This window comes from Tympanuchus pallidicinctus, unplaced genomic scaffold, assembly GCF_026119805.1.
Source record: "Tympanuchus pallidicinctus isolate F22 unplaced genomic scaffold, pur_lepc_1.0 scaffold1, whole genome shotgun sequence".
Taxonomy (NCBI): Eukaryota; Metazoa; Chordata; class Aves; order Galliformes; family Phasianidae; genus Tympanuchus; species Tympanuchus pallidicinctus.
In genome coordinates this window covers 42,954,880-43,059,789 of record NW_026294618.1, presented here as the reverse complement: position 1 = coordinate 43,059,789, position 104,910 = coordinate 42,954,880, and the positions used below count along the sequence as shown (strand labels likewise).

The window sequence follows — 104,910 nt, the reverse complement described above, 5'->3', positions numbered from 1 at the left end:
GGCTTTGGACTAACACAGTGTGATTGCACTGAAAGAATTTGAAATCTTTGCACTGGCAGCGGCACTCGAATCCGGGAATATAGGATTCGCATTGGAAAAGAGTGGATTTTTATAACGATTTAAATGAACAATTTCAGCTAGAGAGTGGATTAACGGAGCCAACTAAACCCTTCACCCTGACAAAGAACTGGCGGGAGAACTATAGAAACTCATCCAAAATTTTACCAACATGAATGCGGAGTAATAGGTCAGTGAGAAGCATTTCTGTGTTTTAATGACGCTCTTAGAATTCAATTCAATTTGAAACAAAAGTTGTTTTACAAATATGAGGAGAATGCAGAAGGCTGGAGAGGGAGTAAGTGGCCTGCATCCCCCATCTGCTCTGTCCTCCCTCTGCTCTCACAAGTCGAGCTGCCACCGCAAGCCCTGCTTCTTAGCACACAGGAGGGAAAACACAGGCGCTGCTGTAGCCAAAGGGTCAGAACCATCTCCTGCTTTGCAGGGTCGCGGATGCTCCCGCTGTCCTGCCGCTTCGCTCCCTGCATCGAGAGGAGCAGCGCTGTGCTTCACAGCAGAACCTCCAAAGGAAGTGATGTTACGTGAGATGAAACACGGGCAGGATGCAGCCTCCTGCTTCAGACACCTTGGTGAATCTTTAACGTCCTATGGAGAAATTTCCAGATCATCTTTATCACCAGGTATCAGCAGAGTCCTCCCGTGCTGCAGAGTGCATAGAGGGAGGTGTAAGAGGTGACTGCTTCTCAATTAAAATGTTCTGCTTTCCAGCCTGGGCAGTACAGGATCCCCAGTCTGGCTCAGAGCAGAACCACAGCAGAGCAGTTTTGCTCTGAGCTTGCCCCATTGCTCACCCAAGCAGGATGCTTTGCAAATTCACCTTACTAGTTTAAAAAGTAGAGATCAACCGTTTTGCACAAGTTGTGATTTTAAAGGTGAAGAATATTTCCCATACCTCTGTCAATAGACACATCGGGCTTATGCTCTTCCTTCTTCATCAGATGTTCCAAGCTGTGCAAATCCCATTGCCAACTGCAGAACTAATTGGCTGACAGTGAAAGCAGCTCTCAAGCAATAAGAACCCCATACTAGCAGAAGAAAGAGAGCGTTTTAATTGTGGTTTGCTCTGAGATGGAGCACCAACCCTCAGGCTGCTGGAGAAGAGAGAGATGTGAAAAAATGGTTTCCAAGACAGAAATGAGAGCCTGCCAGGGCCAGGCTATTGGCAGCAGTAATAGATGAGGACAAACCCGAATCTGTTCAGAACATGTACAAGAAATAGTGGGAACAATAAGTGAAATACTTATAAAATCTGGATGTATTACTTTTTTCTATATTACAACATAACTTATTTTCAAATAACGGAAGGATTTAACAGGGCTCATTTATATATTAGACTCAAAATTACATATTTTAAAAAATTCTCAGTATCCATCAAGATGAAAATCCCAACAGAATTTACAAAGCTGCTGTAGCTCACAGGTACAGGAGCTAATGCTGTAATGAAATGTATGAAGACAATCTGTCATTACAGCTACAAGGAAAACAGCCTGAATATGTAAGGTTTTAATCACATTGCTCTTTTTTTCTTTAAAATAGTTGCGTTTCACAAAAAATAAAATAATAATAAAACAAAGACTCTGCAAAGAGGCACGTGGTGTTTAGTTGAAGGCATTCATTCTGTAACCCAAATCCCAAACTCCTCACGGAGCAGCTAATTTTCTTTTGTACTGTTTATACACTTTCATCCCACAGCCTCGGTGTATCCAAATAGTTACGAACTAAGCTCAGCAGCACTCCAGTGCTAGTGAATAAGACAATAACATTCTCATTTTATCAACAGGGAACTGAGGGGGGGCAGTTTAGATCCAGACAGCTGCAGGAAGCGACCTCCTGGATCTGCATCCTCTGGCTCTTGATGGAGACACTCTTCCTCCTCCTTGGCAGATGCCTGGTGGCCGTGATGAGCACCGGCTGAAACCTGGTCATTTTATTCGTGGTTACATTGCTGCAAAGCAGGTGACATCTACCCAGCTGCAGTGTCACTATGATCACATTTATTCACAAAAAGCCACTGGTGGTTTTCCTTTGTAGATCAAAATAACACTGTAAGAAGCACACCTCCAATTCCTATGAAGGCCTCGGGTAGGCTGTCTCACTGTGCCCACAATACTGCCGTTGTTCCCTCCATTTGTGCAAAGGCAAACAATGAAAACCAGTAGCTTAGAACGACAGAATTTTGTTATTTGTTTAAAAAAATAACAATGAAAGAGCTACTGCACAAGAATGTGAAAGGCAAATGAAGCTTTAAAGATGGGTTGTCTACACGGATAAAGTAACAACACTCACAGAGATTGTATCTTGAATTGCTGGACATTGGGAAATAGTTTATCTCTGAGGTCTTTTCCAACCTTGGTGACTCCATGGTTCCTTTGTCAGTCAGGTATTTGCAACACATTGGCCAAGAGATTCTCAGCCAGGATGCAGCCTTTACAAACCAACACGAAGCACTTCATGTGGTCCATAATCACATGAATTTTACTTTCTATGACAGCAAAATATCATACTGCACCAATAAGGTTGCAGTAAGTGTTTCAAAGAATCACACTGATGCTCACTCAGTAACTCAGAGTTAAACAAAAACACGTTGCGGATCTGAGGTGACATGAGTTTGCAAGATAAGAAAAGCCCAAGAAGCCCCTGCTGGATCTTGGAATAGCATAAATCCAGCAATTTCAAGGCCATTAAGGGACAATTTATTCACAGGCATTTCATTGTTTGCATTTTGGCAACTAAAACATCTTAATGTTTTAATTAATTCACGCCTGAGGAACACATCTCATACAATGCTCAATTGCCTGGAAGCTATTTGGCCTCAGGTCCCTCCCACCCCAAAATTGTCATTGGAAAGAGAATTTATGCATGCCACATAATTATAAATGACACCTACAAGAAGCATATATGGCTTTACATTCTTTAGGGAAGTGGATACATGCAAATATGCTTCTTCTGCAGGTACTGCAGTGATCTCTGCTCTGGCATCCAGGCTGGTAGATAGATTGGTCCCAGCAACTTCTCTTTGTGGTCCTGACCTCAGTGCAGCAATCCACGCTCTCAGTGCAACCACAAATGCTGCACAGATTATAGCAGCTTTTCCTGTTTTTCCAGCCCCTTTCAGCCCCCAAATGCTTCTGAAATATTCCCCATTTCCTCTGCCTGATTGCTGGCAGCACCTACCAAAGAATCCCAGCAGAAGGCTTCCTAGCTGGCCAAGTCAAGGCTGCACTATGGCTTCACTGAGGAATGTGCTTTGGGAGCAGTGCTGACTCTGGAAGCTTCTGGGAACGTGGCTTCCCTCCCACGGTTCAGCAGAGCTAACCTGTATCCCAGGGGGCTTTCAATGATTCTGAATTGCAGGCCTGCTGCAATTAGGGGCTGTGCTTCCAGAAAATTCTGGAGATTTTCAAGAAAAGGGTAGATGTGGCACTGAGGGACATGGCTTAGGGGCACGGTGGCAATGAGTTGACAGTTGGACTCCATTATCTTAGTGATCTTTTCCAAGCTTAATGAGTCTATGATACCATGAAACTTGGAGAATCTGAGTTTGGGGTCAGTGCGGAATACAGGAAAGCCTCAAATACCATCAGGCAAAGCTGTGCCTGCTGGAGCACAAGCACATCAGCCCCAGGGCTCCTGGGAAGCCCTGGTTTAATGAGGTTAACCCACAGAGACTTAGAGAAAGCACTCTGCTTCCACAGGCTAAGTTCTGTGGGAACACAGCCTGCCAGAGCTCCTCTCTCACGTGTCCCATGTCTTACCTGCATTTCTGCAAGATTCTGCTTTTCTTCTCTATCACAGACAGAGGAGGACATAGGAGCTAAACATATGCACTGTTTTTTAAATAATGCAAAAAAATATATATCTACCACAATAAATTCTAGCCTGGACAAGGCCAAGGGCATTTCATGCAATTAGAAAAAAAGAAAAGTTGAGTCTAAGCTGAAACTTCAGGACAGCTGTAAGGTTGGGACAGGCTGATAAGCAGAGATTGCTATGTACAAATATATGACCACACACTTAAATTATATGCATTAGCTTTACCTACACTTAGGTACGTATAAATGAAGTATACATCTATGTGTCTGTGTATACACACAGATGTGCATGAATCTCAGCAGTCTCTCTTTTGAGAAACAAAACAAAAAAATCCCTGAAAGCATACATCCATTCTTCATCAATTCCTAAGTAAACATAATACGTTCTCATTGGATTTTTCATAAATATACATTAAAATTCTCAGGTGTAGTCACTCTTGTGGGCATAACACAGTCACATCAATTGTAAACTATAAGCATAGGCTCTAATGATTATTTGGAAAGCTGGCACAGCCCAGGCCAAAGTAGTGGTCAGAACAGGAATCCAGACTTGAGCATGTGACTCCCAAAGCATCTGTACTGCTGTAACAACTCTAAGTGCACAGGACCTATCCAGTTCCTCCTATTAAAAAGTCCCTTTTAAAAGCCTGCTTTAATTGTGAGGGGGGTTAGGGCTCAAACAAGCATCATAAAAGCAGAGATGAATATTTTTGTAATGATATTTTACCAAAACAATATATTTTGGTAAAACACACTTGTATTGCAAAATGGTGCAACTGCCTCAGTAGCACTGTCCTGCCATTGCCAGCTCAGGGCAGATGTGTCACTAGTGATGGAAGGTGCTGCAGAGATGAAAGTTCAGAAACACATAACTAGAGTGAAAGGAACAAACCCAGCTTGCAAGAAATGGAAAATACAGGGCAAGTATTAAGTTGCACTTTCAAATTATGGTATACACTGCCAAGGTAGTTTCTTTTACCTTATGTGATTACTTGGGTTTAATCCTCTGAGATTTCCAGCACCCTCTAGCTCCTCCTCAGGCTGCTCAGGAATCAAACGGTTAGTTCTGTATTAACCAAACTGAGCAATGGGCTGATTACATGAAACTCTTGGAGTCTGAAAGTCAGCAGATGGTTACACACAGAAAACAGAGAGGAAAAAAAACAGAGGAGAATGCATTACAAAGGAGCAATGCAGCTCTCCGCAGAGAGCTACGGAACATCAGGAGCTCCATCAAGAAAGCCTTCTATCCCTCTTTTGTGCAAACGGTGCAAGAGGGGACAGACGCAGTGCGTGATCCACAAAGTGCCCTCTTTGGGTAACAGCATTCCCGACCCACTGTGAATCCTGCAGAGCCCAGTGACTTTGTCTCCAGACTAATTCTCATCCAGTCACACTTCCTCAACATCAAATTATGTTTCACAGAGAATAAAACGAAGGTAAAATTTCACATGCCCACATACTGAGGGTACGGAAGAATAAGTCTTCATGTCCTAAGCATGAAAACCAAACAACGAAAGAAATACAATCCAGATGATAAAGTGCCATTATTACTTCGGTTGTGCTATAAGGCCTTCTAATTCTGAAGTTTACTTCTTTGCATATTTTCTGGTGCTTTTATTCAACTTTTAATTACAACCGCTCTTTGTTTCTGTCCCCATCTTTCCAGTATTGTTCAGTCTGCATTTCTGTGAGCCGTGAGATAGTACGCTGAAATGCAAAGATTTCCTCTTCTCCCGTGAACATGGAGAGACCTTTGGCAGAATCCTGTATCAGTACACAAAAACAGTACCACAATAAGTGAGAAACAGAGCAGTACTGAAGGGCATCCGACCTCAGTCTTCGTATGCTGAGTGCTTTATAGGCTTGGACAACAAAAACAGCAGCATGGCACCAAGAGAAAATGAAATTAACCTCCTGAAATTGAACAAAACCACCTATTTCAGCTAAGCAATCCTCTGACAGAGCACAGCAAAGTAAGAATTTGGATGCTAACACACTAGCCATCTACTTCCACTTCTCTGTTGGCTGCTTGCATGCTGATTTAAACAAGAAAAAGGAAAAACAGAATGAGCAACACAGAGAACTGTCTGTGAAGATGTGTGAGGCAGCCCTGGGCAGCCTGGCAGGAGACAGAAAAGATCATTCGTAATTTCCAGATTTTAAATGTTGGAGCTAAACTTATTTTCATACACCACTGAACACATTTAGTGACTAACAATCAAAATTACCTTAAAATTTATGCAAAATGGTTCTATACAGTGTGTGATATTTTCTTTGACTACGAATAAGTAACAAAGCATACAATTAGGAGAGCGACAGATACGCTGCAGGAAAAACAGCAGATCACTGGTTCAACCTGTTTACCTGATTCCTCTTCTTAAAACTGCTGCTGTAATTATGAGACCACAACCGATTTTGTTACAAAAGGGAGAGGATGTTAGTATCATGTACCTGGCTCAAGTCCAAATCATCTATCAACACTCTGCTGTCCTCCAGCTCACTGCTGCCGGCTTCTACCACAAACAGGCTTTGGAGAGGAGTCGCTGCAGAGCAGATAATGCGCACCTGAAAGGAACCAGGCAACGAGATTCAGCACCCATGCTGTGGGAAAAGGGATAACATGCATCTTTCATGAGAAGCAAACCTCAAGTAGGATCTCGTGGGTTCTTTTTCCACGTGTTTCTCCTTTCTCTAACACTGCTGATAGATTAACCTTTCTTCCTCATCTGGAATACTGACCTCACGGGATCTTTTCCTTAATAGCACCTCAAGCAGTAACTTTTACACAGAGAACAGAACAACTGTGCTATTAAACACTTGGTGCACCGCCCACATCTTTCTACCCGAAGAATGCCTACACTCGAGATGTCCCAGCAGTCCAAGCCGCTCCTCTCGCACCTAAGACACTCAGATACACACTGTTTGCTGATAATAAAGGCTGGTCTGCATCTGCTGGGAGGAGATGCCAGGTGCAGTGGGAGACAGGCTGACTGCAGCCTTGTGGTCCCAGCACTGCAGCCTGGCCTGCACTCAGCATGCAGGCAGCCAGTGAGCACCAGGAACGTGGCTGTGATGTGACTGCAGGCACGCCCAGCTCAGCGCCTTGCTGGGTCAGGGCCTCTCTCATCTTGCCAGGACAGACTTGAAAAAAACCTCAATTTATATTTCCTGATTGCATAAATATTGACGTTTATGCATATATAATCAAACAGAACGCGTAAAATCCTTTCTTCCATTACTTTAAAAAAAAATCTGAAACATGAACTTCTCTTTTTTGGTTGCTTTAATAGTCCTGATTTTACTTCCATGATTGAAACCACTGTAAATCCTAGTGAAGTGCTGTATTTATTATTACTATTTCATCAGCAGGTCCACAACCAAATGTAAAGCCCAAAGCGATTGTTTCCTTTAAAATTAATAATGTAACAGTGCTATTAACTCCTTAGTGCTCAGTGCAGGAAGGATTCCTGACCAGTGCCCATACAGCCCGAAACCACTTATTCTCAGGTAGGCTTCAACACAATCTTTCATCATTAAAATGTGGTCATGCTTACTACTCACAAAAATACAATGGCTCCTCGTTTGCCTTATTCACAATGGGGCAATCTGTGAAACCAGGAGGATGCTTTGCTGCTTATGTTTTCCAGAGTACCGATATTTAATTGGCTGAAGGTGACAGGCAGGTCTGGGGGCTCTCGCTGTTACTCCTGCTCATGCCTGAAAGGCTCGGTTCTCACCTTATGCTCGTAAAAGGTATCAATCAGAGTAATGAAACGCCGAGCTTGAGTCCTTTTTGCCATGGTAAGAGGTGGGATGTCACGAACAAAGACTGTGTCAAAATGCTTTGATATTTCCAAGTAGTCACTGGCCCCAAGAGGCTGGAACAAAACAAACCACAGGAAATGGAAACCTGTGAGAGAAAGGTCTATAGCACTGTACCCTGCACTATTACGCTTACAGAAGGAAGGGTGAAAAGTCCTCATCACATTCTTATTTTTCAGGAACAAACAGTTCAGTTCGCTCTTACTGACACAGGAAAACATGTGCTCACTCATACTAATGGCTTTACCCAAACACTTTTTGTTAAGAACTTGGCTCTTCTGTACCCTGACCACCTCATCTCTTGACAATTTCAAACAGAAATGAAACACATACTGTTAAACAGTAACACATAGAAGAAAAGAACAAAAATAGTTAAGTAGAAGAAAAGAACAAAAATAGTTAAGCGACAACATCAACCTAAAGCATAAATAATTTGAACAATGAACAGGACCTAAACCATCAACAGAAGATACAGACAAGAAGTGACACCTCATTCAAGTATTCAAACATATTCATTTAAAATGACTTTCATTACATGGAAGGTCATCTTTTTTCTGTGAGGTCTACCCTACTAGCACTGCAGGCAGTATTTTATCTTGAGCTTTTAAGTCACTGTATTCAGGAAAAAAGCATCATACACCTGAAATCCATCTCGTTAGTTTTACTTGTGTGGGTACTTGAGTATATTGATGCAACCATTCCATCGAGGAAGATCAGCAGCATCCTGCACAATGTTGCAACTCCCTTCCTAATGAAATGCACCGTCTCAGCAGGACAATATGGTTATAAAGCACGGCAATATTGCTAATAACATAAAAACAGGAAAACAGAAATATTGTACATAACAAATTACTAAACAAATTTACTGTAGACCAAGCATAGCTGCTTCACTAGAATCTTTCCTCAAGAAATTATGGGCAATTATTAATGATAATCCTGAAGAGGACTTTGGGTTTTGAGAATGGAAACCCCACAGAAACTGTACACACACCAGCAGAGGACAGCAAAGCTCTGATGGCGTTCCAGAAATTCTTCTGGTGACAAATAGGAACAAGGAGAGCTTCTCACCAACCAACCTCACAGGCAAGGATCGAAGACCCAGACTCTAAGCCAGTTCCCCCATGTGCACTTTGGTGAATCACCTGCTTCCCTATTCACAACCACACGACTTCCTTGTGACATCTGTGGGAAAGAATTACTACACGTTCGAGTACTTTTAGCAGTGTTAAAGAGCAGTATGTATTGTATCTTCAGCTCCGAGTTGCACATACTGTTTACTTTCTCTCCAGTTTCAGTCCCCCTGCCATTATTATGGTGTGAAAATGTTCAAGAAAGTCAAAGGAACCAGTGGGCAAACACTGCAGAGCCAGCCCACTTAGCATCTCACCGCTGGAGAAAGGTCAAGACTATTTGGAAAACAATCATAGTGAGTGCTAAAGAAAACAAGGCAGACTGTAAAAGCATGACACATCATGTGAAGAAAGGAAGACATTATACTACTTTTGCTTCTTTCTACTGCCATAAAAACGTTTTTAATAGATGGTTACAATACGCATCCTTATCACAGCCAAACAAGGATTCAACCTACTTCAGCAGCACAAGAAGCAGGCAGTTCAAAACTCCTCTACTTAAAGGAAGGCAGATCATTCTGAGTGTTTTAACAAGAATTTCTGAAACACCTACATCAGTAATGAGTGGTGATATTCTTTCAGAGGGGATGGAAATGTGCCTTTGGAGACTCCCAGATCTTATCAGAAAGATCTGAGCCAAGCAGCCATGACTGTTTTAGCACCCCCCCGCCAAGACTTGAGTCTGGTGAGACACAACAAAATCCCTGAAGAAGCCAGCTGTTGTACACAGCTGAGCTGTATAGTTCTCCACATAGAAAAGTTCTCCAACCCTCTACTTCTGGAGTTGAGAAATACACAGCCCTGCAGATGGAGACAAGGCTTTTAATAACTTGCTCTCACTTTGCACAAGTCCTTCAAGAATTTCTGCCCTATTCTACAGTGAACAGTCACCAAACTCACTAATGCTCTGGGGACAGTTTAAAGCCCTGCCCTGACCAACTAACAGCAGCAAAGGAAACAAAGCCAGACTAATGGGTTCAAGGCCAGCTGACACCACTGCTAGAGATGCAGACTGTGTACTCTACACACAAAGGCTCCACCCAGGAGAGGATTTCCACTGTTAGAGCAGCCAACAGTCTGCCACTCAAACTGCCCTACAGTGCAGCAAGATCCTCAGTACTGGCTGGGTTCTGACTTCCAGCAATTGAGGCTTGGATAAGAGGACAAGATTAGTGAGAAACAATTTCAAACACTTACCACTGTCCCCCCTGTAAGTCTGCAGTACTGAAGTTTATTTTATGAACCTTAGCCAGCGATGGAAAGTCTTCTGTTTTTTGTTCAGTAGAGTACACAAAGGTATCACTTTCTCTGAAGTTGCTAATGAAGTTAAATTTCCTGCTAATATTAACACAGATATGTAATCTTCTAACTAGAAGTTAAGCCTGGTTAATCTGGTCCTCTGAACAGCATCCTACAAATACCTTAATTTGGTATGTGTTTCGGGTACTGTCTGATCTTCCTTCTGCTTTACTGGTTATTGATCAAAACTGAGCTTCAGAACCGTAGCACAATAATAACTGTCAATAACCATTTGTTACCCACTCTTTCACCTAATGAGATTTTTGTTGTCTTGCACAAAATGTTAACAGATACGAATTTTTCTCATGGTACTGTTATTCCTGGATGTAAAACTGCTGTAGATTTTTGTCATTAACTCTGATGCCAGGAATCACTGTTTTCTAGGCATTGCACTAATGCAAAATGCATTAGCACTAGCATGGGCTAGCCTCCTTACAGAGTGCTTACCCCACTTCAGCCTGCTGGAGACTGAGTTCTTGTCTTCATTTGTTTTTGTTTTTCTCTCTACTTGATGCATTTTCAGCCATCATCATCTCAGTTTGAGTAGGATGTTTATTATTTGGAGCTCTCAGTGGACTGTTTTAAGAGTTAGTTGTCATCTGTTTCTATTATATATCCCATTAATTAAAGTAGAAAGCACCCATCTTTGGTGGTTCATCAATGACAAAACAGCTCATCTTTTAGAGGTTTGCCTGAAGAATAAAAAACACTTTACATGTGTTAGGAAAAGATATTTCATCTTAGGAGAAAATTTGCTTGTTGACATTGGAAGATGTTCCAGGGCTGCTTCCAATAAAACCCCAAGGAGTTGTAATTGACAGCAACTATAATTTAATGCAGCAACTCCAACACTTCAAAACTTCATAAAAACAAAATACAGTTTAAGACTATATAACATTTACAACTTACATATGAGACAACAACAAAAAATTACAAAGCTCTTTCTGCTGTTTCCTAAGGAGCCACTACTACGGCCGATGAAACAGAGCATCAATGTTCATTTTAAGATCACAATTCAAGTAAGGAACAGCAAACACTGAAGAACAGACCTGTGACACATCTACATCAAAGTTTAAGCAAAAACAAAGCATTTAGGGTGTAGGTAACTTGGTGAAGAAATTTAAAGAGTCTTAAGGCAGTGTGAACCTTTTAGAAAATGTGGCTGGTCAAAGGCAAAGAGGACTTCACTGAAGCCCTATAATTAACCTGGGAATTTAATGAAGAAGGCAACTTCTTAGTAAGTTTTACCAAGGGGTCTTGTGAGGAAAAAAAAAAAAAAAGGAAGCATATCATTGCGTCATTAAAGATCACATCAGAGGGCATACCAAGGAAAGTTCCAAATAATAGTATTGATTTGGTGTCTCCTAACTAACATCGTGAGTCAGTCTGAAACTTTAAATCCTGTAGCCTGCCTCAATATTGCTTGATAGAAGGCTACATAACTTGTTTGCTGAAATATAAACTGATTGATCTGTTATTCTTTCTTTTAAATATGCTTTAAAGTACGTTTTAGCTACTCTCAGTATGAAACCTCCCCCCAAAAAACCCAAAACAACCTACCCCTCTTCACTGTTAATCACACAAACAGAAGACACATTGAAAAAACTGACAGTTCAGACAAATGTTAGCCTGTGCAACCTTCTCTGAGATCTCTTGAATATATGACATCTGATAAAGTGTTGAATGGCATTACCCAATGCTTCCTCCCGCCCTGTAGGGCCCTTGACCCACCCAGGGTACAGAACAGAGATTCTCACATAATGCATATTTATTAGTACGGGTTTTGTCCTCTTTACTGGTATGTCACAAGGCCTCATTTTTCATGGACTTTTCAAATACTCATGTTGAAGAAAAATCGTGCATTTCTTCTTTGGCTTTTGTTACCACAACAACTTCACTCGTAATGAATTTATCTCCACAACTACGGCTGTGAATCAAGAAAGTGATACTGTCTGTAGAGTACAGAGGACAGAGAAATTCGAGCTACAGGTAAGCTTTTGGTACTAGACCAACGTCTTCCGAAACTCAGTCTTGCAGGTTTCCTGGATGACACCAATTCAAAGCAGAATTCCTGCTGACTTCAGCTACAGCCATGACTATTGCAAGTTACGCTACAGAGACATGAGCAAGTCTAGAAAAACGGTTATGATTGCCAACAGTAAAGAGGTGGGTATTTTGTTTTCGTTTTTTTTTCTTAGAGGAATAGCATTTTGGTACTTTACGTCACCATTCTTTAGGTTACCCATCCATAAAATCAGTTTTATAGGTACTGCCAGCAGAGGGCAGCAGTTGCTACGCTCAAGAGAGAGGAAGACTGAAAGACCAGACTGGGAGCTGAACAGTACCTACTCACTCCCTTAGGACCTTGGAGAATGAAATACAAGGTATGCTGTCGCCTCAGTTATTTATACCAGATCAGGAGTCAAGCCAAGCTGTCACAACAACCACGTTTAAACAAAATTTTAAAAGAAAAGTGAAGAAAGAGAACTGGCAGAGAGTGATTTTTCTATGGCTTAATGAATACTGACCTTACTGTGCGTGCACAGAAATGAAACTTTGCTTTGATGGGGTATGATTAAAAAGGAACAAAAACACAGTTCTGAAAGATTACACCAGAGAAGCACATTTTACAGGAAGCCATTCTAATAAGCAGATAACTACCTTCATGCCACCACTCACAGTACTGCCACATAAGCCCCAGACGTGGCACAGACCTGAAAAATTGCTATTTATTTTGCTTTAAAGCAACTCAAATAGATCAATATTCTGTCACTCCATATTTTATAGTTTCCCACATGCTTATGTAATCCAGTAAAACTTTAAAAAAAGAAAAATTTCAACATTTGAATTGAACTGAATCAGCTAAAACATGTAACTTTCCTCAGTGAGGAAACCAATGTAAAAATTAGCACTAGCAAATCAGCTGCATGCCACATGTCTCTGTGTTTTACTTCTTTACAGATTAATTGGCAACTGTTAGTTATTAATACCTGATGCATTATTTTAGACCTACTGTTGATATGGAAAAAAAAAATTATAGTAAGACGTGAAGCAAGATAATAAACTATAATACTATGTAGGTCACTCTGAAAGTAATGCCTCCTATTTATTTCCATGGAAACTACAACAGACACAGAGAGCACAATAACTATGTTTGACAGAGCAAATTCTCAGCTACAAAACACGACTTTTCAACACTGTCACCACTATCACCTATGCATTTTTGCCAGTGATGTAATAATCAGCACCAGTGGAGGTGATCCACTGTCGCTGTCATCACAGCTGAAACGCAGCAGCCACTGCCTCACTGTGCTCACGTCCACCGTTTGGTCCCCATCAATGTTTGGCAAGTGTCAACGAGTGTCAGTGGGTGCCAGTTTTTTCTACATGGAGGAACTCAGTGACACACCTTTGCTTCATACTTCCATGTCAGATGTTGTTCTGTCAGACTGCTCCTCTGCTGCTGTCGGTCACACAGCAACAACACCTAATGGGGTTCTGGCGGGAAGGTTCAACCTCTACTGCCGTACCGCCACCATCTGCCACTGACACTGTGGGCCAATAATGAATAGGAAGCATTACTTTTGGAGCAGCTATTGTAAACAGAAGTCTGAACAGAGTTGATACATTCTAATATGAAGCCTGCTTTTCATCATAGAACGTTCCCATTCTATATGCATGCTTCAAACCGACTTCATGTGAATATACGACACGTATTTATTTGTAAAAAAATCAGTTATCTACTGTGTTTCTGAGAGTAAAGCTATTACTTGCTCTCAAGTTAAACTTCCCTTTACAAGCGACTGGATGAGAAATTGTGCTTCTGTGTTGTGGATCAAGAACGTCAAATTTGTAAGAAAGTTGTTTTGGTGTCAGGAAGATGCTTTATACACGATAGGGCACCATTCAAACCACAGGAAGTGACTGGCCTTGGCAAAATGCACTCTGCAATCACCACACAGACTCATGGTAGAGTAAGCACTGCACAAAGGGTAGCGACAGCAGTGATCCCAGCACCCTCACATCTCTGGCTAAAGACATTTTAAGACCGGAAGAGATCTTGAGATCACCAACTTCCCTAAATTTTACAGGCAGTCAGCCTAAGAACAATTACTATTTTAGGTCAAACACCTCTTCCTAAAATTATACACAGTTTGGACACAAAACATAGCACAAGTAGGCTCTGCCATTTCCTTCAGTACTTGGGGAAAGTATGCTGCTGCTTTTTTTTTTTCCTTTAATCTGAATCTCTCTGCATTCTCTGGCTTTCATCACGTTTCTTCTAGATTTAGGAGCCCATTAATACCTCTATTTTTTCCAACTAAGACAGCTGTGTGTTACAAAACTATCTTCCAGTCCTCTTTTTGACAAACCGAACAAAACGAACTGTAAATCTGTCATGCGAAGGCACAAATTCTCCAGCTTCAACAATTTGTGCCTTTTTCAACAGCCTCTTCAGAATTTTCTGTATCTTCCCAAAAATTCTGATGTCAAAACCATAGCTAACATTCTGCCATCAATCTCACAGTGCTGCTTCCAAAGCTAAAATAGTCTTTCTACCCTCCTTTCTATGCCACCAACCCAGGAGAAATCAGGCCTCAGTGCTCCAGCATTCCATTTGGTAACAACCCATCTGCAAGAAATATTTTTATACATTAGTTAACTAACTTTTCAACCCATTTAACAGATAGTGCCAATTTCTTAGTAAGAACACCATGTAGAAAAGTCAGCCTTCTCTGCAAAATCAGGGAGACTGAAATTCATTTCATTTCCATTCTTTAATTATCTACACTATGAAACCAGAACCAAATTTTCCAAGACCATTTCTGTACTAAAAGCTGACTGATAGACTGAAGGTATACAGGTCCTACTCGGGTTTTTTGCCTGTTTGTCTGTTACCACTGGCACACAGTAGCACTCTAGCACTCTGGAATGTCACTTGCAGAATATTCACTTTAAATAAAAGCCCTGTCAAAGATCTCAGCCCAGTTTTCCAGCACTAATGATCTGAAATGCATTTGCAGGCTATTTATAACATATTCTCAAATTATTAACAGATTGAAAGTTATTTTACTACTCTTCAGTGAAATACATATTTTACCCTGCTTCATCTAGAACTAAGTTTTTCTTGAAAAACCTTTTTCTTTTCCCACGTCGTTATTAAAGGTTCAGTCACCTCCTCTGAGAAGAAGCCAGTAATGTTCAGGTAATATAAACTGTGCCAAAATTCCTGTCTTACTTGACAAAAACAAAAACTGGTTTTGTTTGAAACTGAAAGTCTCCTTCTCTGGAGATGTCCAAGACCTGCCTGGATGCCGACCTGTGCGACCTGCTGTAGGGAACCTGCTTTGGCAGGGGGGTTGGACTCGATGATCTCTGGAGGTCCCTTCCAACCCCTACAGTTCTGTGATTCTGTGAAAGTCCCAAACCTACAGTCTGCAATGTAATTACCTGAAAAGCACTTTCACTGGTTATCACCTCAGTAGCTACAAGGAAGTGAAAACAATGCTACAATCAAAGGATTGGTGAACATACTGGGAAAAAAAAGAACAAAAATGCTGTCAGCCCTGCTAAGGGTTGTGATCACATCACAGTAACTTCGGGTGTAAGGCTCCTGGGGGAGGACTGTCTTCACACCCTGTGAGGTCATACACAGACGGCATTTCAGGAATTGTACCCACACACAATCACAAAACACACCTAATAGAATTTGGCAGTATTTAAAGAAATATAGCAAGTTTTTAAGAAAGCCTGGGACTAAATAGGCCTTGTACAGCTAGTCACAACTAAGGAATGCAACAAGAGATTAGAGCAGCAGCAAAGCATTCATCTGACAGCAGCAGGATTACTGGTCTTTTGCCCAAGTACAAACTTATAACCCAAATTTTAAAAACAGTATTTGGATGCTTTTTATATATGATTATGTTTTGTCTCCTAATATTCCAACAATGATGCTAGGCCAGGCACAGACTGCAGTAGGATTTTCAAAGACAATGTAATTAAAAGTGAATTTACCGTATAATTAAAATGATTATTGTTCTCTTGGGAAGTTTTGTTGTTTGGTGGGGTTTTTTTTTTCCTTTTAAATTCAAAATCTTTCTGCGGGTGAAAAAAGCTTTTAATTCAGTAAGACTTGGAAAAATAGTAAGTTTGTACGGTGTTTTTTTAAACTGTGAAAAGTCTGAGCGTTAACTGATCTAGATTTGACTGGGTACTCACTCTGTCACACAGCTCTTCAAATGTGAAGTCTGCAATGGTTCCACACGCTTTATTCAGCCTCAGCTCTCTGCCTTGCACTTTTAGAATCCTTGGTCTAGTTACTATGGGAACATGAACAAAGACTCAATCTTCTCTGGATAATTACTATAAAATTCATCTCTTACAGATAGGAAATGCATAGCTTGATGAATAATAGCACATGATTCAACACATAAATTAGACAAAATGCTGATACAATGACTGCCACTTGAGTGTGGCATCAACCCATATACAGCAATGGAACTTATTAATTGGTCAGTGGAGATTGGGCATTGTGTTCTAAATGTATTCTCTTTCAAGAGAAATTAACTTACGTACAATCATTTTGTTTCTGAGCCAGCTCATCAAACAACTTATCCATGACAGCCTCCACATCAGCTTCACTTGTGCTACAGTGAAAAGAATAATAGAATATGAAATTAATAACACTTGAAGCCAACATCAAACAGCTGCCTGAGCCTGCTTAGCTTTTTGCCCATGAAAAAGAGAACAGGATGTTATGCTCTAAATACAAACATTAGATTTAGAATACACTTAAAAGTAGAGAATATTAACTCTCAGGTAGATGATTCTGCCTTATTTGCATACACTGAAAGACTTCTGTGTTTTGAGCCGTTTCCAGTAATGAGGCAATACAGGCAGAGCAGATCCATTAACACTATGTGTACACAATGAGAAAAAAGGCTTCTGGCTCTATCTAGCATGCAAAATAAGAGCAAATAGACAAGGCAAGGCAGTCAAGCACCTAAAGAAGTATCCTTTGAAATGTCTGAAGGGACTTCTTGAAATTAAATATTAGAGCAGCTTTATGGAGAGAAAAAAAAAAATCAAGTCAACTGATTGTATTGAACGAAATGTACACAGCTTGTAAAATTAAAGTGAGATTCATAATGCCAGCATTAGTAATTGTATCTGCTTCATTTTTTCTACCGACCCATAGAACACTGTTTTGGAAAAGGTCAACCACAGGTAAGGAAAATGTGTAATATCTGTGCACACAGCTGAAGTTTATGTTCTACTTCTGATACCACAAGAATGATGTATCAGTACAATCAGAGAATTTTTTTTCCCCACAATGGTTTACAAGCCCAAACTCTTCGTGTCCATCTTCCTTAAATAAGACAGTATGTCCAGCTGAGTTCAAAAGCAGAGAACAGTAAATTAAGGTGACAGCACACAATGAACCTGTGCTAAAATATATAATGCTTCCTTGAAGCTTGTATAATATTTGGTGCAAAAAGTCTACCTTTATAGATAGCAGATGCACTTAAGTTGTGTTGCTGCACACAGACATCCGTAAAGCGACAAGTGACGATCAGCAAATCACACAAATATTTTCCTCTTCATTAAGCCTTAAGCATCTTAAAAATGTTAAAAGCAAAACTGAAATAATTACTTTAGTAGTTCAAAATTAGTGATACCAAACCTTGTAGACATAGAGGATCTGGGGGAAAAAGACTTCTGCAAGTTCTATTTGAAACCCTCAGAATAAAACCGTTCTCAGTAGATTACATCAGATAAAATATGTTGCAAAAGAATTAGATTTCTAAAAAAAAGTGAGAAATGAAAAGGAACAGACAAAGCCAGAACAAAGCCATACAACAGGGAGGAGAGCACTTACGTATCAGAGAACATGCACCCGTGCATGCATGTACCTGTCACAAAGTGTGATATAAAGACTACAAGAAACACACAAACATGACACAAGGTGGATATTTGTACCTAACTACCAAGAAAGTTTGTTTTGAAAATAGACACCTGAGACTGAGATCAAGGAAGTTGCTTTGATCAGTCATCATGTAATTATGTTACACTGATTGCTTTCAGATGAGTAAAAGCAACTTAAAGCAACTCCTAGATGCAACCCTTATTCGAAATGAAGAAAAGACTGCACAGATTATGAAGCACAGATTATGTGAGGAGTTAAAAAAAGTTATGATGATGGCATTATAACCATTAGTAGTGGAATGTACATACGTTGAACAAAAAGATTTTCTTTGGGGGAAAAGACTAAATGAATTTCAAAAATCTGAAGCAAAATACTATACAGTACCTAATAATTAAGAAAAAATACACACACAAAAAAAAACACCACTAAGTGAGTTCTGTAAGGCTGAAAGTTCTAATGAACAAGTCTGAATAGAAGATTAAATGCAATTCCCTCAGAGAAAGAGCGGACAATGAGGCTAAGCATCTTATTTCCAATGGCAGCTTCTGGACTTCTGTTTTTCCACTGCTTCCAAATGAATTACTAAGTTCTAAAGGTAGTCAACATCCTTCCAATGTCAGAACATGGAAAAGACTTTTCAGCAATGTCTACCATTCTCTCGGTCTCAAGTTTCTCAGCAGAACACCATGAAATGCACGGAAGAGCAGCGCTCCTGGGCCTTACTCACACATTCCTTCTCCTCTGAGAAGCAATGTCACTTAGCCTGTTACCTATGGGAAACCACATGTGCAGTCTTCATTTACTTGGAGTATGGACAGCGAAGAAAAGAACACGGTAAGGGCTTTCCACAGCTATCGAACAGAAGGTCACAGAGTGCACCAGGCACTGAGCACAGCTTGAAGCAAGGACAGCTGTGTAGGGACCAGAGTAAGAGCCACAGGGACCAACTCTGAGATAACAGAGGCGACTTCCAGCAGTACCTCCAAGAAGACAACATGAAACTTAAAAAACTCAAAAAAAATAAAATAAAATAAAATAAAATGGAGCTACACAGGAATACAGAGCAAGAGATTTTTTTCTTGACCTTGTTTGCAGATGCAGAACCTCCATTTAAGCTGCACTTTCCATACCTAGGATGTTGTAATTTCCTTCCAGAATTAGCTGGAGCTGAGTATGTTCCTTTTATACATGTGAACGAGTAACAGTGGGGCCAGGCCCTAACAATCTTGCAATGAAAGAAGCAATGAAGGAAAGCATTCAAACGTTCAATAGGTTTGGAAGAAAACGGAGGAAGAAATCTGCCATTTCATCCACATTTTCCCGAAACAATTTACCTGCTGCAATTCTGCCTGTCAGTACTTCTTTCAGACAGAAAAGTAAAACTTCTAATTTTATAGTGAAGCAGCAAGGGGGGCATGTTTGATTCATGACAGAGGTGGAAATACTGCACCCTTCTTAAGGCAAACATGATTTTAAATCCATATTATATGCCAGGTTGAAAGATATCATGGTTAAAAATCTTATTTTAGGCTACTGTCTGCCTTACTCATTTTGTTACCAATTGAATAATATTGTAATTTAAGAGCAAATAAGAGACAGAAAAATGCCTGCAATGTAAATGTTTCCAAGTAGTTTTTAAAAAAGGACATTTCTAGTAGGCAGATAATGCTGCAACTGTGAATGTGATCTTTAAAGACATTTATTTGCAAACACAGAATGAAGTGCTGAAGAAATTTTGTCACAATAAACAGAAAATGTCAAAATATGAGTTTACTGTTTTTTTCCAATGCACAGCACTGGAAACACCCAACACGAGATGAATCCTTGTCATTGGAAACACCCAACATTAAATGAATCCTTGTCATTAGATTTCTACAAATACTTAATTACTTAAATACAATAAGGATGTTCTTCTATTATAAGAGAATTGTGCAATCTCTTACAAGAGGATATTCATTACTTTCTAACCATCTGTCACTTCAGTTCTCCAAACACCACACCTCCCCAGAAAATCTAATTAGTTTTTATTCAGTCACACATTATAAACGATGCTAGTGTGGGTACTGAAAATGTAGTTTAATGAAGTTAATATCGAGGCATAATGGAAGGCGGTTTGCTGAACAAAATGGACCAGAAAGCAAAGAAAGGAAAAGTCACAGCCTGCTAATTCTACTACACATTTTTCATCTCCCATTCACTAGGAAATTATTGGCTAATAAGGAAAAAGAGGGCAAATACCTCACTGTAGATCAACTTACAGGTAGTACAGTTTTCCAGCAGCAGGAAGCACTCGTTTCCTGTAGTCTATTCCAGAATCAAGCTGGACTGTGCTGCAGTATTTCTACAGGGAGGGAAAAAAGAAAGAAGCTTTCCTCAAGATAATGCTGTAGTTATTACTGCTTGTATTAAATAGAAGGCACACTGCTGTGGCAAACTATCGGCATGAATATCACCTACAACCCAGATTTAAGACATAAAATTGAAGTCTCCTTTATCACTATTGAAGGAAAGCAATAAGCTGAAAATTATACACACATTCCAAACAAAAAACAAGTGACTGTTCTCAAAAATGTATCAGTTAGAAAATTTACGCAGATTGGAAGAGCAATAAACAAAGTGGGCATTGCTTAATAATTCTGACAGGGCTTTGTTTGGTGGTGGTGGGGATTAGCAGTAATTATTTTGACATTCAAGAATATAAATTTAAAAATAGGAAATGAGGAGCAATAAATGTTTAATAGATCACAACCAACTTCTAACAACAGAGATGACTAAAACTGCTACTCACCCAGCTAAAAATAGTTGCTTTTTTCCCTCTACTAAGATTAACAGTGCTGTAAGTCAAACATCATATATGTAAGCCGTACAGAGTCCTGCCACAAAATGCACTGAAGCATAAAGGGGAGTGAATGAAGCTACAAAAACCAAACCTTTTCTGTCAGTGTACCATCCATTCAGACAAAGAACTTTAAAAGAAAAAAAATTAAGCTTCTGAGTACAATACAGATGTCCCTGAGCATTCATACCTGCTGTATCAAACAGTTCTTTATTATTATTGTTAGTTATGCATGACCTTAAGGTTGAGAGCAATGTTCTCTCTAACCCCAGTGGGATTAAGATTTCACAGCCTCTACCAAAGGGAATATCTCTGTTTATCTATTAGTACTGCTGCCAACATACACCACTGCTAGCTGTTACCCAACCCCAAGCAGAAGAAACTGTAAAAGAAAAGGAGAGAAAGTTTTAACATTTTAGATAATATAACTCTATCAGCAATTTAACTAAACCAATCTATGTTGTAGGTAACTCAGCCCAATTAGAGTTCTTTGGGTTGGTGGAACCCACTAACTGATTCTGTGCTATCAGTGCACTGTGAACTACCAGTTTCTCATTAATATTCTCACTTAGCGTTTCATATTCTCTATCAAACTTTTTCAGATATCAAACCTGGAAATGTCAAATCTCACAGCAAGAACAAAACATCCTTAAATACCTGAATTACTATCCTCAGTGATTTAAGGGACAATGGCCCTTTTGAAAAAAAACATACTGCACAGGACTTTGCAAACACAAATATCTGCCAGAGTGACTGCGACGACTCACGGCATTCATTTTTGCCCCTGACAATTACTGAAGGCCCTGTAATTATTTTAAACCAGCTTCCAGCTTCTCTGCAGAGATATACAGAGAAAGAAAGATGATGAAGAAATGATTCTGAGAACACAGAATCCCGGGGAAACGCATGTATTTTTAATTGCGGTGAGAAAGCCATGCTAATCAAATCATTATGCCGGGCTAAGGCTACTGCAAACACAATAGCATTGGTGCTACAATATTATTACAATCTATTCCCTTTCTCTTGGTGAAAGCTTACAAAGGAAAAGAGTAATGGAGCAAAAGAAAAAAGTTGCAGAGGCATGTGATAACACGCGGAAGGAAAGGAGGGTGTGTGCGTTTTCTTCAGCATCAGGCAGGCAGGCAGGGCTGGAAGGGAGGATGCTGAAGTCTCAGTGCAAAGCTGTGCACTTGGCTGTTCCTTGATAAGCAGCCACGCTGGGCATCTTTCTGCCTACAGCTGTATTTTTTCAAAGTAGTAGATTAGCTCAAGTACTATCTTCTTCACATTAGCAGGAATAAAATCCTGCTATCAGGATGGAGGATGTGCAGATGTTGGAATTTATTTAGATTTTAGATATTCTGATATTTAGCAATACTGTTTAATACTTTTTTTTTTTTTCTTTTTTTTTTTTCCCTTTCTCTCCCCTGGAACAGATGGCAAATTTAGCATGAATTCAGCCTCATCTCTTTGGCCTTCAAGACAGGGTGCCAAACCACGCCACTCTTGCAGGGTGCTGTGATGCAAGACAGAGAACAGCAAACATGGAACTAGACATACTTAGGAGCGTGGCATGTTTTTTTCATTACTGAAAGAAAAAAAAATGCACCTGAAACACTGCAGCTGGTGTAAATTCATCGTGCTGATACTTACAGCCGTGCTAGCAGCTAGGCTGCTGATGACTGCTGTGAAAAGCAGGCCCTGTGCATGCTCAAATACAGACCAACAGTGGGGAAAACGACACAGGTCAGTGAGGCGTGCAAAGATACATAGGATGAAACACTTCAGTCTGTTTGCATTCTGCTTCCAAACTTCGTGCTTCTTAAACACGATCACAGTCTGTTCTGACTCATGATATTATACTACAGTGAACGAGTTTTGGAGATAAGAACTGGGGATGTAAATATTATTGACATAGATATGAAATGGGTGCATTGCTTCCAACTTCCCTCTCTTTTCTCATTCTTCAAAATAATTAGTGGTATTGATATTCAGGATAAATCACTATCGTTAACAACACCAGTGAAGAAGAACTTGTTTATAAAAAGCCAATTTATGGTCTGGGGCCCTTTTACAGCTATGAACAGTTGCCTGAAGGAAAGATACTACTTTTTCCTATTATCCTTATAGTGTATAATCATAGACATGCATCACACCACATTAGAATCCAAAATCTTGTAACATTACATAGCTTACTTGGAAAATACCTGTTAGATATCATGGACTATAGTGCCTTTCATCCAGAAAAGTAAGAGCAGCATCCAGTTCAGAGATCTATCAAATACGGTTCTTACAGTCCTACTGATTTTTTGCTTCCTTAGGAAGCCAAGGTCGACTTAACAAAACACACACAAGATGGAAACACACAATTCTGATACACAGCAGTTTTTTGTAACACAAGATACAAACATAGGTGACAGCTAACCGGCAATTCTGAAAAATGGAAAACATTCAGGGTTTTACTGTCTTTCCTTTTGGATCATCTTAAATTTTTTTGTACCACTGTACACCAACCCATGTTCTAAACAAGAACAGCCACAAAACTTTGCTAACCCTTCTGTGTGAATAAATACTGCAACTGTTTGCCAATAATTAATTTTACTGAGATGTTTTAAAGCACACTCCCAACTAGTGTTAGACATTGTATAAATATGTATAAAAAATAGATGGCCCCTACCATCAAAAGAAAATGCTATAATCTATATATCTGTTATAATCTGTAGAGCAATGTGTTTCCAGAAAGTGTTCCTTTCCAACACAACTGCTGTTGTTATATTGTAAGCTTGGAAGGCAGGAACAGCTTTCTCCTTATGTGAATGTACAGCACAGATCTGTAGGTACTACTGGAAAATAACAACAGTAACAACAAAAGCAAAACAGAAGCACGAGTAACACAAGCAATCATTAGATGATGTGGTGGAAGAAGTGGCTGCCAACAAAACATCACACAACCAATCCCTGTTGCGGGCACTGCTATTTCCACAAACTCAGCTCAGACTCCACACTGAGGAGAGAAAGGGTCCGACAGCAGCATCAAGTGAACTCAGGGCTGCTGTGGGAGGACTGCTTGCACCAACAGGCAGTAACAACAGCATTTCTCATCCACGCTGAGAATGTGCTGGTGGAGATTGTTCTAAAGGGGAGGGGGGGTTCAGCACTTGGTCACCTTCATTCAAAGCCAGAGTCAAAAAGGTCACAAGGAAGCTACGCACAGAGCAGAGATCTGAAGGATTTTCCTTTTGGGGTTTCCTTTGTAGGCAACGGTAGCCACCCAGGCTTTTTGTGTCTATACATGTAAACATTCACTTATCTGCTTCACAGGAGCACATGGGGCAAAACGTCCATATTTGTAAATGCCTTAAATGGTAAAAAAGGACAGCATGCAATCTAAACAAGAGAAGAAAATACAAGAAACTAAAACATGCATTTCCAGGCTAAGAATGTAAAATATTAGAATTACGAGAATAAAAAAAATGTATCCATGGTTGCATAATATGGAATTAAATGCCGAATGCCATGGAAGTCATGCACATTGAGTGCCACAGTGCATTTTCTCACTTCTTCAGAGCTGTCAGCAACATTATATTCCTCTTATTACAGAACAAGAAGAAAAAAAAACCCAATAGTATCATTCACAAATTCCACAAACTCTTAATTAAAAAAAAAAAAAGGCACATCTCTACTTCTTACCCTTACTTTTTTCTATAGCATGAAAAAACCACCCCAAAACCTAACAGAATTACATACAGAAGTTCTACTTTCTCCCTCTGTCTTCAGACTAACTTCTCCACCACCGAACTGATTAAATCCTGCAGATGTGATTGCACCCTCACAGTCACTAATCACCACCATGGAATTCTAATCAACAGTCAAAGAACTAACCAGTGGCTTCAGACTCTTAGTACTTAATTGTCAAAGCTGCACTTGTAACTATTAGTTTACATAGTTTCATATATATGGGCATATATATGTTTTATATATATATATATATATTATTTTTTTTTTTAAGATGGAGATCTACAATTACAAATTTCACTTGCTTGGGCTACATTTCTACTTCCCTTTTGATGAAAATGTGTAAAATTGAAGCTACAGCTCATCTGGTCTTTTCCTGTAGAACCACTTTCAGTTTCCGAGAGATTTTCTATTCTACTGAGATATTTCTAGTCTGATTTACCCTATTCAAATTAAATGCACAAAATTAATCAGTCATACAATTTATTTTGAAGTCATTTATGTATTTATGTATACAAAGAACAAATACAATTACAATACTGAAAAAGCAATTAGTAAGTCAAAAATACAGCTTGATCATGCGCTCATTTCCAGTGAAGTAGTAGAAAAACTTCCTATTTCAGAAGGAAAAGAAACAAAGCCTTAAGGCTGAGTTCAAGTCAGAACACTTAAAATGACAGTCTTCAGACAGAATAGTTAAAATAAAATTCTGAGTAGAAAGTTATTAACCATAGACTTACAATGTTTTTCTTCTTGTAAGCACCTCTGATATTCCTCTGGTGCTGCATTCCTGAACGGTAGCTATTAAAATGCTTGAACTACTTAAAATACATGATGTGGTGGTTTCTTAAGGAGAGGAACAAAAGGTCTAGAACATTTCAAGATGGTCCAAGCGAATTGGAGAACCTGCAATTTCTCACCATGTTTGCTTCCCATGTATCACAGTAAGATATATGAAGTGCCAATGGCCCTGGAGTCCGGGACAGACACTGCACTAAGTAAAATACTTTCCTGTTAACTCAAGTACCGTGATCAGCTCATGACCCTCGATGATGCTGATGAGCAACTATCTCTTAATTTTATCCAAGACTGCTGTAGGCCAACTCAATCGTCATTCTCTGTTCCAAACTCTAATGGCATTTAAAATAAATAAATAGATAAATGAAAAATCCTCAAAAGCGTACATTATCTCCTGCTGGCCTACAAGAACAGACAAACCCTATCTGAGAACCCCAGAGAAGGTATAAAGTGACAGAGACAGAAGTGATTCATCTTGGGATGATGATTACCCTAATTTCCACACCTGATGAGCATCCTCAGCCTGTCACACTCAGGTCACAGCTAAATGAGAAGTGTAACTTCTAACCACTCTGATATTTCTTCCATCTATCAAATCAGAAAGCAATGAGACTGTTCACTGGCAATGTTTCTCCTCATACACATCCATCCATCCAAGGAGAGAAACATTCTCCCAGAATAACAGTGCATAAATACACCTCAAAAGCCTTGGCCTGCAACAGAGAAAGAGTTCCTAGGGTAAACGAAGCTCACCAGAATGACTCACTTAGCCTCAAGTTATCCACTAGAAATGTATTTATTTGATCTTATTTTTTTTTGCCTAAGTGATTTGAAGAAAGGGTTTCTTCATCCAAAGGATATCATTACAGTGGATGTTTTCCCAAGTGTTTCACAACTCTGGTAGAACAAGAATCCTCTCAAGTCAGTTGCAGTGTGCCATTAAAAACATGTTTTCTGACCTGCAAGGCATACTGCAGGCTTTACCTTTAGCCTAGTCTCCAATTTATCAGCAAGCAGCAATCACCAGCATGCTTCAGAACATGAAACTGGTCTGACTGGGACTTGTGCTGAGAGAACCACGAGAAACACATGCTGTGCTTCCTCAGCTCCATTAGGAAACCACCCTGACAGTTGCAGGCAAGCATGGCACGGATGCAGGACCTTCCAAGAGCTGCTCACTTTATTCATGCTTAAAATTGGCCCTGTTAAAAACAGAGTTTGTAACATGCCTAACTTTCTCCTACACAGATTCATGAGACTACAGATGTCCTGGTGGGGAGAGGGAAGGAGAAAGAATCATCAGGTATTTTGTGATGGATAAAAACTTGGTCCAAGCACTCTTGGGTATGCATACAGTTTTTGGTCTTCCTGTTCACATGTTGCTGAAACAGTAGACTTTAAAGAAAATGTCAATGAATCCTCATAAGCACTATATGTGACCTCTGGGGTAATTAGCAATCATTCAAAAGCAACAACACTAAAATGTTCTATTCTTTATTACTGTCAGCTCTTGTCTTGATCAGCATTTTAATAAAGATGGTTCATTGCTAAGACAGTTTCATGAATCAGTCATAATTACATTCTGACATGCAGTGAATAGTAAAGCAAAACTAAATATCACTTCATCAACCTTTCTAACCTTTATGCAAGTATTAACTGTAAATAATTTTTACACAATCTTACAACAGAAAATCTGCATATTTCTTAGCTTTGTACATACTCTACCCTAACTGAATTTGCTGTGACCTATACCTGGAAAAAAAAAATTAATCCTACAATCAGACATAATTACTTAGCATGATATTCAGGTGTTGCCTTTCACAGATCAAATCAACTTCAAGTACAAAAGCCTGCCTGATCTATAAAAAATAGTGCAATGCTGTAAGGAGTTAACTGATTTTTTAGTCCTTTCTCTCCCATGTTCTTCATTACTTGCAATAAGGAAATACAGGGAATTGCTGCAATAGCCTTGGACAGCAGTGTTTGTTCCAATTTTTAATGTTGGCAAAAAAAAAAAGAGGAACAATTTCAAAATCTGACTAAGTATGCTCACAGTGTCAATAAAACTAATAGTTTGGATGATTTTAGAACATCTTATTTGCGAACTGTTTTTGAATGGACTTAAAGCACAAAGATCTGGGAAGCCAAATACTACTAACAGAATTTTTTAAATGGATCTCTGTCTTACACTGTGACAAGAACGCGTTAAACTGAAGAGTTCAGCATCGGTAATATTCAGAATTAAAATGAATTCAGTGGAAGTTGTGCAAGTTTACATTACAGTCCTCAAAACTTTTAACAACTAAGAAAGCCTGCTATTCTTGCTACCGCAAGGAACATAAGATCCATTGTAGGACTTTTCAATAACTTATTTTAAGATCTATCTATAAATCAGCTACCCCCTAAGAAGAGGAAAAATAGACAATTAACTTGTAAAATAATGGTGCATGCATAAAGACAGAGACTCTTAAAATGCACTGTTACGTGAACAGTATTTCAGATAATCAGACAAAAGTGCAAGAATTCAGGCGGTACAGATGTGGCAGTTCTGAGTAGGAGACAAGTAGTCTCTCCTTTTTGCAGGCAAGGAACAGAATAATAGCAAACAGCAAACTTCCAGCGCAGTATTACACTGAGCAGCTTTCCTCATTTCACATTGCTTAGGAAAAAAGAAAAGTGCCCTTGCAGACTAAATGTAAATTTAAAAAAAAAAAACAAAACCAACAAAGATTGTATAAGATGCAGTTTTGCTAAGGAGCCACAATGACTGTAACTTTCAATCTCCTAATAAACGAGCCGTGCTGCTCCGTGAAAAGCAAATTGCCAAGAGTTCACTCCGAATTTCTAGCACAATGTTTCATGAGCTAAGGGTCAAATTCACCCCCACCACATGTATTTCACTTGAATGACGCCCCAAAGTTATTTGTCTCCATTTCTTTTTTTGCTGTTGTTTTTTCTTTTTAACGTTTGATTCGTATTTCTTCTCCCAGCATTAGCCTTTGCTCCTGCCAGAGCTGTTGGCAGGCAGGGGGGAAAAAAAAAAAAGTATTGATTTGTGAAACTGGATTTCTCAGAATAAGAAAAAAAAATGCGATTAAGATCTAAACAAAGGCTAAAGATGGCTTACGCTTAGCTCTGATGAGGTCCACTACCTCATTACCAACAACTGAAAACTTCTGATGCATTTTGTTTCAAGAGAATCCAAAAGTCCTTGCTGTAAAGCAGACTGGGGGGTGCAGAGTCCATTCACTCTTTCTGTATCACGACCATTATGCGAGAAGTATAAAACACTGCCTTTATGCTGCCAAACCACAATGACTCTTCTTACATCAAAGCATTTTCACCACTAGGGTTTTTTTTCTCCGAAATTTATTCAAGCCGAGGGCAGGGAGACAACAATTCATACACGCTAATTACACCTAATTATCTATTCCTTTTTTTTTTTTTTTTCCACCAGCTTCGGCCAGTGTTATTTGCTATCTGGGTTTCTCACAACCTCCCCTTGCCCTGTCCATCCAGCTCAACAGTAAAGTCTTTGAAGAAAACAGTCGTGGCTTCTTAGAATTTTAACAATATAAGGTTCGACTCGAATTAAATAATTCTATTATTAGTTTTGACACATTTATGTGTTAAATATGAAGGCCTCTCGGTTAATTTGGCAAATTCCTCACATCTCTTCGTGGCTACAATCGCTGGTAACACCCTCTTGTAGGAGCTTCTCCTCATGCTTTCTTTTCATGATCTAAATGAAATGTTTATTGGATTAAAGTTCTTCTCTGCAGACCTCCACGGTGGCCTGTGACAAAGAGCTTAAAAGCTTTATTAATTGGCTCGGGCTTTTGAGGGGGAGGCAGGACCTCATTTCACATTACATCACAAGCAAATAAAACTGCCACGTGTAATTAGACTAATTTACCCTGATACAGCAGGAATCAGTGATTCCATATCTACGATATGCTTCGGTTTACTCCTTTTATTTGGAGAGCAAACAAACCAAGCAAGAATTTGGGAAATAGCAAATAAAGGAAATAAGGGAGGAGGAGGGCCCCGCATGGAGCTACAATAGGAAATGTTTTATCCTCAGATAAAGTTTTGGTCTGCCTCTAAATAAGCTGTCTAGGAGCGAGACCAGGCGTGTGTGTATAAAACAGCCATGGAAAGTAAACAAACAGCTGCTTGGTAATGGGAGAACGAGCTAAGGCAATAGGTACTTTATAATAAGCAGTAGTGCTTTAAGCTACAGAATTCGAGTAACCCCTGAGTTTAAATTTAAAACAGACTTTAAAGGCTGTATGCAGAAAGGGCTGATAAGCTCTAATTCGACACCTTGCTTTCTAAATACAACATTTTTTCAGTTCGGTCTCACAAATTTGTCACACAAATTACCCATAAATGACACTGAAATGGCACAGAAATACTTGCAATCATGCTATATTTTCTATTTTTACATGTTTAATTAGGTACACTTCACAAAAGATGAATGCCTCTATTACTCGCAAAGAGAGAGAACAAGAACAAATGCTCCTTCTACTTAGGAGTTTGCTTGGTTACATACTAAGAAGGGAAACAAAAGGCCTAACATCTTCAGTAATGAAAAAGTCAATTGATAGGCGAAGCCATCACAATATCAAAGGATTAATCCCAGCAATCCTGACTCAGGTGACAGTTCACAGGGGTCAGAGTGGCTGACACTGACCTCAAAAGCAGGTTTTAACTATTCAACATACTGAAAGCTGCTGGGCTATCACACCATTAGAATGGAACAAACTGACAAATCAATTTCATCAATGAGATGACTTTTTTTTTTTTTTTTTTAAATGAGCAGATCCTCCACTCAGCAAATCCCTGTATTTCCAGCACAGGTGGTTGGACAAAAGCTGAATGCACTATCAAAGAAATTTTATATCTACCAAATGCCTTTGTACAAAGCTAACTCGCACCAATTTCCTGAGGGGCAGCTCAAAATGTTTTAAATATTTTCACCTATTTCGCGTAAGTTATTGAAAAGTGAAAACAGTTTTCCATCTCTCCTTTCATTGCTTTGGAAAAGAGAGTATATTTTAACTAAAACTCAGCAGAGCAGATAAAAATGTCAATAAATAATCACCAACCCAATCTGAGACAAATAATAAACGCAACACAGCATACACTGATGCACCTTTCTATGTGAAAGGTGTTTACCAGGCTTGCTGTTAACAGTCATTTTAACCAAACAGTTGGAAAGAAATAATGAAATGAAGTTCACCATAGGGAGCTTACAGTAATTTCCTGTACTACTAAAACCAGACTTCTGGTTGCTTCTTTACTTTTAGTTCAAGCAGTACAGGTAACCAAAGTCAGCTTGACTTTACTGTTACTATTATTTTAAATCTGTACCTTTTATAGGTATACTCAGGCTATCAAAGCCCGTAAAACCTCCTGACTTTGAGCTGGGACTTTGTGCAGCTTCAGTTCTATTCTGGAAAGAAAATCTGACAATATGCTGAAGGTACGTATTCAATATTTTGACTTGGCTTGGCATTTTAAAACTTTGTACTACAGCTTCATGAAATCTTTGCAAATACAACTAGTTTAAAATTTTAGTTGATATACATCTAACTAGTTGAGGAAAAGTGTTTGCCTGAAGAAGCTACTGAATTAGAATTAGGATTCCAGAGCAGTGAATGATTGATGTAAAAATCTTCATTAAATGTCTATAGAAATTAAACTTGCCAAATTACTGTCAAACCAATAAATTAAATTTTACTTTCTCTTTCCTGAAAAGCCTCACTTCTGATCTTACATCAAGTTGTTAAGGATGCATGGCTTTATTTGTAAACTAACGTTAAAAGGTTGAGAAAGTTTTCACATTTTCATTTTGCTTTAAACTAATAATGTTGGAAGCATTTCTGCTGCAAGCACTTGATCAAAGTAACCAGTACACAAGGTTTTCTTGTCAAGAACTGCCTTTATAAAAAATCACTAAGGAGTTCCATGCACTTCAAAATTCTCAGTAAGAGACGCCGCAAGATTAAAAGCTCAATCAGAAGGGACTGAGTCTAATTGCAATTATAGAATTAAAAGATTTTTCCTTCCTAACACTTATCTCTGAAAAAGCTGTATTTTTAATAAAATTGCATAGACTGGAGAAGCACTCCTATCTGCTGCAGAGTCTAAGCCTTTCTTGAAAGAATATTCCATCCCAAAGAATTTCAGCCACAACAAACCAATCAACTGAGAGTATTTCCCTATTTAAGAAAACCACAACTAAGTTACAGCATGAAATAATCAGTGAAAATTCAGATCCCAAGCTATAGAAGATTTTAAAAGATCAGAACACTGGGATAAATGCAGATTGCAGAGGGGACCATGTGCTGAACTACAGATGCAGGCTGTAGGACCTGCACCTTTCAGGTGGGCCTAAAAAAAAGGTCACCAATTGCAACTCCCACAGTAGGCATGCAGCAATTCCGTGCCCCCAGTAGCCTACCTTCCAGAAAAGCAACGTGAATTCTACAAAAGCAACGTGAAGAAACTTTGCAAGGCACATTTTCCATAAACCACTGTTTCTCCTTTGTGCTTATCACACAGAAATCGGCTTACAATTGTCTTTGCGAGGAACAGGAACCCAAACGCAGATACCAGAACTATGTAATTTGAATAAAATGAAATGAAATGAAATGAAATGAAATGAAATGAAAGAAAGAAAAAAAAAAGATGAAAATAAACAAATCCTTGATTTAAGATGGAAACTATTTCACTATCATATGAAGACAGGGAAAAAGAGTTTTGCTACAGCTATCAGGGTATCTAGGAGCGGGTATCTAGGGTATCAGGGTATCTATCACTCCACTTTTGTAGAATAGAAAGACCCTGAAATCTGTACCATTTCAAGTGAAATATCTCTTCACAGAAACACTGCTGATATCTTCCATTCATCCTATCTTCCTAAGATGATTTGAAGGACTTTAATACTCATATGTTGAATTACTTCCAGTGCAAAGGCCTTATCTTAAGTTTTCTGGTCACAAAAGACAGGAAAGAAAGAGAAAAACATTGCCAAATCCCAAGCAAAGGCAGGGCAGGAGGCTCTGAATCCAAAGAAAAGTAAGACAAGAAGTTAGTCCAAGTTATCAAAGCCCCTTCAGGAAACAGGTTAGATTACCATAAAAATAACACAGACACGTATAGCTTGGAATGAGCTGAAGGTACACAAGGTAGTAAATCAAAGATTTGTCAGTATCCAATGCAATGTTTTCCCATTATATCTTAATTCAGAATCCTAATATCCTCTTTCCACTTCCTAAAGACACACATGGAATTCTGAACACTGAGGAAGCTTCTTCATGCAGTAACACCACTGTAGTGAGAAAAGCTACAGGGGTACATGATGTAGATTGTATGCACATGGAGAAGGCTTAAACCTGCGCTTCTCAGGCCACCACAACCAGAAGATGGGTTTCTTTGTATCCGTGCCTGTGTAATGTAACAGTCATCTGTTAAAATCTTGCTTCAAAATACATTCAATTCATGAGGTTTCTAATGCCTGCTTCTGATGTGCTGAATTAAAAATGTAGACTTGGATATTTTATTAATTATTATTGTTTTTAATGATTTGTCATCACCCTTCCACTTTCCAACTAAGGTCAGAGAAACATTTGTTGATAAGCTTCATCGGATCTGCTCTTCAAGCATTATGTTTCGAGAAAGAATCATACTATTTTGATAACATTTACTGAACACTTACATTAAAGGCAGTAAAGGCAGGTATGTTTAGAGTTGTATTACTCTAGACAGGGGAGAAACAAAGAGAGGGAGAGGGAAGGGGGAGAGGGAAGGGGGGGAAACAAGCAATCCAGAATTTTAGAAACGTCCTTCTGAGTAGAATATTCAAACTTCATTTCTCCCTTCACTCATTATGGTAATGACTGCACATCTCTCATTTACGCTGTGCTACTTATTTCTTTTCACATTACTCCATCCTCAATTGCAGCTCTAAACCAATGCACCAATCATTAGGGTTTCTGTCAGCACCGTATCCATGAGGTCCTTTTGTAACATTTATTTTCCCTGTCCTAATGAGATATTCTGTAAGTGTAAACTACATTCTACTTAACTACTTTCTACTTTTTTTCTTCTGCCAGCCAAAGGGGAAGTAAAAGCAAACTACAGATAAACATGCACGACAGATATTCATTAAGTCTGACCATAAGTGAAATAAAAGAGCTTTACATTCATCAAGGTAGAAAACTAAGAGCTAACCAGGAAAAAGACATAGAAAAGACAAGTTAGCAGCAAGGAAAAAGCAAGATTTGTCATAGATGCTGAGAATGATGCTGCATTTAGAAAAGCAAACGTATGTAAAATTATTATTCTTCTTGAAAATGTTCTACGATTACAACCTATCACGCATCTATTAGCTACAAAATAAGCCCTTTTCAAGAATCTAAAGTGGTTATAGTTTGTTCACTCATTTTTACATCTCTTACTTTTTTAAAGCCATCCTGTTAAGAACCACTTTCAGTGGTAGCCTCCCTGACTTTATACATAGCCATTCTGAGATATTTAGGGTTGCCTATGTCAACAGCACGTTAACTTTGGAACATGGTAATAGTTCAAATATCTACATCAGACAGGATTTTCAAAGGTGGTTAGCCAATTAAGTAATCTCATAATTCCAGCATGCCCATGAAAGTCCAAGGCACTTAACTACCTCACTGCTGACCACCTTAGCATAAATATCCAACCAATCTATCTATTCTGAAATTCTAAATTCCTTATTAATCCAACCTGACCTCAATTTCTACCTTCCCTATCAATATCTTCTTAGATATTGATACAGTTCACCTTATTTATGTGTTTATGCTGGCAACGCTACTGTGAAGAAAGTAAGTGCTGTTATTTGCACCTTGCATGTCATGTCAGTCCAGACAGACCCAAATACAGGGGCTGTATGCTAACCCCACCAACCACAGGCTAGCCCTCAATAACGTAACAATACAGTCAGAGTTTGGGAATTAGAAAGATTTGCAACTCATCCAGAACTTAAAATGTGAATTCAGCATATATTATTTTAAAAGCAAAGTGAATGATTCTATTATTCACATTTAAGAAGTATGCTCCATTTTTTCACCTAAATGAAGCAATTCACACATTTCCCTCTCCAGGGAGCGTGCTTTGGAACTTCTATTTGTTGGGCATCACACAAAGCCTTGCAAATACAGACTCAGAAGTCCAATTCCACACGAGGGGGAAAAAAAATGTACAGATCCCCAAACAAGGTAATTCAAGGGTACATGCACAATACTAATTTCTTTAAACCAAAGGAATATAGAGGGTTTTTTGGTATAACAAATGTAAAATGCCCATGAGTATAATAGCATATCACCGTTACAGAATTACTATGTCACACGACAGTAAGAAGGTCCCATCCAAACACATTCTGCTGCTTTGGCCAAAAAGGCAAACTTTTTCTCGTACTAAATGTCCTGTTCTAGAACTACATTCCTCTTTGCTTACTTTCAATTATTTTTGATCCATATACATCCTATCTGGAAACTACAGGGGCTGCTCCAAAAGTAATGCCTCCTATTTCATTATGTTGGCCCATGATGTCAGAGGCAGATGTTGAGGATATGGCCGTAGAGGTTGAATGTTCCCACCAATTACACATTGTTGCTGTGTGAGAGATGGCAGCAGAGAGGCAGCCTGGCAGAATCGAGTCTGATGTGGAAGTACAGACTGAGTTCCTCTGTGCAGAAAAGATGGCACCCATTGACATCCACTGATGCTTGCTGAACATTGATGGAGACCAAACAGTAGATGTGAGCACAATGAGGTGGCCAGTGATGCATTTCAGCAGTGGCAACAATGATGTGAAATACAAGCCACACTCCAGATAGCTGTGCACAGCTGTTACACCACAAAATGAAGGGCATCTTGATCAGCTCATCCATGCAAATCAGCAGATTACAACCATGGAACTGTGTACAGAACTGAATTCTGGCTTCAATGCATTGCAAATGACAGTTGCAGCATTGGAATATTGCAAAGTATGTGCCAGGTGGGTCCCACAAATGCTCACGCAGGAACCAAAAGAACATTGTATGCAAATCTGTCGGGATCTACTTGCACCAACACGAAGCTGATGGTGGCAGTTTCCTGAAGTGTATTATGAGCAGTGACAAGACATGGGGTCATCACTAAAAGCCAGAGTGAAAACAGCAGTCCATGGAGTGGTGACATATGAATTCCCTATCAAAGTTCAAGATGCAGCTCTCAGAGGGTAAAGCGAAGTGTAATGTCTGTTGAGACAGGAAAAGGATTATTCTTTGGGATTTCCTGAAACCTGAGCAAACCATCAGCTCTGACCATTGCGTCACAGCGCTAACTAAGCTGAAGGCTTGAACTACCGGAGTCAGACCAGAGAAGATGAACTTTCTCTTGCAACATGATAACACGAGGCCCTGTACCACTCTGAAGACCACAGAGAACATTGTCAATCTTGGCTGGACTGTCCTACCGCACGCCCAGAATATAATCCAGACTTGGTGCCTTCTGACTTCCATCTATTGGAGATGATGACAGATGGACTGCGTGGGCAACATTTTCCTAGCAACAATGCCATCGTAACAGCTGTGAAACAGTGGGTCATCCCCGCTGGTGCTGACTTCTACAAGTGTAGCATGCAGGCTCTTGGTCACTGCTGGCAAAAATGCATAGCTAACGATGGCGACTATGTTGAAAAATAGCTTTTTGTAGATGAGAATTTGCTCCTTCAAACAGTGCTATTGTGCTCTTTGTATCTGCTGTAGTTTCCATGGAAATAACTAGGAGGCATTTCTTTCAGAGCAGCCTAAGTAGTATCAAAGCAATCCTGTCCAAATCAAATTGATTAATACAGCAAGCAAAATTGAAAAGCATTTATAAAGTGATTCTCCTTACCTTCAGCACAGCAATGAATGGTACAAAATTAGCTCTCTGAAGACCATTTTTATAGAGATCTGAAAGAAAGGAAATCAGTACCAGTTTTGCTACTTAGTCTTAATAACAATGTGAGCTTGTCTTTTAGACTTGCAAATAAAACTGTGTTGCTAAAGCAATAAGGAACAAAAGTGGAAAAAGGAAAGCTGAAATTGATTTCTGTTCTCTTACTGTATAAAAAATTCATTACATTCTCAAGTAAGAGAGCAACATCCTTAGAAAGTCTGGAAAAGGTATAGAGTAAAAGATGAGACATCTAATGAGATAACTGATTTTAGCAGAAGACAACTATTAAAAAAAGGATACAAAAATGATTTGTAATGCTCAAAATGAATGTTATAAGGCTGTCACTATACAGTTGCTAAATATAAATTATTGGGTAGAAGGGAAAGACTCAGATTAAACTCAAATAAGCAACCTGTATTTTAAAAGTTAGTATAATTCTTTTTCAGTGTAGTTTGGTAAACTTTAACCTTTAGCAATTGTACCAGGTCCACTCTTTTTCCAAAGGGACAAGAACAGTCATCTCTAAGGCAAAAACAAATAAACAGAAAACAGCCTTATGTGAAGTTGCTCAAAATGCAACTGAATACAAAAAATATTAAGATGTTTTTTGTGCAATGGAATGAAGAGCTGTGCTTAAAGAAACTATCCAACTGTCTAATATAATCATAAAAGAATTATTATGTCTGTTTTATGAGGATTTGGAAAAAAACAGTAATTTTGGTGGTGAAAATAAACCAGGATTCTTCACATACTATTCCTTATATTTCCCCTCATACTCCAATGGGACAGAATTGTAACATGGTTAAGCACATCACTAAAGGTCAGCTGCTGAGTGCATCTGCTTGCTAGTAAAAAAGCCACTTTTTCCTTTTGTATTTACAATAGGAGAATTTCTTAATTCAATCTTAAACCTTGATGCAACATAGGGATTAATCCAGCACTCTTCTCTGTGGAAGGATTTCAGACACACAGTGTAAGCATTTACAAATATGGAGCAGTATGGGGAAAAAACACAAAAACAAGAACAACAAACAGCAAGCAATGATCAGTGTCTGGACAGCAATATTGCTCATTTCTGGAGAAGCCTTTACTGATGTGACAACCCTACCCATGGCAGGAACTGGGTGATCTTTAAGGTGCTTCCCAATCCAAGCTATTCTATGATTCTATGATGTTCTCCGCTGGGTAGATAGTAGAAATGAATGCTATTCAGGTTGACTAAATATGTACCAAAAACAGACACATGACAGTAATGGTCACAGATTGACAAATTAAGATGTAAGGTGGAATACCCAAATTATAAGAATTTCTCCTGAACTTCACAGAGTAGTGATAGTAGTGAATCAACAAACACGAGGGTGGATCCTAAGTGAGCGAGGCCCCAGCACTGAGTTAACCTGTAGTTCTCTTAGCTATATTAGTTCTGATTTTATACTGTTTGCTTAAAAAAAAAAAAAAAAAAAAAAAAGGAAAATAACCCAACAGGAAATTATTTTGCCATTCAGTAACAGTATTTTGATTGTTTTCTTGTCTTCTTAAAGATTAAAAAAATTCTCTTTTACCTAATTTATTTGGGTAGAAAAATTAAGGGGCAATCAGTTAATGCTGTAATCTTTTAGTGTGCTTTGCAAACGTTTGCTATTAATCTGAATTGTGAATTGTTATAAAAGTTGCATAGAAATCATGCATTATGCTATCTACTAAACATTATATATACACTACATTATGATGTAAAAAAAAAAAAAAAAAGACAATTATTGCTTGATTAAAACCCATGCCGATTTGAGGGCTTATAGAAGTATCTATCTAGTCAAACTCTGAAAATACTGTTAGAAATGGAAACAACTCTCCATCTAAGTACTTTCCAACGAATGACCTCAAACTAGGCTATGAAAATGGTATCTTAAAAAAGGGGCATGCTCCTCCCCTCAGCTAGTGTAGAAGGTCTGCAGTCTGCTAGCTACAAACTAGTAGACAAACTGTCTCACTGCACCTCTCTTCTAGGTATGATCTTTTCTGCCCTGGAAACTCCCAAACAGAAGCAATATTTCACCCATCCCCATTCCTAAATACTCTCCTCCCACTGGTTTGGATAGAGTATAGAAAATCAAAAACCACAGAAGGACAAGGGAAAGAAGAGGTACGAAGTTCAGCACAAGAAAAGAAAGGAGTGAGATGAAGTGAAAAACCTTTCTTTTTTAAGAGCGCACACACACAAAAAAAACCCAGAAAACAGGAGACAAATTGGGGCATCTCAGATTTTTGAAGGCTAGTGAGTTCATTAACATATATTCAATAACATATCATTCTTACAAGATTTTTCTGTAAGATACTGAGATTAACTGTACCTGGTTAATAGTAGTAGCATGTTTGTTTTTACCTTCTGGCGGCCTGTTAGATGTTGCCACAACGACAACCCCATTTTGGAACAAGTTTTCAAAAAGCTGCTTCAGAATCATGGCATCAGCAATGTCAGTGACCTGCGGAAGACAACACATTTGTTTTGTCTTGCTTTCAGCTTCTGCCGCAATAGATTTGCGAGTGGCTTTATAGCTAGGAAAAATGCTTGTTAGTGAAAGCCATGGAGAAAGATTCTAATTATTGCTTGGTGGGAAAAAATAAAAGGGATAATTAATAAGCAGTGAATGTACCACAGCCTTTCAAAACTTGCCTGCTTTTTATTACAGAACTCCACCATATCTCTACCGATTGCTAAATGATTCCATGTTAACTTCTATTATAAAACTACAGGTGGGAAACACAGAAAACAGATCTAAACATTTAAGAGACCTAATCAATTGGAAACAACACGGAAAAAAAGAAAAACCAGAAAACAAAGACAATACACACCGGCTGTTTTACATTTCTATTACCTTTGAGGCAAAGGTTTGCAGAGGTGAATTTAAATGGTCATGAGACTTCAGAAATAAAGACAAGGAGCCAACTATACATAATCAGCTGCTGTTGAAAATAGAATGATATGACATAGATACTATTGTGTGATTGTTGCAAAAAACAATTCAACAGATGGCCCATCACAAAAATAAGCAATTTCATTGTTCTTTTTAAGTGCCTTCTATTACTGTCCATGAATAATCAAAAGGCACGGCAGTCACTTCCAGCACAGTCAGCCTCTTCTAACCTTCAGGCAGAAAACACTAACAGAAAATAAAAAGGGGTGGGACAGGCAATACTGAAATAAAAAAGCTTAAACAATAAGCAATAAAGTAAAATTTCTTTCAATATCTAAGTTTAGCTGAACTAACTTGCTTTACAGTATCAAGAAATAAAAGGAATGCCAAACAGCAACCATTCTACACAAATGAAAGAAAGGAATAAATTTGTCCAAACAGATTGAAAAAACATAACATTGTTACAACAGCAATTTATATGTTGCAGGTGTTCAGCAGCTGAAATTAGCAGTCCTATTAAGTAAATCACCTCTGCTATCATTAAGCTCTTGTTCCTTCTGCCTTCTCCTTCGTTGATACATAGACACTTGTTGCATTTTGACTTACCACAGACCCCAGTTCTGGGGAAATAAAAAGGTGGTGGTCAGCTGGCAGTTATACGAGCTCATTACACATCGATGCACTGCTATGCTTTTGCCAGTTTAGATATGAACACGGCAATGGTAATGCAAGCTACAGAAAGACTGATCAGTATTGTACTTTTCCAAATCCCCACTCCCAAATTCTAACACACCTATCTGAGAAGCAAAACAAATTAATTCTACGTTAGAGACGGAAAAAGAATGAGGCTGTGATTCTCACAACTAGACTGGAAGCAGTACAGTTCCTAAGGAAATGTATGTAAATACCAATTTCCTTCTCCCAAAGATTTCTTTTATTTATTTCTGTGGAATCCATTAATATGGATTTTTTTTCTCTTTTTCAAAACCAAACCGTTTCACATGATCAGTAACACTTCTCAGATTTGTATCTCTCTCATCACTAAGCTTTAGGAACATGTAGTGAGTCACAGCTGTACTATATATCTGATGTAGCTGTTGATGCTTCCACCTACAATTTATTTCTTCTAAATATTAGATTTTAGGAATTTTCCCTTTTGTCTTCAAAATATACAAAATCAATATAGGCATTTTAGTGGTAAACGAATTTCTTGGCTCTTAGGTTTGCTTTGTGATGCAAGTTTTAAAAATCCATGTTATACATTATTTTTTTTAACCAAATTTGTGTTCAGAAAACACTCTAAGGCACACTACCTTTAGAAAACAAAATGGAAAAAATGTTAGTGTTTGCATGACAGAAAACAGTGAATAAAATTCTCTTATTAACGAGAACTGTTGTTTCATGCTAAATTCTGGTGTCCTCACTATACTAGAAAAGAAAACCAAACTCCTTAAGCTCTGTCAAAAAGCCAGAGCCATTTTGAGAACTGGAATGCAAATGTAAGTTTTTTTGAACTAATAGAGCTTTGGTAAGGGAAGAATTCTACCAGCCAAAGCAACTAGCTGACAGGAATTAACCACTGTTATTTTTTAACGTTTTTTTCCATATCCTGCAATCCTTACTTGGTGGAACAGAAGCAAAGGCTACAAATTAGCAGTAAGGAATGCCCGGCAATGGAGAGAACGGAGACATTTCATTAACACTGAAGAAAAATAAATTTTATGACCCCATGTTGCTTTTCACTGTGGCTCACTTACATGAATTAAAAAAATATAAAAAGCACTAAGCACTAAAATCACTAAGAGTTAATTTACATGTGTAAGTGCTCAAGACTCAGTCATCCGCTGATTGGTATAGTTCCATGTAATGAATGATAAACATAAGCATGCATTACCAGTAATTAGTATTAGCACAAAAATAAGAGCCTAATTTTTATTAGAGGCTTTTAATAGCATGCAGGTTATGTTAGTAAAAAACTCCCTAAATTGTAGCTTGGTTTAAGTCCAAGTGGTACTGATGGTGTATAAATACTAACACTGTGACCATTCAGCAGAAGTACAGATTCTTTTTCACCAATACTAACTGTCACAGGTTACAGTCACAAGGTAAAATCAGTGCTTCTGATTGCCAGTGTATAGTTACCTGATCACTAAACAATGACTAGTCTCATTATATTGGGCAATGTCTGCATTTTGAAACATGAAAATCATAATTACAAATGGATTCATTCTCTGAGGCTTTTTTTCTGTTGTTTTTCAAGTGAGGATGTGTTTTTAGAATGGCTAAAAGAAAAAGGTCTAGCATTTCTATCACACTGGCACGATAAAGATCAGTAAAAAGCAGTACAATTTTAACAACCTGAGAGCCTGTATCTCAGGTGGATGCTGATGCTTCACCAGCTTCAGAATGGTCAGAAGCTTAATGCCATGTCTAATGGCCTGGCTCTACCACAAAGAGTTTGCAAAAAATAACATTTAAAAACAGGAAAAAATAACAATACATCTGAAGACAGAAATCAACCTCAAGGCGTACTGAAATACTTTTGAAGTGAATTAGTCAAGCAACTGTTTGAGGTTTCTTTAGGCAACAACGATGTTCTTCAGAGTACTTCCGGTTTGCTTTAGCCTCCCATCAAGGGGGAATTCACAACCTCAGTTTTATAAAATCAACCCAGCTTATTCTCCTTCCCCCCCACCACAGAAAAGACACTTGAAATGCTTCAAACAAATCTCAGAAGTGTTTCTGAGATTTCTTCAACACACAAGCGTTTCGCCAACGAATGACCCAACCTGACCTCCCACATGTCAAAACAGACAGCAGCTTTGCCTGCAAGCCAGATCAGCATATGATCTGTCTGTCCAGATTTTTTTTGTTTGGTTGGTTTGAGCTGTATTTTTTTATTTGTTTGCTTGGGTTTTGTTTTTTTCTTTTTTAAATATGACTGAATCAGTTGTAGTGGCAATAATGGACAGATTTCACTGGAGGAATCAGCAGAGAAAGTCCTGAGTCCTGACTACCAATGTTAATTTTGCCACTCCGTGAACTGCTCTTCCAGCCACTGCACCACTTAAACAGTTTTTAAACAGAAGGTTTCTCATAGCAAATTCAGGGCCTTCTATACACTCTGCGACTCCTCTTCAGTAGGCAGAGCCTGAGTAGCATCTCATGCTACAGAAGATCACCCAAGAAATCCATGGATTCTGACCATTAGTGCATCAGGAACAAATAGTTTCATTAAAAGTATCGCATAATAATGCAGAGTCCAAGAAATATACTCTGAAATATATTTATTATTTTCCCCACTTATAAAACACGAAGTGATTTTGACAGCTGGAGTCGTTGCTGTACCTCGACTAAGTCAGCAGGGGGAGCAGAGAAACAACTTGAAAACAAAATCACCAGAGTCTCTGGGAATACAGCGAGATGATAGACAATATGTAAATGCAGAATAACAGTATATGAAAGTAGTGGGCATTTATACAGGAAAGCAGGTGCTTACACTTAATATTGGTGCTACTGTTAGCAAAAATGCCTCTGTGAAACCTTTCAAATGATATATCACAAGAATATATCACTTCTCCCTACCCCACTCCAAATCTTCTCACTTCTGCATAGTGTAAACACAATTGTCTCTGTATTTTATTTCATTCTATGAGTTTTGGAAGCCCAGTGTTCTAGCTCAGCTAGATAAAACACATCTCAAATGATCAAACAGCAGCATTTGAAATAAGGAAAAAAACACTTTATTAAAAAGCTGAGGATGAAAACATGCACCATCAAAACTCAAACCACGCGCTATTCAGTCTGTGAGTGAGTTCACAAGTTGTTCACATGTGCAAGCACACAACTTGAAAACATGAGTGAGTCTTTGACAAGAGGAAAGAAGGGCACGTTCAGTATACATCTCTCCTCAGCTGTCTCCTCCTTGAACTGCTAGCACCAGATATCACATGGCTACAGGCAGACATGCCCAAATGTGTCTATGCCAGTGAACTGCTCAGAATTTTTCTTTTTTTTTTAAGAGAAATCCATGAGAGCTGCAGTTAGAATTTACATTTCCTTCTAAACTTGGTTGTTATAAATTTTACTACAAACAAACAAAGTCAAAAGCAAAGAACAAAACAGAATCTGCAGCTCTTTAGCTGAGAGGCAGGCAATGAACTTTGGTAGAATGATTTGAATAAGTTCCTGATGTTAACATATTTTAGAGAACATACTCCAACAAAACACATTTAACCATGAGAAGTGTTCTTTTAACACGCTGAGACCCTGCAAAAATATAACTCAAATACAACTTTTTATTAAACATTTTCAACTGAGATTGCAGTGACTCCACACATTCTGAAACCACAGGTTTAAGGATTATTCCTTGATGCAAAATGCAGAAGTAACAAAACAGAAACACGTACTGAATGGCTGCAAAAATCCCCATCGTGGAAGCTGATCATAAATCTTTCTTAGTGCACAAGCTAAATGTAGTACCTAGGAGATTAAAATTGTTCTATCCTTCCAGTTACATATTAAGAGTGTAATGCAGAAAATTTACAATTAAATGATTATTCTTTTGATAGGTGGTGATTTGAACAACATGGACCTGTTCTCATCTTCCCCTGTAGTTTCTAGATGAGATTTCTGAATTGAGCTGCTAAATATACCTCTTCTCTCCAAAAAAATTATAAAGCAACTCTATGCTTAAATTTGTGACATGTCCTTAGAACAGAATTCACAAGTCAGATAAAACAATTGAAACAATCAAGTGATTTTGTACAAAGATGAATTTTATCATTTCATTTTTTACTTTTCATATTTAATTCAATAAAATTTTCCCTAAAGTAGATTATGCCAACATAACCTGACACTGATGTGCCAGAGGCTCCAGTAACTCTAGGAAGGAATTCAGATTGAAATTGAAATATTATTTCCTTAATGTCACCTTAATGACAGTGAAACCATTTCGTTCCACTCTGTGAGACATGGCAAAGACCCGGCACCCGAAGCTTCTATCGTGTCACTGCTGGCCTAGGTGCTGCACAGACTCATTTTAAGATGACAGCTCCTGCCCTGAAGCACTCACAAGCCTCTCACCACAATCAGAGTTACTCGCTAGCATGAACAGTAGTTACAGTGGGAAAGTGAAACGACTGTAAGGGGGCACATATGTAGCCGACTCCTAAAAAAAGCCCAACAAAAACATCACCTTCAAAATTATGAAATGCCTTCTACCTCTGAACTTCCCCAGTTCAATTCTGGCCAGTAATTCAAATAATATGTTACTAAAAACAAATACCATAGTTGTAGATTAAAAATAACTGTGTGAAGTTTCCCTTGAAACCAAGGATTAATCTGATTTCTTACCTGAAATTCATCAAAACATAAGAGACATGCTTCTTCACTTATTTCCTCTGCTACTGGTGCAATTGGGTCGTATGATTTGGCCATAAATCCTGGCTTTCTTTTAGGCAAGCTCTGCTTAAGGCGATGTATTCCTGAGTAGATAAAACATAAGTGAATAAAGTGTTTCTTATGTCTACTAAAATATTCTAAAAGACAGAAAACAAAATTATTTAGCTATCAAATAAAAAGGTGATTCAAGTCAGGAAAAAAAGAAACAAACACACTTCAAATTTCATCTAACTCTGAGAAGGCAAAACTGCTAAGTTTGCAACCACATCAGGTAACCAGTAAAACCACAGAGACTCTGTGATTTATATTTTCTTGCTTAGAAATATGTAAAATAAAAAACTATGAACCCTTGAGCACTAATATCAAACACTTATATTTTATTTTAAAAACTGATCCAAATTACAGTTTTATCTTGCTCCACTTCGTGAGCTTAGCTGCAGTTTCACTTCATAATTTGGCATTTTATGACTTAATCTGCTGAATATGAAAAACCCTTACAGTTTCCAAATCCACGACGCAGCTCTGTGCATTGCCTGGTCTGGAGATATACTTAGAATGTACTTATATATACTTATATACTTACATATACAAAGTATAATATACTTAGTTACAAGAACTCAGACAAAGCAATACAATTATATTTTACAATGTAAACAAGGTAACACTGAAATATCAAATAAGATTATTAAGTACATACTTTAATATGTCACGGACTGCATTCCATCTGCCTACACAAAGACATTTGGCAAACCAAGGTTCTACAGTAAGAAGCTGGCTTTGTTAAAAATACAAGAAACAAGAAATGGAAAAAGAAAATCTCAACAGTGACCCAGTGACGACAGAAGAGCAGTCAAAAGAGCAGAGCTTCTTTACACCAGTGAAAGCTTTCCAAGAAAAATGCTGCTGTCACAGTATTTGTAAATTGTACCATTACACGTAACCAATTTCACAGTACTTTAAAGTCATACATTTCAGAAACAGAAGCAGATTTTAAAATACCTATATTCCATGCAGCAAAAAGCACCTTGTTCATTCTGTCAGAAAAAAGTTCTGAAAATTAGGATCACCTTCCTTCTATTTTCCCCAAACTGATTATCATCAATTTTGCAAAGTTCACCAACCCAGAACAGTTCTCATTCTTGTCGGCACTTATACCTCATTTAGTTATTGCTTATTCAAATTACACAGATCAAAATTATTTATATACACAACTGTTAAAAAAACAGTTTACACAATGCTCTTTTTCAGCAATTACACAATCAATTCATTGCCATAGATTTGCCTTTAACGGGGCCTTAGGAAACAATCTTCTATTTGCTAACGTTTCATATGGTACATTATCATTATAGTCAGTGTCATTATCCAAATGCATTAGTTTTTCTTCTCCCTCTGTCATGACAGAGTTCCATCACCATTTATTTTTGTGATCATTTTCTGTTAATAAATACAGTCCTCTCCTCTACAATCTTTGTAAACCTATTCCCACAAATAAATTAGGTTATGCTTTTTTAAAATTTTTAATTAAAGCACCAAATGAGAGAGGATGCATTACCCCATATTTTATACTTTTCCATTATTTCCTATCATTTTTGCACCATTTGTCTTGCGTTCATACGATCCAGTTTCAGAAAGACTACATTCATCACTATGAGTTGACTCTTTCCTTCAGAAAGAATATCCCAAAACTGAGAGAAAGAGAAGGCAAATTCTGGATTATCTATGATTTAACTTATCTATTCATTCCCCAGACATGTTCTCTTCACTCAGCTGAACTTTCTTTTGGTCTGTAAGGAGCACAACCTATTCCTTAGCGACAAATCAACAAATACTAAGCACTATTAAAACCCAAAACATTACATAGCAATGGTTGTTTTGTTTTTCATAAAAGCTAAAATCTTCCCAGACTGATGTGAAAAGAAATATGGAGCCAAGCAGTAATGAATGAACGTGAAAACTTGACAAATACTGCACAAGTCTTGGAAGAATTAGTCCATCTCTCTGAAGCACAAACTTTGCCTCTGAATCATGATCCAGTGGAAAAAAAACACAATATCACATTTACATTTATCTGTACTTTTTTTCTGATATCACCATGTTGCTTTGTACTTTATCATTCTATTTCAGCAGGTGCTCTCTTTAGATTGCAGCCAAGTAATTAACCAGAGACTATTCAGATAAGGATTCGATCCTTATTATATCATCCTTAAATACACATGCAGTCTTCCATACAATCAGGTATGCAGAACATCAGAGTATTTGAAAAGATACTTGAGAAATAGTATACAGTTAGCATCCAATCTGGTGTGACAAACAATGACCAAACCTTCTAACTCACTCTTTTTTTTTGTTGTTGTTATTTCATTTGTTTAAAAACTTCAAGAAAATTACACTGTATGATGAATAATATACATAAGAGAATGAGTCAGACTTTTTCACAGTTAATAGTTTTTCATACAATTCTTGTAAATATCAGTATCTCCACTTACTCTGGTGCACATCCAGCATGAAGCCATGAAAATGGACTCTCTTTTTCCTTTCTACTTCTAAGTGAGAATAGAACATGTCCATCACCATCGTCTTCCCTGTGCCTTCAAATAAAAAAATAGCAAACAAAAAAACCCCCATCCAACAGGTAGTTAATTTAAGAACAGTTACATACTGATCACAATAATGATTGTTCATTAGCTTTTAATAATGAAACTACTGAATAACCACTGAATAAGTACAAGGCCAAACTGGGAAGAAAGGTTCTGCTTTACGTTCAAACGCTCGGAACAACTGGACTGTTATTTTTCCATTTAAAATTTTGATCTATACAGGGTTTGCAAAAAGGTTGCAAAAATGCCTCCATTTGCATCCTTATTATCTCAGTTTGAAAAGTGAGTACTGTTTTATTCTGTATTTATTCTGTATTATTCTGTATTCTGCAACTATGATATATAAATTCCCTCCCTGGCTCCCCATTCTTAAATAATAGAGAGTGGGTAACACTGGAAAAAAACACACATGGTAAAGCAGTCCAATTCAATAGCTTCCAAACTTCTAAATCTAATTGCATTAACTGCCATTAGATTAACTGCACCCCTGGAGGGATTCAAGGCCAGGTTGCTGCAGCCCAATCTGGTGGGGGGCAACCTTGCCCAGTGCAGGGAGTTGGAGTTCAGAGGACTTTATGATCCCTTCCCACCCAAGCCATTTTATAATTCCATTCCATAAACTAACATCATAATACAGAAGAAAAATAAACCCAGAACATTCACTAAAGTAATCATGCTACATACATTTCAGGCTCTTAAGATACTTTACAATGTGAATAAACATGTATTAAGACAAAATTTCACTGAAACTGATGCAGCTGAGACTTACCAACATCTCCATAGACATAAAGACCTTTCGGAGGTTTGTTTTTTGCAAAGAGCTGCAAATCAAGAGGAGAACAATAAAAACAAACATGGAGCATAATAAAAGCAAGCACATAGCTGTGATCAATTAATCAAGTGGCTACGTGTAACCACCTGAACAGGAATAGCCAGCAAAGTATAACCTTGAATAAATTATTAACTCTGAATTAGTATGCTATCTAATGATGTATTTGAGGGAATTAAAAAAAAAAAAAAAGAGGAGGGAGGCAAATACCCATCCTTTTTTTCTTTTTTAATCACCATGAAAGTATCTCCATCCTAAGTCATGGTACACGTGTCTTTTTTTCTCGTTTTTTTAAACCAGAACACATACAAAATTATTAAGTGTGTCCCAGTACATCATGATTAAAACAAACTCTTATAAAGTCATTTGAACAAACAGACCTAGAAAAAATGATGCAAAATTAAGCAATACTATTGTACTTGCAGGTATAGGTTCCATATACCAGCTCTGCTTTAGGTTTAAACCATTAGAATTCAGAAAAGCCATAAGATCAAGTCGATGAATATTCCAGGTCCCCTTCCTTCCTCTCCACTTTCAATCTTAAATGCAGTTACCTGTTTTAAACATACTTAAAAATCAACAGAAGCACAGTAAAAATGTGTCATATATGTATAAGTTTATATTCAAAGTATGCATTTTACTAATTATTTTCACAAGTGAATTTATCTCAAACTGACACTGGTTAAGAATATTTAATCTCTTAATGCAACTCAAGACATATGATATGACACCTGATGGTTTTCTGTTTTACTCAAATATGTATTTTTATGAATAGTTTCAATTTGAAACTGTCCTCCCCCATCCCAATATTGCACAGCCACTTCCACCTAAAACTCTAAAAGGAAAGAGTTTCTAAAGTTTTGTACATCTTAAAGAATTCTCATCAAATCAATACCCACAAAAATCATCACACGACAGCATAAAGTTACGTTACATTGTTCCACTTTCTGAGCAATACAAACTAAGGAAAAACTGAGGAAAATTAAAATCACAACCCTCTGGTCTCATTTGGAGCTGAGTAATTGCTGAAGAACTTCAATCTAAAGCGCTTTACAAAACACAACACCATCTTAAAGAAACAAGTAGCAAAACACTAATTAAATGTGGAAGAAAATGTATGAACAAAGTAGAAAGATCATGTTTCAGATCTACAGTATTTGTTCAGAAAGTGTGCAACCATAGCTCATACATAAGATCCACTTACAGATTTAATGTAGAGCTGCATTAAGAGGGAAACAAAAATGTGTATCATCAGTCTGTGGCTGAAGAGGGTTTCAGATGTTCTGAATCAGTTCCATTAATACACATGGCTGCAACTACTTGCTAGTGCCTCTAAAGCTCTGCAAGACAATTTAATTGACATGGATATTTCTTTGTACACTACTTAAGAGCTTGCACTCACTGAAACTAATTCTCAAAGTTATATAGTGAAAAAAGGGGAAATAGAAAAAAAAACTCTGTAGCAGAGACATTTGTAAGAATGTCTTAATTTTGAGATAAATAACACGTTTTTAACAATTAAAAAGATGGTATTAATGTGGCTTGCAGATGTACAAAGAATGACAAAACTGGGAAAATACATCAGTGCTTTACTTGTCTCCGTAACGATTACACAAGTAGAACAGGTCATAAGGCCTATCTTCACATCCTTTTGCAAACTGCAATATGCTCATTGATTACATTTAACATTCTTAAAATGTGTACTTTTAAGAATGTTTTATGCTTTCTCCAATATTTACCACTTCTAGAAAACATCACAGGCAACTTTTTTGTTTGTTTTGTTTCACTAAAGGAAATAAATAAAATGGCTTGGGCTCAAGAAAGTCTAATTCAACTCCTGATTGATTTAGAAAAATAGAACTAGTTCTCTGAGAAGATGGCAGATGCTAAGTCATGACTCAGCCCCCTCAACCCTTAAAAAAATGATGTATAAAAGAAAGGAGAGGTACTGTGGCACATCTGAATAAATTCGCTGAAGTTGATAAACTCTAAAAATGAATCCTCTTCAAGCAAATTAAAGACATCTGTAGGAAGTATTTTGTTTTCAAGCAAAATGTCTTTTGTTCAATTCTGAGAGAAGTGACACTATTGCCACCTAGGGTATTCTCTTTCTTAATCCTTTCAGATATTGTAGAATACTAAAGATGTGTATCTATTTATACATGTATAGGTTACATGGATCTCTATATGTATATTTACTTATATACATATATGAACAAATATATATATACATATCATATATATATATAGTATATAAAAATATTTATCTTCTAGACTTCTGATTTACCTTTTCTTATTAAAAAATACAATAGATATATGAAAACTTGTTACGTAGATTTCCAGTATTGAAACCAAAACTCCCACAGGTTTCAAGTTATCCCATATGAACTCATATGATTTACTTTTTATTGCCCACTGCTCCAGTTAATGATTCATATGCACCTCCTGAAGCACAAAAAAGTAACTAGTATTTCTGATAAAATCTGATAAAATCCAGAAAAAAGCCCAGTGTTGGCTCACTGGAGACCACAGTAAGAAGGTAAGAAAGCGAGCAAAGTATGGGAATGAAGAAAGCAGTAGACTGATCTTGGCTCCATTGAAGCACACACTGCTAAAGAACAAATAGGAGGGAGGTTTCAGATCTCCTAAATTAGGAGTAGATTTGTGTATTTCAGGGAGAGAAGGAAGAAGAGTAGGTGATGTAGAAAACAGAGTAAGTTCCTGTGCTTCTCCTCACCCCTCAGACTTCCCTACTGTCCTGAGTGAGGTATTGTCAAGGTTTTAGTATAATCATGTTTAATTAATTTACATCAAATTTTCTTTTGCAGGAGTGAAAAGATGTAAGAACATTAATACTTACATTTAAAATATACAAAACTAAAAGACTTTAAGGAATGCAGAGAATTTGACTTTGAAGGGGAGAATTCAGACATCTTTAAATGTATGATTTGAATGCTCTGCCACACGTTCTTTTAAATAAGTGTATCCTCAGAAACATGCCAATACTCCAAAGTCCTCCAGGTTTCTTAATTACTGTAACATTCTTTCCAATAACCAAAGAAATCATAACTTCATTGCTTCACTGAGCTTCATTACCATTAGAATGTGCTTACAATAGGAACTTTTCTTTTTGAAAATTATACATACTCTAGAATATCTACAGTTACAGAAGAAAGAAGGACAGTATTCCCAGATTTACGGAATTCCCTCCTTTGCTTTCAAAATGTGTTATAAGTTTCCGTTTCAAAATGGAATGCCTTGCTTTGATTCCATCACGTCACATTTATCTTCATTCAAACTTCACTTTAATCAACCAGCATCCTATCTCAGGAATTATATTCATTAAAATATCTCCTTCTCCCTACAGATTCTATTCTTTCTTCAGTGTATTTAACAAACTGCAACGTCTTCCCATCTTCTCCCATACAGCCTGCCTCATGCACCAAAAAAAAACCCAACTCATTTCCTGGGAATATTCATGCATCAATTTAGGAAACTTTTAGGTGAAAATCCATGTATTATGGTGGTTAATTAAAATACACAAAATTCAAGGGAGAAGCATCCAGACAGCACTTTCTTTAAAAACAAAAAACAAAGACAAAACACTAACTGCCTCTTTCTCCTACTCCTTCAGACCTCTTTTTTGGTTGCTGTTGTAGCTGAAGACATTTTCAAGGTCTTGGATGGCATTTACTATTGTTCATACCTCTTTTCAAAACATGACCTCACTTATAATTGAGCTTATTTCAAGTCATTAGCACAGCAACTCAACAACTCTTAAGATGCCCCAATTGGTATTATTTTGAAAAGCTAGAGATCTGAAACATCTGTGGAAACTCTTATGGCCTTGAACTTCAATTCAGAGGATCTCAAAATATCTCAGCATACAAGGCCATGCTTTCACCAAGTTGAAGATCAAAGTCATTGTTCACATTTGAGAAATAATTCTGAAAAACAGAAGCATACTTGATTTGCAGCAACAGATTAATTGCTTTTTCCCCCCTTAGATTTATTCTAAGCTGATGTCCAAAAACATATAATAAGACATATATAGCTTAATTATCATAAAGGAAATGGCTGTTGGCTTTTTTCCTCCCAAAACTGCTTATTTTATAAAGGCTTTGCCTACCAGGTGATGCAAGTCCCTCAGGTAAATAACGATATGCTTTTATTGTCTGTCAGTATTTGTTCCCTAATCCTACTTTCACTGTGCTTTCAGTGAATAAAAGGAGACAAAAAATTACAGTCAAAGCAGACATTATTTTAATCATTTATAAATGCAATAAGTTTGTAGTTCTGGAATTACTCATTTCTGAAGAGACTTCTGTATTTCTGTAATAGACAATAAGCATCAGACCAAAGAAGAGAAATAACTATTTTCCTACCATCTCTTTCTCTTTTTCCTCTTTTTTTCTTTTTTCTTTTTTTCCCCTTTTCTTCACATTCACCTCTTACCACATTCTCTGCCAAAAACTAGGAAAAATTATTGAGATGCTGTGCATCACTTTTTTTGTCTTTCGTTTGTTTTTTTTATAGTTTTAAAAGGCTGCCACTTGAATCTTTTCAACACGGATTCCATACTAAAAGTAGGTTGGTTACTGTCAAGAAACCTAAAAAAGCACGAACTCAAGCTACTATGTGTAACTGATTAAAGAGCTTTTTCATTTGCAAGAATTTTTCAACTTAAAATACATCAAGTGTTTTGTTTAAATCCATTAAATTAAAAATATTAAGTTTTTAAAAATGCCAGCCCTTGTATTAAAAAACTGAGCATGTATAGCATAAAATGGCTTAGGTTGGAAGGGACCTTAAAGATTGCCAAGTTCCAACCCCCTTGCTATAGGGAGGTTTGCCACCCATCAGATTAGACTGCCCAGGACCCCATCCAACCCAGCTTTCAATGTCATCACAGATGGGGCATCCACTGCTTCTGGGAACCTGCACCAGTGGCTCACCACCATCTGAGTAAAGAATTTCCTCCCAACATCTAATCTAAAACTCATCTCTTTTATAAAAGTTTAAAACCCTTTATCTCTATTTACCCATGTTAAAGTCAGTCTCCCTCCTGTTTACAAGATCCCCTCAAGTAATGGAAGGCTGCAATTGGGTCTCCCTAGAGTCTTCTCCTCTCCAAACTAAACAAGTCCATCAATCCGTGCAGGGGGAATCCTTTGATAATTGTCATGACCGTTCCCTGGATCCACTCCAACAGTTTCACATCTTTCTTATGTCAGGAGCCACAGGTCTGAATGCAGTACTCCAAACAGGGCCTCACAAGAGCAGAGAGGGACAATCACCTCCCTCACCCTGCTGGCCACCCTTCTTGTGATGCAGCTCAGGAGTTGGCCTTCCAGACTGCAAGTGCACACTGCTGGCTCATGTCCAACTTTTCATCCACCAGGACTCCCAAGTCTGCTCCCAAGACTGCTCTCAATGAATTCTTCTCCCAGTCTATACACATATCTGAGATTGCCCCAACCCAAGTGTAACACCTTGCATTCAGCCTTGTTGAATCTCATTTGGTTCATGCAGGCCAATTTCTCATGACTGTCCAGGTCACTCTGGATGGTATCCTTTCCTTCTGCCACACCAGTTGCAACACTCAACCCACTAAGATCATTGCTAAAGAAGCTGAAGAATACCAGTCCCAAGACTGACCCCTGGGGGAAGTCACTCATCACCAGTGTCCATCTGAACACAGAGCTGTAGGCAAGAACTCTCTGGTTGTGATCATCCAAGCAATTCTTTATTCATCGAGTAGTCCAGCCTTCAAATCTGTATTTCTCCAATTTAGGGATGAGGATGTGGTGTGGGACCATGTCAAAGGCCTTGTACAAGTCCAGGTAAACAACACCAGTTGCCCTTCCTTTGTCCACTAATGCCAGCACTCCGTCAGAGAAGGCCACCAGATTTGTCACACATTATCTGCCCTTGATGAAGCTACACCAGCTGTCTCAAATCACCTACTCATCTCACATATGTCTTAACAGTTTCCAAGATGATCTGCTCCATGATCTTCTCAGACACAGAAGTGAGGCTCACCCGCCTGTAGTTCCACTGGTCTTCCTTTCTTCCTTTCCTAAAAATGAGAGTGATGTTTCCCTGTTTCCAGTCACTGGAGACTTTGCCTGACAGCCATGACTTCTCAAGTATAATGGAGAGCGGCTTAGACAACCACATCAGCCAGTGCCTTCAGGACTGTGGGATGCACACCACCTGGCCCCACATACTTGTACACATACATTCTCATGAGCTGATCTCTGAACTTGCTCTGCTCTAACAAAGGGATTTTGTTCCCCCAACCCTCTCCTTGAAGTTCAGGGACATGTGAAGCATGAGAAGCCTGATAGCCAGTGAAGATGGAAACAAAGAACTCATCGAGTACCTCAGCCTTCCCCATGTCTGTTGAAGCCAGTTTTCCCCTCTTGTTTATCAGAGGGGGTACACTATCTTTTACCTGTTTCTTCTGACCTATGTACTCGTAGAATCCTTGTTATTTTTCACATCTCACCAAGTTACTTCCACCTGTGCCTCGGCTTTCCTTTTGGCTAAGATCAAGTGTACTGTATTGTAGCACGTAAAGCTACAATGTGAAAGGTCTTCACAAGAGGAGAGTCCAAAGGCTTATTTAAACTCTTCAACAGATGCAGACATGAAAAGCACATGGTATCACTGTCTACAACCCATATAGAGCCTGTTGTCTATGATTTTACAAACTATTCTGTTGTAACTGACTCTGGGGAAAACTTTTATTAAGGATGTTGATTACAACTTCACTGAAGCAAAACCTGTCCTGAAATAGAACTTAAACCACATTGTTTGGCTTAAGACTTTATTTTAAAAGGAACTACACCAATTGACAACTAACATCCTCAAAAGTACCAGAAGAGAAACAAGGACATTACTACTTCTCCATCACAAATTGTGATTTAATATATTTATGCAGACTAGAAGCCTTTACAGAATTACACAAAACTCACTGTTCTCTGCATTTCCCAGGGTTCTGATCTATGACACCACATAGCTTAATCTGGTTCCCAAACTTCTAAAGTCTTCCACACAGGTATCAAGCACTAGAAGAAAAACCTCTACACTATCACTTGTCACATTAACAAGTAATTCTACAGCTTCATCTCAGTGAAGATGACATTAGCTGCCAGTATCACAGAGCTTTAAACTTGAACTTTAGAAATTTTTAATTAAAAAGTGGAACTGAAACAATTAAAAGATTCCTTTAGAATTAGAGGAAGCCCACGTTCACACCCTAAAACAATGGTATTTGAATTTTTCCTTTTTGGAGAAAGTCAGTTAGGTGGCTTTATCATGATTAGCTCTGCTACAGGGATAAAGTAGCATCACAATCTCGTAATTAGAATAAGATTAGTATCACTTTGTTGTCTGCAGTAGATGTTTTCTTCACTATTCATGGTTCCCAATCAAAAAAATGGTAAACAACAAGCCCACATAGCAGTTATCTACAAAGTCATTGTAAGACACAACCACTATGATTCGGGGCACTCCAGTGAACAAGTCAGCTCTCTAAGTTATTCTCAAAGGGAGAGGTTTTAGAAAAGAATATCCAGATGTCCAAAGCAGTTAACCAGGAAAGATAGAATGCTAGCCTACTGATTCTCAGGTTAGACACCAAGATCAAAACCTTCGTCACATTTTTTCTACAGAATGAAAATGAATGAAAGTTTGGCTTTATGCCCAAAGGATTACATAGGAGCAAGCCAAATAACTGGTTTTCTCTTAAGCAATTTCGTCTTTTACAGTTCATGCTGTACAGTGTTGATAAAGAGCAACTTTATACATTAAGTACCCTTCAAATGTCAATCTATAGCCTGTTAGATTACGCTTATGGAAATAGTTTGTCTGTGCCAGGCCAGCAAAATAGGTTTAGGAATCCAGCCTGATCTCTTTACACTCACAGGAAAACAGATTATCTTATAGACGAGCCATAAGATTGCTCTGAATAACAAAGATAATAACTTTTGAATTTTTTTTCCAGAAAGGTCATCAAATCCAACATCCTGATTACTCCAGGGCTAACCAAAAGCTAACACATGTTATTGAAAGCATTATCCCAATGTCTCATGAACACAGAGAGGCACATGGCATCCGTAACAGAAGCCTGTCCCAGTGTTTGACCACTCTGACAGTAAATACATGTTTCCTAATGCCCTGAGACTTCCCTGGCACAGCTTTGTACCATCCCCATCCTGTCATTTGTACCAGGGAGCACAGCCCAGCACCTCTCTCTTCTCCTCCTCGGAGGGGAATACTCATTGCAGAAAGCAATGAGGTTGCCTCTCAGTCTTCTCCAGATGAGCCAACTCAACTGTTCTCAGCCTCTGCTCATAGGACACGTCTTCCAGCCATGCTGTGCTTCTCAAGACACTAACATCTTTTTTACACTGAGGGGCCCTGAACTGCACACAGTATTCAAGGTGAGACTACACCAATGCTAAATATAGTGAGAGAATCACTTCTTTTCACCAGCTGGCTAAGTAAAAAGGTTAGTATTGAGATTAACTAATCCACTAGTTGGAGGAGACAAAACTATTCTCCAAACAATTGGTGGACTCCAATTACCATAACTAAGTTAAACTTAGTTAATTTTAACTAACGTAATTTTAACTAAGTTAAAATTATAGAATGATTTAAGTTGGAAGGAAGCTCAGGAGACTGTATGGTCAAACTCCCTGCTCAAAGTTTTATTAACTTTTTTCAAAACAGAACTTCCAAAGACTCATTCCTTTCAAAGAATCATTTGAGTTGGAAAGTAACTTTAAAGGTCATCTAGTTCAACTCATCTTCGATGAACAGAAACATCTACAGCCAGATCAGGTTGCTCAGAGCCTGGCCCAGCCTGACCTTGAATGTCTCCGGGGACAAGGCAACCATCTCTATGATCAATCTTGCCTCAGCACTTGACTCAGAACACTCCCTGTTCTTCATCATTCTCATGTTTTTCTTTCCAAAGTTTCTGACTTCTGCTCCTTGGAAATTTCTCTCATTCAGTTTTCTTTCCACTGTACATCAACAACAAAAGAGCTCCTTCCTAGGTGTCTAGTCTGCTACCTTTTGTCAGAAGGCAGGAAGACATTTGTAGAATTCCCAGTCAAGCATGATTAGCAGATACATGACACACAGCTACAAGTACAAGTTTAAAACATTCAAGGCAAATGGAAGGCAGGCTGGTACATGAGTATTGAGACCCAGGGCTCTGTACCTCGCTATTTGAAACACATACTTTCATTTGCATAGTACTTGCTCTCTCTGCAATATTCTGTTTGCTGCTTTTTTTCATTCCTCAAAGCTAACACAATTTGCAAGAGCCTTGGAGGGGCAATTTGTGGTTTGGTACCTAAAAGGTAGAGGACAGCATGTCATTTACAGGTATTTGTGCCCTGAAGGTTTTGGCTCCTCTAATCTCATGCTAGCTCATGTAGGGTTATCACACAAACACAATACAGTACTGTGCCATGTAATTGAATAATTTGGGGTTGCAATGGCAAATTTACTAACTACATGCAGTCCAACAGCTAGTCATATCGTTCTATGCCCATGAGATGAAGTGCATTGTATAATAGATGCTGAGAGAGGTTGACAGACTTATTGAAGGGTCTATAGTTGATGACATAACTTCAGCTGTTACAGTCAATGTATTGCTATTGAAAAAATAAAAAGCAAAAGTAGTACAGTAGAGAGAAAGAAAAGGAAAAACTCTCAGTGACTGACTGGGAAAAAAAAAAAACAAACAGTAAAGCTGTTGATATGGGAGATGTCTCCCCAGTGCAAGAGGCCTGAAAAATGAAGATTATGATGATGGCAATGAGTATTTTTCTACGCTTTTTCCCTGTATGATACTTTTTTCCAAATGAGACTCACTCAAATTCCAAATTCTGTCCCCCATCCCCAGTTATGACTTCATGCTGAAATACACTGATCTGGTGCACAAGTTGCACATTCACTGGTCATTCCGCTTCTAAGCACATATATTACTGACTAATATTTATCTAGGATTTAAGAACTTGCATACCTTGCTGTGCACTATGTTTGGTTTTCAGGTACATAAACTAAAGTCTACAAAACAAGAGACATGGAAGGCAGAGGAAGATTAAACATTCTCACACCAGTTCTAGCCACTTCCCATGAGAACAACACTATCAGAATTTGCAGGTGCAAGGCCACAAGAGCAAGAGCATGAAAATAACAGCATGAGAACAAGATATGAAAAGTATGGCCACAGTAGCTCTGGAAAATACTGTGCCAAAAACTTCAGGGAAAAGTTCCTGAACTGAAACAGCAGGTCCTTAGAAGTCATTGCTATGTACTATACAACAGGTGTGAGCCTGATTTTTTATTAATGCTTTGAAAAGAAACCTCCAAAAATGCAATCGGGTTGCAGACCCAAATACAAAGAAAGATTTAGCTGTAAAGGCCCAGTGCAAAAATAAGACTAGGTTAATGATATACATTGATATATTTTTAAGCACATTCTTATGAGAAAATATAAATTCCAAAAATATATTTATCATCATCAACCTCACCTTTGAGAGAAAATTTTTTGAGCTGATCCTGTAGCCTTTAAGACTGTCGTGCAATTTTTGCAGGTGCTGCACAACTTTTCTTTGCTGTTCATCATTCTTCAGCTCTTCTTGCTTAATCAGAAAGTCATAATGTTCTAAAGGTCCATTGCAAACCAGTAAGGCTCTAGAATTAGCATCCGTAAGCGTACCAAGAACCACCTTTTCATCCTCTGCCTGAGTTGCATATGCTGTAAAATAGAAAACAGACTATTAATAGAGATGTTTCGAAAAGTCTTAAAATCGAAAATGTCTTAAAATCATAAACATAGAACATCATTAACAGTTCATGCAAAGACTGATATACATTACTTACCTAGACTGCTGCACAAGTGTGTTATGCCTTTGTTTTTCATTAATCCACGACTAACTACAAAATACATTCAGTAGTATGTTTTAACAGTTTTATTAATAAAAAGCACATACACACAGTGCTCAGTGGGGAAGCTGAACGAGCCGTTGGAAGTGTTGACATACCTGTTGCAGAGGTGGGGTAAAATAATTTAAAACCCCTGACAGACAGCATTTTTTTCCTGAACAGATGAATCGTTTAGAAAGAGGCATGCTGAAAGAAAGAATTTAAAAGATGGCAAACAGGAGACCAAAACAGGAGTTTTGTGTGTAAGCAAGTTTAAAGAGTGAAAGACCACAGTCAGCAGCACAGGAACTCTGAAACCCTGAAATACCCCAGTTCACTTTGCTGGCTTAATCTTCTACTTAGAGACAGGATCATGGCAAGGAATTCTGTTTAGATTAAGAAGAAAAAAGTCAGAATTGACAGGCACAAAATGAGATACAATACTATAATTAGGAATTAAAGAATATAAAGTCTTACAAAGAAGGCTTGTTAAATCATTAAGATCAGAAATCTAACAAAAGAATACACTGAGAAAATGTTTAATACCTTCTTTGTTTATGTTATCATTTGAAAGTAAGAACTATCACGAGTAACACAAGATGTATCAATGACAAAAGTTAATGAGAATGTTTAAGAATTCGAACATTGCTCGAGCTAATGAAAGCCATCCTCAAATGCTTAAGGTAAGCTCCTCAAACAACCCAACAGCCTCCAGCAGCTTGATTTGAGAACTACTGGATAGTAAGCAAGGTTCAGATAAAAAAAAAACTAGGAAAAAACCTAGAAAGGTTCTAACATTTAAGAAGACAAATCCCAAAATTCATAGATCAGTCAACACAGTTTTGAAGCCCACAAAAAATACTGGAATTAGTAGAAGCAGATCCTGAGTATTTATTTATTTATTTTAGAACGTGCTTAAGGTAAATCGTGATGAATGAGAGGCAACATCAACTCCTCAGGAACAGTGTGAGAGCAACAGTCTTCCCCACTGACCATGTAATACATTCGGTAGAAAGAGGAAAAACGTTCTAAATCGCAGCAACCATTCTGTCATCAGGTCACACAGTGTTGTCAGTATAAAGTAGGAAAGCTAGATGCAAGTGACATAACTTTTGAGCAAGTACAAAACAAACTAGAAAAAACTGTAGGTAATAAATAACTACTACAATTAAGCTACACGCATGTTTTCAACAGTTTCACAGAGGGCTCAGAAGCTCAATCTGGTGCAATTCAGAATTTCCATCCATGACCTGTGTAGGGTAAATAGAACTTCATAGAATGGGCTTGCAGGTAAGATCATCAGGAGGGGAGGCTGCACACTCCAGAATGCAAGGCAGAGTACACCAAATAGAATGTATTGCAACAAAGCATTGTTCTTTGGGGAATAGTTAGCTGAACTTTAGAGATGGACATTGACCATCTAAAAAGCAACTCCGCAGAAAACAATCAATCCAAGGCTATACTGGCAGTGAAACATCATCACAAAACTACTGAGGAGAGAGTAAAGAAAGAAGAAAGTACTCTGAGGTGCAGAATCATAGAATCACAGAACGTATGCTCATAGAAGTACAAAAAACATAAGCACTCATGAAACAACCCTGTTCTACTCAATAGCGACATGTTCCATCCTAGAATACACTTTGGTTTTCATATCACATTTCATAAAAGGTATGAACACAACAGAGCCTTGACAAATGTGTGATTTAGTATTTGTTATACCAAGGGTCACAAACCACAGAGAAGTTGTAACAGCGCTCAGAGAGGCACAAGAAAAGCGTGAAATTTTTAAAAATGGATATGGTTATAAAACAAAAGAGCTGAAAAGACCTCAGTTTCTCCAAAGCAAGGCAGCCAATATTTACAACTGTAGACAATAAGTATACCAAATTCTCCTGCCCCAAAGGAACTGAGTTACTGCTGCAAATTAAAAGTAATTAGCTCATCCCCAGAAAAAAAGATCACCTAGAGAGTTGAGTTCAACATCCGTTATTGCAAAAATTTCAATAACATCTTTACAGAAGGCTAAAGAAAATCATATAGCTTTCTCAGAGTCCTATCTAGAGATAAGACTGTAAATCTACTTAAGGCAGTGAAATGGGTTAACTGATGAAAAAAGAATTTTAAGAGCAATCTTGATGAAAATCTATCAATTATGGGATCTGAATTCAAATAGAAGGAGATAATGGGAAGAGAAACAGATAGATGATCTCTCAAAGTTCACCTTCATCTCATTTTTTCCAAATATTTACTCCTACATAAACTCAGCCTCAGTCATGTGGTTTGCACCTCCAAACTACTGTCTTCACAACACATACAGCTCAATGGCTCCGAAAGGTCTGATGTAAGGGTCCAGCCTTAACCTGCAAAGTCTGCATTCCCACTGCTTACCATGAGATTAGGAGAAAAAAAAATAAAAGCTGGTTTAGGGATAAGAAAGGGTTTGTGGCTCATTACCTTTCTGGCCTTGGACAAGGGATAGCAGCAGAGCTGCTCACATGCATGCCTTCTGTGTCAGATTACATGTACTCACAGCTGACCATAAGTGGAAATAAAGTGGGAATAAAACACTACGTCATCAACAGATGACAGGGATGAAGACTGCAAGTGATGACAGAGGGTGTTGTGGGACAAACTGCTCACTGTTCTCCTAAAATAATACTGAATGCCAAGATTTAAATATGGTGAGGGGTACCGGGAAACACACAGTAAATGGTAAGTGATAAATTCTAATGTGTCGCTGTAGAGCAAAGTCATAGACCCTAAAGAGAACATAAAGCATGTATGAGTTTTAAAGAGAAGTCAACAGAAGACAGCTACTCAAGTGATAAACTATACTGAGAGACAAACAAGTGAGTCTTCCATTCTCACCTGCCTTGTGGAGCAGACGGCAAAAATCATGCACACTACAGCTTCTAGAATAATCTATTCCTGTACAGATAAAGAAAATGAATTTTTAGAAATTTTAATACATAGCAGAGGAATACCAGACAGTTTCCTTATACAGTTTTGTATCAAGGACACTTAGAACAGAATTGCCTAATGTAAGTCAGCACATTAATGCTAGTCCTGCAGACTTCTCTATACTGCAAAAACCCTCTTCCTGTTTCACATCTTCATGTTATACTAAGTTACTTGCTTATATTAGTTTTCTTCTGAAACACTCCAGTGTCACAGAGAAAAAGCATTTTGTGTATCCACATAAGTGTACTGAAAAGCCCAATGTCAATTCATTACTCAGTTTTACATAAACCAGTGTAAAACTAGAGACATGAGCCATAATTTCCACTCCCAGAGTGCATGACAGTGTTGGATTTTATCATGTTTTGCCTAACATTCACTACGATTTAAGAATTGCCAGTAGGTTGCAATTTTCTACTGAATTCTTGTTCCTGAAACAGAAGCATTAGGGCTATCTCATTTCACTTCAAGCCACAAAATTAGGTGCTTGCATTTGCCTTTCTGCCTGCCTGTCCAAGCATCACAGACCTAGCTGCAACAAAAACCTACTGAGATACACAAACACAAACAAAAAGAAAAAAAAGAGGTGGGGGGGAGAGAGAGAGAGAGAGAAATCTTGGAGAAATAAGAGGGGGAAAAAAAACTCAAAGACAACAAAAACTTTTTAATGTAAAATAATGTAAATGCCAATCTGAAAGTATGAATTCCCTTCAAGTGAGTTACTTAAGAGTTACCTTCAGTAAACTAGCATTGATTTATCACTGCAAAGATAAGTGCTAGCATCAAAATCTAAAAATAAAAAGCATTCTTAACTTCAAAGACATTCTGCTCTGGAAAAGAGCAACAAATTAGAAACTTAATCAGTACATTGTCAACCTTCCCTTCTGCCGCTTAGAACTCATGTCTGGGATGACATTGGAAAAAGGCAAGCAAGTTTCAATGACAATGCTTCTGAGTGCAAAGCTCACAGCTGAGGCAGGCACTAGAGTTATTTACGTAAGAAGACAATCTGAAATGGAAGCTGGATTGTGGCCTGTCATAACCTGATCTTGACAGAAGCCAGGAGGTTGATAAGTCAGAAGGGTAACTGAGACAAACCATCACTCACCCTAGCAAACCTTTTTCTCCCTCTCTTAATTGTATGTAATCATATAATTTGAACCTACAAAATAACACGGGCTTCCCTGCCCATGTTTCATTTTTTCCATATTTGAAAATTCATAGATTAATAAATTCAAACTTATGGGGAGAAGATCTCGTGTTTAAAATGATTATTCATTACTGAGAAAGTGTTTTATTTCCACAGATTAATTCAAATTTGATCTGCAGAATCCTTTACAGAACAGAGCATCTTTAAAACGTCTGATTAGAACTTTCAGTGGAAAGAAATATTGAAAAAATCTAAAGAAAAAAGGAAAAAAATAAAAAAAGATACATAATATCCGGCTAAAGAAGCAAAGGTCAAAGAAATGGAACCTAGCTCCTTTTATTGCAAAAGGTAAATCAAGCTTCAGATAACAGCATTCACTTAATAGATTGTCAGCCATATACAGTACTTGTGTAAATGTGTATTATTAATTTTCAAAGTTAATCAAAGAGGAAACAAATCCTAAAAGGGATTTAAAATGCATTTAACCTTTGTTCTCTATGTATGCTTCAAATCACTCCACTATGAGAAGGATCACAAATACTCTTCCTGGAGATTAAGAACAACAGACCTTTTAAGTATTAGGAACACCAGTATTCACCTAATCACCTCTGAACTATGCCTGTGAATTGTGATTGACTACACATTCTGAGCAAAGTGCACTGCAAAGGCACAAGAGATGGGGAATCAACCACTTCCCATAATAACTTCCTCAAGTGGTTAATAGTTCTTTGCCTTCAAGACAGAAAATACTCCCAGCAGTTGAGAACTATACCTAGTTCTCAAACTCACCATGGGGACTACAAGTGCACCAAAGTCCACAGTCCAAAGATCACCCAGCTGCCATCAAGAAGCTAGAACAGCATTTGCTAAGCCAGTGCCAATGCAGGAAGCACATGCATTTCATTGCTACTTTGAAGACTTCATTCTGCCTTAAGAGCTTTTCACAAACACTAGAATTTGGAGGGTGACAGCAAGGTCACAGAAAGCAACTTTTACAAACTTTTCAGATCATAAAAGGCAAATTGCAAGTAAGATACAAGGTCTTAGACTGCCCATTCATCTTTGTTTCCTTGTATGAGAAGAAACTTAGATTGATCACTTAGACCTTATTTAGCCTTCCTACAGTCCATTGATTATATGAATATTCTTATATGAATATATATATATTCTGTGTGTAAACTTCTACAGAATATGAGTGTTACAGTAGAACTGATTTTTCCAAAGGTACCTGTGACATTACGAGGAAAATCATATTTCTTGTCCTATTTCCATGCACTGCCCATTTAATTACCTCAGCTAGAGGTGAAAGTAGGAATGACAGGAAAGTTTGTCAGGTAAACTGTTCACAGTTATTAATTCTGAAGCCATTCAAGGGTGTAAAGGTGCAGCAGGCAGATCATACAAAAAAAGAAAACACTGATTACAAGAACAGGATTATAAATTAATTCAGTGATCACTGCCCATCCCTGCAAAGCCAAAAAAAATACAGATAAAGTCACCAAATTTCCTCTGACTTAAAAAAAGAACACAAATGTAAAGATTTGAAGCAATATCACAATTAAATAAAAACACAACAATTGTACTAACTGTAACACTCATTTAGTCAGCACATCTTTTTTCAGTCTATTTGCCTTAGGATGTAAGCATTGTACAGCCACAGTACAACACGTGTATGTGAATGCTTATTTGTCTCCTATGACCCGCAGGATCACTGAGTCCACACTGGCTCTGGGCTCCACACAGGACCACCCAAAATCCAAGCCTTATGTCTGCACTGTTCCAACACCGCTGAACTCTGGCAGCTTGTGGCCGTGTTCACTGCTCTGGAAGAGCTCTTACTAAAGGGAAATGACCTCAGCTTCTAATCTAAGTTTCATGCTAGCAAAATCTGCTTTCCTATGAATTTATGTACTATGCTGACGTTATCAGGCTACGAGTGAAAGTTCAACTGCTGTGACAGATGAGAGGACCCTTCTGAGGAAGAGTTAACGAGACAAGCGAGTAGTCAGGCAGAGCCGCAGTCTAGGCTGGCCGAGAAGCCACAGGGCCTGCTGAGCCCGGCGCAGGTCCCGGGCCGGGCGGAGGTGCAGGCCGCAGAGAACGGGAAGACGCGGCAGATCCCCGCAAGGGCAGCCAGGCGTAGCGGCCACCTTCTCCCTCCGCACAGAGCCGGCACGGAACTCCGCCGGCAGCCTCGAGGCGGAGTCCGGCACTAGCGTGTCCCCTCTCCGGCGGCGCCGCGCCCGCCCGGCTCCCCCCTCCAGGGCACCGCGATCCAGGGCTCGCACTCCCTCGGGCACGGCGCGGGATCGGCGGCACTGACCTCTCGACAGGGCCCGTGCCGGCAGCAGACGGACAGCACGCCGCGCCGGTGCCCGCAGCAGGCAGCGCGCAGTAACCAAGGGCGACACGGGCGCCGCCATCTTCTCGGCGCGGCCTCCACGGCGGAGGGCGCGGGGCGAGCTGGGAAATGGAGTCCCGGGGTAAGGGCGCTGCAACTGGCGCCGGCTGCGGTGCCTCAGGAAAGCCGGGCGCTGGGCAAGGAGTGCCAGCGCTGCAGCCACCGGCTTCAGTTTGCCAGGTAACTTGACAGAAAGGCACAATGCAGTGAACAAACAGACAAGCGTAGACTCTAATAAAAGGGCACTGGCAGTCAGGAGCCAATAACCTACCGTTGACCTGCGGCTGGCTGCCTCTCTGTTCCTGTCACAAATGCACCCACGTGTGAGAATGTGGACTCAGCAGATGTTGCTCACAGTAAAAGCATGAAAGAAATGCATGAATTGATTTTTGGCTTTTCAATATCAGAATTCCTATAACGTACTCTAGAGTTAAATTTCTGTGCAACACGAGCAAGTGAACAAGTCATTATCATAGAACACTATTCAACAGGGCTTCTTACATAAGAAGGGAGCAAAATATCACATCAAGGCACTGTAGAACTGATTGCAAACATGATCTACAGAAGTAGATTCTACTGAACAGTATTACTAATGTTTTTAAAATAAAATTTATGATCTTGGAAATATTGATGATACTTGAAGTTATTTTCTAGCACGTTGGAGCTGCTGTCCGTGGAGGCATCCAAGGAACATGTGGCACTGAGAGACATGGTTACTGGGCGCAGTGGGGATGCGCTGACAGTTGGACTAGATGATCTTACTATTCTTTTCCAACCTTAATGATTAATCAGTAATTCTATGGTCAATTGTTTTAAAATATGCAGTTGCACCAGGCACATCGTCAACACTACATATCTAAATTAAGTGGTGAACTAAAATGCAATCTATCATATCTCAAAAGAGCTGTTCTCAGTGCATTTTCTTTCCTCTTCCTTCTATTGAGAACTTATTGGTTTTGACTCATTCTAGCTATCAACACCTGTGCCCATTTAGGAATGAATTTCAGTACAAATCATAGTGAAGTGAATAGGCGTTTCAAAGATGCATCACAATTGTTGCAATATTTTTAGAATCTCAAACAAGGAAACAAACAACTTCAGTAAAAGTGATTTAAATAACAAATATCCTTATAAACAGCTTATCTCCTTGAGAACAAAGCATAAACAAGGCAACGAGAGCCGTTCTTTTTCTTCCATTATTAACTGAGATCACAATACGATTGGGTGAAATGTCAAGAATAATTGGAGAAAATGACAGCATAATCTTCAGCAAAAACATCTGATTTATTTAAATTGGCACTGTTTTTTTGTCTTAACAGATTCTCTGCTTGACCTTGTTATGCAAGACAGTATAGAAAAACTTCCCATTTGGGTTTGTTCTGTTATTCTCTACCTAAGTGAAAAAACTTTTTACAGTGCTTCTGTACATAGCAAACTCTGAAATGCCATGATATGTGCCACTGTACTGAACACCCTGGGAGCTGAATCTGCATTTGGCAAAGTCACATTTTGTTGTTAACCTAAAATAACAAGAATTGGATAATCTGTAGATCGTCATGGTTAATGCCTTGTAACAGATACAGATCCATTCTATAGGACGTTCGTACACTTCATTTGCTGTATTCATCTCTTTTCATGCCTCCAGAGAAATAAAGTTATAAGGATGATGGAATTAGATTGATGCTTGCTTAACTTAGTACCATTATTAGTTTGCAAGCTAAATGAAATAATAAGTGGTCTTAAATAGGAATACAAACAGGGGCATAATAAAACCCCTCTGAAGACCCCACTATCCTATGGAGATACAAAATTCACTCCTCTGGAAAATCGAGTGTGTTGAACCCACAAGGATGTTTGTGTCTAAAGACCTTTGGATCTTTTTCAAACCTCCTCTGAGTTCCTTCAGGAGGGCAGGAAGGCTCCAGGATGCTTCTATCATGGAAAACATGTCTGGCTCCAATACATACATGTACTTTTGACATAAGAGAAGTCATTCACCCTACTGTAGGAAAATGGATTTTGTGGTTTGTTTTTATTAACACAAGTTTGTATCAAATGCCATTTTCCTAGAGTTATGACAGAACAGTCTGAGGTAAACTTGATTTTAGCTTTGTCTATACAGGAATAATCAAATATGCAATAGATAGTTTATGCTGCTTACCAAATCAAAGATTGTTAAAGTTGTAAAAATTTTCCCAAACTTATGGACTTCGGGCTATTTTTACACATCCGTCCGTTTACAGCTTGCATTTCAGTCAGCTCACTCAGCTTCATGTGTTAGAAGCTCACTGTGCAACTTTCCAGCTACATGGGCACCACTCAGCTTCTCTAGAACAAGGGGTTCACAAAGTAAATACCTGTGAGTTGGTGGATGACATTTTAAACAATAAGAAATCTAAAAGTATATAAGAGGATCATCTGTGTTGAAAAATATCAGGTAAAAAGAGAGAAGAGGCATTGAATACAATAGTTAATATATGTGGATATAACACGTTATATATATATATGCAAGATATTTATATGTGGAAGATAAGAACCAAATGTAGATCTCTAAATATCACATCCTGATGCTACTAACACTGGTATCAGGAAGTCATTTTTCCAGATAAAGCATTGCACAATTAGTTCTATGCTTTATGTCAGTTTTTCTTCTATGGCTTATCCTGGGTCAGCATTCTTCAGAAGTTTTGACAAAATATGTTTGTGTTGACTAAACTGTATTAACTTGGGAGCTTGTCACAAGGCTGGGGAACCCCTGCTGGGTAATGGAGATTTGGTTTCCTACCCAGTTAAAGGAATACAATTTTTTTTCTCTTTTAAAAACAAACAACTACTTGAGAGGTATCTCTATACTAAACTTAAGAATTAATCATACATTAATACTTGCTTCTGCGTACATGCCAGGAAACTCCAGTATTCATAACACTACTTGAAGTTATGCAAGAAAATCTTAACTGAATAAATAATGTGTGGCAACAAATCCATGAATTACTAATCTCTTGGCTGTTTGTCTAAATGCTTGATTTCTTGCATATAATCTTTGGACCTACAAACACAGCTGACCTCTTTCCACTTAGATTTGAAATTTGGCCCAAAGTTCACATCAGAAATAGAATTAAAACATTCTTTCTGAATTTATGATTCACCTTTTCCATCCTGAGATAAACCACTGCAGCAAGTAGTGAACTGCAGACAGTGTAATTCCAGAGCTCCATGGTTCACAAAAAATATGATCCATAATTCAGAATAAACACATCCTCTGAGTGTTGGAAAGAAAGAAGCAGACTCAAAGGAGTCTAATTTTCCCCTGCCTTCATTCCTTTCTCTCTGCAGCATCAGCCAGCCAGTGTGGCATATGTGCTTTCACATATGCAAGGAGGGTCTAGTTTTGAAGCAGGGCATCTCCCCCTTTGTCTTCCAGTACAGAGGATCTGATTCCCAGCTGTGAGAGAAAACAGTCAACTTAAGGCTCACTGTCAGTAGTATTTACTCAGCATAAGAACAAATTCTATTCATCATTCCTCATATGCTTGCCATCTTCCCAAATGCACAATATTGTGCACTTATATGTTATCTTGAATAGATAATAAAACCAGTCAGGCAATATATTACTTAATATATACTTAAGATAATAGCAGTACTCTGTCTTATTTTCATATTTGCAGTCAGATGTGGTTGCACAAGTTGTGTAACAAACAAAAGTGTATGCAAAAGTGTATACGAGTAATCTCAGTAGAATGCATGAAATTTTCTTGCCTTGTTGCAAGACCAGTTCAATAACTCACCTAGTTCAAATAAGGCTTTCTTTCACTGTTACACTGTAAAATTCTGTCAGCTTAATTTCTGTTTACAATTAAAAAGTGAGTAGTTAGCAGCTATTAGCAGTAAAAATAAGGAAGGTGCACTAGTAAGGACAAGAATTATACTGGAGGAGTGATGAGCAGGAAATTCAGAGAAAAGTTACCAAGCAAAACACCTACAGCACTCTCGTTCTGTGGATGTGCTATTTTTGTAACTTGGGTTCATTTGAGCTTCTTAATTACCTTTTTATTCTAGACAACTGTTATCCAAACTCGCTGGATGTGAAATTTGAGTCTCTTGAATCTGATTTGTGGGCAACCTGCCATTTTGACTATTGCCTAGACACAAATTCTTAGACAAAAAAAATATAACTAGTTTTTCTACAAACTCATTCTACCCAGCTAGTAGTTGAGTGCTGTACCACTTTTATAGTGAAGGAAAATGAAATATGCATTTTCTCATTGCAGGGATACTGCTAGCAGATATTAAATCAAAAATCTGGAAGATGATAAAAATCTCTAAGATTATAAGAGTCATTTAGAAGTATTAGCAATGAGGCAATAGAATTACCATTCACTGGAGTCCTCGGTGAAGCAGAAGGCAAACATTCTACTTCTTTTGCCAGTGGTTGAGTTGGGTATTTGAGTCAGGTACAGAAGCAGCGATAACCTTATGTCTTTGTAGAGGCCACACTTCCCCATCTAATTCTTTTCTCCCCTGTTAACTGTTCTTCAAGGTCCTAACCTCCAGTACACTTATTTTCTGGGAATACAAATTTCCCTTCTTACCCCTTATAAATGAAATGTTAACAAACTCTTAGCTTTGTAAGCTATCAAATCTGAGCTAGTTGGCTATAATGCTATAAGTGCATATCATTTGTGAAAACTGAAGGATTTGCCACTGCTAAAAGCCTTAAGGCTACTGCAGACATCATTACCACTTTCTTTATGGCCTTGTCCATCCTCCAGGCTCCATTTTCAAGGTAGGACCTTTGCTGGGGTCCCTCTGGTCCATTCCTGGCACTGGGTATGGCCCACCCAAGCCTCCCAGCTGACATTTTGTGATATGGAATGACAACAACAGAATTTTTTTCCTTCATCTTGGTACAGACATCTTTGTCCACACCTACTGGCAATGCTGTCACAAGGATTCTTTCTTGTTCTCATACTTTAATTATGAAAACTGTCAAGTGTCTCTATAGTCCTCCATTTGCCACCTGAAAAACAATTGTGCATACATTACTGAGGCGTCATCTGCTAATTCAAACCAGCCCGTAACCACAGGCCCACTGCCCTTTTCTTAACGTTGCCCACACATTTACAAACACCTCCAGAACTCCCTCACAGCCTCCACAGCAACGCAGAACTGCTGGCCAGACATAACGCTTCACCTCAGCTATGTTCCTGGCTAATGTATCTTATCCTGGATCCCTCATCCTTACGCACAGTGCTAAGACTCGCTGGTGAGAAGTTCCAGCTCAGAGTAAAGCATTATTTTTGCCGTAATCACTAACCTCCCTTTGGTTTAAAAACCCACAGCCACGGGCGGGCCCGAGGAACCGAGCTCTCTCAGCCGCCGAAACACGCATGCCCCGCGCACGCCGGGACTTGTAGTTCGGAAGGCGGGCGACCGGGTGGGGCGCCGCGAGCGGGGCTGGGCTGCGGACTACAGCTCCCAGGCTGCCTTGCGCGCGGGCGGTGGGCGCATCCGCTGGCGGCGGCGTGGGCCCGCGTTGCCGGGCAGTCAGCTGGCCGCGGGGTGGTAAGAGGGCGGGCGGCGGAGGACGGCCGCGTTAGGGAGTTTGGTCGTGTCCTGCCGGTCGTCGGGAGGGTGCGAAGGCGTCCGCTCCGCTATGGCTGAGACTATCGCGGACACCCGGCGGCTGATCAGCAAGCCGCAGAACCTGAACGACGCCTATGGGCCTCCCAGCAACTTCCTAGAGATCGACGTGGGCAACCCGCAGACCGTGGGAGTGGGCCGCGGCCGCTTCACCACCTACGAGATCCGCGTCAAGGTGAGGGCGCGGCCCGGCCTGGCCCACCCGGGGCCCTGGCGCCTCGCACGGCTGCGTGAGGCCGAAGCGGGACGCCCTGCGGCCCGGGGCTGCTTTCTGGGCTCGGCGGGGCTAGTGGCGGCCGCCAGGGCTCGGTCTGGGAGCCCGGGGGCGGTGGGCTCCTCCTTCGGCTGGACGGGAGGCCCCGCCGCTGGGCTGGGGGCTGATAAAGCGGCAGTTGGTCCCGCAGCACGGCTCTCTGTAGATAACTGGGAACGAGCGCTGCGAGGTGCGCTGCTGCTGGGTTGAAATACTCCTCTAGGACGTACGTTGTGTGGCTGATTTCATGTCACTAGAAGAGGGTGAGCTTTCAGCTGAGGAGGTGTAACGTGGGTGGATCTACCTAGAGAAAGGAGTTCGTGTTCAGGATTGCAGTGCTCTCAGCATGCAGTAAAGAGTGTGTAAACAAACCTAGCAGACAGGCCAGGTTAAACCTAGCTTTCTCCTGAGTATATGAGGAAAAGCTGTGTGAAGCTATTGCTGTGTTTCTCATTCCTGATGTTTGTCTATGTAAGCAGGACATTGGAGGAGTGGGCAGAAAAACACAGTATATGCAGGACTCTCAGTGCCTGTGGCTAGCAGGGACCTGAGGCAGGTTGCACTTGCAGTCTATACTGCTGGGGATAAGTTGGGTTGGGAAAGACAACCTCCATGATTTGACCTTTCTCTGTAATTTGTGATTGAGTCTGCTGTCTTGTAGCTGTCATCGTTGAAGCTGCTCAGTAATAACTGCCTGAAGTAGAGACCTCACTGATCTCTTGCACATTCACTCAGGCTCTGCAGTGTAAGTTCTGCTTTTAGTGAATACCACAAAGTGTACGTGCCTTTCTGGCATAAGAGGCTTAGGCTGACATCTGCCTTGGCTATTAAAAGTCTTCAGATAAATCTAAAACCTTGTATGTATCTTCAGGTAGTAAAGGTCCATGTTTTCAGCTTAGTGTAATTTTGCTTAAGAATGCAAAATCAACTGAGACCTAAAGATACTAGAGAGGATGCTGCTTTAATTATAGCATTGCTAAATTGTCATTCTCTAGTTGCTATTATTAAATTCCAGGATACATCTGTATGGCAGGAGGAATAAGCTTAAATGCAACTGTAGCTTAAGTTTGGCTTCTGTGTAAGGACAAATTGGGACTAGCTGCCTTGTGTTACGTTATGCTGTGATTATCAGGGCCTCAGCTACCCTCTTAGCAGAAAGAAGGATGCAGCTTTTTACCTTGCTGATGGGTAAGATGCTCTAGTGCCATAAGTTTCTTATGTCTTTTCTTTCCACGAGTCTGAGCATCTGGAGTTGCTGGATCCAAGGTGCGTAATGCGAAAGAGCAGTCATAGCCTTGGTATGTCCTTGAGAATTACAGGGAGTTGCTTGGGATTAAAAAATAAAAATCCAACTAAAGTCCTTGAGGTTAAAGAAAAACAGAAGGCCAGGTTTCTGGATTGCAGATGGGTTAAAGTAGCCTATTTAGGGTAGAAACCTTGAATCCCTGTTGTAGGGAAGAGCTAGAAGTGACCTTAACAAAGGTACTCTGTAGTGATACAGTGACCTTCTATTTTTCCTGCTAATCCAGTTACTGTGTAAACACTTCCTCCTTCATCTCTCTTGCATGCATCTGTGTGCATAGGTATACAAAACTGTCTGTTGTAGTACGTGATTATGCCCTTTCCAGTTGTGTATTATTGTACATATTGTGTCCTTGATGTGTATTCTGATGGGTATCATGAACTGTAAAGGTGAGTTTTGTGTTTCTGCATGCCAAAGGCTACAGAGCAGGTACTGCAAGTCATGCAGAATGTTTGCTATCGTCCATTATTTTTTTCTTAGATGGATACAAACTATATTGCTAATATGAAAATTTCAGCACAAAAGTAGTTTGAACTTGAATTACTGCAGTATTGCATTTCTAAAAGGTAGGTCTTGTACTATAATCTGCTTGTTGAGCATTACAGTCAGGAGCCACTAACTGATCTCTGTGGTTTGGTGTCTTGTTGTGGTCACTGAAAGTAGTAGCTGATGTTCCCAACTTTCCCCCAGCAGTGCTAGTAATGTCAGCAGAACAAACCTGAGGAGATGGATTGACATACCTGTGTTGTATCTGGAAGACTTTGTTTTAGGCTGTCACCAACACTAACATGTGGAGTGGTGCAGGAATGAGTGACTAAACACCTAGAAAATTTTGGTTGAAACTATTGGACAGCTTTACCAAGTGCAGATATTATGTGAAGGCAGAAACAATGTCACAGAAGATGCTGAGAGTCATTTTGGTGTTCAAGCAATTAGGCTTGTGCCATTGTTATGGTGCCTTCAAACCTGGTTTGAGGATAATTCTATCTTTATTGCTTCGTCTGGATTTCAAGATTTAACTTTTTTTAGGAAGACTGAGCTTGATAGCGAACTTTTGAACTGATGTCTGATAATTAATGTTTTGCTAAAGGTACTTATGTGAGGCTTTGCAGGTTTTTGTCATCACCTGTATTGGAAAGCTTTCTGCTAGAGTTGCAGCTGAAGCATATCTGCTGTTTGGAAAGCAACAAGTGGATTGATTTCATGCTTTCTCAGTTTGCTGTATTCTTCGCTTCTGGTGACATCAGGCTTGGAAAGCTTAATAGGGAACCCAAATGTGTTTACACTGCTTAGCAATATACTACTGGATGAGCAACTTGGTTGTATTTCAGTATTTAGAAAAGCTTTTTGGAGTTTACCTCTGTGTTGTGGTAAATATGTGGTACGTGGACAGACATTTAAACTTTCGTGTGCGTACTGCAAGTGCAAGCTTTATGTAGTGGTTCCAGTGTGGCAGCTTGCTTAAGTGATCAGTTACCTGTGTGGTTTTTGTTTTCTTAGCATTTAAAGATACAGTCACAGATATTGGAATCTTTCAGTAAAAGTTGTTAGGTGGGATTAGCCAAAATATGGTCTTCTGATGCTGTGCTTGCATTAAGTGACGTTCTTTTCTCAGCAAACTGAATAAGGTGTCGATGGAAAACTTTTCACTGCAGCAACCAGTAATGTTGCACAATGTGGCAATATGGGACTATACTACTGCAGCAGCATCGTGACAATAAAATCAGATATCTTGTTCAGCATTGGAAAATGATGGAAAACGCCATCTTGTCACCTAAGCGTATTACTAAAATAGGAAATTTGAGAGGGTAATGTTCTTGACAGGGTACTTGAGAATTTGCTTTCTGTCAGCAACATTAGGCAGTGACTTCATACTATCCTGAGATATCCTTTGTCTGCAGGCTTGGAGAAAACTAAAAAGGAGAATAAAGTAGTTAGGGCATGAAGCTTCAAGTATGTTTTCTAAGTACTGCTTGGTAAATTAGTCATCTAAAGTTGTCTAGATGACTTAGAGCTTGTGCAATGGTTAAAACTGATACAAAGGAACAAGATTGCCTGTTAAGCCAATACAGCAACGTATTTTATTGCCCTTGCCCCTTGATGAGAAACGTGATTTAACAATTAAGTTCTGAGTGGGAATATACTTGATGTCATGTGCAGTTTCTCAGGAGTCTTTACTCGCTTTTCGATCGAGTCCTTTTTGTGGGGAAGAGCACCCTCTTCTCTCAGAGAGCAAAAGCTATCCTTAGACATATTTTTTTTGTTAGTTTTATCTTTTCAGGCCTACACGTCAGCACACTTCAGTAAAAGCATATGTTACTACTTGTGGACTCTAAGCTAGAACTTTTTCTGAGTTGCAGGAAGCAAATCTAGAACAAATGACATATTACCCTCTTAGAGCATATCTTCAATCTAATCCAGTTCCGGGTATTACTGTACTTATACTACAATTAGGAGCAATAGTATTCCTGGTAAGTGGGTCAGCAGGAGCATCCATGCTCAAGTGGGTTCTGTGCAACAACCTCAGTAGCTAAATCCTTTAAGGAGACAAGACTTAAGCTTTACAAGCCGACTTTGATCTCAGCAATTGGTGACACTTCAGAACCACACTCCCATGATAACAGCAGTGCCACAGGAGGTGAGCATGTAGGTTAGGAGGACAGCAAAGCATACAAATACACAGGAACTTAATATATTTGGAAAAATATGTATTAAACACAATTCCTTGTGGAAAGGTAACATGGTTGTTTTGCTTCCAGATGTGACACACATTACTTGAGTGGAACTAATGCTCCATAAGGCCGCGGTCACCTTTTCTATATATTTTGTACGAAGGCATCTGTGGGCCTGCAGAGATACGATGGGTGCTCCAAAGGTAACACCTTGCATTATATTGTGTTGGCCCACAATGTCAGAGGTGGATGTTGAGGGTATGGCAGTAGAGGTTAAACATTCCTGTCAGTGTTCTGCTACGTTTTGTTGCTGTGTGACTGATGGCAGCAGAGGGGCAATTTGACAATGGCATCTGATGTGGAAGGATGTATGAAGCAAAGGTACATCATTGAGTTCCTCTGTGTGGGGGGAAAAAAAAAAAACTAGTGTCCTTGACATTCATTGACACTTGCTGAACATTGATGGAGACTGAACAGTGAATGTGAGCACAGTGAGGCGGTGAGTGGTGCTTTTCAGCAGTAATGGCAGCAATGTGAAAGACAAACCATATTTCAAAGAGACCATGCACAGCTGTTGCACCATAGAATGAAGAGTCTTGATCAGCACATCTGTGTGAATCAGCAGATTACAATCAGGGAACTGTGTAAAAAGCTGAATACTGGCTTCAGTGTGTTGGAAATGATGGTGGTGATGTTGGAATGTTGCAAAGTTTGTGCCAGGTGGATCCCACAAGTGCTCACACATGAACAGAAAGAGCACTGTATGCAGGTTTACTGAACCAATACGAAGCTGAAGATGACAGTTTCCTGGAGTGCATTGTTGTGAGAAACAAGATATGGGATTACCACTATGAGCTGGAGTCAAAACAGCAGCCCTTGGAGTGGCAGTGTGCAAATTGTCCGAACAAATAAATGGTTGAAGACACCACCCTCAGTGGATAAAGTGATGTACACAGTCTTTTGGGTTAGGAAAGGGGTGATCTTTCTGAAATTGCCTGGCATCAGTTATGTCATGGTGCTATCTAAGGTGAAGGCTTGAACTTCCCTGAGTAAGGTCAGAGAAGAAGACATACCTTCTCTTGCAACACAATAATGCCAGGCTACATACCAGTTTGAAAACTATGGGGCACATTGCCAGTCTTGGCTGGGCTGACCCATCGCACTGACTGTATAGTCCAGATTTGGTGCCTTCTGACTTCCAAGTGTTCAGGCCCATGACAGATGGGCTGTGTAGGTGTGTGGGAACTGCTGAATCACTGCCTGAACCTCTAACTGACCACCTGAGGTGAGCAATGAGTCAGCCCTGGGAGCACAGGTGAAGGCAATTCACCTGTGCTACTGGAAGGAGTGGAGCCTGGCTGCACCTCTCCTAGACTTCATTCCAGTGGGGAAGGATCTCTTTTGGAGATCGCCCCTCTGAGAGTCTTCTCAGTGAGCCCAGGACAACGGTAAGCTTTCCATCCATTCTTCTTTAACATGATAGTCTGTTTAGCCTAACTTTCTTTGTATATTTCTTAATTATAACATCTGTATATTCACTGATTATACAGTAGGGGAATCTTAGCAATGATGCCATTATATCCATCTGTGAAACAGTGGATCACTTCTACTAGTGCAGATTTTTGAGGGTGGCATGCAGGCTTTGTTCATTGCTGGTGAAAATACATAGCTAATGGTGATTGTTGTCAGATAATGTTTTGTAGCTAAGAATATGCTCTATCAAGAAGCGTTATTGTGTTCTTTTTTTTGTTGCAGTTTCCGTAGCTTTACTGTCAGAACATCACACATGCTTGACTGCATAGACCAAATGTGGGGAAGGAAATGAACACAGGCTGTGAAGTGCCTGCGGTGTTAAGAATAGTATTGGTCTCGAAGGATTGGGGAAGTAAATCACTGTACTGCTAAACTTCAGTTTCTTTTGAAATTTTTTGTCATCTTAAACCAATGTGTGTGTTTTTTTGTTGTTTTTTTTTTGTTTGGATACTGTATTTGTACTCCAGATTATTGGTATTAGTCTGAGTTGAGTAGTTATATTATCAAATCAATTCAGAATGATTAATGAGCAGAAGGCCCGTGTTTTACCTGTGGGACTCTTGAGCTAGCAAATGTGGTTTTGATCTGTTTTGTCCTTGAGCCATAGCAAATTTCCAGTCCTTGAGATCAGCAGGGGTTAAAGTTGTAGACCTCTCCTGCCAAGGAAAGAGAGTCCGCTGGTACTCATAATTCACTTTAGTGTCATTCAGCTTTATGGCCTGTGAAGCTTGTGGTGGGGTAATGACTAAACACTGACTCAGTGCAGATATGTTTAGGGATGCTTAGTCAGCATGAATTCTCTATGCTACTGCAAATTTTGTATCACATTGCAAGACTTTAATGCTAGCTAATTACTCTTCTAATTCTAGATACTGATACTAATTGTGAATGTTTTTAGACTTCAAAGAATAAAAATGCAGTGATTCAGGTAACTTTGTTCTATAGCCCAGGCACTACACATTTACAAACATTAACAGTTCTCTAGAGCAACAATGCAGAGCATTAGCTGAAAATCTAAGAAATTTCCAGGATACTAACTAAGAAGACCAAGAACAGGCATGTTTTCAACAAACTTCTGAAGCAAGAAAAGTAGATTTACAGATTTATTCCATTTATTCCATTTGCTCTGAGCAGCTGATTTTTCTGTGGAGTTTTTAATTTAAACTAAACTCAGGAATCTAATCCAAAGGTACTGGACTAGCTTGATGTTGATGTCTGTTACTGTGTAAATAAAATAACCAAGTCTTTGAATAGCCCTTATTAGTATATTAGTTTAACTAGTGACTTAGGCACTTTTTCTTTCTGCTCATACAATGCATGCCTTGATTGTCATATATTGAGTGCACTCTAATACAGTGCTGAACAGACCAAATCAAACAGAACAGTGTCTAATCTTTGTAGGACAGATGGCTGTGATCCAGGTAGGCATGTGATGCCAGAGGGTTTTTTTATGCATCTTTATTTTTAGCTGGCTTGTTTAAAAAAAAAAAAAAAAAAAGTCAACTTCAGAACAGTTAAGTGGTCTTCTGTTTTTCATCCAATGAAATAAATAGCACAGTTTAAATTGTGGCTTTGAACTGTAAAGAAAATATGTTGTATTTTTTTCCCCTTGGTATTGCAATACCAATTATTCTACTGAAGACTATTCCAGTAAGTACAACACCGTGCTAGATTGCTGTTGAAACTTGAGATGAGGATCACAGAATCACAGAATTGTAGGGGTTGGAAGGGACCTCCAGAGATCATCGAGTCCAACCCCCCTGCCAAAGCAGGTTCCCTACAGCAGGTCGCACAGGTCGGCATCCAGGCAGGTCTGGAACATCTCCAGAGAAGGAGACTCCACCACCTCCCTGGGCAGCCTGTTCCAGTGCTCCGTCACCTCACTGTAAAGAAGTTCCTTCACACGTTTGTGTGGAACTTCCTGTGCTGCAGTTCCTGGCCGTTTCCCCTTGTCCTGTCATGATGGAGAAGCCCTCATCTTCTTGGTGAAGTGAGGAAAGGGGCAGCAAAACTGCTGCTGTGGACTTTGAACTGTTCAAGATGCTGGTAGAGAGGGTCCCTTCAGATTCAGTCCTGAAGGGTAAAAGGGCCTGGAAGGCTGGTTGTTCCTCAAGAAGCAAGTCTTAAAGGTGAAGAAGCAGGCTATCTCCCAGTGCCACAAGATGGGCCGGTGGGGAAGAAGGCTGGGGTGGATTAACAGGGAGCTTTTCCTGGTGCTCCAGGAGGAGGAGAATCTACCTCCTGTGGAAGAATGGACAGGCAGCTCAGGGCCAATACAAAGAAGTTGTTAGGGCATACAGAGAGAAAACTAGAAAGGCAAAAGCCCAGCCTGAACTCAACTTGGGTATTGGGGTAAAAGAGTATAAAATTTTTTAAAAAAATATGTTAACAATAAGAAGAGGGTTAAGGAGAATCTCTGTCTTTACAGGTTGTGGTGAACATGATCACTGAGGATAAGAAAAATGCTGAGATTCTCAACTCCTTCTTTATATCTGTCTTCAGAAATCAGACTGGTTATCCAGGGTACTCTACCTCTGACCTGAAAGTCTGGGATGGGAAGTGGAATAAACCCCCCATGATTCAGGCTGCTTTCCATCATCTCTCAGTGTTCCTGATCATCCGAAGAGATTCCAGAGGATTGGAGGCTTGCCAGTGTGGCTCCCACCTACAAGAAGGGTCATAAGGAGGATCTGGGAAACTGCAGGCCTATCAGCCTGACCTTGGTGCTAGGAAAGGTTATGATGGAGCAGATCATCTTGAGTGTGATCACAAGGCATGTGTGGGACAACTTGGGGATCAAGCCCAGCTTGCTTGACCAACCTGATCTCCTACGATCAATTGACCTGCCTGGTGAATTTACTAATTCTTTGTCTGAATGTGTTCTCTTTTAAAATGAGCCCATTTTTAGCCTAGGCTGCTGGGGATACAATCCGAAGCATCATGAAACAGTCTGTTTTTGTGGTCTAATCTTAAGGTTTATTCTGCTTTGAGCCTGTTGACTGTGGCACACCTAGTGTAGTTGTTCAGGATATTGGTAAACTATGCCAGGTCATGACAGAACCTATTTGGAAAAAAAAAAAAAAAAAAAAAAAACCCAAAACTTTGAAGACATGTATGCTAATTATCATAGAGCAGCTCTGGGCTCAGGACAGTTATGAAAAGTTAACTTTTGTCTGTAGTTGAGACTGATAATGTTCATGGTTATTTCACTATTAGGATCCTACTGCTTTAGTCCTCAAGATGAAAAATATTGTAGCTTTGTGTCTCAGTACTGTAGAATGGGAAGATCTGCAGAGCTTGGTTTAGCTAAGTCAGCATTGTTTTAAATCCAGGCTCACAGATATGGTCAGATTTGTTTCAGTGTTTCACGAACTTCTTGGTGTGTAAGATGCCTACAGCAGGCCTGGATGCCAAGTGCACATAAGGGAAAGCTGTAGAATTTGGCTTTGATCAGATGACTGATTTTTAGAAAGCATGTATGAAAATAAGTCTTGATATTCACTTCTGCTGCAGGGAAAGAGGCTTGCGTTTGGTGAAGTACATAGCAAAAAGTTTAAACTTGTAGTGACCTGAAGTCTAGAGCCTGCTTGCTTTTGTACTTGTTCTTTGTTTTGTTTTGGTTTTTTTATAATTGTAGGAGATGGGCAAGTTGCTGCTTATGTCTAGTCTGGAAGGAAGCAAACCACTGACAGGGTGTCTGCAATAGCAGTGGGCTGCTGGAGCTGTTTTTAGTAATAAAGACTGGTGGGGCTCTTGCATTAAGAAACTTGTAATACTTTTTCCCCACCCTGGGACTGCTTACTGTAATCCCCAGGAGCTGCTATTGGCTGCCTGTAAACATAGCTGGCAGTGTAGGTTCCTGACAAAGATTGTGGTTAGTATGGTGAGATGGTGAGAAGCTTGAATTTAGCTTCTGAGAGTCAAGGCTGCAAACGTCTATCACAAGTGAGCTGAGTGCTTTGTTTCATTCTATTTTAATGGAAATGGAGTAGTATCAAGGCTACCACAACCTACTTGAAAAGACAACATCAAAGTAGGTGCTATGGCAACAGTGTTGCTTTATTCTCAGTTTGTTAAGAGTAGGAGACATGAGCAATGCCGTGCTGCTGATTAGTGCAATATTGGCATATGAGAAAATGAATCAAATCTGCCTTAAACTGCCCTAGTTAGCTATGGTTGTGGAGTTCAGCAGTCATGGGGGGGGGCCAGGCTGTGCTGATGTGCTGAGTCAGTCTTGTGGAGTGTCAGTGTGCTCTTTGAAGGAGCCCAAATGCTCCTTTTTAGTTGAATTTATATCTGGTAACAGATTCTTAGGGACAAGTCTGACTATTTGCTAAGCTGTTTACTGGCTGGGTGGGTTGATTCAGTCTGGATAATAGAACACTTAAATGATTTCAGTAGAGTACTTGATAGTATTAGAGCACCTCAGTTGTCTTCCTGCATTTAAATTTGTTTCTATACCAGAATGGCTGCACTGGAGTACTGTTGTGTATGAATTTGAAGCATAGTGTTGGCTTGTACTCATTTACTTGCACTCTGCATCTGCAGATCTCTTCAGCTGCATCTGTACACCATTTTAAAACCTTCTAACTGGACATATCATAGGAATTAACCATAGTAGCAGCTAGAAGACTAGTCTGTGGTCATCCAAGCTGCAGTCTTAGAATTGTCATTTGCTTCTGAAGTGACTCTCCTGAGCTTGGGGTTAGACTCTGTAGTTTGAATGTTATAAACATAGCTGAAATAGTTTCTCTGCAAATGCGGGTTTTGCCCTAAAATGCATTAGTAGGCAGCTGCTGCTTCCTGCTGTCAGTTTGTGAAACACCAGTCGGATGACTTGATTGTGGAAACTTGCTTGGCATCTGAGTGGAGGAATGCAGGAGTGACTTAGGATTTGATTGTTATTTAGATTTTTAACGAAGTAGTTGGACTTGGCAACAGTTCTGACAGTCCTTATTCTAGTGCACTGACTTGGCTGTTAGTTCACACAGCAAAATAAAATTGATAATTTTAGAGTATTCAGAGAAAGCCTAATGGGTGTGTGCGAATATTCTGATGAAGAAATGATACTAGACAGCATCTCTTTTCTTAGTATCTTTCTCTACTTGGTATTTGGGGCCATTTAGAACCTCTGCAGTTCTGGTTTATTGGTCCTGGAGTTATGATTTATCTGCAGTTCTGGTAATTGACTTGCTTCTCTAGTGTATTTGACAGCACCCAATCCTTTCAGATTAATAATTTGCATTGAAACTACTAAAGAGACTGGAAATTTGTTAAAAATGGTTTTGATTAAAAAAGGAGACAATTATGCTGTAGAAGAAACAGTTGTTACAATAACTGTGCTGGATGAGCTGTGATCCAAAGGCTGTGCCAAACCGAGTCATGAGTTTCATGACAGACTGTGCAGATAAACAGGCCAGAAAATTGAGGGAGAAGTTTATAAAAATGAAACTGGCCTGACTTGAAGTTTTGTGTATTATTCTCATCCCCATTCTAGCAGGCAAACAGAGCTAATGCAATGTTCTGAATAGCCACTGGCTCATTGGTGGCTAAACAAAGAACTATAAAGCTGAGCATAACTTTTAATACACTGCATGGCTCTGGTGCTGACGTTTTATTAGGAACTCAAGTTCCTCTTGACATTTTTTTAGAGTTGTCTACAAAATTCTGGCTCAATGGTTGCCCATGCTTCAGCAATTGACTGGCTTGTTTAGTGCAAACCATCTCTTCATGGCGGGTGGAGGCATATGAAAACCCCTTGTTACTGAGGGATGAAGTGGTCTGCTCAAACAGGGTAGCAATCCTGCATTAGAGAGGGAATGTTCTTCAGGTGTGAATATAACCTGACTTAAAAATAGGTGCTTAAGATGTAAGTAGGCTAAGCAGTGTAGAAGAGAATTCTCAAATTGCTTTTTGACTTGAATCCTTTTAACAGCTGCATAACTAAAGAACAGTAGAATTTCTGGAGGAAGGAGAACTGCTGCAGTTTGGACTTAAAGGAACATGATATTTAAAAGTTGATCTTAGAAGCTCTGAGTTCATATCTGGATTGAAGAGCAGTGGATGTAGTTTTCTTTTAGCATATAGTTTGAAGTTGTATCAGTATAATGCTAACCTTTTAGTATACATCTTTGAACGTTTTCAGTGATGATCAAAACTGGGGAAGCTTATTCACCTTGGAGGGAAGGCGACCCTTATGACTGTTCCTTTCTCCAACCTGCTTGCTTGACTAGTGTGTTAAAAGTTGACAAGGGAATGCAGGAGGTAAAATGAGCTTAATTGGCCCTTCTATCCCCGCATTATACCTTACAGCCTGATATGTTGTTCAGAGATTAACTTTTTTAGACCTTACGCCTATAAGCATGAAAAGAGTTCCTGAAGACCTGGGAACTTATGTTTATCTGCTATTATTCTGCTGTAATCCTTCTTGTAAGTAATTTGATAAGAGAATGGAATATTTTCTGCAGATGAGAGCCTAGATGTTAAATATTATGAAGGACTTTCTGTCCAAGACACTAACAAAGAGTTGATGTTATAATGTGCAAGGCTGAACTTAGTTAAAAAGCCAGTAGCTGAAATTGGAGAAAAATAATCCACTGCTTCACTTCTGGGAATCTCCTTCATGCACCTTTGGGGACCTAGATTCATTCACTCTTGAGTAGAGTGTTATTATTTGGATGTGTGTTTATAAAGCCTTGAGTTCTGACATAATAAAACTGCATTCGGATCTATTATTAGCCAGCAGTACAATGAACAATAATTGCCTGGGAATGAGATCCTAAATGCTTTTAAACATTCAGCAATATGAGATTTCATTATAAAATACTGTTTTGTACTTCATCTGTGAGTTGTGGATTAAATAGCATCATGTGAAAGTACCTAACTAACTTCTCAATTACTTTTGAACTGCCCCAGCCAAAAGCTTGTTATTGACAGGCAATAGCACAATGGCCTGCAGTCACAGGCCTGCCTGGTGCCAGAAATATAGCTTGGCAGTTAAACCTATCATGAATAGCCAGAAATGTCACTTGATAGCTACGTGTAACAGCCCACAAATGATATTGTTCAGGGATATCCACTCAAACTGGGACCAGAAGCTGAGTGGGATGTTTAAGCCATCCCACTTTAAGGTACTAGCTGAGAGTAATTTCTGTGCTTCTACCAGTAGAAGAGAACTTTGTATAATCACAGTTAAATCTTAGTATCTGAGTACTCCTCGAAAGCTTCCTTTCTAGATGTATGAGACAAAGCTGGTGAATATGTGGTCTGCCAGCAGTCTTTATTGCTAGTTATGCATGGAATTTATGGAGCTTTGGTCTTGCTTATAGCTGATCATAACTCCTATGTGAACTTTTTTGTAACCCTATCAACAGTTTGCCATCATTATTTGAAGTGTAAATGTCGTTAAGATATTGGAGCTTTTCTTTCTGGGAACATCATTAGAAGAGTGTTCTTCATGTCTGCTCTTTAGGTGTAGTTTAGATAACAGTGGGATAAATGTGCAACCCAGGATTAATATATACAAATTAATACAATGTGGTGTGCAGCATTATAGCCTGACTTGCAGTTGATGTTTCTCAAGGACATTAGAGTTGAGAGCTGACTTGTCTAGGAATTCTGCGTCATGAAACGCTGCTCGGTTTAAGTTTGAGATCAGGTGGTTTTGCTACATTGAATGTTGTGTTGCATCTCCTCTTTGTAGGCTTCCTTAGAGCTATCCAGATTAGACAGATCTGCTGACAGATCTTCAGCTTCATCTGTCCTGAATGAATTTGATGAAGACTGTAGGACTTGCCTGCTTTGTTCTTAAAGATGTTGGAGACCTTGTTGCCTCAGGTGTCAGAAAAGCATAGGAAACTTGGCTAATTCAGTATGCTGGCACCTGAAACATTCCCTTGAGCACATTAAGAAGAGCCTGAGTGGATAAAGAAGGCTTTTTTATTCTGACTACCTCTCTCCAGTGTGCATATATTGACACTGGGAATTTAACTTTTGAGAAAATAAGGCTAGCAGATACCTGTGCAACATTGGAAACATTGCAAGCGATGAGCAAATCTACTCCTAGGCAATATGACAAAATGCCAGCTAGCAGGATGCTGTATGAATGAAAGGCCTGCAGTTGAGCAGTTTGAGACATAGCTTAGTTATGTAACGTACAAAGGGATTTATCAGCATTTCTGTATGGAGTGTTTCTCAATACTGTTGTGTTGTTGCTAAAGCAGTGCTAACCTTTAAGATCATTTTTGTTGATTCTCTTTATGAAAGCTTCATTCTCATCTAATCAGGATGTATTTCATTTCTAGACAAATCTTCCTATCTTCAAATTGAAAGAATCTACAGTCAGAAGAAGATACAGTGACTTCGAATGGCTAAGGAATGAGCTAGAAAGAGAAAGCAAGGTGGGTAAACTTAAATATGAACAAAGTCTTCATGTACATACAGGGAGAACTGATAATGAAATGTTATCTGTATCTTATGAAGCATATAGCTACATCATAAAGCTGATGTTGCTGTTCAAAGCTTCCAGAGCTAAAAGTATGTTTGAGGTTTGCTGAAAGACTAACGCAGCTATTAGCTGTTTAATGGCACTGAATTAGAGTTGATCAACTTAAATTCAGTTTATCAGTATGGGCAATTACTGTTCTTCTCTAGTCCTGTTTTCCTTCGCTAGAGATCTGAATTATGAGTTGGGTCCTCTAAAAGGAAGATGTGGCACAGGAGTTGTATAAATTTGCTTACAGGCTGCACTTAGGACACATTTCTAAATGTTTCAGGTCGTGGTACCGCCTTTACCAGGAAAAGCTCTTCTTCGTCAGCTCCCCTTCCGAGGAGATGATGGTATATTTGATGATTCCTTTATAGAGGAAAGGAAGCAAGCTCTTGAGCAATTCATAAACAAGTAAGTATTGAGTCTAAATATGTGGAGATAAACTCAGAACTGAGGTGTGTAAAATGGAATTATAGCTGCTAATCTGTTATGGTAGCTACGCTAGGTGCAGTAATTGAAACTTTCCATAATCTCACAATAGGACACATTAACATTGCTCATCCAGTGTTAGATTTGGATATCTTGATGCTTACCTGAACTGCTAAAGTGAATGCTAGTGTTATGGCTAATTTATGCAAATTACTACTAAAATTATAGCATTCAAAATAGTTCTGCTTTTCACTTTGAGAAGGTATCCTGCGCTAGGTGAATAATGAAGCTTACAGCGGTTTACTTCAATTGCAGGTATGAGGTACTATCAGCTCATATAACTATGCATATTTTTTGTAATGTTATAAGAATCTTTCTGAAAATGGGAAAAAAAAAAAAAAGGTGCTTGAGGTATGTATATGTATAGTTTGAAACAGACACTTTAAACTTTGTCACTGGCTTTCTAAGGGTAAATATATATATATCGGTAATAAAGACACCTATTTCTTGCTCTACCACCTGGCACTATTAACTACTCAATATATAGTGATTTTAGGAGCTACTTTAACCTCTTATGCTGTAGGTGCAAATCACCTATGGTGGTTTGGGTTGGAAGAAACCTTGAAGACCATCTTGTTCCAACCTCCTTACTGTAGGCAGGTATATATCCCATGGGATTGGACTGCCTAGGGCCTCCATCAACCTGGTTTTGTATGCCTTCAGAGATAGGGCATCTGCAGCTTCTCTGGGCAATGTAGCTCTTCCCCAGTCTCTGAGTTAAGAATTTCTACCTAACACCTCTCTTTTAGTTTACAATCATTACCTTTTGTACTATTACAATATGTAAAAGCTTATTGGTTGTTTTTGTTGTTTTTTTTTTTTTTTTTTTTTTTTTTAAATAAATTATGTTTAAATACTAGAAGGCCACAATGACATTTCTTCAGAGCTTTCTTTTCTTCAAACTGAACAATGCCAGCTCCCTCTGCCTTCATAGAAGAGGTGCTGTAGCTGGATAGATGGAATACTGTCATTTCCTAGTTTGTCAGATCTCTAAAGCCTATATTGTTCATATCATCTGGTTCTGGGTTTCTTCATCATAGAAGGTTTGAGCTTGTCAGTTCCACTAATATTTTAATCTTGTTCAATAATAATGCTGTTTAATGGGAATGGGAGATACCCTTCAGTTAACAAGATCTTAATCTGCTCGTATATAGCTGATTATAGTCAGTTTTTATTGATCAGTTCAGGCCTGTGGCTTGGGGAGTCACAAGTGAATGACTAGTTTACTGGAAACTAGAACTTGCACAAGTCTTCACATAGTTGCTTGCTAGTTCAGTTTGGGGGTATTTCTAATATTTCTGAGCAAATAAAATGCTTTCAACTGTTACTTCCCTGTTTGAAGACAAGTAGGATGAATTTCTTGCACATTCAGTTTTGCTTTTATGGTACTTGAAGGCACAAGGTGTGCTTGTGCTAAGATAAAATGTGCTTTGTAAGGCTGTATGATTACTGTGGAGTTAGAACTGTCATTCAAGCAGGCTTGGGACTGTCCAGTTTGGAGGAACTGTACATACTAGCACTGAGTTTATTGACATGCACAGAAAGAAGGTGGCTGACATTCTAAAGCAACTGATAGAGAAACAGCTTAACTCAAATAGCTGAAGAACATCTCAAAGAAGAACATTTCAGTATAGCTGATAGAAATGAAGTGATCAATTTGCTGATAACACTTTGAGTCTTACAGCCAGTGATGCACTGATCTTGTGGCAGTATGAAACTTCTTGGTCAATTTTCTTTTCCTTGAAAGATAGAAGCAGGCTGTTAGTGTAGTTATTGATGTAGTGGCAGACTTGAGTACATCTGGAAAAAGACTCATCAGGCAGAACTTGGCTATTCAAGCTCATCAATCTATTTTAATGGCTGTATTTGCTTGAGTTGCCTATGCCAATTAAGGTTTTAAATCATGTAGCAGCTTTTAAGATTCTACGAAGTATTCTGTGCTGGTGAACTTAGCCTAGAGTGGATCTCGCATAATGTAGTTACAATACTGCATTCTCAAAGCGTCATCTTATTCAGTGCCTAGGATAACTGGTATTGCTACATCCAGGGAAGGTCATAGTGCACCAGCGCCAGTTCTTGATACTCAGGAATGTTTGGATGACTGTTGTTGAGAAGTTTTAGACAACACTGAGCCTTTTTGAGCTAGCCTAGTGGGCCAGCTTGCTTGCAAAGCCATCAATACTACTCACAGTGCCAGATGCAGGTGTAGGTATGCTGCAGAAGCCTTTTCTGCTGGAACCTAGCTTAAGGAGGCATGAGAACTTTGCAAGTGTGTCACCTTAGTGAAGAATACTGAGGTGGGGGGGGAGGAAAGAAGTACAAAATGAGGTATTTGTGTGAAACCAAGAGCTGGATGTGAGATCAGACCTAGTCTACCAGTTCAACCACCAATTTGTACCCTTTAGATGAAGGTGAAAGAATGTAGTCTTTTTCTTTTCCTGAGTTTTTCTTTGAACTTAAAGGCAAACGACTTAGTCAGATATGAGTAAGAAACCCAAACTAGCTACTCCAGGCTGTTCTGTGTTTTGCTTCAGACTGCTGCCTATTTATTTGCAATTGTTAATGTTGATAGGCTTTGACTGTTCTCAATGCAATCTATCGGTGCTGGGTAGCAGAGCTTTGCTTGTTAAGGGGTACCCTCAGTAGCCAGTTGTGACAAATTAATCAGTCCTGTGGAGGAATAAACACTACTAGATACAAGTGGAGAAGGTGCATGTAAATTCTCTAAAGTACTGATGCTGAGCCTCTGAGGCTGTGCTTTAGTTTTGTGAATAATCTTCCATTTAGAGCAGACATGTTCTAACAGATAATTCAGTTTCAGCTTCTTTACTAATAAAAAGTGGCTCAGTTTAGTTCATACCTGAAACAAAAATCTATGACAGAGATGTTATTCTCTTCTAGAACAGACAAACTCACTTTCTTTGCTGTGTTTCATATCTAAAGACATCTTCAGTTAACAGAGTGGCCATATCTAGTACCCTTTGGTTAAGCATCAGTGCTGCTTGTGCATACTGAAAATACGACTGTGGTAATGTTCTGCTTTAAATTGTGTCAGGGCCTGCAGAAGACCTTCACACCCCCTGGTGGACTAACTATTACTCTGTCTGGTCTAACTAAATGAAATCAGACTAAGAACTGATGTGTTAAGCTGTTTTTAGAGACTTACTCTGTGTCAAAGGCATCAGGACCAATAAAATCAGCTTAACTTGGCTTGACTTTTTCACAGAATGGGTACAATCAAAGCACCCTCTCAGCTGCGGGTTATGGATGACATAATATGCTTCCTACTGATCTGAGATAACTCAGAGTTCCTATGGGCTAATTTAATGCAGGGGAGAATGGCAAGTCTTGCCAGACATCTTTGTAGACACCAACAGTAGCTGGAAGTGGATCTGTGCTGAAGAGCAAGCCCATAGGTTGTTGGTGTAAAAACCCTTGCTACTGGCAAGCTGCAAGTAGGCTCAGTTTGTGAGTACTAACGTTTCTTTCTTTTTCCTTCCCCAGGGTTGCAGGCCACCCACTGGCACAGAATGAACGCTGTCTTCATATGTTCTTACAAGATGAAGTAATAGACAAAAACTACACACCATCCAAAATAAGACATACTTGAATTCTGAAATCCTTTCCAAACATTAGTGGTTCTTATGCTTGATTTTTAAGAGGTTGTAGTTTGTCTTAGCATGCTGAGGATAAACAGGCACAAAGTCTCCACTAACATCAGTACACTGCTTGGTCTTTGCATATACTTTATAGCATTAAAAAACTCACTTGTCTTTTATCTTAATCCCTCTGATTCAAGAGTACTATATTATGAGACCATCCACCCCTTGCAATGTCTCACAAACCTTTCCACTCACTTGCAATGACTTAACAATGTTTACTGACTTGGCCTTACTTGAACTTGCACAGTTGTAGTGTCACATGTTCACTTGTATTTGACTAAACTGCTATGCTTTCTGAGGTAGTCATTTGTCTGAACTTCTTTAAGAGACTGCTTTCTTTCTGATAACCCTATGTGAGATCACTTATGCAATTGTCTTCAAGCTTGTAAAACACTTTATACTGAAATAATGAGGGAATTATCTTTATATTCTGTAAGAGGAAAAATCAAATTTATATACTAAAATAACTTGTCTAAAAGTTTTGAAATAAAAGTGAAAATGCACTTCAGGTGTTTGTCACTCTTGACCTTGAGTGTGGACTATCTCATCATTTCTGAGAAGCAAAGACTTTGCTATTCTGAGTGAACTGATGTTTCAGCCTTGCTGTAATATTCTTCTGCAAGGTAGTGCTTTGCCCCTAACAGCTAACCCTGTAATGCCCTGGGATATGGGCATTCACCAATCCAGTGTTATCATAGAATGGCTTGGGTTGGAAGGGACCTTGAGGGTCATCAGAGATGGGGCATCCACAACCTGTCTGGGCAACCTGTTCCAGCATCTCACCACCCTCTCAGTGAAAAACTGTCATTCATAAAGGTGCTGAAGAGCACCAGTTCCAAGACAGACCACTGGAGGAAATCACTTGTCACCAGCCTTCACCTGGCCATAGAGCTGTTGACCATAATCTTCTGTCTATGACTTCCAACCAATTCCTTATCCATCAAATAGTCCACCCTTAAAATCTGTATCTCTCAATTTTAGAGATGAGGATGTTAGTGAGGAACCACGTCAAAGGCTTTGAAGTCCAGGTAGATGACATCAGTTGCCTTCCCTTTGTCCACTGATGCCATCACATATAGAAAGCTACTAGGTTAGTCAGGAATGACCCTCCCTTGTTGAAGCTGTGCTGGCTGTCTCAGATAACCTGTTTATCCTATGTGTGCCTTAGCGTGTCTTCCAAGAGGATCTGTTCCATGATCGTCCCAGGCACAAAGGTGATGCTTACTGGCCTGTAGTTCCCCAGATCTTCCCTCTCTTATAAATGGGAATGGTGTTTTCCTTTTTGTCACATTATGAAATGTGGAAAGTATTAAAGGTTGTTCCAGCATTGTTCAGCCTGTTCACGGTAGTCAACAGATACATGGCTTCATTAAACTTCGAAGAAGGCTACATCTTCATTTGGTATGAGAAGCCTCAATTTAGATTCAGCTATTACATGAAAATTATACCATTCTGCAGAGAAAGAAATGTTGACATAACCTGTCATAGGGCTTTTAGGTCTTATAGCTGAAGATTAAGGTGGTTCTGATCTGCAACTGCCATGTGGAATATAGAGTCATGTAAGCATGCTGTGCAGTGTGCTCGCTTCCCTGAATGTTAAGAGAAGGAAAGGCTGTAACATTGTGCTTTTATGACCAATGGTGAAATGCAGATTATGAATGCCTAAACTTGAGTTTGCAAGTAACAGCACTGAAACAATCTTTCTCCCTAAATGCTTTTATGGCTACAAAAGCCTTCTTAGTATTCTGAAATATGATGTGGAAGTTACCTATCCAGATGCTCTTGAAAACCGGTTCAAGAACACTAGCAATCTGATCCAATGTTTTGTGTTCTTAACAGTGCATGTTCTAAACAATTTGAGTGCATGTTGGCTTAGAGTTGGTTTTGCTGCTTTTTCCTTCCTATATAAAAATGTACTCTGTTCTGCCACAATGTAAAGAACATGCTACAAACATGCAAAGTTACTAATTTTCTTTAAATAAGACTGTTAATCTCATTTTAAACTTCTACTCTGTCATTTGTATCGAATTCTGGATGTGAAAGCTTGAGCTGACAAAATATCGGCGGGCTGACTGGGTTATGTGTAGTATCAGTGAACACTTGTCTTTAAGCATTCTATTTTGTGGCTGCAATAAAAGAAGAATTCATTTCTGACTGTATCAACAAAAATTATCTGGTTGCTTGCAACCAAGTGCAGTCTTTATTTTTGGATTCTGGAATGGAGGGAAACATACTAGTTGCTAGTGGTACAGCTCTAGGTTGCAAGTGGGTTGTGTAAGTTTTGATGCTTGATTCCATGGGTAGGACTTTGGGATAGAATCAGCATAGTCTTTGGTATGTATGAAGGGGGCAAAAATCAGTTATTTGAATGTCAAACTTTTTAGTCTAGCTTTTCAAGTAGTTCTAGTTAAGGCAAAGCGATCTATTATAAAATTCCCTGCTGCTGTTGAATTACACTTAGGCTGAGTTACTCTTGAAAATGGGGAATGAAAGATTAAATGTATATGAAGTTTTATTATTTAGATACATAGTCAGGTGTTCTTTTTCTTTTCTCAAACGTTTTTTTCTGTGAGAAGCTTTTTTCTGAAATCGAAGTAGATCTGTCATATCCCTAAAAGACGATGTTACAGAATCACAGAATCACCCGGGTTGGAAGGGACCTCAAGGATCATGTAGTTCCAACCCCCCTGCCTAGCAGGGCCACCGAACGTACACATTCAGATCAGGTTGCCCAGGACCCCGTCCAACCTGGCCTTGAACACGTCCAAGGACGGGGCATCCACAACCTCCCTGGGCAGCCCGTTCCAGGGCCTAACCACTCTCCTTGTAAAGAAATGTTACGATCTTGTAATCTTGTAAAATCTTGTAAAGATGTTACGATCTTCATCATCTGGTGCAGGCAAAAAAAAATCACAGCTGAAGAGGGAAGAGCTGCATACTTGATGACAGTAGATTCTTCTTGTATTTCTGAAGTGTTGCAAGGATTTTGGAGTTGTTACAACCTCTGAAATTGACAGGATCTTGGATACAGTGGGCATCTGCACTGGCTTCTAGGATTTCTCCTGAGTGTCAGTGCTTTGAAGCTAGCTAGTTCTGGTGTAGCGTAAGTGATTCTGCTGCTGTGCAGTCTGTGGAGAAACACTGAGATTAGTCATCTAGGGACTGGGACTGGATAGCAGACTGCAGTGTGCAGCTACCTCATATCTTAGGTGCAGTTCATGTTTGTTGCTGCACAGCATGAGACTTGTTGAAATGAATATTTTGTCACTGGTTCTGAACAGCAGTGCCCTCAGCCTTTTCAACTCATAAACTGTATTGTCACAAGGGTGGGAAATAACTAATTGTCTGCAATCGTCAGTTTATTTTAGTGTAAAGCAAGAAATAGTAAAATCTGTTGTAAGTGCAGAAAGAACTCTTAAGTGTTCACTGGGGTTTTTTTTAAGAGATAAATTCACCTCATCCTATAGTAAAAATGCATTCTCAAATGCTCCGTGCTGGTTCATACAGAGGGTGTTCCAAAGTCCTGTAGTCCATAGTTTGTCTTACCTGAGTCATTGGAAAACTAGTCTTGTACATGTAATGGTCCTGCTGTCTTGGAAAGAATGGAATGTGAGACCTCTCAGACTTAACAGAGATGGGGTGGAAAAGCTTTGACTTCTGTATCCCATGGAGTTGGGATTTCAGTCTTGGTCTGTGTTTCTTGACACCAACAAAGAATGAGCTGTCGATATACACTGTATGTTTCCAGTTGCCATTTTAATGTGCGCAGTCTTCGGTTACTCACTGCCTTATAAACAGTGTGTTTTATTTTCCTTCTGTTGCCAGTTTCATCCTGTGCACTGAAGTTTCTTACCCTTTTCTTTGGTTTGATAACACAACTGGACACCGTAATAAAACTCCCGAATCTTTTTAGTTGAAGCAGTGTTTTTGTACTCATCAGTCGTTGTGAGCTGCACAACTCACAAATACTAAAAACTGAAATAACATGAAATGGAAAACTTACACAAGTTAGACGTCTAATCTGTTTAGAAGTATGTCCCAGAAAAAGCTGTACGTCAGATCCTTGAGAAGAAAATGTTAGAAACCTTGCAATGAGTATATATATATATGGACTACAGAAAACAGCTCTGTGCAAGACTTCGAAGTCCCTTTGCGTGAAGGTAGCGTCACCTGTAGCTGAGTTATTCCCTTAATGTTTGTCTTGCCTGTTCTTTAAAACCTCTGATGATGGAGACCCCCCACAGTACCTAAGGCAATACACTTTAGTAGAGATCGTTTCTGTTCCCTGGTAAGTAGGGTACAGTGGAAGATGCTAATCCAGAAACAAGAGGAGAAGTGTTAAAAGGACAGTGAAAGGTAAATTCAATATATTTTTATTCTTTGTAAATACAATGAGTACAACTTTTTAACTTCACAAATCAGTTAATCCACTTTGTACAGAAAAGTTTTACTCATTCTATGATAGTCCAAGTGCTGATTTTTCTCAGTGCTAGTTTCTAATAACAAATCAAATTTTGAAAAGTACAGCAGCTATCTTTAATTTTTTTCTACGTGTTTCATACATCAAATAAGCAGCTTATAACATTTTTGTGTGTAAGAGGGTGTAGGTGAACAAGGCTTCAAAATTAGAACCTGGAATTTTCTAAAAAGGCATTGGAGACTTTTGAAAGTTGTTAGCATCGTTTCAGTCAACCAACTTTATTTCCTTGAAATAAAAGTATTTCCGTTGGTGTCTTTACAGTCATTTTTACTTCTCTGCACATCTCACTGACAAAGAGTTTGGCTGCCGTTGCCTTTGGTTTCAGCAGTGTGCCAACGGGACAGCCAGCAGGTCACTGAAGCAATCATCTCCATTGGATTTGGTTTTGCTGTTTTTGTCTTCCTTCCTTGACTTGTACTCTTTGCCAGAGGCTGTGTGGATGGGTGCGTGTGTGTAAGAAGGAGAGAAGGATTGGGGAGTTGTATAAAGCTCTTCTGTCATGAGATGTTAATTCTGGTGACATGTGCATCACAGATCACCAGTTTTATTTTGCAGGAAGAATGGAACTGCTGTCATAAGCTACTTTTTAATCAGTTCTGAAGGCCACTTTATGATGTATTACTGCAGAAGCAATGTTTTGGTAACCTGGTCTTCAATGTTGCCTATCGTATTAAAACATTTTACCAACATAGGCTACTTTTAGAACAGTTCTGAAGGCCACCACATCTCGCATTACAACAGAAGCCAAGTTTGGTCACCCAGTTCCAAATACTGAACAAAACTAAAGTACCTTCTTTCACATTTCGTCTCAGATCTGCCAGTTAAATGAGAGAATAGCACAGTCTTTGTTAACTATGACTGGCATCTGAATTGCCTCCATCCTGTAGTAACAGGAAAAGCAGCCAAATTCCAACCACTTCCACTTTTTCTGTAGAACAAAGCATTCTCTCCATGATCTAAATCGCTCTGTTCAGAGCAGCAGAATCATATCTACTGGGGTATTTTTTTGTCAATGGGTTTAAAGGCTAAACATTCCCAGGCTTATGCTTCCTGTAGATTTTGTTAGTTGAGGCTTATTCTCCATAGATAAAAGTTCTTCTCAAACTGTCCGTCCTGATCGTTTGTTTTAAGGAAATTTATATGTCACTGGATTTGTACATATCTGAAAGCAGTCTTGTGATTGGTACATTCCCAATGGTCTTTTTGAAAAACACTTCTTCTATTGTAGATGGACTAATAGAACGTAAAGCTGGTAGAAGCAATAAAAGTTTTCCGAAACGACAGGGTTGTGTAGGGTACCTGGAGAGGAGAGAGGAAAACAAATGTTAGTGAAGTTTTTTGATGTTTCTCCAAAGAAAATCTTTAATGTTATAGAGGAGACCAATATTCAGTGAACTGTACAGATGGGTGCTACCTGGGCTAAACCCCTGCTTTGTACTCACTTGAACAAGAAGGCTGACCCCAGGGAAAACTCTCTTAATGGAGGTTAGCCGAATATAGAGCAAGGTCCCTGAGTTTTGATTAGCTCCCTTGTTTATTCCCTCAGAGTAGTAGCAATATAGATATAGGATCTGCTCTGGCTAGTCCCTCCGACAACAGCTATGTTCTTGATGCAGTTCAGGGATGAGCTTGACCTATAATAAATACCCTGTCATTTAAAGTGCAATTTAAACTTAGCTGGATTGTCATGGTAATCATTTTGCCTCCTGATTGCCTTACACGTTTAATAACAATTGACATTTTGAAAGAATTTTTTTGATTAAAGAACCTGTGTTTTGTCCCCAGGTAATGTATTTGCATAATAGGATATTTCCCATTCTTTCTCACTGCTTTTGAAGCTAATATAACCCAAGATACGTATTCTACTTGTGCTTACGCTGACTTCACACTAGTGTAATTCTCAAGTCTCTGTGTAGCAGTGGTTTTCCTATAAGCAGATCCATGAAGAAACATTTCTCCAGGCCACCCTCCTTTGCACCCTGCTGAGTGCAGCTCCCCCGCTGCAATCGAAGGGCAGCAGTACTCTAACACTGACAGGAAGGTACGCTCAAGACTGAGGGTGAAGCAGGAGGTGAAAGCCATTGGAGTCAGTGTGACGGTTCTGATAGCAGAGCCAGGATTTCTCCTTTTCTAGAAAAGCTGCAGAAGCCTTGATTTCCTGACCTGGGAAGATGAGGTTGTTGAGCAAGTAGGCATTACTCAGAATACAAGCAGCCTTTCACTGCATTATTTGCTGCAGTTTCTTTGAAAAAAGTAATCTTTTATAAAAGATTCTCTTTAGCTTAATATTTCCTATAGTGCAAAAATGTAATGGAGATGTCACCATGACTGGAATGGAAAACATGGCAGTGTGACAATATGTTTCCCTGGCTTTTCTCTCCAACAAGCCCTGGCTCACTCAGAGTCTCCAGGGAGCACTCTCCGTGGGAAAGGCCTCCTGTGAGAACAGGAACAGGTTGCTGTGCAGTGGTGATTCTTTTTGCTCTGAACTAGCCAGAACTGGACAGAATTTGTGTTTTTGCTCCCATCTGCAGGGCGGGACATTGCCTTTGGGCTAAACACAAGTGCTTCAAAGACTGCTGCCAACTATTCTCTAACATGGAGTTGACTTCTGCTAGGCAGAACTGCTGTTAGAGCAGATAAAAGTTTCAGAAACAAAAACAGCATAAAAGCGCCTCTTCCACCACTTCGTCTCCCACTGTGCTGATCTCATGGGTCTCTACTGCATGGGCTATGATGTGGACTTCACAGGACCTGCTGCAGCTCTCCCCGGGCATCCTGATCCAGCAGGGAAAGTTGATGCAGAGGGTATACTCTTTTGGTTCTCCCTGCCCCTCCTCTATGTACAGTTCCATGGCAGGAGGCTGCTCATTCTGCTCGTCCCTTCAGCCACGTGTTAGAGTGGGGATTTGCATTTTGTATAACATATATAACCCATTCCTGGGTTTAGCCCTGTGCAATTTGTGGGATGCCAGCTACAGCTTGTAGAGCAGGTTTTAAGATTGCTGTGCCCTAGGAAACCTACACTAGGTGAGACAGGTGATTTTTTTCTTCTGAAACTGATTCTCATCACTCTGCTCTTACACCAAGATGAGTTTCACAAATTTATTTTTTTCATTTTATCTGGGAAGAGTCGCTTAGCTTCTTTGTTTCTTAATTTCTCTCTGCAAAATGGGGGAAATGACATGGGGAAGTGTACTGGAGATCCTGGGTGAAAACACTTACTCTGCCATAAGGCACATGATGTTAAGCGTCACTGTTAGCATTACTTAGCAGAATAGAAGGTGGAGGAAATCTAGCCTTTGAGAATGCAAAATGCCCCACAGCACTATCACTTGTCAGAGGAAAATCTCTCCTTTTCCCATCTTCCATTTGTCTGAATAAACACCTTTCTCATTTCCTTGGGAAATGCCTAATTCCGGGAGGCCGCTGCTGTAAAAACAGTGGGTGGTTGTGTCCTCTCTGCCACAGCGGGAGCGGGATGTCACCCCTGCCGCTGCGGGAGGGATTGGACGGAGCTGACCTGGTATGGATGTAGCTGTTCAGGGTGAGCTGGGCCTCGTCCTGGAGGGCGGCGATGGCAGCGGCATTCCGGAAGCTCCTCAGCTCGGACCCGCTGTGTGTCGGCACTGGAAAGCAGATGGTTACAGCTCAGTGGGGTCAAGACAGACCAGCTGGCACTACCCGTGTACATTAAGCAGTCTCACTAGTTCCCCAGTGCTCCACTGCCAGCCTTTCAAAGCACAGCGCTGACTATTGGAATTCCACACCAGGAAGCAATGGGGTGGTGCGGTGCTACATGTGGTTTAAAACATCATTTTCACTTTTACGTGGCAACTTCGAAGCTGTCGGGCCAGACAGGTGTGAGGTGACTTCTGCTTACCAGCTTTGAAAGTGACGATGCATTTGAGACAGGCAAATTCAGTAGCGTCTAAACGGAGTTGTCTAAATCTAGCCACAACCTCCTGTAAAGCCTGTATTTCTGAAATAATTTTATTCAGCTTCTGAGAATCTGTATTGTCACCGTTCATGCCTGAAACAGAAGCAGATGAAATAAATAATATTAAATGCATTTGTTTTATTTTATACTGATTTCTGACAAAATCCTGCGTATCGATATCCATTCTATTGTCACACTTGTCTATCTGGTAAACTGACTATATTGTATGAAAGTTAATATAAAATCTTCTCTTGGATGATAACAAACACAGTAATTTGCATTTAAATGACAATGCAAGCAGTCATGAATACAACAAAACAACATTATTTGCATTTAAATATAGATTTATAAATGACAGGTATGCTCTATTGTTCAGTAGGGATTTGTTATTCTTTACATGTTGTTCTTTTTTCAGTAATGTATTTTTATGGTAATTTTTGTAACAAAGTCATTAAATTGTGCAATTCTTACCAGATACAGCCAGTAGAGTGTTAGCATCAACTGGAATGGCCCATTGTGCTATTCCTAGAACAAACAGTTCTCTCCAAGCATCTTCCAAAAGCATCAGCTGTCATACAATAGATGTACAATATAACATAGTGTATAATTTATAGATTTACAAACAATTTAAATATGTAAATTTCTGTTATTTTAAAAACTGCTTTAAATGCTTGTCATGGTATTTTCCCCACCGAATCTGTTAGTTCTTCTCTTAGCTTTTAGAGAAGGTGTCTGGAAATGAGACTATGCGTTGTAGAAAATCACTTGGTGTTGGCTCACTATGCACTGTGTTGTAGACCAAAAGGGAAGAGAAAGGAGAGTGAGAAGTCCTGCCCCTGAGAGCTTGCACTTGACCTGAGCGCTTGCCTATGTTTTTCAGCACAACTCCTGGCAGCGTGGGCTTTCTCCTGCTCTCCGTGGGCACGTAGAACTGTCCTAGTACAGATTGGAAGAGTGCTTTCCTCCTGTTCTCTGGGGATTTTCAGCTCTTCCTAACAGCCATCAGCAGGGCAGTGGGCTCTGAACTCAGCGTTCGAGCAGCTATGCTGTCAGCATTGCTACTTCCCTGCAATTTTTGTACATTGTCTGGCTTTACGAATGATGTGTTCTTCTCTGGAGGCAATGCCATCTATTTCCGTGGAGAGGCACTGGTGCATATGAGGAGATGTGACCCCTGATAATGCATATGGCAAAGCCAGTACTGAGAGCATCTAAGGGTTATTGGCCCAGACCAAATCTTAGGAGGGGTTTGGAGGGTCCCAGTTCAACTGACATTTGTTAGCTCCCTGACCCAGCCTAAGGGACGTGCTGGGGGACTTCCTGTCTCTCTGTATGCTGGGAGAGATGTGGAGAGGTGAGACTGTAGTGGGCTCAGAAGGGGTCATCTCATGGCTTCATTCAGTGCAAACAGATTGTGCAGAATGCACGGCAAAAAAGAGCAAACCACAATAATATTGCTGTGGTCCCTGAAAATAGCAGCAGGGAGATAGAAAAGAAGGCATATGAAGTCTAGAAAATTCTGAGAAAGAAATACCTCATACCGAATGAATGTTTTCCTTGGAATTAGATATATGAAAGTAATAGATGATACAGAAAACATGCACTAAAAATGAATCCCTTATCTAAGTGCCCTAACAGCACTGAGAGTTTTAAACCACCCTGCTCAGAACAGAATGAGAAGAGCTCTCATAAGCGTGTTGCTATAGTTTTAAGACTTCGGTGTGCTATGTACTTTGTAGAACTTCTACATAACTTGGTTAAGGAAATTGTGACTGAAAAGCATGTTGTCTCTGGTTACATATAATTTGTTTGAAATAATTTCATTGACAATGCTAGAAGCTGCCCAGATCATTTTATGCGGGGGAAGTCTAGGCACAGCACCAATCTCAGCTCCAGCCAGAGCAAGAAAACCTGCCCTTGAGCCTTGGAAATGCTGCAGTCTGCCTGCCCCAGCCCCTCCTCCAGGTAATCCTGATGGGTATACAGGTTTCTGTATGACATAGGAAATGATTTGCCAGCCTTTCATTTGTTTTTGTAATACGTTTTTTGTCATTCATTCATGCAGATACAATGGTAGTGAATGGTGGTTCCTGGAAGATATCAATTTCATATGTTCTTTCCCACTGAGCATCTGAAGTCAGAGGACTTTAGAAATAAGAGACTATTCCGATGGCTGAGGCTTTCTTCATGCCTATGCATAAGTCTGTAAAACCATCAATTAAAGTAATTCATGCTGAAGTCATACTCAGCCCTTCAAAGAAACAAAAAATGCCAGGCTTTCTAAAGGACTGGTTTTTGCTGCTTAATCCATCTCATCTTGCTAGCACGGTCTTTTCTTGCTTTCTATTGCATTGGGCCAATCTGTCTCGTGGAGCAGCTGGGCAGGCGTGCAAGCCAGCAAGCTCAGAGCTGGCGTTTTGGTTGTGTGGCTCCACTACAACAGGGTGATAGGCTCTGAAAAGGTGGGAGAGGAGCAGCCTCTGCTTCAGTCAGAGGAGTCCAGACACAGACCTGTGTCTGTACAGCAAATCAGCTTCTGCTTGTTTCCTTCCTTTCAAGATCAGGCTGTTCCGGAGTCCCAGAGTCACAGTGTAGTTCCCATTCCAGAAAAGCAAGAAGCAAGAGCAAATCCAGGAAAAGGTTTCTGATTCTACTCGAGCAGATGTCAGGGACACAAAAAGAGAAATTCAGACATTTATAGATGGGCCGTTGTCAATTAAATACTGCAACGGCACTATTATAAAAATCAATGGTCTGATTATTTGTGAAATAAGGTGATTAAAATCAGGGTTATTTCTTCTCCAGCTTTTCTGAACACAACAGGAGACCCATGTGGCAAAAGGCCCAAGCAGCTCTAAGTTTTGAGGAAGACATTTTGCAATGAGGTACAGCAAGTGGGAATAAGGATCTAGAATGGCTGGGATTTTTATATGTAGTTCACTCATTTTAGCCTTGAAGGTGAAGCAGACAGTGGGTTGTTAATGATGGCAGGTGGCAGAAAAGCAGGCCTTGCTGGTTGAGGCGTGCCTGGTCTCAGCAACGGAGGCATCCCTTCAACCTCACTCACAGAGATGGCCTGCTGGAAAATGCATCCGTATGATGTCAAATGAAGCCTTCACTTAAGGAGCTTCCCATGAATGTTGTTGGTTGCTGCAGACATTGCTGGTCCAGAGATGGGCCCAGCACCTTCCTGCACCCTGCAGTTGTACTGATGCAGCATGCTTACTGCACCTCCTTGGTAGTGGGGCCTGCTCCTTGAGATCCAATGCTGCGCAGGAATAACAGCAGCAGAAGACAATAGTAGAAACCAGCATACTGCAGTGAGACTACTGCCTTCCTGAGGGTGGTTGCTTAAGGCTGACAGCATCGCAGCTGCTTGTTAGTCTGCTATGAAGACAGAGGTTTCAAGATCTGGTGCTATAAAAAAGACTTTTCAATAGACCTTAGCTTTATGACACACTACCTTCAGCATAAAACTGTGTTCCCTAAGAAGCTCAGTTCAAAATCTATACTTGCACATGTACTGCAAATCTTGCAACGTGAATCCATGGAGAGCAACTAGTTCCTCTGATGCATGTTCCTCTGTGTCTGGTACATGCAACATCTGAGGCATGGCATTTCTAGCAACAAGTTTGTGAAATTAGCTCAATCATATCAAACTATTAAACGTCTTTTATGATTGGAGTTTTGCGTAGAATTCTCCCCTTCCTTTTTATAATTATCTGATTACTTTTTTAGAATTAATGCGTTATACAAAGCACACAGCATCCTCATCACGAATCAAGTCATTAAGAAATTGCTTCATCCTGTATGGTTCACATGTGATTTACTTGAAGCAAAGACAAATTGTCATAGAGGAAAACAAGACAGATTAGGGAAGATTTTAATTAATGGTGAAAAAATATTGGGGGCTGGCCAAATTCTCATGCCACTATATTGGACTAATTGTATTGTAAGTTTGCAGAAAACAACTGAAACAAGAAAAAAATGTTGTCTGTGTAAACAAGCGTAGGGGAGGGGAGAGGAGGGGAGAGGAGGGGAGAGGAGGGGAGAGGAGAGGAGAGGAGAGGAGAGGAGAGGAGAGGAGAGGAGAGGAGAGGAGAGGAGAGGAGAGGAGAGGAGAGGAGAGGAGAGGAGAGGAGAGGAGAGGAGAGGAGAGGAGAGGAGAGGAGAGGAGAGGAGAGGAGAGGAGAGGAGAGGAGAGGAGAGGAGAGGAGAGGAGAGGAGAGGAGGAATGATCTTCAGAAATCCCTCATATCCTCCTGGTCTGTATGTTTAACTAAGTACACCCTATTGTGAAATAGCAAGATAAGATGCTATTCCTATTTTTTAGAAGAAAAAATCAAGACATAGGCAATTTCTACATAACTGCCTTGTTGGGTTTTTTTTTGTTTTGGTTTGGTTTTGGGTTTTTTTTGGTTTTTTTTTAGCTACAAAGTGGAACTCTGCCCTAAGCTTTAGAGCTTTTTAGGTCCATGATAGATAAAAAGCATTATGTGTGAAGGTTCCAGTCTGAGCTCCTTCATCAGGCAGGCCAGACTGATTCACTCCCTCTACAGGAGCCTTACCTGGTCTTGTAAGGACAGGGTGGAGAAGGCTGGGACACTCTTGGCCCACTTGATGCTCATGAACAGAAGTCTGGCTGCTGACTCACAGACAGATTCGGTGGCCACCTCGTAGAGATACATGGGGGTACCATTGACTTCATGCGGGTACTAATGTCAGAAAGAAAATAAAGTGACTTCACACAGTGTCTCCACAGCAGCCTGCCCTTCCTCTCCCATACAGCTGCTGCTCGGTGAATCATGATGCCCAGCACACAGCGTGCACTCTCCTGTTCTGCAACCAGATGGCATTGCTTCAGTGAGCCCACTCCACCCCACTCTTTGCTGCTGTCTGTGTGCGTGGACTGCACTACAGGAACAGCTCATTGAAGGATGCTGAAGGGAGAATGACATTATTACATCAGGGAAAACATTATTAAAATGTGGTGTCATCCTTCATGCTGTTACACGATGGCACATCTGTGGTGGAAGAGTCAGAAGGATACCATGTTTTATTAAAGATTTATATTTTGTAACCTGTGCTTAGGAGGCTACCCTGGCAATCCAGCCTTGCACAGCAGAACAGGGAGCACTTGTTTACCCCTAACCCTTTGTCCAACTCCCCAAGTGCCACAGGCTGTAAACAGATGTGTAGAAATAACCACATCTACCTATAGGACTGGAGTTGGGTGATGTTTCCAAGCATGTGCTGTGTTTTCTTACAAACTTCTGATTCAGCATTTCCCCAAATTATAATACGAAACTCTGTGTGAGGATCATGTCCATGATGCCAGGCCACCAACTCTGGAAGTGTAGAACTATTAACTGCTTTCCTGTCTGATTTTATAAGTGCTGTAAATAAGAAAAATGCCATTGCAATTAGATTAAAGAAAACTTTGCCTAGTGACTAGTGTCTGTGCAGTTGAGGCCATGGCAGTACTTCCAATGGGCTGCTTAGGAAATGTCACAGCCAAGAGGCACAGAGCTAACTTAGCCACATTGGTGTGGACAACCTGCTTGCTTTGGTCAGCACAGGGAGCACTTTCTGGACCACCATGGAGATGGGTGTTTTGCTGAAGAAAACTCAGTCGCTGCAGCTCATAAAGTTTAAAATTGACCTGAGGAGACATTCTGGACAGGAAGGGCAAGTTATCAGCTGATCTTTCTGCATCTACTTCTTGCAAAATGAACCTCACCCTTTACACAGAACATGGGGAAAGTGCCATTGGAGACTCCACCACAATCTGTATCACCCCGAACCTTGCACTTTGCCAAAACCACCCTGTTGGCCCATCCCAGCAATAGGCTCTGCAGTACCATTAGGGTCTTTGGGCTGACCTTTGGGGTGGGCTGTGCCAGGCCCACCAGGGCCTGCCTCTCAGGGGTGCCAGCAACGGCAGCCAGTTCCAGGCCATGGGGCTCCAGCTGGGAGACAGCAGTGAAGAAAGCGGGTGCTGGCAGGGCAGTGGCAGGAAAGTGTGGGGCACCACTGCTCTCCTCCTTGTGTCCACGGAAGTAGAGGGCCACCTGCTTCCGTATTGTGGATGTGCGTGGGCCTCGTTCATGCTGCACAGCTGTGGGACACCGAGGAGAAGTTATGACTTTCATTGGCTGAAGGATAAATGGCTGAGGGAAGGGAAGGGAAGGGAAGGGAAGGGAAGGGAAGGGAAGGGAAGGGAAGGGAAGGGAAGGGAAGGGAAGGGAAGGGAAGGGAAGGGAAGGGAAGGGAAGGGAAGGGAAGGGAAGGGAAGGGAAGGGAAGGGAAGGGAAGGGAAGGGAAGGGAAGGGAAGGGAAGGGAAGGGAAGGGAAGGGAAGGGAAGGGAAGGGAAGGGAAGGGAAGGGAAGGGAAGGGAAGGGAAGGGAAGGGAAGGGAAGGGAAGGGAGACTGAGGAACTGAGAATGGACGGGGGAACTACACACCCCTTGTCTGTGAGGGGTGGGCATACCGTCTTTGTTCATGTTGACTTCCAAGCACTTCTTCAGCCGGCAGGCCCGGCACTGGTTCCTGTGCGTCTTGTCCACCGGACAGCCCCCCTGCAACAAACGCGGCGAGCCGTCCGGTCGGGGGGTGCTCAGCCCGGCCCCCGCCCTCCCTCCTTTCCTTTCTTGCGAGGCCGGGCCGCCTTCAGCACCCGAGACAGCGACGGCGGCGGCAGCCCAGGGGCGTCCAGGGACACCGGGGGTCTGCGCGCAGCACTGGGGATGCGGGTGGATGGGAAGTGGGGAAGGAGTGGAGCTCTCTAAGGCTTTGTTTTATTTCACTATATTTCATTTATTTCATTATATATTTGCCTGTT

The 104,910-nt window shown here is 39.7% G+C and overlaps 3 protein-coding genes and 1 long non-coding RNA gene across 7 annotated transcripts in view; 1 reads left to right on the top strand and 3 right to left on the bottom strand.

The window, feature by feature from the left end:
• Positions 1-248: 248 nt before the first annotated feature.
• On the bottom strand, positions 249-65,667 carry AFG1L (AFG1 like ATPase). 4 transcript variants are annotated; one of them, XM_052689514.1, is made up of 14 exons: positions 65,531-65,664; positions 61,968-62,027; positions 58,706-58,932; positions 48,090-48,141; positions 47,210-47,311; positions 44,676-44,806; positions 38,789-38,888; positions 36,364-36,422; positions 20,330-20,412; positions 16,721-16,791; positions 16,364-16,464; positions 7,631-7,771; positions 6,345-6,458; positions 249-5,657 (listed from the first exon to the last, which is right to left on the bottom strand). In XM_052689514.1, the coding sequence occupies exons 1-14, from the start codon at positions 65,628-65,630 to the stop codon at positions 5,523-5,525; spliced, it is 1,476 nt and encodes a 491-aa protein (XP_052545474.1). In that variant the 5' UTR covers positions 65,631-65,664; the 3' UTR covers positions 249-5,522. The 4 variants fall into 4 exon arrangements, with proteins under 4 accessions (XP_052545474.1, XP_052545484.1, XP_052545494.1 ...); XM_052689524.1 differs by lacking the exon at positions 61,968-62,027 and having other exon boundaries at positions 65,531-65,663; XM_052689534.1 differs by lacking the exons at positions 61,968-62,027; positions 65,531-65,664 and adding an exon at positions 59,058-59,112.
• Positions 65,668-67,621: 1,954 nt separating this feature from the next.
• LOC128083941 (uncharacterized) lies at positions 67,622-71,025 on the bottom strand. Its single transcript, XR_008208268.1, has 3 exons — positions 70,923-71,025; positions 69,980-70,625; positions 67,622-69,050 (listed from the first exon to the last, which is right to left on the bottom strand). It is a non-coding gene; the product is annotated as an uncharacterized LOC128083941 (long non-coding RNA).
• An 89-nt stretch (positions 71,026-71,114) lies between these two features.
• SNX3 (sorting nexin 3) lies at positions 71,115-91,820 on the top strand. Its single transcript, XM_052689580.1, has 4 exons — positions 71,115-71,423; positions 85,313-85,408; positions 85,784-85,908; positions 89,491-91,820. Exons 1-4 carry the CDS (start codon positions 71,262-71,264, stop codon positions 89,594-89,596), a joined length of 489 nt encoding a protein of 162 aa, XP_052545540.1. The 5' UTR covers positions 71,115-71,261; the 3' UTR covers positions 89,597-91,820.
• Positions 91,821-95,264: 3,444 nt separating this feature from the next.
• Positions 95,265-104,910, bottom strand: part of NR2E1 (nuclear receptor subfamily 2 group E member 1) — a 15,677-nt gene continuing 6,031 nt past the window's right edge. The window contains 7 exon segments of the mRNA XM_052689555.1: positions 95,265-95,427; positions 97,652-97,757; positions 98,012-98,161; positions 98,540-98,636; positions 102,637-102,783; positions 103,951-104,186; positions 104,560-104,647. Coding sequence (XP_052545515.1) covers positions 95,265-95,427; positions 97,652-97,757; positions 98,012-98,161; positions 98,540-98,636; positions 102,637-102,783; positions 103,951-104,186; positions 104,560-104,647 — 987 coding nt within the window.

Coding starts and splice junctions, on each gene's coding strand:
- SNX3 (XM_052689580.1), top strand. CDS start 71,262: ATGGCTGAGACTATCGCGGACACCCGGCGGCTGATCAGCAAGCCGCAG. Junction 71,424..85,312: donor CCTACGAGATCCGCGTCAAG/GTGAGGGCGCGG, acceptor TTTCATTTCTAG/ACAAATCTTCCTATCTTCAA. Junction 85,909..89,490: donor CTTGAGCAATTCATAAACAA/GTAAGTATTGAG, acceptor TTCCTTCCCCAG/GGTTGCAGGCCACCCACTGG.
- AFG1L (XM_052689514.1), bottom strand. CDS start 65,630: ATGGCGGCGCCCGTGTCGCCCTTGGTTACTGCGCGCTGCCTGCTGCGG. Junction 47,312..48,089: donor TTATGTCTATGGAGATGTTG/GTAAGTCTCAGC, acceptor TTTTATTTGAAG/GCACAGGGAAGACGATGGTG. Junction 16,792..20,329: donor GCTGGAAAACTGTACTACCT/GTAAGTTGATCT, acceptor TTTTCACTGTAG/CACAAGTGAAGCTGATGTGG.